Below are 112,087 nucleotides of genomic sequence, written 5' to 3'. Positions count from 1 at the left end.
GACCGGGACCAGCGTCTGCCACCACCATTAGGTGTGACTTTGCAGATGACACAGTAGGGACAACGGTCTCCCGTGTCACCAAGTGGCTTGTCTCATGCGGGGGGTGACATGCAGGGCCTCTCGGCGTACCCAGGTCCAGGTTCAGATCCTGCTTCCACTGGCATGAGCTGTGAGAACCGCTCCGTGCCTCAGTTTCCTCCTCTGTAAAATGGGGACTCACAGAGCTAGTGGGAAGGGAGGTCCCAGTGGGTTAATTCCCAGGAGACACACAGCAGAACCTGAGCTCGGACACTGTTCCTGCTTCCACCCCTGGCACTCTGTTTCCCCCGGGTCCTGGGAGAAGGGACTGACCCCTCACACGCAGGTAGTTGGGAAGGCTGCTCAGTCCACAGAAGAGGGAAGACAGCAGTTTGGGATCTGGGAGCAGAGAGAGGAGCATCTTGGGACACCTGGACGGCTCAGCTGGTGAAGCACCTGCCTTCAGCTCTGGTCATGATCTCGGGGTCCTGGGATCGAATCCCGCATCGGGCTCCCTGCTCGGCGGAAAGTCTGCTTCCTCCTCTCCCACTCCCCCTGCTTGTGTTCCCTCTCTCGCCGTGTCTCTCTCTCTCTGTCAAATAGATAAAATCTGGATGGAAGGAAGGAAGGAGTGTCTAGATAAGTGATTTCTGAACACTCTTGCCCAAAGCTCGGCCACTCATCCTGCCCACCAAACCCCGCTGACAGCCCACCTGGCGATTACTCTGACTGTGTGAGAACCTTCGGCATTTTCTGTGGTTGTCAGTGTGCACCTCTCTCTCCCTGCCCAGCCGTGCTGGGACGTGTCTCCTTTGACCCTTTCCGTGACCATCAGTGAGGGCTGCGGCCGTCACCCCCTTCTGGGAATGAGGAAGCCAGCTCTCGAAGGCCTTGCTCAAGATCATGGGTGATTACCCAGAAGAGGCACCGGAGGGGGGGGTGTCCCTCTCACAGCACCTGGCTGTCCCCACCCTCCTCCCTCCCTCGGCCGGCCGGCCAGCCGCTCTGAGGGATTTCACTCCCCAGTCCCATTTCCCATGCAAGTCTATCCCCTTCCTTGCCCAAGTCCGCCTGGGCCTGGGGAAGGGTGGCCTTTGTACAGAGTGACCCAGCCTGAGACAACAGTGTCCACAATGGCTCACGAGGGGTCACTTTCAGGCAACGGGACTAATACTTCCTGTGACTTCCGTGGATGAAATGACATTCCCAGAGGAAACCCTTGACTCAGGGATGACGGACATTTCCGGTGCGTTAGCAGGCTGGAGGGGCAGCTGCTGCGGGGGCCGAGGTCAGCCCCCGGGGGGACGCAGAGGGGCGTAGGCCTGGCCGACAGCAGGTCCTGCGCCGACGAGGGGGGAGGTGGGACTGGGGGAGGCCGAGGGGACCTGCGCCCCCCGTGTGTCCCACAGGCTGTGGGCCCGCGGACCATCCTGGATTGGAGTGGTATTCTGCCTTCGTGGGTCCTACCTCCCTGAGCGATTCCCAATTACCTCGCTCATCCACACACAGGTTCCCTTCCAGCCGCCGTGGGGCACTTGGAGCTGTCTAACCTCTCCTGGCCTTCCCTGGTCCCGGTGGCTGGGCCCCAAGCAGCCCACGGCAGAGGGAGGGGGAGGGGCCGTGCTCCAAACCTGCAGGCCCCAGGCTACAGGCTGGAAGGAAGGACCCCGAGCAGGGGAAGCAGGAGCCCGGGTGGGGGGTGAGCAGGGAGGAGGCCTGGGTGAGGAGGGGCAGGACCAGAAGCCAGGCTGAGTCACTGCGGGCCTTTGGCCTTGCTCTGCCACAAACCAACAGCAACGACGCAAAAGAGCGAAAAGGGGGAAAATCACTGCAGTTTCCCTCCACACATGAGATGCTTTTATTTTTCCAAGTTCCTTTCCAAGCCCTGGTGACGTTTATGCAAAAATGTGATGTTGTGGTCAACACAGCCCGGCCCTGATCTGGACTCAGCTGTTGCCGCTCCCCCCGGGACCCCACCGGAGCCCACAGCTTCCCCAAACCTGCCTGCTGGTGCCCGTGGTTAGCGTTCCTGGAAACAATGACTCACTGGCTATGCGCTGACCTTCACTGTGATACTTTGTACGTTTCCTTGATAACCAGGAAGGAGGCACAGTATCAGTGCTCCCGTTGGCTCATTATACCCCTCCAGAGTGGTCAGCCGGGGGGGCGGGGGCTTATGCTAGCTGCTATGTATTAGCGTCTACGCAGCGGACTGAGAGCCCGGGTTTGCTGGTCCGGGGAGGCTTCTGGCCCACGGGCTCTCCACGCCGACGACAGAGCCGGCCCAGCCCGTGCCCAGCCCGTGCCCCGTGCTCCCGCTCTCCCCGGCGAGCTGTTCTTTCTTCCTGGTCCGTATTAGCACGCATGGGGCCATTGTGAGAAATAACTGAATGAACACGGTTTAAGCCGCTAGAGCACTGCATGGGACATCGTGAGGAAGAGGGTGTAGCACGTGGGTGAGCTGCAAGGAGTCGGATTGCGGGTTCCTGGTTCAAATCCTGCCTCTTCTGTGTCCCCCTCTGCAAAACAGAGAGACGGTGGCCTGCCTCCTACGCTGGCTCTGAGGACCCCAAGGGCAAACCCACACACGCGCGCGCACACATACACACACACAGACACAAACGCACGATGCACACATGTGCACGCACACGCCTGCACACAGAGACATACACACACGCACACACACGCACACACACACACACCGTGCAGAATAGGGCCGGCCAGCAGCCAGCCCTGAGCGCCAGCCACTGTCAGGGGCCGTGGAGACGGCAGTAGGCTGTGTGGCTAACTGCCCCGTAGACGACAGGCCCTGCCGGGGGACGGACCAACCTGCTATGCGTTTAGCACTGAAGACCCCACACCCTGGGACTCCCTCAGACCGGGGCAAAGTGGTGGCCGGTCACCCAGGGACCATCAGCATCCGGCTGTGTGGGCGCATCCTTGCTGGCCAGGGGCTGGGAGCGCCAGAGGCTGATTCACGGTCACCTGAGCTCACCTCACAGTTTCCAAACGTGATCGTGTCTGACTGTGTAGACTTAGCCCAGCTTCCTGAGGTCTGCGGCGTCTGCACGGGGGAGGCGGGGTCTGCTTCCCAGGAGGGCCGGGCGAGCCCCATCCCCCGCTGCGTGAGGAACATCACAGGCTCGTGCTGACCCCATGGTCACGAGCTGCGTGAGTGGCTATGACCACAGGAACGTCGTCTACCCTCTTCTTTCTCTTCCAAGTCTGTGGACCGTGGAGCTGCCCGGGACCCAGGGAGCCAAGGGCAGGGGTGCGGGACGGGCGGTTCCTTAGCGACTGGCGGAGAGACCTGCATCTATGGGAGCTTTCATTGAGGGAGGAAGGTCCCCCGCCGCCTCCATCCAGGGCCCCTTGCGGGGTTGCTGGGCCACTTGCCCATCACACTGGGACCGGGACCAAGCTGGACGCATGTGGGGGCTCGGGTCCGGACAGAGGCTCCAGCTGCCCCGCCCCAGGCGGCTGCCCCAAGCCTGGCTGACCACCGGGGCCTCCCCTCTGGTGGGATTCGTCCGGGAGGAGGCTGTCTCTCTCAGCCCCTCCCGACCCTCTGCTTCCCCTGAAACTCTCCTCCTCTTCCTGCCATAGGTGGGGCTTCCTGGAGGTGGAGACGCCGAGACACGGGGCCCAGGGCCTGACCGCGCAGGTGTCCCCGACGCCGATGGCCGCAGAGACGTGCGGATGCCTTGGGGCTGCGGTGCTGGCTGTGTGTGGCAGGCGACGCCGTTCCAAGAACAGAGCAGGTATACTAATAACAGATGATGACCGTACACTGCCCAGGGCTTCCCGCGTCCCGGCCACCGTGCTGTGTGCCCCACGCATGACCCTCAGCATGACCCTGTCCCCGGGTTGCTGTGACGGCTTGGAGCGGGGCGGTCCTCCCCTCCTGGGGTCTGCATTTCTACCGAGGCCAACTGAAACCCCACGGCCTTGGTTCAGCCGTGGAGGAGCATGAGTGGTTCAGAGAAGAGGGAGGCGGGTGGGCCGGTGGGTGCGGGTTCTGGAAGGAGCCAGAGGAAGGCGGTTCCGTTCAGCTCACAACACGCTAGAGCAGCCGCCAGGGCCGTGCGGAGGGAGGGCGGGACTCAGGGCCCTGGTACGGGATTAAAAACAGGCCTGCAGCGGATCTGCCCTCTGCGTAGAGCACAGAGTGACCGAGCCAGACCCCCGAGAGGCTGTTCTGCTCCGTGACTCTGGGCTTGGATGACGGCACGGTCCAAGTCCGCCCTAATCCAGAGGGATCCCAGGGGTTCGCCCAGAAAGAGCAGCTTCCAGAAGAATCTTCCCTTTGTTGCCGCAGCAGAGCACACGCAGCGGGGCCTGGTACAGTGTCTGTGCCTGGAATAATTTGTAATCCATGGTGTTCTTAACCTTCCCTGGGTTTCCCCCCTTCTCCGTTTGTTAACAGAACGGTGATGAATAACTGTGTCTGACTTCGCTATGACATCAGCTGGCGCGTGTCCTGAGGAAGCCTTTGTCCGCCGACCGCCCTTCGGGGATGTGTGTTAATGTTGGTGCCTCATTTAGGCTCCTCGGCTGTGGCTTGTGGCTTTCCGGCAGAGAAGCGAGCTCCGCGTTAGGAGAAAATGGAAAATTCAATTGTCCGATACGTGATAAGTCCCATTTCCTCTCCTTTTTTCAGAAGATGAGTCTTCAAATCACACGTGAGGGACGATCGTCGCGTGAGAAACATGAGGCGTCCGATACTCACACCCACCGGTCTCTGCGGTACCTCCGCCCGCCGTTCCCTCCTGGGTTCTATCCCACCAGGTTCACTTTCCCGAGCAGCTGTCCACGTTCAGGCTTCCCTCGGCTCATCTTAAACAGAACCCCGCCATTCACTGAGTCACTTTCTATCACAGCCGGTCTGCTCTGGGAAGATCGACCGAGGACCTCTCTCCTACCACCGTGCCTTTGCACGTGCTGCGGGCTTTGCAGAGTATCTTCCCTTTCACTCTCTGCTTCCATCGATTTTATACATCCTTTAAGCACAAGTCTGGCCCTGGCCCTGTCTCCGAAGCTTTCACAAGCCCGTCCTTGGGGGGGTGAGCTGTCCCTCCCCTGGCTGGAGGACCTTCCATTCACCTCTGCCACACACGAGGTGACCCATGCTTGGTGGGAGCTCTGCAGAGGCGGGGTCTAGCTTTGTCGTATTCATCACGGCAGCCCCTCAGCCTTCACATTGTGCAGGGCATGGGACGCAGTAATGGCTCAAAAATGCATATGAACTCAACATAAATATCTAAGGAATCCATTTGCTATGCCACCTTCTCCTGGAAGACTTCCATGATCCTTCCAACCTGGGAGGGGTTTCCACATGAGGGCTTCCTTTGCATTCTGTCTGGGCCTCTCTTTTCCCCCCACCCCTTTCTCCTCGTCCACTCCATGGCAAATGGCCTGGCACGTGGGCCGTGCTCAGTCGGGGGTCACTGAATGCGTGTTAGCAGAAAACTGAACCGATTTTGTTCATAGCAGCACGGAGAGAATCATCCTGCAATATTCTGGGTACCAGGATCATTTTTTGTGTGTGAGGTTCACAGAACTTCCTCGTTCCTGTTGTTGCTGTCTTGAGGTCTGCAGAGTGTTCGAGGCCTAGAACATGAGGGTTGGCACAGGCCTCCGAGCAGAGGTCGGGAAACCAAGATCGACAAACACAGAATGATTCATCGAGGCAAATCCAGGGCCAAGAAAGGGCGTCTCACCTGTATTCACCTTCGATGTAAGACACCGCGGGGTCTGCTCAAGCCGTAATGCAGAGCACCGCACCTGACCGCACCCTTGATCTGACCTCCATACTCTCCCCTGCCGTGCCTGACTCGGGGGTCGGATCCTCTGGTGAGGTAGGCATGGGGCGTGTTAGGAAGGACCGCTCAGAAAACGGGTATTGAATTCAGCAAGATCTACTGTTACTATCTTCCCCAGGATAGAAGTTCCCACGAGAGCAGCAGACCGACCCCGCCGGGTCCCCAGCACCAAGGCCTGGCACTTTGTGAGCTCTGTGTGCTACATCCTTCTGGGCTGAAGTTAAGTTACAAACGCGCATTTCGCCAAGTTGTTGGCCAGAACTGTGAGGATACAACGAAGACAGCAAGACCTCCGCGCTCCGAGGCCATACGGCTCCGTCCAGGGTGAGAGGCACATACACAGGAATAAATACAAAAACCCAGAAAGGAAGACCATACACCAGCCCAAGAGTAGTGACCGCCACGGGGACCAGGACCGGGGTGGGTTCCAGGAAATCTGATTTGTGTCTAGTAGGTTCTATTTTTTTTTTAATATTTTATTTATTTATTTGACAGACAGAGATCACAAGTAGGCAGAGAGACAGGCAGAGAAAGATTTGGGGAGCAGGCTCCTCACTGAGCAGAGAGCCCGATGCGGGGTTCGATCCCAGGACCCTGAGATCATGACCTGAGCCGAAGGCAGAGGCTTTAACCCACTGAGCTACCCATGCGCCCCAGTAGGTTCTATTTCTTAATCAAAAAAGAAAACAAGGAAGTGAAGCAAATGTGACAAAATCCACTCATTTGTTCTGTGTGATGGGCGCACAGGTGTTCGTTATTTTCGCCTCTGTGATTTTCTGGGGGTTTGAGATTTTTTTAATACCGCAGCTGTGTTAGGAGACTAACTGCGGTCGTTGTACCGCCGTTCCCGGTGCTGGGGTTTCCAGAACCGTTCTCGGATGCCACGATCCGGAAGGATGCGCAGAACTCAGGAAAGGGCAGGACGGAGAGTGTCGTGTAGCAAAAGGACCCAGGGGAGACTCAGCAAAGGGAACAGGGAGGTAAGGCAGAGTCAGGGTGATGGGGAATGAGCTTCCTTTGTCCTCTCCCAGCACAGTTGAGTGGGTAGCACTTAATTCTCTCAGGAATGAGGTGTGACAACACACACAACATCCCCCGACCCAGAAACCTCCCCTGCGTGCTGGTGCCCAGGGCTTACCCAGGGTCGGTCATGTGGGCACAGAGCACCTGCTCAGCGGACCTTAGCCCCAGCTGCTGGATCTCCAGAGGTCAGAGAGATACACTGTAGCCTGAGGCCCTCCTCAGAAAGCACATTGTTAACAGGAAGCTCTCTGGTGTGGTCCGAGGTCCCAGGTATGTGAAGATAGTCTTATCAGACAGAACATTCCAGAGACTCATAGGTTACGTCACAGGAGACTGAGACAGCCCAGTCCTTTCTTCGGAATGTGCACGCATGACGATCCCAGGCCTGCTGAGTTAACCCTTTATTGTCCAACCCTGGACAAACCCACAGTGAGATGCGAGACCACCACTAGCATTTGTAAAAGATTTTGCGAGCCTTAGGCAACCACCTACCTTCAGGCTCTAGAAAACTCCAGAAAAAGGTTTGGAGAGACTGGACTGTCTGGGCAGCCTGCCCCTCACTTCAAACTTTCCGAACTTTCTGAGGAAAATGGGCTCAGAAGGGACCACTGAAGATCCAGGCATGTGTCTAGAAGTTTCAGAAACCGAGGGACTGATGCTTGATTGACACCTGAGGAATCTAACTTAGGAAACACTGGCTTGGCCGCTCTGGCCACCAGGCCTTGGGATCTGACTGCCCTCCCAGAGTATTCTGGAACCCAAAAACAGGCAAGTGTTTCCAGTGGCAGGAGGGAAAGAGAGAGTCAGTTTAGGATCTTCTTAGGTCCTGGTCAAGGTTAGTCCAACAGGGGACCAGACCATGGGATTCTCAGGGGTGAAGGAAGGAGCTTAAGCAACCAACCAGGAAAAAAATGTATCAAGCCAGAGATGGGAATAGGGTTTTTGAAGAACACTTTTAAATGCTATGAAAGAGAAAGAGTAACCATCCAACCCTGTCGACCCTAGGGGGTCACCTATGGGGAAATTTCCCATCCATTCTGCCCTGCAGCCTGCCCTGGTCCAGCTCTGGAGACAAGAGACTGGCTTGTGAGATGGGTGAGGAGAGGCAGAAGAACAGGGCGAGGGGGACAGGTCCTCTCGGCTTCAGTCTGTCCAGTTCAGAGCTGTGGAGGAAGGAGGGACACTCTCAACCTGGAAGGAAAGAGAAGTTGCAATTGTTAACGAGCCTGGAGATCCTCATCACCGCACGGGGCCGTCTCGGGGTACAGAGAGACAGGAGGAAACTCTCTGCTCCTTTCCCCACTCGGTGCTTCAGTTCTGGTATTTTCAATCGATTTGTCCCCACCTGCACTTAATTCTGTTCCCTGCTCTGCTCCGTCTCCTGCAAGCCGTTCGAATAAGCACCAACTTCAGATGCTGTGTTTCATATTTCTAGAGCATTCTTTAAAAGTATATTTTAAGGGCACCTGGATGGCTCAGTAGGTGAAGCATCTGCCTTCAGCTCATGTCATGATCTCGGGGGCGTGGGATCGAGCCCCGCATAGGGCTCCCTGCTCAGCGCCTTCTCTCTCTCAAATAAATAAATAAATAAAATCGTTTAAAAATTCCAAAAAGTATTTTAGTTCTCTATTGAAATGTCCAACCTTTTCATCCATTTCCCCCTCTATTTTCTCAAAAACATAGCTCAAAAGCAACTCTGTCTCTACCATCTCTGGCCTTAAGGTCATCTCAAAGCCCACATCTAAGGACTGTTTCATTTCTTGTTCGTTGGTCTCTTTACCCCGTCCCTTTGCATGTCTACCAAATACCATACACAGCAGAGGACAGGCCCTGGGTTGTCGGATTCCTCTGGAGACGAGGAGGCTCTGTTCTTGCCCACAGTGAAATCCCCGGAGCGCTGCCTTGGTCGTGTTGAGACGTGAGCGATGGTTTCAGGCTCGGTTGGAGCAAGTCTTTGCAGTCCTACCCCCGTGGGAGGGTGCAGCCCTTTCTCCCAGTACCTGTCCTCACTGCGAGGGTGTGGTCCTTCCGGAGCCTTAGCGCAGGGCTCAGGTGCTGACTCCGCAGGCCTCCTCCGGCCGCTCCTGGCACGACTCTGAAACCCTTCCCCACCCTGCAGCCTCCAGCTGACCCTGGGTCTCCGCCTACCAGGCACTGTGTAGGGCTCAGCCAAAGGTATTATGGGGACCATTTGTTTTTGCAGATTTTTTTTCACTCCTTTTCCGAGGCTCTTGTCTTATAGGTACACTGACCCCAAAGCCCAGCAACCGCACCGTGGCCCTAAACTCCAAGGCTCAGGGCAAGATGCCTGGTCTCTGTGGCCCCGCTTCCTTGCACCCCGGTTTTGAGAGAGTTTCTGAGTTTCAGTTCAACCCTCCCATGTTCCCATTGGTCCATCTCCATATGGAGCCCACGGGAAGGAAAGAAAGGCCGGAAAATGAGTTACAGCCTGAGATGCTCTGTTATCCCGGAGTGGCCGTAAACGAGGCTCAGAGAGGAGCCCCAGGGATGATATAGAATGCGGGCTGGCTTTCCTGTGGCGTGAAATACCAACATACGGAAAACTTACCACCCTAACAGGGGGGATACAATAGGATCTGAAAAGATAGAGCAAACCTGGAGAAACATTCCGGTTGAATGCTTACTAGATTTCCCAAATTAAGCTGGAAATCATGCATTTAAATGTTAATTTCAGGTTTAAGTCTGCAGGGTCTAAGTCTGAAGTTCTAGCACACAAAGGGTACAGAGAGGAGGCGAGGGGTGACCTCCCTCTCTGTCCTCTGGAGAGCAGAGTCTGAAACTGGTTGGAAGGCACTTTGGTTCAGTCCCAAATTTGGCAACCAACCGGAAAACACAAGGACCGCGTTAGCAAAACAAAACAAAACAAATTGTAGGACTCAGCTTGAAAACGAGCCTGCGGTCGTTACGAAGTGCATTGTAGTAATTTTGACTCACAGGATTATGTAATAAATTTTGACCTTTCATAATAGAAATACGAGCAGGAAGATTGAGCAGAATATTTAATTAAAAAACGCAAATTGGGGCACCTGGCTGGCTCAGAAGAGCGGGTAACTCTCCTCTCGGGGTTGAGTTTGACCCCATGCTGGGTGTAGAGATGGCTTGAAAAATGAAATCTTAAAAGAAATGCAAATGGCTGAGATCGTAAGAAAAAAAATGCTCAAATAAAAGCAGAATAAAGCAATTGGCGAAATCCGCAGTGTAGCACAGAGACTGAGCACGGAACAGTTTAAAAAACCAGCTCTTCCAACAATATAAATGTCTCCAAATGGGCAGATGGCTTACATCAATTACGGTGAATCAACGAATGGTGAGAATATGATTCTACTGGGGCGGAACGTCATTCTCTGTGTGCGCATAGATGCATGGATGCAAGGGCCTGGCCGGCAGGACACACGCTGGCGGATTAGTGACCAGTGACACCGTCGATCGGATTGCCGGTTTCCTTGTCTTCTCTGCCCGCCTGTGTTCACACGTTGCCGCACATGCATATTGCTTTCCTAGTAAGAACTCCTCCCTCACCAGCCGCTTGAAGATCTGGAAGTTTTCATGAAAGTTTTCTCTCACTTAACGCTGCTAATTCAGTTTAAGCCAAATGTACCTGAGCTGCTCACTCGTGCCGTGTGGGTACAGGAATCCCATGGTTTCCGAATCCGCGAGACGGGAATGATACCGACGTCAGAGGGTTTCTGCTTGATTCGCGGTTAGCAATCAATTGTTTCTAACACATTTTTATTTAAATTTGACTTCGCAAAGATACAGTGCAGTATTGGTTTCAGGAGTAGAATTCAGTGGTTCGTCACCTGCTTACAACACCCAGTGCCCCTCACAACAGGTGCCCTAGTGGATGCCCGTCCCCCACCTAGCCCATCGCCCGCCCACCTCCCTCCGTCAACCCTCAGTTTGTTCTCTATAGTTAAGAGTCTCTTCGACCCACAAGAGACTGTGGACTCTGAGAAATAAACAGGGTTTTGGAGGGGAGAGCGGTGGGGGTTGGGGGAGCCTGGTGGTGGGTACTAAGGAGGGCACGGATTGCATGGAGCCCTGGGTGTGGTGCATAAACAAGGAATCTGGGAACACTGAAAAAATACAATTAAATTTTAAAAAAGTATCTTGTGGTTTGCCTGCCTCTCTCCTTTGTAACCCCATTCCTGTAGGTTCATCTGTTTTGTTTCCTAAATTAAAGTGAAATCATGTGGTATCTATCTCTGCCTTAGCTTGACTAGCATAATACACATGAGCTCTACCCGCGCCATTGAAAATGGCAATATTTCATTCTTTTCGATGGCTGAGTGATAGTCCATTACACACACACACACACATGCACGCACGCACACACGCACCCACATCTTTATCCATTCAGCCGTCCGTGGACCCTTGGGCTCTCCCACAGTTAAGCTACTGTTGAGCAATAAATTCCCAATGACCAGTAGCTGCTTAAACCAAGCCCAACGGCAGATTTACAGGAGAACCAGCAGGGGAGCCCAGAGATCTTATTTGGGTCCCACTGCCCTTTCCAAACCACTTCTGACTCCTCCCCCGCCCTCCCTGCACCGAGTGCCTTCCAGTTCTTTCCATCCAGCCCTCTGACCAGCCTCCTACCTCCCTGCAGATACCCGCTGACTTCTAGGTCCCTCGTCCCCCATCCGTGAAGGACTTGGGTCCCCCGCTGTCTTCCGCTCCACCCACGCTCCTGCCCTCCTCCTGCTGACTTGGGTCTCTAACTATCCAGCGTTGGCCTCCCCCTCCCTTCTCTTCCTTCCGCCCACCCCAGCGCAGCCCCGTGGCATCATCAGGGTCCAGACCTAGCACACCCAGTAAATTTTCCTTTGCTGGAAACTTCGTTTCAAGCACCTTGCTCTCCTTCTGACCTACCGTCTCTGGAATCCACTTCAATAACCTTTTGACGTCAATCCTACAACTCCCTTCCCTCTTTTATCTGCAGGCCCCGTCCCTTCCCTGCAACTTTGCTTGCCACCATTGCAATCCGTTCTTTAAATCACTGTCACTTCCCTTCGCCCTTTGTCCCTCTGTCATAGCTGGCCGGCCAGACTCCAGTCGGGGCCGGCCCACCCCACGGCGTTCCTTGCACCTGCTTCCGACCCTCTGCGTGCGGCGAGACTCTGGGCGACGCGTTCAGCTTAGAAGTCGCCCCACGAGCCGCGGTGAACCAGCACGGCGCGACAAGCCCATTTTTTCTTTCTTCTTTCCTTATTTTTTCGTTTTAAAAAAATTTTATTTATTTATTTGACAGCGACACAGCGAGAGACGCAACACAAGCCGGGGCAGTGGGAGAGGGAGAAGCAGGCTCCCGCCGAGCAGGGAGCCCGATGCGGGGCTCCGTCCCAGGGCCCTGGGATCGCGACCTGAGCCGAAGACAGACACTTAGCGACTGAGCCATGCAGGCGTCCCAAGCCCATTTTTTCTTGAGGAGGTTTGCTTTTCTTTTCTCCGAGATGACGATTTTGTTATCTTAAGCTGCTTCTCCCTTCGTGTCACGGGATGGCCACACAGGTGAGTGTGCAGAAGTCGGGATGGCCACACAGGTGAGTGTGCAGAAGTCGGGATGGCCACACAGGTGAGTGTGCAGAAGTCAGGCTCCTCGAGGGGCCTCATCTGTTCCTTTCCTGCTGCCTCAGGACCGCCTGGTGTCCCTGTGCCGGCCGCAGCCCATCTGGGGCAGGAACCAACACACTGAGCTGACCGGTTCGTGATCCTGAGCCCGGGTCCTCCTTCCCCCACCAGCCGTCATTAGGAGCCCTCCCCAGGAGGCCACGGTGTGAGCTGTTGCCTCCGTGTGGCAGAGGCGGCTGACCGGACTCGGGTCCCGTGTGTGAACTTACGTGCGCCTCCGCCCCATTTAGACCGGCCACAGCCCCACTATCCCCATGACGCACGGCTCTTGTGCCCCGTCCACCCAATGGCTCGGGGGGTTCCCAGCACCCAGATCATTAAGAGCAGACTCGGCCCTTCGGTGACTCCCATCCAACCCACACTCTCCCCTAGGACCCAGGAGCGGGCCCGGATCTGCTTTTCAAATGGAGACTAGTTCTCTGCTGCGGGTGATGTGGCCTGTTCAGAGCCCCGGAGCAGGGCTGGACCCTCTGACCTCAGATGGACTCCTTGACCGCCGTGAAATCCGCCGGCGCCGTGGAGCGTGCAGGGTCCTGTGGCCCTAGTGGTGGGGCTGCTTGTACCATAGTCCTGAACCCCGAGGCAGAGGTCTTTTTGCTGTGGGCTCCGGCCGGGAAGCCCGGGCCGCTGGAAGTCAGGTTATCTTGTAGGACCATGGAAAGGCCCAGAAGGCCCAGGGGTAAGGAGGGATGGGGGCAGAGGTCCCAGATCCTGTCCGCCACGCTCCCCGCGCAGTGATGGCGCTCTCCGGCACCACGTTGGTTTCCGTGTCCATCCATCTCTTTTCCCCTTTGAGGACACAATTTACGGTTTGAGTTCCGCCTCCTCCAAGGACCTCCTCCCCGATGTGCACCTTGAAACTACATCGACTTCTGGTCACCGACTGCCAGGGCAGAGGAGTAGCCCATTCACCACAGACATTCTTTTACGCATTTACCGGCCTGCCTGAGGCGGTCGGAATCCCTCTGCTGTCCCTCTGCTGTGTCACCTACCGTCGCTTCCAGGGGTCCAGGCCAGCGCTCTCCAGCACAAATGCGACACGAGCCACGGACATTACGTACGTTCTCCAGCGGCCACACTGCAAAAGGAGAAAAAGAAACGGGCAAAATGAATTTTAATAATATATTTAGTTTAATCCAAAATACTGGAAATACCATCGACACGAGGCACCCGTGAGGTCTTGAGGGCCGACAGCTGCGGGGGGCGGCAGTGAGCGGAAGCACTCCACTCCCGACGTGGCCCCAGGAATGCCTCCCTCCCACCGTAAACTTGAGAGGTTTTTCTAAATTATTCCTTGAGAGCGCGGGAGGGAGCAAGAGAGAGAGGGCACAGGTGTGTCTGGTCACCTCCACGCAGCTCAGACAGGTGAGCTGTCTTGTCCACAAGGACCCGCCATCACAGAGTGGCAGATGTGGGACCTGCAGCCGGCTGTTGGGACTCTACTTCTGTCTTGAAGAGAGTACCGAGGCTCCCAAACTTGTCGGCACACTCACATCCCCGAGGGTGTTTTTAGAATTTCCAAAGCCCGGCCACACCCCTGGGCCGTCAAGCCACAGCATCTGGGGGTGGGAAAGCTGTGGTCTGGGCGCGCGGCCGTGGGCCGAGGGCGCTGGTGGGCAGCGGCCACACTCAGCACGTGGCCCACGAGCCTGCAGCGTGGGCGTCAGCAGGGCCTCGCCTCAGCCGGGGGCCAGGCCTGCGGACACGGAGCCCCGAGGACAGGCACGGCTCGAGCTCCGGGTCCAGAAGCATCTGATAGAAAATGTGCCGTTCTGCTTTGTCGGAAGGAAACATGGTCCGGGACATTTCCCCGGTGGGGGTTACTGAGTAGGGCAGGACTTGGTGGCCTTTGGGTTTTCATTAAATTAATATCATGTGACTAATGTTGCTCTCTTGGTTTGATTAGGGCTTAATTCCTGAACCATCGTCATGGACTCCCTCTATGCAATAGTTTGAAAGAGAAACTGCCCGAAATGTCTCTCAGCTCGAGGTGGCATTGAACCTTTGCTTAACAAAATTAAACCTTGCTTTTTCATTCAGCCAGCAGGTTTGTTTGTTTTAAAGGATTTAATTTATTTATTTAATTGACAGAGAGAGACACAGAGAGAGGGAACACAAGCAGGGGGCGTGGGAGAGGGAGAAGCAGGCTCCCCCGGAGCAGGGAGCCCGATGCGGGCTCGAACCCAGGACCCTGAGCCTGAGCTCACAACCTGAGCCGAAGGCAGACACTTAACCACTGAGCCACCCGGGCGCCCCTCAGCCTGCAGATGGTGAGACCCGACCCAGAGGGTGATGATGAGGGGTGAAGGGGGGAGAAGAGGTTTGGACGAGCCCCTGTTTTGGGGGCTCCCGGTCTGGGGCAGAGCGCCAGCGGGCACACCCGCACGGCTGGGGGACAGCGGAGAAGCTGAGTCACGACCCTGTCATCCCGGGCTGACGGAAGCTGTCGTCAAGGAGGCCCTGGGGGATTTGGACGCTCACGGTGGAGGGGGTTGTCTTTACAGGACACACTCGCCGGCACGGCTGCCATCGGTCGGGGAGCGCGGACGTGAGTTAGCCGGGAAGCTGGGTTGCAGGGACAGAAACCCCACTTGACCTGGTGAAGGCAGGAAGAGCGGTTTTGGACTCGGGGAGTCCGTGTGCCGGACCTCCAGACAGTGAGGAGGCCTCTGAACTCGGGAGCCACAGACGCCAAGAGGGCCGGGCTCTTTCTCTCGAGCGCGTCCTCAGCCGGTTTCACCCCCTCCTATGTCAGCTTCAAACACGACCGCCACACGACCGCAGAAAGCCCCGTCTTCTACGCATCCCGCACTTTCCTGTACCGGAGAGCGAGCCCCCAGGGGTCTGGGACTCGAGACAAAATAACAAGGGACGAGAGGACGCAGGTGCCGGGAACTCGACAGGCCGCGAGTCGGTCCTTGCGGAGGCCGCGGATTCCCGGCCCGAGGCGGTCTGATGTACGTGCCCCGACCTTCACGTACGTTGGACATTTTCTTTACGTTCCACGAAGGAATCATGTTCCTGTGTCTTGGACCAACCTTGGGTCAAGCCCTGTGTGCAGGACGCGTGGTGACGTGCGTACTTGGCTCGGTGAGAACCTCGTGCTGGGACTGCGGGGCAGGAAGGTTAGCGCCATTGCCAGACAGAAAGGGGTTCTGTCTGCACGGAAGAGGGAGGAAGGGAGCCCGGGCAGAGCCCCACCCCCACTCCACGCCGACGTCCGACGCTTTGCTACCTGCTGCTCCCCCTGGGCTCTGGGCCCACACTTCTGAGGATGTCCGTGGGCACCTGTACCTCGATGTGCTCCGACTCGACCTCAACCACGTCCCCGTCCTGCCGGGCGGCTCCTCCTCCACCGAGCCGCTCCAGCCAGAAATATCTGAGTCGTTTTCAACCCATCCGGCTTCCCCACCCCCCACTCATCTCTCAGCTTTGTGGATTCAACCTCTGAAATATTATCAACTCCTCCTCGTCCTCCTTACCCCTGCTCCACGCCCCGATACAGAATCTGCTCAGCCTCTCCCGCTCCGGAGCCCGCACCAGCTCACGCAACCGCTCCCGCCGCCCACGACGCCCACGTACTGACTGGGTTCGGGGCTCCGATGTTGCCCAGCCACCGTGAGGCACCACGGCCACTTCCAATCTGCTCTTAGAGCCTTTAGAGCCTCTTGCCACTTGCACCGTTGCACGTACGCACACGCGCCTACGTTCGCTTCTGCCCTTCCCCGCATGCCCCTCTTCTTTACGATCACGCCGGCCAGATTCGAGAAGACTGAGCTGGAAACGCATCTCTTCGATAGAAAACCTTCTCTGACTTCTCGAGCCGTGCGCAGCCTCCCAGCGGCTGTCTCGCCGACCCTCCAAGTGTGGCATTTCCAACATCCCACGGCAGTGACCTTTTCACGTTTGTATCCGCCTACCCCCACTCTCAGTTACGAGGAGCGTATCCCTTGTACGTGCCGAGTGACTCTCTCTCTCTCTTTTTTTAAATTTATTTGACAGAGACACAGTGAGAGAGGGAACACAAGCAGGGGGAGTGGGAAAGGGGCAAGTAGCTTCCCCTCTGAGCAGAAAGCCCGAAGCGGTACTCGATCCCAGGACCCCGGGATCATGACCTGAGCAGAGGGCAGGGACCCAACCGACCGAGCCCCGCCGGCGTCCCGCGAGTGAATCTCTTACTGCCGGGGAAGGTTGCAGTACAGAATGTGCTCTCCTGATCACGAGGGCCCCCGAGCTCTAGTCCTGCCACCTGCTGAAGGTAAGACTGATACCATCGGCTCCCGTGAGAGGGAACCGTCCCCTGACACAAGCCACTCCGTTTGTGGAGAGCTCTCGCAGGGTCATTCCCTGGCCGACCCTTGAGCGCTGCTCTCCGCGGCTCCGGCCAGCCCGCCCGAGCGCTACTCCTCACGGGCTCCCGAAGCACTCCCCGACTTCAGACAGCAGCTCTGCTGTGCCTCGGCTCCGTGTCGAGCACTCTCTCAAGAACCCTCAGGAGGCCGGGGTTGAGTCTGGAAGCCTCGGAGCATGGGCCAACTGTCTCCGTCTCCCCGCATCTGCGGCTCTGGAGTCGCTCGCCACACTCAGGTGCGGGCGGTTCGGGAAGGGACGTGAACAAGGCGTGGGAATACGGAGGGTGGTGCCGAGGGCAGACTTGGTGTTGCGGAACGTGGTCCGGTTTTCCATCGCACCGCGTGGCGGTCCCCGATGAAGAACCCAGGGGCGGGGCTCACATTAATCCAAGACTGAGGCAGGTAAGAGCAGGGAGACGAAGGACAGAACCACCTGGACACCCGTCCCCGCCCGTCACACCCTCTTCCTCTCACCGTCCCCTCCGTCCCTTCCTTGCCGAAGGCTGTGGCGTCCAAAGCAAATCTGACCAGATTTTCTGCTCTACATTCTCAGAGTTTGTTGATTGCTTTTTTTTTTTTAAAGATTTTATTTATTTGACAGCGATCACAAGTAGGCAGAGAGGCAGAGAGAGAGAAGAGGGGGAAGCAGGCTTCCTGCTGAGCAGAGCCCAGTGCGGGGCTCGATCTAGGTCCCTGGGATCATGACCTGAGCCGAAGGCAGAGGCTTAACCCACTGAGCTACCCAGGTGCCCCATGTTGACTGGTTTTTTAAATATTTTATTTATTTGACAGAGAACACAAGTAGCAGAGAGGCAGGCAGAGAGAGAGAGAGAGAGAGAGAGAAGCAGGCTCTGCACTGAGCAGAGAGCCCGATGCAGGGCTCGATCCCAGGGTCCTGGGATCATGACCTGGGCCGAAGGCAGAGGCTTTAACCCACTGAGCCACCCAGGCACCCCCCCCTCCCGTTTTTTAAAACAAAATGTGCCTTGACTTTTTTTCTTCCTCTTTAAAAAAATTAACATAGAATGTGTTATTGTTTTCAGAGGTACAGGCCTGTGATTCATTAGTCTTATATAAGACCCAAGGCTTGTTACCTCAGGTGCTCGTTAATGCCCGACACCCAATTACCCCATCCCTTTACACCCTCCCCTAACAAGCAACCCTCGGTGTGTTTCCTGGAGTTAAGAGTCTCTTATGGTTTGTCTCTGGCTCTGGTTGTGTCTTATTTTATTTTTTCTTCTCTTCCCCTAAGATCCTCTGTTTTGTTTTTTAAATTCCACATATCAGTGAGATCATATGATAGTTGTGTTTTTCTGATTGACTTATTTTGCTTAGCCTAATACTCTCCAGATGTCCACTAATGGTGAATGGATAAAGAAGATGTGGTGCACACACACACACACACACACACACACACACAGGAATACTATGCAGCCATCAAAAATGAAATCTGGCCATTTGCAATGACGTGGATGGAACTAGAGGGCACTGATCTGATTTTTTAAAAATCTGTCTTTTCTCCTTATTTGACATAACAAGTAGCAGGGGATTTTTCACGTTATATTCCAAATAATGTCTGTCTTCAAGCATGATAGATTAGTGATTCCTTTAATAGAGATTATATTAAATAACAAAATAAACCTCATGTCATTAGATGTTCAAAAACAAAGCAGAATTTCTAAGTCCCCTGTGATCGGGCTCTTCTGTAAACAAGTAAGAATCAGGCTCCAAGGCCAGGTGCAGTGAAGGGAGGGACCTGTCCCTTCAGGGGTCTCTACCCTTAGTTTGGGGGTGAAGGTGGGGATCAGGTAGGGGGACGTGTGAAGCTCTCCCTTCTGCGACTGACAGTCTGAAATTAGAGCCAGAGTAACTTGGTAGCCATAAAGAAGAAATTCTGACTGTCGGGGTCTCTAAATAACACGGCAACCGGGTCCAACAGCAGCATTCTTTGAAACAGGCCTCTGCCCCTCGACGAAGGAAGGAACACCCGCTGGGAGTGTTGGGACGGATGCTGGTGTCCTGGAGGCAGTGTGACCTGATCGGCAGGGCTTCAGACTGGATTTAGAAGAAGAGGGAGACGGACGCCCAGACAGACCTGGGAAGCCAGTTGCTGTGGAGGGAAGGTGGGACTTACACAGCAGGAGCCTCCGCGTGTGCCCAGGAAAGGGATTTGTAAGAGGGTCGCAAAGGATGGGTGTGGCCCAGGCTGCCGACACGGCAACGCACACTTCTCCAGCAGCAATGTGATTTGAGGTCGCGATAGAGGGTCACAAAGATCAGGTGACTTTGTGTAACAAGAACTCAAGGCAGGAGTACAGGGATTGAAAAGGGAAAACTTTTTTTTTTTTTTTAAACGATCATTTAGAAGGGAAAGTGAAATAGGGCTCCAGGCACATAGAGCACGCTGTGGATTGAGGGCAACGCACCAGGTCCTGGGGATGGGGCGGTGTTTGAGACAGACACGATTCCTGCCTCACGGAGCCGACGGTCTCGTGGGGAGAGTGTAGGAAGGGTTGAGAGGAGGCTCTTGTGAGCTAGGGAGTGGTCAGTGATGAAGCTGGGGAGATAAGAGGGGCTCCGAGGCCACATAAAGGAATTTAGACCTTATCTGGTATCGAAGGACACAGTGGAAGAATTTTATATTCTGTAACTGAAGCAGGGGACGTCGTGGTCAAATTTAATGGGCAGTAAGAATGGAGATTCCAGAGCCTAGAAACCAAGACAGAAATCTAGGCAAGAAAGGATCACGATGTGGATTAAGGTGGGGATGGAGTCAACGACAGAAACCGGAGCAGGCAAAACCCACACGAACCGGAAATAAAGGAAGGAAAGGAAGACATCTGAGATAAAACCAAAGCTTCGGGCTCTGGCTTCTGGACAGCCAGTGGGAACATGGGAGGAGGTTCTGGCGTTGTGGAGTGGGGGTCAGAAAGGAACCCGAGCTCAGATGCGGACGGGTGGAGTAGAAGAGGCCTGGGATCCCTCGGGAAGCAAACAGAGGATGCGGGGAGAGAGGATGCTGGTGTTCCAGACCCAGAAGCTGAGGTCGTCCGGCGGGACGTCCCACAGTGAAATCCCGTGTGCACCTCGGTCTGTGGTACACTGTGGTGTGGGTACGCATGTTGACACCCGTCCTGCCCAGACTCACTCCTCAACAACGTTTCCTTTTTTAAATAAATAGATCTACACGGGTTCGGTTCCAGTCTGCCAAATCGAGAACGTCATCGCCTTCTTGGGGGACATGGGAACCCATCAAGATCTGAATGCAGAAGCGGAGGGTGTAGGAACACATCTGCAGAAGGTAATGTTATTGTAAACACTGAAGTCCTGATGACGGATTTAGGAATTGTCGACCTTAAAAGTGTATTTCCCTCATCCCTGAGGTTTCCTATTTCTTTTGCCTTGATCCAGGCTGAAGGGCACCTTTTCCTGGGTGCTCCCACTCAGGTGGGTTTGTGGAGTGCCCCATCTCAGAACTGCTGGTCTGTGCCTGAGGTCACACGCTATAAAGACAGACAGACAAACAGCGCTCGGGTCAAGAAATCCTCTTGACTTGTCAGAACTCGGAGGAATGCATCTCGCTGTCCCCTGGGTTTACGCTGTATCTCAGATATTCACGAGATGCAAATTACGTGACCTGCCTGTTTGCACACGAGGTCTCTGCCAGGCTTCGGGGCAGATCTGACACAAGCATCCCATAATTACAGGAGAGCTCTGGGGACTGGCTCCAATTAACCACGCTGCTTCTCGGTTATCATTATATTATCCGTATTTATAGCATTTGACATTCTTGCAGCGCTCTTTAATCCTACTGCATGTGGGTTGCCTACATCTAAATCTTTCAACATACTTGGGATACCAGATGTTCCTGTTCTCTGGCTCTTCCGGATGGAGAAACAGAGCATGGACCAGTGCTCTAAGGACAGCACCTGTGAGTTGCATTCCCAGGTCACCTGGGCAACTTTGTGGAGGTTAAGCACTTGGATCAAGGCAAAGGTCTGTTGGGCAAGGTTGTGTGGGCTAATGGGACACTGAGACTCTAGCCTCATGGCAGAAACTACTTTCTTAGCTCAAAGTTCTGAGGACTGGACTTGCCCAACCAGAGCACTGGAACATCTGGAACCTGCAGTCATGGCACCCACCAGCACATCAAGCCAAGAGCAGTCCCAAGGCTTCCCCTCTCCTTTAGGCTGAGCTAGCTCTGGTGTCTTTGGTCCTTCGTCTCCTGGGTCTAAGAGCTCTCCGGTTCGTCCTGCGCCTCCCACATCTCCCGACTGGACAGTGGAGCTCGGGGCAGGGAAGGGAGGGTTGCTGCGACTGAAACAAGAATGTAGGATCCCCCCATCCTACCCCCTGCGGATCCCCCCCCCCCAAGACTGAGCACGGACCGTGACTGCAGAGAGTCGGACAGACCTGTGTTCATGAACGGATACGGTGACCACTCTGCCCGGCAGCAGCCCCACGGAGGTACTGGTGGGGTTCCAGCAGCTCTTGGAGTCATGTGCAGTTCAACGGCGTGTGCATACAAGATGTTCTCCGCCCAGCTGTCCCCCGAATCTATGGCAGGATCTGTAGGGAAGGGACACCCCCCACCCTTCCCTATCCGCCTAGAGAGCACAACTGCCCGTCTCAAATCTCCCGAGATTTCCTTTTTCCATTGCAACGCGTCCATCGCATCCCCAGGTCTGCCGATCCGGCAATTACTTGCATGCGGGGCTGGATCTGTTAGAAATGTTTTCGGGCACGGACTATGGAACCAACCTAATGTTAAATCATGCCCTGTTTTTGTTTTTGTTTTTCCCCTTCTGGTGGACGTGATGCCTAGGTTTTGCTTTTTTAAATTAGATGAGTAATTTCAAAGATGAAGAACCTGTCCCGAGATGTCCTCGTGAAGCTCGGGGTTTGATCAAGCTCGGCAGGCTGGTTCGGTCAACGTCATGACTCAGCCAGGTTCCGTCTCGAGGACTGGCTTGCTGGAGCCTCAGCCGGGTCCTCACGGCTGCTCAGCCCGCGGTCACACACTGTCACACTCCAGGGCGATGCTCCGGGCCTCAGCAATCCGTGTCAGCCCTTCCAGCCTTGTCCCCTGCTTGTCCTCCAGGCAGAGAACCACGCGTGCGGCTCGAGAACCCGCTGGAGAACCCTCCAGCTTCCCCACTCGCCCCCTTCCAGTCTTCACCTTCCCGCTCTCATTTACATCCGACCTTGCGGGCGTCCTGGGGTCTCCGGTCAAAGCTGGTCCTCTCTTCGTGCTGTTGATTCTCTCCTGTCCTGCCTCTCCTCTCGCTCTGTCAGCCTCCCCTCCGGTATCTTCCGTGTTTCCTGTGTCCCACCTCCCTGCCTGCAGAAAGACCAAGTCTCCTCCGCCTCAGAAAAGAAGCCCCCTTCCCCCAAACACAAAACAGAGTGCTGCGTCTCTCTACCGCTCACCATCGGTGGTTCGAAACCACATCCGACCCCCGGGTGTGAGCGAGGCAGAGTTCCACCGGAATTCATGATCACTCAGAACCTCAGAACGTGACCTGACTCGGAAAGAGAGCCTTGGAAGAATTAATTAGTTAAGAATCTCCAGATCTAATCATCACGGACTTAAGGTTAGGTCAACGGCGGCTCTGACTCTCGTACCTCCTGTCGTTTCTGTGGCAATGGCCTTCCTCGTCCCTGTCCGACCCCTCCTTCCCGCTGCGGCTCCTGGAACACTTCTAAAACACAGGCTACTTCTCTGATGGAAAGTCCCTGACGGCTGCCCACTGCCTGGCCCGGCCATTCTCTAATTCTTCCACAACTCCGCCCCAATACGGATGATCTCGTTTTCTGTTATACCTCTGAACCCCACCCGCGCGCCCCCAGAGCTGCTTCCCAACCTTTGTGCCGTTGTTGTCCCCCTCCCCAAATCTTTTTAGACATTTTTCCCTCTGATTATTGCACCCAGGAAACTTTAATAGCACAAGCACACGTTTATCATGTTGTGGGCCCCTTTGGAAAGCCGCAAACCACTGGGATGTCTAAAGTTGTTTTGTCCCCCAAAGCCAGTTTTCACATCCTTGGAGGTGAGATCCCTCCGTGTCCAGGACAGAGAATGCAAGAGCAAGGGGCGAATCCGAACCAGAGTCGGATTTCTTCTCTGAGACGCCTGCCGTGTGCCTACTGAGAAGTTGTTCAAACCCCCGGTTCGGAGATCCCCGCGCAGGCAGAGCGCCCTTCCTGGCGTCCACCTCACCCACCATCTGTCCATTCCCGTCTCCCTCCCCTTCACGGGCCGGTGCCAGGAGCACTGCCCGGTCCACCTCCTACAGGCTTATCTCTGGCTCAGAGACGCAGTCTGCTTCCTGGGGACGCCGAGCAGACAATGTCCCATTTACTGCCTGGCACCGGGGTGGGGCTCCACGGGTGGGGATTCTCTCCCCCGGAATCTGGCCGGCGTCCTGCCTGCCATTGTCACAGCCTGTCCCTACACGCTCTGGACCCTGTCTTTGGCTCCGGAGGGACTCTGTCTGCGGAGCCCTTCCCCGGGGTGGAGCGTGAGCACGCCCCGGGCGCCCCCAGCCTGTCCTGTTTGCCTGCACCAGCGCTTCCCCCACGCCTGCACGGACCGGGAACAGCATGGGTGCTGAGTGAACAGACGCGTTCTGCCTGCCTCCCGGGATGCCGCCCTGTGGTCGGAGGCCGGGCCCACCTTCCCAGGGCACATTCCAGGTTACAGAACGGGCATCGCCTCTGGGCTCCGAGTCCTGCCCCAGTGCTTTCTCTTCCGTCCCACCAAACCCGTGTATCTGAGCAGCACCACGCTCGGGTTTGGTGAGAGGCCACGGCGGGGAAGGCTTTGAACGCTCAGACTTCGTACTTGGCTGGTGGCCAATTACTTCCAATGCTTCGGGAACAAGGCAGGGTCAGGAGTAAGACCGTGGCATGGGATTTAGCCAGGGGAGAGTCACGTGACCGGTGGCCTTGGAGGAAAGCGGGGGCCAGAGGCCGTGGCAGGGACTCCCTACCGAAACTGGAATTTCCTGGGGGAGTTTCACCCACGAACTCCTGGGTCCTACTCCCAGAGATTGTGATTATTGCTCTGGGGGGGTGCCCTGGGCTCTGGAAGTTTAAAGAAATACTCAGAGTTTTAACGGGTCGTCAGGTCTGAGAACCACCGGGCCATGGACGAAGTGGAGGTCGTGCGTGTGGACCGCTCTTTCCAAAAGCCTGGCGGTGAAGGGACACAGGCACAGAAGCCTGAGGGCCAGGAGGGTGCCGGGAAGGTGAGGGTTGGTTTGTTTGTTTGTTTACAAGGTGGGGAAACTTAGAAATCTTTGTCGGCTAAAGGAAAGACTCGAGGGCATGGTAGAGATGAAACCTGATAGTGTGAGAAGTTTCTAGAATAATCCTGGAGGGGACGGTCAGTGGCAGTAGTGGGGGGATGTGTCTTTTGACGAGAAAATACCTATTCTTTGTACTGTAGTCTGCTTAGAATGACCTCTCGTTCCTTCCAAGCCCAGCTCAGAGCAGCTGTCTACCGCCAACCCCACACGGGAGCGAATTATTCTGTATTCTTGGAGCACTTTCTACATTTCTCCTGTCATGGTTATCATGAGGGTTATATAACATCCGCAAGAGACATTTCTGTAAGAATCTCAGCCTCGTTCAACTTTGTGACCTCTTTGGAAGTTCTGTGCAGTTCCTGGAAAATACTCTATTTATTTAAGTGGATTACTCCCTACCTTTTTACAGAAATGATTTCAGAAAGCTTACAGGGGTATGGAAATTTTAAGTCAGCATAAAAGCAGGGGTTTAAAAATAAAGGGAAACAAGAAAACAGAGAGGCCAAAGAACAGAAAACAGAAGAAACCATACTTGAAAAATGTCACCTGCATGACATCTTCGAATAGGGCGGCCGATGGCTCCGAGCTTTCTGGTCCAGCCAACATGAAAGGATGGAATCTGGACCGTGAGACAGTGTGGCTGGAAGAGAGCGGATGGCAGGGGGCGACTCGTCCCTCAGGTCTTTTGGCATCCAGCTTCAAAGCAAAACTTCTCCCCACGGGTTCTAATAAAGACGATTTTCTGTGTCGTGATGAAAAATATTCTCGCCCCCGTTATCTAGTGTACATGGCAAACTGCTCCAAAGCTTGGGGGCCAAGATGATTTCTCATCTCGCCTCGTTCTTACGGACTGGCGGCTTAGCTGGGTGGTTCCCAAGGGCGGACCTTCCCAAGGCGGAGTCCGCGGACAGCGGGGGCCGCCACCTTCTCTCCCACTGAGCGTGTCCGCCACCCGGCCCGCGCGGTGGCAGGGGCTGGGGGTGCTCTGATGTCTCTCTCCCTGCGGATAACGTGCGTTTCCTTCCAGCACGGCAGCCGGCTTTCCCCAAAGGAAACAGACCGTGAGGGTCCGACAGAAGCTGGGAGGCTTCTTGGAACCCAGCGTGGGAAGTCTGGCAGAATCACGTCTACGGTGTTCTGCTCCTCGGAGCACACGCAGGAGAACCTGAGTTCGAGGGAGAGGAGGGGCAGAATCCGTCTCTGGGCTGGGAAGCCGGAGCCCGTGGATCAGATCAAGAACGTGCGGATGACGGGCGGCCGAGAGGGGCTCGGCATCTGGGTTCCCCACTCTGGGGACTGAAAACCAGGGTCATTTTGACGGAAGGTAGTTTCAATACATCCACACAAAGGGTGTAAAGTCACAAGACTTACCAGTCATGAAGCCCAGGACTGGGGTGGGGGAGGGTGCAGTGAGCTGTTACTGAGGGGCTGGAGTTCAAGCCTGCACAAGTGTTTGCCTTCCTGACCTTTGAGCTTTTATCAGTTTACAAGGCACGTCTTTCCTAAGAGGTACGGTCACTTCCTTCTACGGATGGGGTAACTAGAGGTCAGCGAAGTAATCTGCCCAAGGTGGTAACGTCTGGACACTAATCCGGTCCGTTCCACGCTCTACCCTGGGCTACTGCACTGAACCAAGCTATCTCCCACTCGACTACACTCAACCCCAGAAAAGCAGTTTTTAAAGAAGGACGAGATCTGGATATCCCAGCTCTTTCCTGCGTTGAGCGGGTGCTCGATAATGTTTTATGGAACCTTTGGTCTAAGCAGGGAAGGGACCCAGCAAAGTGGGCGCGGCAGAGGGACAACAACGGTGGTGGAGGACGCGTGAGAAGCTGCCAACGAGAATGTGACAGACACGAGCTACCGTCCAGTAGGCCATCCTGGGCCGTCTGATGGAGGGAGGGGGGGCAACCAGAGAATGTGGATGAGGTTCAGCAGGACGGAGGGAAAGGGGGCAGAAGAGGAGGCACTTGCAGGCGGGGAAGGAAGTTCACCCTCCAGCCACGACAGAGTGCCAGGTGCAGACAAGGGGCAGCGGAGGACAGCGTTTGTGAGCAGTTCCGTGGAGCAGCAGGAAGAGATCAGGAGACATGGGCCAACGGAGCCCTGGGAGTCCGGGCTCTTCCTCCAAATTGCGGTCACGGTCACAGAGACCCAGCTTCATCATCCGGGAAAGGAAGTCAGAGAAGGGTGGAGAGGGACGGAGGAAGCCAGTGCAGAGAAACACCGCAGACAGGAAGCGCATTCCTGGGCTGGGCACACGTACCAGCCCCGAGAAAGGTCCTACGATCAGATAATGCAGACTCCAAAGCAGAGAGAAGAAGAACAGGTCCTCTGGGATCTCGTCTCTCTTTGCATTTGCAGCAGGAACCACACATTCCTGGCGCGTAGTAGGTCTTAGCCAAGCTCCGCTGACCTCAGCCGTCACAACAGCATCTTATTTCCATAGGACTGGAACGTTTACTCAGTCTTTGGGATTTAACTTCTGAAGGACCTTGGAATAACTAGAACATCTTCATTACTCTAGAGCACGTTCTTTCCTCTTCCTTTCTCCTGTTTGGCTTAAAATGACCTTTATTATCCCTTCCTAATTATAAAAATAGGACATGCCTAGAACTTACAGCATGTACACACCAGAAATGAACAACCGACCAAATTAAAAAAAAAACCACTCTGTAATCTTACTGGCCAGGGAGAGATTCCACCCGCCCCCCGCCCCAAGCTTAAACTTCTAAAGTATATTTACACGGGGTTGTACCTATTTTGTGCTCCGTGTTTATCCAGATCATTACAGATGTTTTCCTACAATACTAAACGCGGTCCCTCAATTTCTGTTCTACCGACAGACGTCGGTCCCTCGTCCGAACGTGCTATCACTTACTTCAGGCTTTGATGCCGTCCATTTTTTTTTCTTTGCTATTATAAACCAGGCTGTCATAAACATCCTACTATTTAAAAATCTGTGTTCAAAACATGTTATTTCCTTAGGCTACATTCCAAGCAGAATTTCTTGACTATAGATGTGGTATGCTTTCAAGTCCTCCTGTACGTATTGTCAAGTTTCCTTCCAGAAAGCCTGTCCGTGAACACGCCGGCCAGAAGGCTGTAGATCAGAGTGCTCGCTTTTCCACATCACGTCCCACAGGGTTCTAGGGGTCGTTGACCATCGTCAAAAGTTTGTTTGGATCAACTGAAGAAGGTTAACGTATGTATTTAAAATATGCTATTTAAAAACTAAGAAATCTGGGACGCCTGGGTGGCTAAGTTGGTTAAGCAGTTGCCTTTGGCTCGGGTCATGATCCCAGGGTCCTGGGATCGAGTCCCGCATCGGGCTCCTTGCTTGGCAGGGAGCCTGCTTCTCCCTCTGCCTCTGCCTGTCTCTTTGTCTGCCTGTGCTTGCTCGCTTTCTCTCCCTCTGTCTCTGACAAGTAAATAAATAAAATCTTTAAAAAAAATAAATAAATAAAATAAAAACTAAGAAATCTGGGGGCACCTGAGTGGCTCAGTCGGTTAAGCGTCTGCCTTCGGCTCTGGTCATGATCCCCGGGTCCTGGGATTGAGCCCCACATCGGGCTCCCTGCTCAGCGGGAGTCTGCTTCTCTCACTCTCTCTCTGCCCCTCCCCATGCATGCGTTCTCAAATAAATAAATAAAATAAAATTTAAAAAACTAAGGAGATCAATCCTTTTTTTATATAGTACCTATGATCACTATAATAAAATTCTTCTTCTTTTTTTTTAAAGATTTTATTTATTTATTTGACAGAGAGAGAGAGATCACAAGTAGGCAGAGAGGCAGGCAGAGGGAGGGAGGGAAGCAGGCTCCTCACCGAGCAGAGAGCCTGTTGTGGGGCTCGATCCCAGGACCCGAAGATCATGACCTGAGCCAAAGGCAGCGGCTTAACCCACTGAGCCACCCAGGTGCCCCTGATCACTGTAATAAAATTCTTGTCCATGCATTTTGCCCCTTTTCCCTGTTGGTTTTTTTTTTTTTTTTTTTTTTTTTTTTTAAACAGCCTCCATGCCTAGTGCAGGGCTCCCTCAGCGTGGGGCTTGAACTCCAGACCTTGAGATCATGACCTGAGCTGAGATCAAGAGTCGGATGCTTAACTGACTAAGCCACCTGGGCGCTCCAGGGTCTTTTATTTTAAATGAACTTAGAGCAAATATTTTTGCCTCGTTCTTCAGAATTCTGGAGATTAGAGGGTGTGTATTTTTTAGTGTGGAGAATCTCAAACTTTTGTCTAAAGTACAGAATAATACATCACAGCCTTACGTGCCCATCAACTCATCACTGAAATGCCTTAATTATCAAATCCCACCCATCAGCTTCCCCGCACGTGTTTCTCCCTCCTCTCCGCTTCCCCAGAGGACTTTTTTACAGCATGTCTTCCACAACACATCATCTGCAGATGTTTCTGCGTTTAGAAGACTGAAAACTTACGTAGTCAAGTCACTGATCTTTTTTTTTTTCTTTTGTGGTTTCTGCCTTTGATATTATGCTCAAAATACATAAATTTTCATTGCTATTTTCCACTTGTCCTTTGGTGTCATTAAAAACATCCTTGAGGGGGTGCCTGGGTGGTTCAGTGGGTTAAGCCTCCGCCTTCGGCTCAGGTCATGATCTCAGGGTCCTGGGATGGAGCCCCACATCAGGCTCCCTGCTCAGCGGGGAGCCTGCTTCCTCCTCTCTCTCTACCTGCTTCTCTGCCTACTTGTGATCTCTCTGTCAAATAAATAAATAAAATCTTAAAAAAAAAATCCTTGAGGTTTTTGATCCATCAGAATTGAATTTTATCTTTTTTTTTTCAAATATTTAACCAATGATTGAATTAGTATATCCCTACTGACCTATCAACTTAATCATACAGTAAATACTTATAAACAGCTAAGTCATTTTGTTCTCTCTCTGGGTGGTCTTATGCAGGTATTACTTTTCTTTTTTGGTATTACTATTTTTTAAAGTATATATTCAGTATTTGTTGTTATCAAGTCCCTGGAATAACATCACAGATTAATCATTCAGGTACACTGTTTTAATGTGTAGCTATCCACAATTCTGAAAAACAAACAAACAAACAAAACACCCTTAAGATTAATGCCATGATATTATCACTTTTAAATTAGATTTGCAATCTCCGCATATAAGAGGCCAGTCCCACTTTCTACTTTAAAAAAGACTATTTGTTTAATGTCGTCTATGATATCTTTGCATATTTTTAAAAAGGGATTAGAAGTTAGGATCACTGGAATTCCAACCAGCTGACACAGATGTTTCAAGCTCTCTGATGGGGCAGGACACAATGTTTGCTGGCTCTACAGGTGGAACCCCAAGGACTCAGCTCCTGTCTTGGGTAGTTGAGCTAGGCCCCGTAGTGTGATCTATTTCAGGGGCTCTGGGGACCCTGTTAGGGATCCTGGAGTAGGCTAAAGGTGGGACCAACACCAAGGGCAGGTTTGAAGACACAGTCACCCAGGCAACAGATGGAACCAGGACAACGCGTATCTGTGGATGGACGGTGTTTTCTTTCTTTGAATCTTATCTCTTGCAGTTTGCTTTCTGGGCAATCGTGGCTCAATGAGCTCTCCCCAGCTGGATTCCAGTGACCTCATTTACAACACTTTTGATAAGAGCCCTCAGGCTGAAAAGGGTTCTGGGAAAAGATATTTTGCCTCCAAAAGCTCTCCACTGAACGGCAAGCCCCTTTCCCTAATGAACACAGCATAGGTTCCCTGGAATAGCCTCAAAGTGTCATTTATGTTATTTTTCCCCCAAATTATAAGCTTTCTCCCCCCCCCCCCCCACATTTCGGATGTGTTGGTTTAGTAGATATCTCCTCCAAACTCTATCCCACATTTCATCATACTTTAATATTTTTCTCTGGGACATAAGCGGGATCTAAGCGTAACTGCTCACTGTTGAACGACACAGTGCTCTTTGTCCTTACTGAGATAGGAGATGAGAGCAACGTAAGATCTTTTGCTTTTAGTTTCTGAAGCGGATTCCTAATCACTACATCAGGCGATAGGTAACAAAATATCCAACTACAATGACAAAGGCGTTTCTTTTTCTCACCTAACGAGAAGTCTAGACAAAGGCAGCCTGGGTCGCTGTTCAGCATTGCCTGGAAGCTTCAGAGTCTCACCTCCTGTCCACCATCTTCAGCTACGAAATTCGCTCTCATGGCTACAAGATGGCTGCTGTGGCTCCAATAATTCCTGCAAGCCGAGAAGCAAGCATTCCAGATGAGTCTGGCTCTGTTCAGTCCTTCCCCCACAAAGTTCTCCACTTAGAGATTATTGGCCGGAAACTGGGCCATTCTCACAGCAGGGGAGGGGGAAGACTGTGTCTCTGAACTGGGAGCATTGTCACCCAGAACAAAACCCCAGCTCTGTGAGTTAGCCAGATTGGGGTGGGGGTGGGGAGGGATGCCAGAGCTCCTTAGCCAGAGGACAGGCACAGGCTAGAAACACACTGGGATGGATGTTGGCTACAGATTGCTCTTATCTTGCTCAAAGCCTGTGCTCTGACCGTAGTAACACACACGCCAACACGACTTGTCTCTTGGTGCACTTATCATATTGCCCATTCGTTCTTTAATTTATCGAGATAATTAATATTTACGGAGCATTTTCTCTCTGCCAGGCATAGGATGGGAGGCGGGGAGCCGTGGCGACCACAATAAGCACGATCCTTGCCTTCACAGGGCACCCACTCCTAAATTAAAAGTAAAACAGGCAATATATTTTAGATTTCTTTTATTGTCCATTTGAACAACCAGATTCACTTTTTAAGCAAGAGTTTCCTTTGCTTATGACCAATAAAAAATGATCATTCTCCCCTACACGGTTGACACGGTTTTCCTTTTATAGACTGAGTAAGATCTTGAGCGACTCGACGAAAGGCAGATTAAAACAGAAGAAAAGTTCAGGAAAAGTTGGGCGTGAAAAGGGCCAATTAAATAACAAACCCACACATTCAGCCACTGGGAATATTATTCAGGTGATGGTCCTGGCTGCTTTAGGAGGACGCATTCTTAAAGCTTCTTGAGGGCAGGGGACTGGGTCTTGGCTCCCTTTGGGTTCCCCAGACCAGCTCTCCTCAGCTTTTATGAGGAGTTGATTTTTTTTCTTTAAAGGCAAGGTTTTTTTTTTTTTCTCTCAAGGTTCTAATTAGATTGTAAGGTACTCGAGAGAAGGGATTGTTTTACTCATCTTTGTAACTGTTGCACAAAAAATCTTGGGTGTTGTGAGCACAAAATATATTATATACACATACACGAGAATTGAATACAAGAAACTAAGTACGTACCTAAGGAAAGTACAGAGAAGCGTACTGAGTTATAAACCTTTTTAAAGAAGGGAACCCAATCCTGTGAAGCTAAAATTCTGGTTTTAGGTACAACGTCACCAAGGGTGAGTCGCTTTAAAATACACTCAGAGATACTTTGTCTGCAAGATTTACCAACCAGGTTTCCTCTAAGTTTTTGAATCATTCCGAAACGACCGAGATTGTTTCCGTGAAGAAATGGTCTCTTAAAGCCAGGTCCTGGAGGTTATTGGGATCTGAAGAGAAAATTCGTCTAGATGAGGGTGCTCAGAAACACTCCTTCAAAAGCCACAGCAAAAGTTAACATTCTCAGGTCGTCTGTTAGAACAAGCGGCCCAGCCTGGCAATGCTGCCCGCTGCCTTGTCTCTCACTGGGAAGGGGATCTCCTGTCAATTCCTGAAAGGGAGTTCGGTTGCCAAATCAGGAGGCAAAAAGGAAATATAGAAATCTCGGGGATACAGGCACCAGAATATGCTCGGTTTCCGACACTGGGAGTTATATTTGGAAAAAAAAAAGTCATTTAAAGGTGAATGCCAGGATTTCAGTGGATTTAAGTCATTATAACAAATCTTTCATGATGGAGATTACTTAAAAGTCTTGGACCCAAGACAAGTCTAGAGAAACTAGCCCTGTGTTGGACACTAGACAGTGCGCAGCACGCGGGACCAGAGAGGACAACCTCGCACCGTACACTGGGAGGAGCGACCGTGTCTACTCCTGGACACAGGGATGCCCTAAAGGCCCAATCACGCCCCGAGGAAGGTAACATGATTGCTCCGTGTGCAGAAACGGCCTCCTGAAACGGGGACCCCCGAGCGGACTGTTCCGTTCCTCAAGCAGCGGCCCCCGACGGTGCTGAGACGTGAGGAAGGGCCGGTTCAGAAAGCGGAGACCCCCAAAGCGAGTATTTGGGTGTGTGTCCACACTCCTCCACGCATTAATGTGATCTTCCGTCGATCCCCAAGAACCCCATCCGCGATCGAACTTGGATTTGGAGAAGGGAGAGAGGAGCGACGAGGGAAGATGCGCTCGGCCCGTGCACCATCCCTTATGGGGTCGGCCCAGCTGCCCCCGTACAGACCCCGAAGGAGGCAGGGGCGTCCCGGGGACACGCGGCTCCTCTGGTGCCTTGTGCGTCCCGGGGACGGGTGCGCGCTCCCCGGGCCGATCAGGTGCCCGCGTCCCCTCCACGCTCCCTCGTGGGGTCGGCCCAGCTGCGGGTGTGCAGACCTGGGAGCAGGGGCGTCCCTGGGACAAGCGGCTCCTTTGGTGCCTTGTGCGTCCCGGGGACGGGTGCGCGCTCCCCGGGCCGATCAGGTGCCCGTGTCCCCTCCACGCTCCCTCGTGGGGTCGGCCCAGCTGCGGGTGTGCAGACCTGGGAGCAGGGGCGTCCCGGGGACACGCGGCTCCTCTGGGGCCTCGTGCGTCCCCGGGACGGGCGCGCGCTCCCCTGGCCCGGCAGGTGCCCGCGCCCGCGGAGGGAGGGGGCGCCGGGGAGCCCCGCCCAGGTGCCCGGCCCCGCGCCGAGTCCCCGCGGGGGCGCCGGCGCGCGGTAACCCGGAAGTGGCGGCGGCGGGCGCGCGGGGGCGGGGGCGGCGCGCTGGAGCCATGGCCGCCGCCGCCGGCTTTGTGTGCCGCGCGCGGGCCCCGGCCGCCCGCGCCTCGCCCCGGCCGCGGGGCCGCCGCTGACCCGCCCCGGCCTCCGAGCGCCGCGCCCGCCGGGCCCCGGCCCCGCCTCCCGGCCTCCGCGCCCCGCCTCCCGCCTCCTGCCGCCGGCCGGGCGGGCCGCAGCCGCCCTCCGCGCTCGCCCGCCCGCGTCCTCGCCCGCGCCCGCCCGGCCTCCGGCGGGGGGGCTCCCGGCCGCCCCGATGCCCGAGCCAGGCCCCAGGATGAACGGCTTCTCGCTGGGCGAGCTGTGCTGGCTCTTCTGCTGCCCGCCCTGCCCGAGCCGCATCGCCGCCAAGCTGGCCTTCCTGCCGCCCGAGCCCACCTACACGGTGCTGGCGCCCGAGCAGCGCGGCCCCGGCGCCCCGGCCCCCGCCGCCGCCGCCGCCGCCACCACGGCCACCGCCGCCACCGCCGCCGCGGCCCAGCCGGCGCCGCAGCAGCCCGAGGAGGGCGCGGGCGCGGGGCCCGGCGCGTGCAGCCTGCACCTGAGCGAGCGCGCCGACTGGCAGTACTCGCAGCGCGAGCTGGACGCCGTCGAGGTCTTCTTCTCGCGCACCGCCCGGGACAACCGGCTCGGCTGCATGTTCGTGCGCTGCGCGCCCTCCAGCCGCTACACGCTGCTCTTCTCGCACGGCAACGCCGTGGACCTGGGCCAGATGTGCAGCTTCTACATCGGCCTCGGCTCGCGCATCAACTGCAACATCTTCTCCTACGACTACTCGGGCTACGGCGTCAGCTCGGGCAAGCCCTCCGAGAAGAACCTGTACGCCGACATCGACGCCGCCTGGCAGGCGCTGCGCACGCGGTGAGCCCGGGGCGGAAGGCGGGGGGGTCGCCAGGCCCGGCCTGCGGCCGCGTGACTGGGGGAGGGGAGGCGGGCAGGGGTCCCCTGGGGGGCGGCCGGCGGGGAGGGGTGTCCTTCCTCTCCAGGGCTGTGCGCCGGCCGAGTGGGACCCCCCCTGCCCCCGGGCCCCCGTGGATTCGCTCTTCTCCTCCATCCCCGGCCTTCTCCCCCGCCCCTCCCCAAATCCCACCAGCCCGCAGGTTCCTGGTGAGCTCAGACTCGGGATTTGCCTGTTCAGGCAGGCCTGGGTGCCACCGGCCCACCGCCTGGGTCTTTTGTGGCTCTGGTCCCCACCCGCGGAGGCGTGGGGGCGGCTCAAGTGTCGGGCAGAAGCAACTTGGTTTGCGCGGAGTTTGTGTGAGCCGCGCGGCCAGAGCCTCACGGGCCTCTACTGAAGTGACCTTGGGCAGGCACAGGAGCCCTCGACCTCGGGCTCCTGTTGTGTATAATCCGGGGGCAGGAGGATATGACTTTGCAGCCCCCCTTGTAAAGGGCTCCGAGGGGCTATGGGTGGGCAGTCCCGGAGGCAGCTGGAGGGGCGCCTGGTGTGGAGTTTGTCTTGGGGGGGAGGGGCAGAGTAGCCGGCACTGTGTGGACAGGAAGCTAGCTGGTGGCTGTCCCCTGCACCTCCCACAGAGTCTCAGGAACAAGCCCAGGGTGAGTTTGAATCTTACCTGGTAGGGTCTGGGACTCGCTTGACCTTGAATTAGCCTTTACAGGACTGGAAAGTGCTTATGGAGGGAGGGCCTTGGATGTTCCAGGCCCAAATGACCGACCTGGTTCCTGGGTCAGAAAACTGGAGTTTTCTTCTCGTCTTAGGAACACGCCTGGCAAGTGTGCAAGTCACGCCACCTGTTTGTGCTCCCTGTGGGTGTTTGTGACTTTCCCCCACCTACCCCAGAGCAGTGAAGGGGAAAAGACCAGAGATCACGTCTGTAACGCCGTCCGATCTCTCCCGTTAAAGGAGTCCTCAGGTTAAGTGCAGTTGGCACGATTCTGGCAACGGGCACTTACGTGGTTTTGCCCAAAATGTGTTTGCTTGGCTTACGCGGATCGCCAGCGTGAGTGCTCCCAAATTACCCTTTGTGTTTTCGGGGAAAATGCCTCGTCCCCCCGGAGGGGGGGGCATTTGGGATTTAATATATATTGTTGTCGGTGTTCTCTTGGAATCCTGAAGGAGTTCATTGGGAGGATGCTTTCTCGAAAGTAGTTTGGGCAGATGAGGACGTATCATGTACAGATCTACGGAGTCAGGAGCCACAGGCCGTCGAAGGCCACCTGTTCTAGTAAAGGGTTTCAAAACCCTGTGTCCTACACGATCAGTACATTGCGGCAATGTACTGTTCATAAAGGTGTTAAGAATAAGGGTTGGCATTAAATCTTTTAAAAATGAACTGCCAAAATCCTACTTTGAGTTCCAAGATGTGAGAATTTCTGTAGACCATTGTTCCTGTGTGTACGTAACTACCTGAGAACGAAAGCCTGTCAGACAGGAAGGAGGCTGGCCCTTTGGCCTGGATGTCCAGGTGTGGCTGTGCTACAGAGTAGGCACGGTGTCGTCATTTCCTGGAGACTCTTGTCATACTTAGTCTCAGGGTTTGTCTCTGGATCAACAGTTCGATTCAATTTTGGCACAACTGATGATAGATCTGAATTGTGCCTACCATTTTTTTAATTTTACAGCAGAATTCATATCTAGACGGATTCACGCCTCTGTAAAGCGGGGTAGAATTTAAGGCTATCATGAACGTCTTAGAACTTGCAGAAACTTGCAGACCGTCAGCCATCTGGTAGGTGACCCCACGGTCACACATACAGGTCACGCGTTGATCACGTATACGTCCTATCCCTCTGTACATGTCTGTGGCCGAAGCAAATGTTTCACAAACCACTGTTTTTTCCACGGGCAGTGTGCAGGGCATAATATAGTCTATTCTTTTAAAAAGAAGAAGAAAAATGCAGATTGCTGGCCACAGAATGTATTTCCTAACTTCGGAACTCTGCTCTTGGGTGCCCACCTGGTCTGCCCGAGGCCCGGAGAAGGCTCTTTCATGGTGGGCCGGCGGCAGGTGTCCAGGCCGCGGGTTCCACCCTGCCCACTGCACCACGGAGTCGTGTGTGTCAGACCTTCCAGGAGGTGCATTCTCTGTGTTAGTTACTCTAGTGACTCGGGAGTCCCCCGATTCTGAAGCCCGGCTGTCCCCTCACTGCCTTCCTTCACCCGACTCATGTTCTCTCTGGCTCTCCTGCCTTCGCCTTGTGTGCAAGGTGTCCTGTTCTTTGCCTGTTTGCAGCTTTGCTCAGGTCCTTGCCAAGGCAGAGAGTCATCCACTGCCAGGTACCCATGGCGTGGCTGGGTCTGACCCCCTTTTCCACCTCCTTCCCTCCATGTCTTCGTTGGGGATCTCTCTTCCAACCGCCTGGTCACCACACGGCTCATGGCCCAGATGGCAGAGCCTGCCCCGTCCTGCGCGCTGTCTCTGTACTGAGCCTGTGTCCCGCCTCCCTCCTCACCTTCACCTCTAGCCTCCGGCGCGTGCCCTTCTGCGGCGTCGGAAGCACCTGGTCCTGACTGGCTGCAGATTTGGACACTCTGTGCTCCTGGCACCTGGTACCCGACCCCTTGGCTGGCGCATTTCATGCTCTTTCACTATGTTCTGCTGTTGGATGGTCTTTCCCGCTAAACTGAAGCTCCCTGGAGGCAGGGACTCTGGGTCTTCTCTGTACCCAGCAGTGCCCTGAAATAATGGGTACGCATCAAGTATTTGTTTAATGAATTGCATGTAGGGACGGCCCAGAAGTTCACAAATGAGATAAATTTAGTTTCTCCTAAGTCGGATTCTTACAAACAAGAGTTGGGTCTTATCACACCTCCCGAATTCTGCTGTCTGTGGTCTCGAGTACAGACCGGATCAGGGAGGGTCTACAATGTATCGGCCTGAGGTCCCGGCCACTTTGTATCCATTATGTGCTTGTTCTGCGCACAGTGAAGCTTCTGTTGGGGCCGCGGAGTAAGAGCCGCCCTCCCTTGCTGTCCTCCTCATCTGCCCCCCCCCCCCCCAGTCTGCTGCAGCCCCGGGCGGACTTCCTGCTCGGGCACTGCCCCGGGTGCCAGCTACCCACGTGCCTGGGGACGGAGCGGGTCCTGTCGGTGAGGAGTGGCCAAGTGGCCAAGCAGTCCCAACGGAGCTTTGGGGAGGAAGTAAACAACGCGAAGGCGAGAAGGGTGTTCTTTGCTTGTCGGCTGGTAGAGGATGATTTCAAGCATTTTAAAAAACTGTCAGAGAAGGTGTGGGATAGGAGCAGGTGTGAGGGGCTGAGGCTGGGAGAAGTGAGCGCGTTCCAGTCCGCTCCGCTGCTTCAAGGAGGCGCCATAGCCTTGGGGTCCTCGGACAACAGAGTCGGGTTCCTCAGGGTTCCGGAGGCGGGGCGTCTGATGTCAGGACACCTGCGAAGTTGGGGTCGCCTGAGGACCATCTTCCCGGCTGCGGACTGCTGGCTTCTCAGGGCGTCCGCACTCGGCAGAAGGGACCCCGGGGGCGTTCTTGGGCTGCTTTTCTAAGGGCACTAACTCCCTGGAAAGGTTCCATCCTCTGGACCTGACCACCTGCCTCTCCGTTCCGGCACTCTGGGGGCTGGGTCTCAGCATGGGACTCTGCCGGCGGGGACGGGAATATCTAGTCCCCCGCAGCTGGTGTGGGAACAGGGAGAGGTTCTCTACAAGTGAGCGCCGGAGCCCCAGTGAAAGCTTGAAGGTGAGGACGCGCCTTGCGTCTGTAAACATGTCCTGAACACGAGCCCTTGAGGGAACGGGTAGGACTCCCCTGGAAATGTCGGTGGAGGGGGCGCTGAAGAGCAGTGCAGCCTTCTCGGGACGTACCTTCAAGCGTGGTAACTTGAGCTGGGGAAGTGGTGAATTTGCTCCACGTGGGACAAGCTGCCTGTTGGTTACGGTGGGAGCAGGCAGGTTAAGCCCTTCAGTGCACGTCCTTGGGGGTCCTCTCGGACGGGAGCAGCTGCAGAAGGCGCGGTGGGCCCTGGGATTCGAGAAGGTGTGAATCGAGCCAATTTGCAAGCCCACAACCCGGAGAACGAGGTGGAAGGTGGGTGGCGAGAATTCTGGGGGGAACACTTCAATCTAGAAAAGGAGAGACGGCATCTGGGGCTCCGTTATCACCGGAGCTTGCCGGGCGGTCCGTCCACAGAAGTTGTCCCAACCTTCTGTGCGTTGCAGAGACTGGAAGGGCCAGGCATTCGGTGACAGAAACAGGGACCGGATCAGAGAAAGCAAACGCAGAGACAAAGAGAAATGACTTTCGGTGCCTCAGTGCCACAGGCAAGTTACCCAAGACAGTATGTTGTTCACTCATTCATTCCCTTTACCAGCAGCCGTTAGCCATTAGCCCGGCCGGCACGTGCTCCTGGTGGACACCAGGGCACGTCCCCCTGGAGCATCGCTAATCCCCAACTCTTGTCTGCTTCCTTCTTTTTCTATTTTGTGAAAGGACGGACTTCATTTTGGAGACTTTTTTTTTTTTTTCAGCCATAAGGTCTCCCCCGTGGATTACTGAACCAACCCACCAGTGCGGAGGCACAGGAACAGAGAAAAACCATTTCCCCCAGTGAAACCTGTCCATTGTGTAGGGGTTGTTTAGGGAGCGGAGTAGGGATGTTGCAGAATGATGGGATAGGAACCTGGGGCCCTTGTGGGGCTCTAGTGAGTGTGCAAATATGTGTGCCAGCTCCTGTGCGGTCCCGTATGGACCCGGCTCGGTTCTCCTCGCCCGCCTCCTTGGAGCTGTCTGCGATTCAAGTGCCGGTTCTCATCCGCATCCCCTGGGCAATGGGGCAGTCCTGCTTGGTTTCCTGGTCAGGAATCTCCTGATCCTGGAGGTCTTGTGAGAAGACGTGGTGAGGGTCCGCCCATAACACGGCAATGGTGGAGAGGAGAGAGAGAGCTTCTAGAAACCTTCCGAAAATGTAACCCTGTGCTGCTGTTTCATAAGTTCTGTGTCTGATTCGTTGGACCCGTAACTGGACAACTCGTAAGTCCCAGGAAGGCCGTGGCAGGTGTTCTCGGGTGGGCCCCGTCTGTTGGCTGTGAATGGTGTTCTGACTCTCAGGGTGGGTTTCTCCTGGGGGAGGGAGGAAGCTCCTTTCCCTGCGAAGGCGAAGTTACAGACCTGACTTGTCTGCTCCCTGTGTTCTCAGAGGAAATACAACGGTGCTCTTCAAGGAAGGCCACTTAGGATTTCTACCTGGGTCTGACGGCCGAGGGATGAAGGGAACAGGATGTGGTATGGAGAGTGGTTGACACAGGGCCAGGCACGGTGGTGTTTCCAGGAAGGGAACAGCGTGTTGGCTTGGAATTGAAGGCAGCCGGTGCGGAATATCCCACTCGAGAGAGTGCAGCTCTTGGAGCCGGTTCGCTGAAGCCGACATGGATGAATGTGTTTTGGGGGTCTGCACAGTGTCTCCCGGGCGCCCCCCACCTCTCGGACGTGTGTGCTGAGCCCAGCCATTGGGGGGTGTCTCTGTGGCTCTGCATTCCTCTCCAGCCCCTGCGGACTCTGAGCTTCTGGGTCCATGGTTCGTGGCTCCTTCTCCATGTTCATGGCTCCTCCACGCTTCCGTTCCAAGGGTGACCCACCCGAAGGAATCATGCGTGCTTCTGTGTGGAGGGGTGAGCGTGCCTTCCAGACACATTTGTGTTTGTCCCAGGGCCCTTGGAGGCTGGGCGTGGAGCCCTGGGCTTGGGGCCCGACCCACCGGTGGAAGTGGCCTTTTCTCCCTTTTTGCTTTCTGGAGAAGTCACTTCCAGGATGACGGCACGCTCTCTTCTCTCCTGCCCTGTTGGCTCCTCTGCTCCTCTATCCTGTCTGAGGACCCCACGGGAGCCCCTGGAGCCTGGCATCTGCACACCTGCTTTCCCCGTGGTACTTTGCTTCAGCTCGTGGTGAGATGAATCTCCGCTTGAGGAGGCCTTGCTCGCAGGGACCCAAACTCTCAGCGCAGAGACACTTAGGAGATCATTAGCTGGCGATCCGAATGGCTTTTTTTTTTCAGGATTGCCTTAACTAATAGGCTTCCTGATTTGTCCAAGAGATTGAAATTTTTTTTAAAGATTTTACTTATTTATTTGACAGAGAGGCACAGTGAGAGAGGGAACATAAGCAAGGGGAGAGAGAGAGGCAGGCTTCCTGCCAAACAGAGAGCCCGATGCAGGGCTTGATCCCAGGACCCGGGATGACCTGAGTTGAAGGCAGACGCTCCACTGATGGTTATCGGGTGCCCGAGAGACTGAGTTAACAGACGTGAGATGAGCACAGAATCTTTGTGGCGAGGGAATTCGTTCCAATTCCGGCCCTCCTTCCAGTTCCTCGTGTCCCCTTGCACAAGGCACATCCTGGGGGAGGGGCTGGCCCTGGTGCGTCCAGTCCCCCAGCGCTAGTGGGGGGCTCTGGCTGCAGGGGTGGCGAGGCTTGTCCACGGAGCTCTGGCCTCGACGAGCCTCGCTCGGACGGAAATGCATAGGCTTTGCAGAACAGCCCACAGTTGCTTCCTTAAAGCAGGTCAGTAGGGCAGTGACACCGCTGTCTTTCTGTGACCACCTGTATGGGCTCCTGTGGCGACTGGCCATGGGGAACCAGGCCTCCCCTTCCCTGGCCCTTACCTCTCCTGCCCTGCAGCCCAGGCCACCCCCTGGGATGGCTGGCAGCTGGTGGCCGGTGGCCGGGGTCGTGGATCTGGCTGGGGGCAGCGGGGGACACGGGGGCAAGCATGCCCATGTGGCGTCTGCACCGCTCCAGCCAGAGGTCTCCAGTAGGAGACGACTTGGTGAGCTATCTCTTCATTTGGCTGATTTACAGCCGAACTGATTCCTGGCCCTTCTGTCAGAACAACACAGCAAGGTTGTCTCAAGGGCGACCTGGCCAGGGACGTTCCTGCGAGTCTGAGCTTTCCTCTGGTGCTTCTGTGGCGAAGGGCAGGGGTTTGGGAGTCAAGCCAACCCAAGATCCTGCCTGAGTTGCTTTTAGCTGCTGGGCCTCGGGCAGGCCTCCTAACCTGCGTGGACCTCAGATTCCGCCATGACGGTCCTGCTCGTGGGGGCGGCCCCCATGTGAGGTGCGTGAGCCCAGCGCCCCCCCACGCGGCAGGAGCACTGCAAGGGGGCTATTTGTTCACAATCGTGACTAACATTCGAGCTGCCATTGGCACATGTTCAGCTCACGCTGACGGCCAGGCACTTAGATCTGAAAGACCATTAGGGATCCCGCGTCCTTCCCTGCTCTCCAAGGACCCGAGCAGCCCCGGGGCGGGCCTGGCTGGGTGGGTGTGGGCGCAGAGAACAGCAGAGACGGCTCGGTTGTGCAGGCATCCCCCCTGCCCCCCCTTATCCGTGGGAGGTTTGTTCCAAGACATCGCACCAAACCTGCGCTGCTGGGCTTTTCCTCGGGCACACGTACCTGTGATCAGCGTGTAAATGAGGCCCCAAGGGAGGGGGCAACAAGGACGTGTAATACAGTGGGACCGTCCGAGCAGGGCGCAGTGATGAAGGTGCCACGGATGTGTTCTTGTGCTCAGACTACTGTGCAGCACCGCGCTCAGCCTCCTGACATGATGAGACGGCGTGAGCGGGTGAGGGAAGTGTGGGGACGTGGTGTCGGGCTGCTGGTGACCGGACGTGTCAGGAGGAGGATCACTGGTCCCGACTGCGGCTGAGCGCCAGGACCTGGACGCCGCGGACGGGGGAGGCTGTGTGTGTCGCTGCGGCGCAGAGGCCGTCTGGATTCCCTCCTCCGCGTCTCCTGGTTTCGCCCTGGGAAGCAGTGTGCGCTGGTGTTTTAAATCGGGGGGCACTTCATCTGCCAAGGTGCTTATGTGCCCGGAGGAGAACTTAAAAGGAGAGGAAACTACCTGTAATCCCACGCCCCCCACCGCCTCCCTCCTCCGTGCCCTTTGCAGGTCTCGCTCGCGGGCGCGGGCCGTGCGGTCTGGCAGGAGACTTCCTGGGGCGTCGCGTCAGGGATGGGGGGACGAGAAGGTGAAACCCAGTCCCTGCCCACCACTCAGGACACGCGCTGGTAGCTGCTGACTAACGCGATGACCTTCAGTAGATACTTACCCTTCCCTTTTCTTCAAGTCGGCCCAGGGACCTGAATCACACACTTCCTCCTGAACTATGAATGCTCCCATGATGCCTCGGGCCTCCGAGTCCCGTTGGGTTTTCAAGGCTCCGCGCCATGGAGCTCATTGATAACTTCCACACGATCGATTCCCTTCAGGGCACTCGAGGACCGAGGCACCATGGTGAAACTGGAAACCGTCCTTCCAAAAAGCCTTGGTCATTCAGCTTCAGCCGGGTCGGTGACTGCCTGTCAGCGATCTGCTGAATCACCGGGCAGCGCTCAACCTCCGGATTACTCGTTAACAGAGCGCGGCTGTAATTTTCAAGTACAAAGGAGGGCACAGAGGAATCCTGGTGCTGATTATTCGCTTCCTCCTCCGGTTTACGTTTTTGGGTGGTTCAGACGAAATCCGGGCCGCTAGGCTTGGGGGAGAATGTCCGGCGAGCCTGTACTCAGGATACATCCGTGGTGCGAGCTTCCGGACGTTAGTTCTAGCTGCTGGCTCACCTCTCTGTTACTATGGCCGGGAATCCAATGAGAATTCCAACTTTCTCAAAACTGTTCTTAGTGATCGTGACGGGCAGAACCAAGCCACGTGCCCTACAATGACCTTGCCTGCAAAGGTCCCTCACGCTGCAGGAGGGGTGTGTGCTGCTTTAACTTGAGTCTTTTGGTTCCTCCCTATTGTCATGAATAACTCAGGGGTATTTCACGGATGCCCTGTTCTCGGTTGCACCCGTACACACTGGTGTTGGTATCACTTTAGTTTTCATATGTGTACAGAAGGAAAGGGCCGTTCACATGCTAAGGAACTCTGTGCGTGTTTGTGTTACATAGCAGGGCTGGAGGACATCGTGTTTTAAACGGGCATGCTGTCGTGTGATTCATTGGAAGACATCGGTTTTTCCTACGAACACATCAAGAAAACCCCAGAATGACCGCGGTGCTAAGCAAGGAAGGAGGGTGGTCGGGCTGTGTTCTCACTGGGGAGGGTTTCGGGTCTCTGCCTCTGTCCCCGAAGCTCAGCAGGGGCTCGCCGGCCTGGGGCTCCAGCCGTGCCGCAGCTCAAAGTCCGGCCTCAGGCTGACCCGCTAGGCTTCCTTGTCTCACTTCCTTGTCTCCTGGTCGGAGCTGCAGGCTCCTCTCCGGGGTCCTCCTGTCCGTCCGCACGTCTGGCCAGCCACGTCAGTTTGCACACCTGGATCCTGGTTTCCTTGGCTGCCCCGCCCAGGCCGACCTCCCTGGCGTCCTGTTCCTCATCCCTACTTCCTGGCTGCCCGGCCCGTCCCTGGCTGACATTCCCCTCCACCACCCTGTGCCCGTCCCTGGTGCCCGTCTGCGGCCCCCATCTGCAGCCACACCTCATACCGGTCGTTTCCAGCAACGCTCCCCGGCCAGGCCTTCGGATTATGAAGTATCCTTTTCTGACTCAATCTCATATCCTGTTGGGTCTGTTTGTTTAACAAGTGTATTAAGGGCCTGCCGTGGGCCAGACGTGCTTCCTGAACAAAACACACACAAAATCCCCGCTGGCTGAAGCTTTCCCTCACAGGGGGCACATGCCCAGGAAAAACCGTCATCCCAGTAATTATGTAAACAGTGTTTGGGGAGAAAATGACCAATGTTACTGAGACAGGAGAAGCATGTCGGAGAGAGTCGGCCGGTGGCAATAAGAAAGTAGGCATGTGCGGGGCCTTTGAAAGGTGACAGTGGGCTTCGTCCCGAAAATGACATCGGGCCTAAAGCAGTGAGGGGATAACCCTGTGGCTCCGTGCAGGATGGGACAGGGGACAAAGGTCCTGAGTTCACAGAGCATCCCAGACGTTGGTGTGGCTAGAGCAGGGCCAGTAGGTGCCCGGTGGAGGCGGTGGGAACCCGGACGGGGTCACCGGGTGTGGGGGGGCTCCTAGCTGGCCTCATAGGCCACTGCGTTGGGCTTATGTGGCTTGGAATGCGAGCCTTGGGGACAGAAGTAAGAGGATGTCGCAGGCTTCAGTGGCTCTTGGTGATGTGTCCGTGCTAAGTGGAAGGCCGGTGTCCCTGGGGAGGGGGAAGGAAGGCCGGTGAGGATCCACTGCAGGACCGTAGGTTAGAGACGGTGGCGGTGTGGGCCATCGCGTGGCGGCAGAGGTGCTGGGAGGTGCTGGGATCCGGGGTGTTCTTTTTGAGGTTGGTCTCCAGTATTTGCCAAGTCGAACGGGGAGCACTTGTTAGTGGGGGACTAGGATGAGTCCTGGGGTTTGGGCTGGAGCAGCGGGAAGCCTGAGTCACTCCTCATAGAGGCGGCAGGGGGCTGGAGAGGCTCCCGAGTGGGAAGGCAGGCAGGGAGTCTCGCTTTGTCTCTGTCGCCTTTGAGATGCCCACCCCAGGGGACACACAGAGGAGGTGACAGCCTGGACGTCAAGAGCAAGGGTGCGGTACATTTTGCAGTTGTCCCTTCCAAGAAGGAAACCACGAAACCAAAAGCCAACTTGAGGGAACAGGCATCAGCCTGGGGGGACCCTGCCCCTGTCCAGCCCCCCTGTTCAGCCAGCACCCGGGAAGCCCCAGGCCCCTGCAGGCACCCTGTGTGGGAGGGTCCAATGTCCCTGTGACAGCCCTGTCCCTGGGGGATGGCACTGAGGTGTCAAGGGGTACTGAGTGCTGCTTCCAGGTCACGCTTTGTACCTGGAGATTTGCCCCCGCCTTGAACTCTCCCAAGACACCCAGGGAGCGGCTATCTCACCCCAAGCCTTGGGATGTCCCCCACAGAAGTGCTGCCCACTCCTGTGTCCTGCTATCCTCCCTGGGTCCCTTCAGTGCTGCAAGCCTCCTGGCGTCCGGAGACTAGTTTCTGAAAGCCTGACCCTCAGTGGGGACGAGCACGTCCGGACGTGGGCAGTGGGAGTGGACCCTGAGTGCCTTTGTGGGACCAGGCATGGTGACAACCACGGTCTCCTTCGTGTGCTGGCTCCCGCCTGTCTCTTTCCCCAGACTTCCCCTCTGAGCCGAAAGGCGGACCGGAGGGGGTCTCTGTAGCACCTGCCCCTTCCGTGGCCCCATCCTCTGTGGTCTTTGCCCTGTCACCTTGTCTCCACGTTTACCACGAACTGCAAAGGTAACGCATTAACATCGTTGGTAATTAATGCAAAGGTAATGCATTAACAACACGGTTGGAGGGTTTGGCCCTGAGTCTCTCAGGAGCGGCCTCGTGGGTCCTCCGCTCTTCTCTGGACAGCGCTGGTCAGCAGGAAGGGCCGCCGTGTGTTCACGAGGAGGAAACGCCTGGGCTCCCTGCACCCTTCCTGGGCCAGCCTTCCCATCCGCACACGCCGTTGACTGTCCCTCCTGTGCCCGCTGGCCCGCTGGCCCTGCAGCGTCGTGCTAGTGAGCCCGGGTCGTGGTCTCTGCTCCCACGGCCCTCGTCGCTGCCGGTAAGAGCTCCTGGCTAGTCGGGCCCGCGTCTGGCCCTGAGGACAGGGCCCTGCTCTGGTTCTCCGCAGACGCACACGGAGCCCTGCGTGGGCTTGGAAGGCCCTTGGTGGGACGAGCAGATCACGAGGAGGGGCTGTGGGCCCCGAGGTTGCCTTCTTCTCAGCTCCGAGACTCGGGGCGCTCATCTCCTATGATCCCGGGAATGGAGGCCTCAGGGAGCCGTGGGCATCCCAGCTGCTGGCGGGGGCGGGGGGTCCTCTCTGCTGTGCTGAGTGTGAGTGAGTAACCTGGCCCGGGGGTCGGGGGGGCCTGGGATGCTGCCGCAGCCCTCCGTCCCCCGCACGCCCGGCCTGCCTTCTGCGGGACGCAGCTGTTTTCCTGAGCGACCCCCGACGGTGGGACAGGTCCAGGCAGGGTGATGGGAGGGCGGAGAGGAGACGGAGCCCGTCTGTCCTTCTGGGCGGTTATGGGCGGGCGTGTGGGCGCGTTCAGCAGCTGCCTGTGGCCTTGCCGTCCCCACGCGCACACTGCGGGCCACTGCTTTCTGACGTGTTTTTGTAAGACCTGGTCGCTGTTCTTAGGGGAATTTGTGTTCCCTGTCCGCTGATAACGACGGGAGTGCGGAGTTGGAGGGACAGGGCACCTGGAATCCCACGGGCTGCCTGTGCGTGACCGTCCCTGCCTCGGGACCTTGAGACTGACACACCAGCTTTGCTTTTTCCTTCGCTGTAATTTTTTTTTTTTTAATTTTACTGTTATGTACCAGATACATAAAATATTGAAGTGAACCCCGTGCCCTCATCACCCTCCTTCGACGGTTTCCAGTATTCTGCCGCGCTTGAGGCAGCCGCCCCTCCCCCACTCTGTCCTTACTCTGCTCTCGGTCTCTTTCATTGTAAGGAGAATTCGCACGGTGGGCGCGCAGACCCCACCCCAGCTGTGCGGTCTCCGGGATGTCTCTGCTGCGCGCCTCGGCACTCGGGCTCGGCGGGGCAGACCCGGGCTTTCCTGGGTGCGCTGTGCTGGGTGTCTGCCGTCCTGGGAGTACGGATTGCAGGGCGAGACTAGATCTAAGGGAGACATTAAGTAGATTTCATACCTGATAGTATTCAAAGGAAAGACACTGGAGTCTTGGCCGTTGTTTTCAACATCATTGTCGTAAAGATGGATGGATGGCTGGCTGGATGGACGGAAGGAAGGATGGACGGATGGAGGAAGGGAGAGACAGGAGCTCCGGGGTGTGTCGCATTTATCTGGAATGATGGGGTACGGTCAGAAGAGAGAAAGATCACTGGTCTGGAGCTGGGAGGTGGGACTCCTCATCGGGCACTGACACACACGGCCGTGTGGCCGGGGGACTTATGCACTGTGTCCGAGCCCTGTTTCCTCTGTTCACAAACAGGAGGTTTGCTGTGGGTGTCAGTGTGGGCTCGGACGTCTCCTCTGTGCCGAGCACATTTCCCGCGGGACGTAATCCTGATCATCACACCTGCGAGGCAGGGACTCTTGTCACTTCCGTCTTAGAAACTGGGAGACTGAGGACCAGGAGAGATGAGTGACTTGCCCAGGGCCACACAGAGATGATTAAGAGGTGAGCAGGGGCTTGGACCCAGGCAGCCTGACCCTGGGGCTCCAGTTCCAAAATCAGACGATGTTCTCTGCATTCGTGGCCCCCGGGGTGATGGGAGCTGAGCATCTCGGAAGGTGCTCAAGACCGTGCGCTGGGCGCCAAGAGAAGACACCGGAACTGATGTTTCTGTTCGTGATTCATTGCTTTTCACTGTCTCTCTTTTATGTTTATTTTATTTTTTAAAAATATTTTATTAATTTATTTGACAGAGAGATCACAAGCAGGCAGAGAGGCAGGTGGGGGCAGTGGTGGAGGCAGGCCCCCCGCTGAGCAGAGAGCCCGATGCGGGGCTCGATCCCAGGACCCTGAGATCATGACCTGAGACTGAAGGCAGAGACTTAACCCACTGAGCCACCCAGGCGCCCCTCAATGTCTTTTATTTTAAATTGTTCCTAAGGTTTGTGTGTGTCTATATACACATCCGAAACGTGCTGTCCCTTTTGAGAAGGTCACGTGGTGGAAAGTCTAGATTGATCTTGTTATACTTAATAATTTTTGGGTTTCTTTTCTTAGAACCACAGGATCTGAGCACGAGGAGAAATTTAAATTTTTAGAATTTCCAACCCTTCAGCAATTCAAGTGCCTGGTAGATCTCAGGTGCTGGGCCAGATGCTGGGTACAAGCTTTCATTGTTACTAGATCTTTTACAGTACAAAACACCCCTTCAATTTGCATTTAAAAGGTGACTTTGAATACCCTGAGAGAGACTCCCCTCCCCGTGGAATTCTGTACTTTTGTCTAACAGCATTCTGAAGACCCCAAAAAAAAAAAAAAGTCTCCTAAACCTTTGGAAATCAGTTGAAAGGAAGAAAAAGAATGATTCTTTTCTAGTGGGATGGGGGTGTGTGCCTGCTCTGCCCTTCCCGTTGTGGATTCTGTTAAGGGGGAGATGCTGAGGGGCCTGTGTGCTGACCTCTGGAACTTTCGGTGGGCGGGAGGTGCAGAGGGCAGGGGCAAGGATGACGTGGCCAGACTGCCCCCGGGGTCCACTCCTGCCTCTGTGGGTTCCTCTGGGCCTCAGTTTTTTCTCCAGTAAAAGGGGGAAGATGCTGGTCGTGTATGTGGTGGCATTTGTTATGAACAGTGGATGAGCACGTGTGTGTGCAGAGCTTGGGTGGAAGTCTGACAAAGTGAATAAAAAAAAAAGACTGCAGAGAAATGGAAAGAAACGCAGAAGCCGATCAGAGGTGGTCTTTAGAGATCTGAGACCTGGCAACCCTCTGCCTTTGTCAGGGCGTCATGCCTCAGGGCACCTTCTCTGTCCCTCAGAGTAGTTTTTGGAGAAAGGTGGGACAGATACTGTCATTGTCACTCGGTACATTAGTAGAAGGAGGTTTAGGGAGAGCGACTGGTTTCCCTTAGCCCGTGGGGCTGTTCGGCAGCTGAGGGGGAGGCTCCAGTGTCTTTCTTTTGATTATTACACTTTTTTCCAGGGTTGTCTCTCTTCATTTGTTGCCGTTAGTGGTTCCTGTTGTGGTTTGCTCTGGTGTGATTTTGTCCGTCTGTAACAAGGCAACATGTTTAGATGGTCCAGCAGCACCGTCTTCCCGTATTTGACTTTTTTTTTTTAGTGTAATTGAGTTTTATTTCTCATTCCTCTGTTTATTGTCATTCCCGAACTTGGTTTTCAAGAGCCACAATGCCCTGTTTTAATAACATGGAACGATGGAATGGAGTCTTACTTGTGAGCATTTAAACTTGGACCACTTTTCCCTTGTGATGGGGAGTCAAAATCCTTACAAATCGTCTGCTGTGTTTCGGAGCCACTGCGAAGTGCTTTAGCTCCACCCAGGAAAGGCCTTCTTGGCCTCCAGGAGCCCGACCGATCATGGCAGGGGGCTCCAGCCTGCTCCGAGGGCATAGGGTGAGGGCGTCGGACGCTTATCCTGACCCGCTGCTCTAGGGCCGAGGGCTTGGCACTTCTCAGGAGGAGCTTTCTCACCTAATCCCCGACGAGGCTCTTGTCGTGTTTTGTTCTCCGCGACCACGAGGCAGCAAGTAAGACAAGTCCTTGGGAACACCCTCCCCATGGGTTCTTACCAGGCTTGAAAGTACGGGGGTCTCGGTCAGCCTCCGGTCAGAAGACTCGGGCGGTACAAGAGTGAGGTTGGGAGCATCTGCTGGTTTCTTGGGAGAACGGATCCCGGGGTCCATTCCCGTCTCCCCACGCACGGGACGCTGCATCTCCTTGTGCTACAGCCAGAGACGTCAGGGGGACGGTCGTTTCTGTAGTCAGCTGTGCTGTGCCCTTCAGTGGACTTCGGGCTCTCGCGCTCCCCTTGCTGGGGAAGCCGGTGAAGCAGGCACTCAGGTGGTCCGGGGAAGGGCCCCGAGGACCGGGGGAGTCCGCTGGTCCCAGTGCAGGAACACTCACTCATCCACAGCAAAATGAGAGACACAAGGACAGCAGTAGTCTCCGGACGTTTGTAAGAGGTCCGGTATTGCTAGGACTGGTCGTGTCTCGCCCCAGCTCCCGCCTACCCCCTCCTGTCTCAAGTGTCGTCTGAGTGGATAATACGTTCCTATCTACATCACGACAGTGGACTCTTTCTAAGAAGAACAATTTTCCATTGTGAAGCTCAGCTCTTTCCCTTTTCTCTCGTTGGTCCTAATTCTTGGTTGTCGTTCCGGTGGCATCTGTCCGTCCTGGGAACCACGACCAGGTAGACTCCCGCGGGCGAAGGTGGCGTCGTGTTCACATCTGGATTTCCGGCAGGGTCTGATGCCAGGTAGAAAACCTCCACAAGTGTTGGCTGAATTAGATTCTTCTCGTGCCTCATCACCTTTTTCTTTACAGACGAACCATCCCTACTTCCGACCATGCTTTGCATAAGCGTCCGGACCCTATGCCACCCCGGCCCTCCTCTCTGAACGCAGTCTGCATTAGCGACACTTCGGAGACAGGCCTGGCGGGTACCATGGGCACTTCACACGTGGCTTGACCACGGGGCAGCGTGAAGGCCCGTCTCTCCCTCGGTCTCGACTCTGCAGCGACTACAGCTTGCTGCTGTATACACGTGCCTTTCTGAAGGATGAGATCACGTGCAGTGGGAGATTTTATTTATTGAGAGTTCGTTAACAGAAAACAATTCCCTGATGATACCACAATTTTCAAAGTCTTCTAAGTCGTTTTTTTTTCCCCCCCTTTGGTCCATCGAGGCCAAGCATTCTGCTTGCATGTGCAAATCATATCCCTAGAAAAAGAACCCGGGACTTCCCCTCCTATGCATTTTCATCTGGCTTCTTCATGGGTCACGATCCCAGCCGAGGTGGGCAGAACGATGAGGACCCTCGCCGGGACGCGAGCGGGTGACTCCACCGTCTTTCCAGATCTCGGAGTTGCACATCACGTCCGGGGCCCATCTCTCCCACGAGTTTAACCTGCCCGGGAGGGAGGCAGCAGTGTTCCCGGCTCTGTGATCCTCGGTGACCTCAGACTCGCCGGGGTGACCACGGGTCATCGCCACAGCCAGGGACCAGTGATGACTTTGGAGCCTGGCCTCTCTTCTTGGCGTTGCTGATGCCCCCGTGAGTGTCTGTGGGGACAGTGTGCGCGCCGTGACAGCAGCCCAGGAAAACGGAGGAAAGTGCACACAGTCTTTAAAATGACATTTATTTCTAGCCTTTCCTGTGTGTTCTGGAAGCGCTTTCTTTTTTTTTTTTTCTTTGCAACTGAACATACCCACTGTCAGCCAGAGGCCCGTGAGCCTTTGGTAGAGGAAAATGCAAAAACAAGAAAAAACAAAAACCACCCTTGAAGCTCTGGTACGTCTGATCTTGTCTTTGCCTCAACCTCTAGGCTGTGCTTCTCGTCAGTTTGGTACTTGTTTTCCCATGTTCTGCTCATCTGATACAATAAGATACGCACTTAAAGATTGGAGTTAAAATCTTTGTGTGGGGGCACCTGGGTGGCTCAGTGTGTTAAGCCTCTGCCTTTGGCTCAGGTCATGATATCAGGGTCCTGGGATCGAGCCCCGCATCGGGCTCTCTGCTCAGCGGGGAGCCTGCTTCTCCCCCTCCCTCTCTACCTCCCCCTGCTCATGTGCTCTCTCTCTCTGTCTCTCTCAAATAAATAAAATCTTTCAAAAGAATGTATAAAAAAATAGAATCTTTGTCAGCTGACCCCTTTCTCTTTCTCTTCAGAGCACTTAGGGGAGTAGGAGACCCCCTCCTTCTCTTTCTCTTGGTTCCCGAGGACCGTAGGATGCTCCTGCGCAGAGTTCCTACCTAGTTTCAGTGAAAGACTCAGGTCATCTCACAAGCCCTGCTGAGTGACGGTGCCGGTGGCCCGACAGGACACTCGGCTGCTAGTGTCACTGTTCTGTGGGGTGCGCACTGTGTCGGGTTGTCGGGAAGGTGGCGGTGTAATCTGGGAAAGGAGGGTGTTCTAGAGCTCACTGAAAGCTTTTGATTACTTTTAAGACCCTCCCCTCCAGTTTGGTGTGGCTTCTTCTTTTCTTTTTTGCACGAACCCTTGCCAGATCGGCTCTCAGGCTCCTCGTGGCATCGCCTTTGAAGCCACCTTTGAAGACTTGAAACGTAATTGTAATCTTGTAATCGTAAGCCCCGCACTTCTCCCGTCGATATCTCCTTGCCACTGACCTTATTAATATTCAGTCCTGATTTTTAGACCCGGTTCTTCAGTGTAATTCCTGTAAATTAGCAGCGGGCGGCTCGGAGGCCCGTGGCACTGCTCCCCTGTGGTGACGTCACCCGGCGCGGGCGGGCGGCGGGCGGACCTGTGAAGGGCAGAGCGAGGGGAGAGGGGTTTCACGGATCCGTCCACGTCACCCCTGCGTCTCGTTTCCTCAGACGGTTGTGCCCGGTGCCGTGCAGGGTCAGAGCCCCCTCCTCCTTTCGTGAAGAACTAGCGGGCTCGGGGGGCTCCTGGAGAGTGCGCTTTGGTAAATACGGTGATGTTCACCGTTGGCGCCAAGTCCGGCCAGCGTGCCGGGGAGAAAACTCAAAAAAACCCACATGAGAGGTGAGTAAGGTTTTCCTGACGGGGTTGAGCACGGAGACTCAAGTAATCGGTGCCTAGAGTGTAAACGACACGGCAGGAACGGGACAGAAGGCAGCTGTCGCCCCACTTCCCGCAGGCCCGCCCAGCGCCCAGGAGGGACCATGGACAGCGCCTCCTGACTTCCTGCTGCGAAACACGGGGCATTTTCTCCGGGACCCACCCTGCTGACTTCCTTCTGCCGCGTCCAGCGTTGGGGGGTGCTGGGGGCTGTTTGGTCTTCGTTGGCAGCGTGACCTCCGGAAGTGAACGTCTGCTCCGCCCCTGCCGTTCCCGCCCCGTCTCTACTGTGCCCGCTACGGTCGCCAGCCCCTCCCCGCTCCCGACCCGCCCGGCTTCCCTCAAGGCCAGGGGCCGCTTGCGTAGCCCCCGCCCAGCCTGGCCTCCACTATCCCGACCTGCAGCCCCCCCCACCCCTGCGTCTCCCCGTCCCCGTCGCTTTGTCCAGTTTGTTGGACACCCCGGGAGGCCTCTCTGACCTCGCGATCTAGCCTCTAACCGAGATTCCCTGCGTGAGCGTCGCTCTTCCTCCCTGAGGTCATTTCTACCCGACCTCCCTTTTTCAGAGCATCCTGTTCCCATTTTATGGGCGTTTGTTCTCAGACCTGTGAGGGTAGTTTCTTTTTCAGTATCCCTTTTTTTTCTCTTTAAGCCCTAACTGCTGGGCCCACAGTTGTGTGTCCCCCTGAGGCGCATGTTTGGGTCTTTCGTGCTCGTTTTCCTGAGCGTTGCTGTGGCTCCGTGATAAGGAGCCGCGTCTCTGGCTCGGGCTCAGGGTGAATCCTTGGCTCACGCCGGGGTCCCAGGCAGGGCTTGTAGATCATCACCTCCAGCAGGTGTCTGAGAAGCAGGTCTTGCCGGTGGTTACCGCAAGCTTTCCCAGCCAGCTAGGCCTTTGGGTCCGTCTTTGGGCACGTGCAACTTTTCCCCAAGCCGGGGCTAACACTGAGCTAGAGGTAAAGTTTCGAGGCTCAGGCCGTGGGTTGGCGTGCACGGGGTGCTGCTGAGAGACGGGCCCGTGGGCAGCCCCCTGACCCCCACACCCCCTGCCCCGGGTCTGGGCTTCAGAACTCCCGAGCAGCCTGGTGGGTGTGTGATTGGAAGCAGCCAAACTTCTAACAATTCGTGATGAAATATTTCTGAATATTGTATGTATTTCTTTTCTGTCCTAAGCAGAAAACACATCACTGAGCCAGGGGCATCCAAACTCTATGGAAATCGGGTTTTATACCATGTAATGATTTTTGACTGATTGGCTGGCTTCTGTGCTGTCGTGAATGATCTGGAAGATAGGAAGGGAGATGCTACAGTAAGGGAGACAAAACAACTCGGCCAGAAACACGAAACAGAGCCAGACGTCAGACGTGGGGTTTAAAAATGCCTCTTGCAGACCCAGGCTGGCTGCCCTGCTGGGGCCATGCCCTCAAGCTCTGTGGCTCTCGGGGGGGGGTCACAGACGCCCCGGCACAAAGCTCTCTGGAGTGTTTTCTTTTTCACTTTCATCATCACCTTATTATTTAAAATTTTCTTCTTGTTTTGAGTGGCGAGGGGGGAGCATTGAGAAACATGGCTCTGGTTTCCCCGTTTTTAGGACGCGTCCATGATTGGTCTTTTCAGCCCCACCCCACACAGCGTTTCCTTGTTAGTTTAATAACGGGACCCCCTGCTCCTGTGTGTTTGTCCTCTGGGTTCCGGGAGAATGCCCCGAGTCGGCCACGAAACGGGAAGGAGGCGGCACCGAGGTACAGAGGAGGTGTGGCCCCCACCACCACTGCCGTGCTGGGGGCTCGCTCAGAGCGTTGGGTGCCCCCGGGGCACTAGGTTCTGTTCACTAGGGGATGCGGGAAGGAAGGGGATCTGACCAACCCAAACCCGCCCCAGACACATCCCTGTGTGCACAAAGCGTTCTCTGCCATTTCTGCAAATTTACAGACCCTGGGGAGGGAGGTTTCTGGTCTTTTTTCCCTGGGACGGTGTCTGGGAAGGAAGGGTGCCGGCAGCGGGCGTGGCAGGTCAAGGATTCCTGCTCCGTGGGCGGCTGCTTTTTCGCGACGCTCTGGTTCTCACCTTCCGTTCAGTGGCATCATCCGTTTTCGTATTTGATGGTCTCCACGATGGTGTTGGTGAGGATTCTGCTGTTGTTTTGCCGTTTAATGCTTGTGGTCTTGTTCTTATTTTTTACCTAGCCTGTCATCGGGGTTCTGACTTCTTGATTCCAGAGTCGTATGGAAAAGTTTTTTCTGTATTTTTCTCTTTTTAACTTTGAGACCATCCCTCCTTTTTTGGTTAATTGCTTCTGTTTTTGTTGTCATTTGCATGGGGGTCAAAGAATGCGTCCTAGCCCTCATTTACTCTGATTCCTAAGATGGGGACTTTTTCAGAATTCGTAGAATCTCTTTACATGTCCTATGACTTTTCTCTGATCACCCGATCCGGTACTCCGTCCTTTATAGGCATGAATGTGGGGTGCGGGGCCAGGACGGGTGACCCTCTTCTAGGGTATAAGGGAAGGCGTGGGGTTGTCAGGCCGCCGGCGTTGCAGACTTCCCCTGGCCACCAGGGAACAGAGGGCCTGCTCCATGCCTATGCAGACGTGGGGCTCAGAGCAGAGGAGCTCAGCCTTGTGGGCAGGCATGAGACGTGGCTTCAGAGCCAGATTCTGTCGTCTACTGTCCTGGTTGGGTGATTTACCTGCCGGGCACTTTAGTTTAAAGAAATGGGTGATGGCACTTGCGGGTTGTCAGGGTCAGAAGTGAGGCTGGGCGCAAGGGAGTCTTACTGTTGTGTGCCGTGTCCTCTGACGATGACTAAGAGCCAGCTCCAATGCTGGGAGCTTGGCCTCCCAGGGGTTCCCGGCTTTTGTTCACAAGTAGGTGCGACCCCTCCTTCCCTGGAGTGAGCCCCTCTGGTCTGGCCCAATGCGTGTGTTTTATGACCTGCGAGGGCTGAGCCTGTGGGAACAAGTGTCAGGGACGGGAGGGGGCCAGAGGAGGCAGGGGTGGCCCTGGTCCCTTTGGAAGGTGAGTTCACGGGCCCCCGAGCCCAGGGATCATCAGTTCTGACTCTGATGCCCTCCGAAAATGCTTGGGGGCATTGAACACACCAGGACAGTGGCCTGAAGGTGATTTGCTTGTCTTTGGGCTTCAGATCCCAAGTGAGGGGAGTGCGTGAGGCCCAGCTCTGCCTCTGCCAGATCTTTACAATCAGGCGTTCTTATGTGAGAACAAAAACAGCCTGTGAAACAGAGTTGGAGAGGATAAGCCCCGTGAGGGCAAAACCCAAATCCTCCGTGTTCCTTCTCGTACCCTGGGTGGGGAGTGAGTTGCTCCTTCTCCCCCCACCCCCTCTCTCTGATTCCTGGGAAGCCCCCAGAGAGAATGCAGTCGGCATGGGGCTGTGACAGCAGCAGGGCAAAACAGAGCTCCGGGAGGGATTTACCGTGTGGTGCCTGACTCAGGTACCCACGGCACAGAGAGTATAACCTCACTCGTAAATTTTGCTTTATGCAGAAGAAGTAGCAAGTATTAACTTGTAATGGAGGGTTAATGTTTCACAGATACTTTGGCCATATTGTTTCACATTTTCTTTTAAATCGGAAGAATGCGAAGAAGTTGTAGAAACAAGTGAAAATAGGCATTTTTTGAAGATAAAAATGCATACGAATAGAGCTATGGTATTGAAAACATTTGTTAATACTTTACTTTTTAAAAGATTTTATTTATTTATTTGAGAGAGAGAGCGAGCACACAGGAGAAGAAGGAGAAGCAGGCTCCACGCTGAGCAGGGAGCCTGACACGGGACTCGATCCCACGACCCTGAGATCATGACCTGAGCCAAAGGTAGATGCTTAACTGACTGAGCCCCCCAGGCACCCCAGTTTCTCCAAGTTTTGAAGAAAAACACAATTCTTGATGAACTTTGAAAATCTGTAGTAAAAATCCTTTTTGGAATGGTCTCCCAGACCGTGGTGAATTGTGAAGAGGGAGTCGGGTGAGTCAGGGACAGTCCGGTGGGAGCATTCTGGGGCTGAAGGAAGGCGTTTGGAAGTTCAGGTTGTCCCAAGGCCAGCTGGAATCCTGGATGGAATTTGGGAGACTGGGACCGTCTGAGGGGTGTTGGGAAGAGGAGGGATCCCAGCAGGACAGCTGAGCTGGAACCCGGTGCCGCCGCAGTGGTGGTCGCAGCTGGGCCACGGGAGGGCCGGGGGAGGGTCCGTGGGAGCAGATGAGCCTCCCTGGGGGTGGGGGGCAGAGTCACTCGTGCTCTGAGCAAGGACGGGAGGTCAGCCAGCAGCGGATCCCAGGTCCCTGACGTAGCAGCACCCCAGGTGCGTCTGGCCACTCTAATTTGTTCCCTTGCCTCTCTGTTAGCCTCCCGATGCCCGTGGGCTCCAGGGTCCCTGTCCCGCAGAATCCAGGGAGTCCCCTGTCCCGGTGGCCGGGCCGGGTTCTGGTTGGGCAGGGGGGAGGCAGACGTGTGCCTCTGCGGGGCGGGTGCTGCCGTGAGAAAACGATTTCACATCAGAGCAGGGCCTGGGTGTGCACCTGTCCCCGCTGGAAACCTCATCGCGGGCACCCTGCGTGGAAGCCCTCGGTTTCCGAGACGACCCGGTCGGAGACTCGCGGCCCAGCCCCTCGTGCCGGGGAACAGCGGTGACCGGTGACCGCGGCAGGGAGAGTCCGAGACGCTGGCTGGAGGACGGGGGCGGAAACACGGCCCGAGGGGTGGAGGCCGGGGCTCTCTCTCCAGGGCGGAGGGTGCTGTGTGCGGCTGCGTCTCTGTCCCTGCGCAAGCTGCGGGCCCCGGGCGGGGAGGGCGTGGGGACCCTTCCTGCGGAGTCAGCGGGGCACTCTTCCGTCACTCGGGTCCCCGGCCGCAACGCTCTCCGCAGCCGGGGGAAGCCTTCCTGGGGACGATGCGCAAGGACGTAGCTTTTGTGTCCTCGCGTTCATACGCGACATAGCATTTGAGCTCACGCGCCATGGGGAGGCCACCCCCGGCCTCGGTTTAGCCCACGTGGCAGAGAGCAGGGGCTGCCCATGGGGGAGGCATCTGAGTTCCGCGGCAACGATGCTTCGGCCCGATCCCCTGTCCTTGATGGGCTGGGGCCAGTGGACCGTGAGGGACAATGACCTCCTTAACACCTGCCCTTGACTGTTCAAACATGAAATTGGAAACCTGTCACGGTTTTATTCAGGGGACGGTGCCACAGAAGACTCCGAGCTCGCCTTTCCACGTGCTGCCCAGGCTTCCTTCTGGGATGACCCCGAGGGACGGCTTTTATCTGCCGAAGAGAAAGAGGACGAGGACGGCAGAATCGCTGGGCCGTGCTAAGGAGTGGTTCTCCTTCGTTTTTTTTTGCTTTTAAAAAGAAAAAAAAAAAAAAAAAAAAAGATCCAGGCAAGATGGGGAGTTTGTGGGAAGGATCACGGAGTCTTTGGGACAGGGAGGTCAGAATTCTGTTAGCGTTGTCCTGTGGATTCCAGCTTTGTCGTGGTCTCCGAGCCCCCTGAGGCTCACATCTCCCGGGTGAGAAGGAGCGAGGGCAGGACCGTCTGCTGGATTGGTCAGAGAACACAGTAGCAGTGACAGGCCTGTCTTTGGGACGCGTTTCTCTGTGTTACTGGAAACCTCACAGCCTTTGGCCTTTGGAGATTTTACAATAAAAAAAAAAAAAAAAGAAAAACCCACATTTTACTCTTTATTACTGTTTTATTTACTACTTATTTTTCTACTCCTGTAGTAAAAGTATCACTTAGAATTCCAGGAGAGCTGGAACATTCCTTTGTCCTCTCTCCAAGGGGAATAATCTCGGGGGATCCAGGGGGCGCGTTCAGTTTGGCGTCGGACGGTTGATCTCAGCTCAGGTCTCCATCTCCGCGAGTTCGAGGCCTGTGCTGGGGTCCACGCTGAGTGCAGAGCCAACTTTAAGTAAATAAACAAATAGAATAATTAGTACAAGTCAGATTTAAGAAGAGTGTTTCTTCCCCCCTTCCTTTTATTGTGATAAAATACACCTGAACGAAGTTTACACTTTTAGTCATATTCAAGCCTTTCTGGGACACTGATGCCCTCAGTGTTGTGCTCCCGTCCGTCTCCAGAACCTCCCATGGTCCTCCACAGACACTCTTCCCATTAAACAGCACGAGCAGCAGGAGGCACACAGGCAGAGGGGAAGCAGGCTCCCCGCCGAGCAAGGAGCCTGACGTGGGGCTCAATCCCAGGACCCCAGGATCATGACCTGAGCCGAAGGCAGATGCTCAGTTAATTAACTAATTAAGCCCCCCTAGGCACCCTGAATCTTCACTTTGAAAGCACTGTTTACTATATCTGAAATGCTCAGGTCAGGGTGGGGACCTGCTTGCTTCACCTCTGCGTCAAAAGGGGGTGGCAAATAACGATACGGAGCGACGCACTGGCCTCGGGGGACAGGAGCCCACGCTACACACGAGAGGAGGAAAACTCAGAGCAGGTTGGCAACGCGCAGCCGACTCAGCAGTCGCAGGGTGGGATTCAGGCAGGCCTGCCCCCTTCTGAGGTTGTGCCACGACCTGATGCTTTTGCTGGCCTGGTTGTCATTTGTAGAAATCCTAGTTCTTTCTCCCGGTTGAGGCCATATTCTGGGGCCCTGAAGTAGCAGCTGTCTTAGTGATTATGACTGTGAGTTAGGTTAGTAACCTCTTAAAGCTCGAGTCCCCTTATCTTTTTTTTTTTAAAATAAAGATTTTATTTATTTATTTGATAGAGATCACAAGTAGGCAGAGAGGCAGGCAGAGAGAGAGGAGGAAGCAGGTTCCCTGCTGAGCAGAGAGCCCGATGCAGGGCTCGATCCCAGGACCCTGGGACCATGACCTGAGCCGAAGGCAGAGGCTTTAACGTCTGAGCCACCCAGGCGCCCCTGGAGTCCCCTTATCTACAAAATAAAGTGATGCGTCTGTATGATCTGTAAGGGCCTCTCCATCCCTGTCCTGCGGTTTGTGATGTTTCCATGATCGATGCCGTGAACTTTCCGTGCTCTTACGAAGGAGGATGTGGGGGAAGATGGAAGGTTCTGGAAGCAGAAGGAGGAGTTGGGACGTGAGGAGGAAGGACACAAGACAGGCCCACAGCGGGGGTTCGGCCCCAGAGAGAGGAAGCGAAGATGCCGTCGAGGAGGGACAGGGGCTTCTTTGCTGGGTCTGCTCAGGGGGAGGGCTTAGCCAGCAGACTTGCCTTGTGGGTGGACACGAAGCCACCCAAAGGGCATCACCAGGAAGAGTCAGGCAGTGCCCCGCCTGCACTGGGGAAGGAGCCCGCCCGCGGGCTTCAGAGAAGCTGTCCAAGGGCCCTGTTAGGTCCTGTTGGTGAAAGCAGCCCCAGGGGGCCGGGAGGACCATCATGGAGTTTCCCTCATCACTGCCTTTGAGGGCTGGGAGGGGGCCTTGCACCCCCGTGAGGTGGGGCTCAGAGCGGTCGGGGTGGGTGCAGGGCAGGCCTGCAGTCAGACCTCGGGTGGTCTGGTTTCAGAGTCTGCTCGTGCTTCTAGCCGGCTGTGCAGATGCCCAGCCCACACCCTCACGCGGTCATGGCCGCGCACCGAGGAGCTCGCGAACGACTGGTTTGAGCCCAGCGTCCAGGAGGCTCGTCCCAGCCCCACCCAGGTCCACCCTTGTGACACGCATGTGAATGGCCGGCCAGCCCCCTCCGTCAGCTTTGCTTTCCTCCTTACAGGGAGGGCCTTTTTCTGGGTGGGGACACAGGTGACCTCCGCAGGCTCCACGGAAGACCACAGGTGTCCTAGGGGATGCGGACTGACCGTCCTGGTTCCAGCTGTGCCCGTCCCAGCGGTGGTCACCCGGGGTGTGTGTTCATGCCGCCAGCTCCAGGGCGCGGAGATGGAGGGACACTCAGAAATGCCCCGTCCCCGGGATGTGACCTCCAAGGATGCTGTCATGGACAGAGACAGCTTCAGTGATGGGACGAAAGGCCTGGTTCGATGTTCCTAGTTCTGCCGTGTCTGCGAGTCAGTGTTGAGCCGGGCACGCTCACCGACCCGGGTCTCGTGTCTGGACCGCAGCTGTTGTCAGAACTCCCCTTACAGCGGGATAAAATAATTAGGAATTGGATTCTTGAGCATCCCGTTTTAAGAAATAATGTTTAGGCTGGGCGAACAGGTAGATCATGAAATGAGGGTTTTTTTTTTTTTTTTTTTGGAAGTTTTTTTTTACTGATTTGAGAGAGAGCGAGGGAGAGCATAGAGGGAAGGGAAGAGGGCAAAGCGGACTCGGTGCTGAGCAGGGAGCCTGCTGTGGGGCTCGATCCCTGGACCCCGAGATCACGACCTGCGCTAAAGGCAGACGCTTCACCTGAAGGCTGGGGCCCCCCAGGCGGCCCTGAAATGAGATTTATTTTAAGTTTCTCCCCATCGCAGAGATGTCGTGAGATATCTACCTTCCTTTTGGCTGTGATCCGTGGATATGGAATAGGCAGATCCCGCAAGGCTTTATCTGGCCGTCAGTCCATGTTTATATTTGGTGGGACAGAAGTACTATTTGTTAAATGGGTTTTTTTGGTCAGATGTCTGTGTCAGACATTTTACCTAAGCCCGCTCATGGAATTCTCTCAAAAAAGTAGGGAAGGTGGGATTCTAACCATTTCCAGGTATTTGTGGAGCCGGGGGCACGGGTGGGGGGTGGGGAGCATTTTCTGTCCTTTCCAACACGGTAGATCAGGAGACTTTCCGTTGTCATTAGCACAGTTCCACACACAATTCTACTCAGACAAGCTCCAGCAAATTCTCCTATTTTAATTGTAACAGATGTAGAGAGTTGATTTTATATCCTTCATGTTATTCTGCCTTTTCTTCTGCAAAGTGGGTTTTTGTTTGTATGTTCTTAGTTAAAATTAAGGCATGCCGGGTCTTGTTTATCTTCGCTGTGACACAGAGAACAGTCTCTCAAATGTCAGAGAGAACGAAGTTGTCTTGAGGTTGGGTTTGGGCCTGACACCCCCCACCCCATGGAAGGAAATTTCAAACATCCCACATAGGAGAAAGGCCGTTCCCAAAGGGGGGCCACTGCTTTGTAGAACTCGGGGAACACGGGTCCTGACAACGTTTGGAGGGCTGTGGGGGAGTTGCTTGCAAGGTGTGTTTTCCTGGAATGCCCTTGGCCCGGATGGCTCTTCCCAGCCGCCGCCTGACCCCTGCTCGGCTTCTTCTGAGCCCCAACCAGGGTGAGGTTGAGGGTGCCCAGGGCCCGGTCCGTCTAGTACAGACATCCCAGCAATTTCAGGAACATTTTTCTTTTCCTTTTTTCAAAGATTTTTAAGTCATGTCCTCTACCCCCAGCCCACGGCTCGAACTCACGACCCCAAGATCGAGAGTGGCTGTGTTCCACTGACCGAGCCAGCCGGGCGCCCCAGGGTTTTTTCCTTGCGATGCCTCTGACTCACAGAAGAGTCTGGCTTCTGTGCCTTCCTGAGATGTTGCCGTGACTTGAGGCTCTGTCTTCCCAGACTGACTTCCTAACAGAACAAACAGAATTCCACACGCCGTCATCTCCTCCCCGGTTCCCTCTGCGCCCGCCTTGCCAGTCACTGGCTGTGGGGTCATCTTCTGCTCTGCCCCTCCCCCAGCACAACTTGCCACGGTCGCATCCGATCTGAGCGACCGTGAACACTGCCGTCCCACGGGCTTCTTCCTTCCCGCCATCCCCGGGCGCCGTCCTGGGATCTCGTGCGTGTTCCCCGACCCTGCCGTCCTGAGCTCCCCCTCCTTTTGCATCCCTCTGCTTCTAGGAGTGAGCCTTCGCCCCTGCCGGCCCAGCTCTGTCCCCTCCCTCCTTTGCGGGGGGGTTTCCAGCTCCGCTTCTGTGTGTCCTGACTGCCCTGTCCCCGTTTTGATCATCCCCTCCCTGTGCTCCGAGAAACCCGCCTGCCGGGATACTCGTTTGCCTCAACTTTGACTTGGTTTTCTTATTCTTTCTTATTTCTTATTCTTTTTATTTCTTATTATTCTTTCTTATTTCTTATTCTTTTCTTATTCTTATTCTTTCTTGGCTTGAATCTTTTGGTTCTTTATTTCCCCCAAACTCATAACCCGGGAGCACATCATTTCTCCTCGCGTCACTGTCACTGTCAAGTGGACGTGGCCACTTTCACTGTTGCATTTCCACATTTTATTTGATAACCCCTGTTGAGAAAATACCTTGAACACGCCTGGGTTAGTGAAACTTCCAGAGATTATAATGATCTTGTTTATAAATGTCTCTTTTAAGCACATTCCCTTGATCACAAGAAAAGCAACAAACTTACAACTGACGCCACTGACCTTTCAAAGTGTTACTTTTCTCCAACCGCACTCATGAAGCTGCTACTTTGAAGCATGTTTCCTTTGCTTTTTCGTCATTGGAATTAATGAACGATAGGAATCCGTTTGTGGGGGCACGTGGGTGGCTCAGTGGGTTAAGCCGCTGCCTTCGGCTCAGGTCATGATCTCAGGGTCCTGGGATCGAGCCCCGCATTGAGCTCTCTGCTCTGCGGGGAGCCTGCTTCCCTCTCTCTCTCTCTGCCTGCTTCTCTGCCTGCTTGTGATCTCTGTCAAATAAATAAATAAAATCTTAAAAAAAAAAAAAAAGAAAAGAAATCCATTTGTGAAACATCGAATGTACCCCCCAAAAATGTCTAAACCTACACAGGTGTATTTTTAAAAAGGGAAAACAAGGATGTTTCGGGTGATTGCTGCTTTTTTCATCTTCCTCATAATTAAATAGAAGGTGCACATTTGTCAAGCTTCGGCTGCAGAAAGTGAAAGCCTGGTTCACCTTTTCTGTGCCCGTGGTTTTTGGCGGGTCCTGTTTACACACCTGCTCTCCTTGCACGGGCGAGCCTTTCACTCTGAGACTCTGCCCTAAGGTTTTTGGGGTTTCCCACCATCCCCGATCTCGTCCTTCCGCTAACTTTCACATAACCTTGAGTATTTATCTTTGTCCTACGTCTCAAGATATTTCCACCAGGAATTCTAACTCAGAAATACTTAAAATATTGACTTCAAAGTGCATGGAACTGTGCCAAGTGCACTTCTTGTGAAGATAAGTGGAAACACTGCTGACCAGGACAGAGTCCAGGTCCGCTGGCTTAAACAGGATGCGTGTGTCTTGGGGAGGCTCCCCTTCTCTGTGTTTGCAGGCACAAAAGAAAGCCTCATGTCAAAAGGAAAACAAACATGTTGTACATGATCAGCGAACAGATTGTTCCCACAGGACACGCCCGCCAGCTCTGGCTCTCGAGGTCCCGGCTGTGGCATTCCTGGGGTGTGTACTGGGAGCCGATGGGAGCCGAGACCTACTGGGGGGGCAGTGGCCGGCCCGAACTCGACGTTGCTTGTGACACAGGAAGGTGGTAGAGCCTTGGAGAGGTTTGGGATGGGGAGATTGTAGGTTTCCAGGGTGTGGTTCTTGGGGGCCTTTGCTTTCCCCTGGCAAAATTTGGGAGACTTGACTTTCCTGCGTTGGGTCTTAAGTAAATCTTACATCACGCCAGAATCGGTGCTCACTAGCTGTCGTCGTGGTCCTCGATGGACCGACTCATCTGCTGGTTTGCAGACCAGAGATTCTAGAAGCTCCCATCAGAGCCTCTGGAAGATGCTGAGCTTGGAGGGCATTGTCTTGCCATCGGAATAACAATATGCGGGATTTGGTTGTGATTGGTCCGAAAACAGCCTTTGGCTGGAGCCACGTTCCATGCAAAGGAAGAAAAGCCTCTGAAGTCCAGGGGAGCCCCCGAGGGTAGGTTTTGTTTGCCTGCCCCTGTGTGGGGCTGCCCCTGTGGGGGCTTACAGCCCCTTCCTGGTCCACCGCACAAACCGTCACGTCGCTGTGTCCTCGCCTGAGTGCTCAGGAGGGAGAGGACCTGGCGCCGACCGGCATCCAGGAGACGTGTGAAGCCGGTGGGACCCCGGAGTCCTCCAGGCAGGGGCGGTTCAGGATACAGCGCAGGGTCTGACTGCGCGAGCAGGTTCGTTTGGAGGGAAGATAGAAGGTCCCGAAGGTGAGGCGGGGCCAGACCGTGGGGGACCATCTCAGTACGGGAACTTCGACCCCGGGGACGGTGGTTTGCCAGCGGGCTGTGATTAGCAAAGTAACGTGACACGGGTTTCTTCTTTCCTCTCTGTTTCTTCTTGTATTTGTTTTAAGATTTTGTTTTTAAGTCCTCTCTGTGCCCAACATGGGGCTCAACTCGCAGCCCCGAGGTTAAGAGTCGCCTGGTTCACCGACTGAGCCAGCCAGGCGCCCCGTCTGTCTCTCCTTTTAAGGGAGAAGGGAGATGTCTCCTGATAGGGATGGAGCGCGGTGGGCACCGTCGTCCCGCAGCAGCTGAGACGGGGCATGGGGCAGAGACGGGCGGGGAGAGGAGAGGAGGGGTGCGCAGTGGGAGGGGCCAGGCTCAGTGCAGTGGGAGGGGCCAGGCTCAGTGCAGTGGGAGGAGCCAGGCTCAGTGCAGTGGGAGGGGCCAGGCTCAGTGCAGTGGGAGGAGCCAGGCTCAGCGCAGTGGGAGGGGCCAGGCTCAGTGCAGTGGGAGGGGCCAGGCTCAGTGCAGTGGGAGGGGCCAGGCTCAGTGCAGTGGGAGGGGCCAGGCTCAGCGCAGTGGGGGGGGCCAGGCTCAGCGCAGTGGGAGGGGCCAGGCTCAGCGCAGTGGGAGGGGCCAGGCTCAGCGATGAGCAGGTGCAGGCGGGATGGAAACCAGGTCAGGGAACGAGGACACCGGCTTCCTCCTCAGCCGTAGCACAAGATGCACCAAGCTGAAGGCCAGGGCGGGACAGGTGGGGGCTTTGAGCACTCCCAGCCCCCCCCCGGCCCTGTGAGCCTCCGGGGGGAGGTGGAGGCACATGGTGAGCCACAGACTCTGGGTGCCTGTGGGGATGTACCTGTCGTTCATGTGCCGAACCAACAGGGAGAGCTTGTTCAACCCCAGGAAGCCACCACCGAGCTGTGGTGTCAGGAACGCGATCGTCCCACAAACATCTCAGAGGTGGAAACGGCAGGACTCGGTGACTGAGAGCCTGTGGGGGGCAGGGGAGAAGCTCGAGAAGCCCGGCGCATCCTGGAGCCCGGGCGGTCCAGGCTCTGGCGATGCGGGGGAGACGGAGAGATTTGGGGGGGGGGACGATGCGCCCAGCGTGGGCGGTCGGTGTTGAGTCTGAGGGATGGGGAGAAATGCCGGTAGAGAGGGCTGGGCTGGGGCTCTGCTGGTCCGGGCCACGGTGTCCGTGCGTGAACGCGTGTTGGGAGGCCCGGGCAGCCGCGCGCTCAGGGCACAGACAGTCGTCGCGCCGCAGGTGTCCGGTGCCCGCTGGGCTCCCGCTGGACGAGGTCCACAGGCGCACGTGTGAAGAGAGGACAGTGCAGGACAGGCTGGGGCCCCGCCAGGTGCTCCAGGAGGAGCGGAAGGAAAGAGGGGAGAGCGGGTCTGGAAGCGGGTCTGGAAGCGGGAGAGGGCCCTGCCGGGAATGGTGTGGACACGCGCCCCCCGGCACCCGCCCGTCCTGACACCCTCCCCTCCCCCGGGGCGGCCCACGTCACTGCGCAGTCACCGGCCTTCATGTCCACGCACATGGGCCGAGTTTCCCTGGAGTTTTTGTCTGAACCCACCCAGCCTTTGCCGCCGTGGCTCGGTGCCGTCCGCTGTCCTGGGAGCGCACAGGGGCGCTGGCTCCCGAGTTCTCCCCAGCTCGAGGCTCTGCCTCCGCGGGCGAGTTCCTGTCCTCTGCACCTGCTCCACAGATCCCCTGGGGGAGCCTGACCTCTGCAGGGTGCTCCCTCCAGGTCTGATGGCGGAGGCCACCTCCCGGCTGTGCTGGGGCTTGTCTGTGTGTCCTTGGTTTCCCTGACCCTCCCGACCCCCACACACAGCCTTGCTGAGCCGCTGCCCCCCTACCCCCGAGACCGTGTCCGCCCCTGTCTTCCCACCCGTTGTACCTGCTGCTTGCCCCGGCCGCCGGGCTCACCTGGTGCCTTCCCCGCACCAGCTTCCCCGGGCCGAGCGGTGCAGAAATGCTTCGTTTCAAAATGGAGGTTTGGGACTTGGTCACTGATGTTTTTTAAAGAATACTTTGCACTGGGTCCTGCCCTTTGTTTTTAAAGCTATAATCTTAGAATGCCCTGTGTTTCCCATGGCCTCTGTGAGCAGGTTCTGTTTACTGGCTATGTTTTCCTTCTTTTTATTTAATTTGAGAGCTAAACGGGCTTTAGGACCTGGCCCTACTTTTTACTCCATATCCCTCAGGTGTAGTCTGAGAAAGCCACAAACCCACTGGAATTTCTACTAACAGAAAACTTCTCAGTAAGGGAATTTACTTTTAATTACCCCAAATTCCCAAGAAATTCAGATACTTCTCAGTTTGGAACCATTGGAATAGAGCTTATCAATCTTGTACCTTTTTTTTCCACCAAAAACAAAACCTAGTGGTGAAAAGGACACACCCAAGGGTCCTCCTCTGCAAAGGGGAGCAGAGGCCCCTTATAAGTGCCACTGAAAATCGTTGATACCTCCCCACCCGGCCCCCTTTCCAGTTCCTCATTTGTTATGAGACAGTCTGGTAAAGGCAGGCACAAGCAGTGGGAAAGCCCAGAATGTAATACTGACCAACATGAGCCCTGGATCCGTGCTCTTCAGTTTGCAAAACTCGTCTAGCTCAGGAACCCTGGGCACTACCGACCCTCTGCAGAAAGACCTGACAGTACCTAAACGTACTGGTGCTTTTAAACAAGTCAGTGCCTAGTAATTCAAGGAAATCTGAGACTAGAAATGAGGGTGCCTGGCTGGCTCAGTCGGCGGACTGTGGGACTCTTGGTCTCGGGGCTGTGAGTTCAAGCCCCACCTTGGACGAAGAGATGACTTTAAAAAAGAGAAGAAGGAAATGAAAACTCTCACTGCTTGAATGAAGGTCCACCTCATTCCCATTTTAGTATCTCGATTCCAGGTCCCTTTTCCATGTATAGGTTTTTTCCCAAGGCACGTAATTGTGACCCTGTTTTCGTCGAGTACTTTTTACTGAACGTGGTGGCGTGAGTTCTTTCCACACTGTCTTTCTGAGACATACTTTTAATGGCCTCTTGTTCCTTATGAGGTTTATTTTTAGCAGACAATCTACCATGAGTTCTAACAGTCTTTGTGAGGGCTGTCTCCAGATCTGAACTACCTCGTCAACTTTTTTTTAAAAGGTTTTATTTATTTATTTGAGAGAAAGAGAGTCAGAGCACATGCATGCGTGGGGCACAAGGAGATGGAGAAGCAGGGAGCCTGACGCGGGGCTGCATCCCAGGACCCTGAGATCACGACCTGGGCTGAAGGCAGAGGCTTCATGACTGAACCTCCAGGCGCCCGTAGCCGGTGGACTTTTAAACAGGATGTTTTGGTTGCAAAATAGATTAACCAGACAGGATTGTCCCTAAAATGTAATTTTGTGTCTGTGGTTCACTGTCTTTGTTAACACTAGGTCCTCTGCACCTTTGAGTTTTTGTCTGTATCACGTGATGGTTTAATCTGCATTTCCCTTTTTCCTGATGAAGCCTGCGGTCCCCTCCACCTGCCTCCCTGCCATTTGAGATTTCTTCTTTGATCAAACGCCCATTTTGTAAAATGCCATTTGTGTTTGTGTGTCTGTGTGTGTGGCTTGGTTGTCTTTTTCTCACTTTGGAGGAACCCTCTAGGATTCTGGATGTGAGCCCTTGGCTGGTCCTATGGTGTAGCAGGTGGCTTTCTCGTCAGGTGACTTGCCTTTCACTTTCTCACGGGGTCTTTTGATGAGCAGTTCTTGACTTTAACATAATGGTGTTTTCCCTTTCGGCTGGTGTGTTTGTGTTTTACCTGGTGACATTCTCAAGCGAAGCTTGGACTGCAGAGTGCTGGTCGTGACCTTGGACGTGGGTCAGCGCGGGAAAGCTGGGATTGGTCGAGGCTGGTCCTGGCTGTGGGGTGCGGCCGGCAGGAGGCAAGAGCCGAGCCTTTCCGCGAAGCAGCTCCAGCCCCTCTGTGAGATCTCAGTGTCCGAGGATGGAGATTCAGGACCTGGGGAGAGGCGGCTGCCCTGCCCCACCGACACGCCCCTGGGCCGTCTTTGTTCCGTGGGGCCCCAGGGAGGCTCGTGTAGCAGGCAGGACGCTGACGGCATTGGGATGCCCATCGCTGCGTAGGTGACCCCGTGTGATCCTCGCCGGCCCGTGGACCGGGGCTCGGAGGGTGAGGCTCATGCCAGGCTGACTGGGGGGGGGGCTGCGCTGAGTTTCCCACTTTCACCATGAATTGTTTCTTCAGCCGTGGCCTGCAGTTTCAGGTTTTCTCCTCCTCTTCTCTTTTTCTTTCCTCGAAGACTCCTTTGTTCGTAACTGATGGGCAAGGAGGACCCACACTCCGGATGTGGGTTTCTTCTCTCTCTGCGGTTCTCCGACCCCCTGCACCTCCTCATCCCACGAAGTGGCGAGTGGCCGTTGTGCTTTTTGGGGGGCAGTCAGAGATAACTTTAGGAATCCCATGAAGATTGTAGAGGGAGGAAGGGACCCCAGTCTTAATCCTGCTCTCCTCAAGGGTCGCTGAGCCCTGGGTTGAAAACCCTGCTGGAGGGGGCCTCCCGGTCCAGGCCGGAAGCAGCTCTGCTGGCTGTGGGGGAGGGAGCCGGCATGGCTTCCCCTCAGTGGAGGGCGTTTTCCTGAGTCGCGGTCTGCTGACGCCCTACAGATGCACCTTCTGGTGTCCCTCGTCTTCCGGCCTCACTGACAGGCTCTCAGACTTAGGGATTTGGGGTCTAGGGTCCTGGGGCTCCCTGTTCCTGGCTCAGACCTCTCTCTCAAAATCCTTTCTGCTGATCATTGTGTAGTAACCTCCCCTTCCAACTGCTTCTGCCCAGACAAGGACCCCCGAGACCTTCATCCTGGGACATTCTTCCAAAGTCACAGTTGCATTGGGTGGTGCCCAGTGCCAGGGGCTGGGGCCGCACAGACTCGTCCCTTTAGAGAGAGGGCGGACCGGGGTCTGTACACCTGTGTCTGTGGGAGGACAGAGCCTCTCTTTCTTCTGTCGGTTTTTAAAAATTTATGGTACTCTTCTGTTCTCTCTTCCTTGTGTGATTTTTTTTTTTTAAGAATTTTATTTATTTGAGAGAGAGAAAGACGAGGGGCAGAGGGAGAAGCAGGCTCCCCACTGAGCAGAGAGCCCGATGGTTCAAGGGGCTCAATTCCCAGGACCCTGAGATCAGGACCTGAGCTGAAGGCAGACGCTTAACCCACTGAGTCACCCAGGCCCCCTCCTCCCTGCCCCCTACCCCCGTATGATTCTTTATAGTCCCTTGACTGTCTCCCTGCCCCTTTGGCACGCTTCTGTCATCCATCCCTCAAGCCACTGAAAGGGGACTCTTGTCAGAGCATTAACTTTGCTCCTGTCACCTTGCCCTGGGGTGCCGCCCGTGCCCCTCCTCATCTTCAGGATGAGCTCTGACCTGCAGCACGCTGGCTGCTCCCAGATGTGCCCCAGACATCAGCCCCGCAGCCCCCGACCCGCGCACCCGGCTTGCACCTGCTTCTCGCTTTCCCACGGTTTCCCGTGCTGTGCTGTGTGCTCCTGACGCTGCCCGGGGAGGCAGTTCTCTTTATCCCCATGTGTTGGGGTCCCGTCTGCCCCTCGTGGTACAGCTCAGATGCCAAGTCTCCGTAAACACACCGTGTCCCTGCCAGAAATAGCCATTCCCTCCCTGACTCCTTTTAAGAGCCCCTATTTCCCTATGTCATTCCTGGGAGCTGGACGGGGAGAAAGCCGGGCTGAGATCCCGCCGTCCCCTCCGTGACCAGCGGACAGCTGCTGTCACCCACGGCTGTTGTCAGTCACGTGGCGCCAGAAGGTGCAGGAGGTATTTACGCTGAAAAGTGCAGTTGTCGATTCCGGGCTCCAGCGTTCCCAGATGAGAGGGGATGAATTTCCCAGGTGCTTGCACCGGTTTGCACACCCGCAGCCTGCAGCCGTGTGACCGAGCTCCCCTCCCATGTCCTTGCTCACCCTTGACCTTGTCTGACTTCTTCGCCTTTGCTGCATTCTTCCGCGTGGGCCGGGCCCCCACCCCGTGACTCCCGTCTGCTTCCCGCCCATGGCAGGGGGGATCACTCCCTTCTCCCTGAAGCTGTCACCCACAGGTGGCCCTTGTCATTGTCCTTGCATTCCATGGCCAGAGCCCAGGCCTGTGCTCACAGGGGGCCGCGGGGGCTGGGGACCCGGGGAGCGTGCGGCGGGGGCCAACTGAACACCGGGAGAGAGCGGGTGGGCGACGGCTGGCGGCCGGGAGGCTCCGAGTGGTTCGGCCCCGCGGAGAAGCTAAAGAAAACACACTTGTCTGCAAGTTAATCGTCTCTCTGTACCGTTTTCCGATAAATGCGCATACCTTTCATATTTTATTAAAACCTCACTTGAAGCGCTCTTAATAAAAATAGTACAATCTGCCAGACGAGCTTCTGCTTTTCTCTCAGAAATCCTGAAATCCTGAAGGGGGAGGACGGGAGATGGGGTGACTCGGGAGCTAGGAAATGGGGTTTATGGTGTATTCACTTCATGGAGTCCCGTCCCCCAACGTGACGCGTGCATCGTTTCCACAGAACGTCGTGGAGGGCAGAATCCCAGTCCCTTCGTCCCGAGACAGGCCGCTCACATGTGTTTGTGCGACGTCCAGGTTTATTGTACAAGTTCGACGATGTCGTTTCAATCCAGTAGCCGTGGGGGTTTTGTGAGTTTAAGGTGTTACGGTTCTGTCACTGTCTGTCTTCCGTCGGTTAGCTAACGGCGCGCTCCCCCTGCTTTCTCTCCAGGTACGGCGTGAGTCCCGAGAACATCATCCTGTACGGCCAGAGCATCGGGACCGTCCCCACGGTGGACCTGGCCTCACGGTACGAATGTGCCGCCGTCATTCTCCACTCGCCCCTGATGTCGGGCCTGCGCGTGGCCTTCCCGGACACCAGGAAAACGTACTGCTTTGACGCGTTCCCCAGGTAAGCGCCCACGTCCGCTGCAGGTACCGGGATGCCCAGTGACCCAGGGTCGGATGCACCACGGCCCAGGGTGATCAGTCTCTCCTGAGTGTGGCCCCACGGCTGGCCCTGTGCCGGGCACCTTGGGGAAGTGGCCGTGGTGGTGACCCATCCACCAGCCCTAGACTTTGTCCTCTGGGCTTGAGTTCTCGCTAGAACTCTTCCGGATGGCAGGACTCGCCCAAACCGACATCCCGGGCTGAGGAACTCGGCTGTACGTGCGCGATGAAAACCAACGCGCCGTGTCTCCTGGAAGCAAGCCCCGTCCCATACTTGCTCGTGCGTGGATGGGCTTGTGTGGGGGAGCCGAGAGCTGCTTGCGGAACGTCTGGTGCGGCCCTCAGGGGTTCACACGCACGACTCAGTGGTTCACACGCACGACTCAGTGGTTCACACGCACGACTCAGGGGTTCACACGCACGACTCAGGGATTCACACGCACGACTCAGTGGTTCACACGCACGACTCAGTGGTTCACACGCACGACTCAGGGATTCACACGCACGACTCAGTGGTTCACACGCACGACTCAGGGGTCCACGCACGACTCAGTGGTTCACACGCACGACTCAGGGGTTCACACGCACGACTCAGGGGTCCACGCACGACTCAGTGGTTCACACGCACGACTCAGGGGTTCACACGCACGACTCAGGGGTCCACGCACGACTCAGGAGTTCACACGCACGACTCAGTGGTTCACACGCACGACTCAGTGGTTCACACGCACGACTCAGTGGTTCACACGCACGACTCAGGGATTCACACGCACGACTCAGTGGTTCACACGCACGACTCAGGGGTCCACGCACGACTCAGTGGTTCACACGCACGACTCAGGGGTTCACACGCACGACTCAGGGGTCCACGCACGACTCAGTGGTTCACACGCACGACTCAGGGGTTCACACGCACGACTCAGGGGTCCACGCACGACTCAGGAGTTCACACGCACGACTCAGTGGTTCACACGCACGACTCAGTGGTTCACACGCACAACTCAGGGGTTCACACGCACGACTCAGGGGTTCACACGCACGACTCAGTGGTTCACACGCACGACTCAGGGGTTCACACGCACGACTCAGTGGTTCACACGCACGACTCAGGGGTCCACGCACGACTCAGTGGTTCACACGCACGACTCAGGGGTTCACACGCACGACTCAGGGGTCCACGCACGACTCAGGAGTTCACACGCACGACTCAGTGGTTCACACGCACGACTCAGTGGTTCACACGCACAACTCAGGGGTTCACACGCACGACTCAGGGGTTCACACGCACGACTCAGTGGTTCACACGCACGACTCAGGGGTTCACACGCACGACTCAGGGGTTCACACGCACGACTCAGGGGTCCACGCACGACTCAGGGGTTCACACGCACGACTCAGGGGTCCACGCACGACTCAGGGATTCACACGCACGACTCAGGGGTTCACACGCACGACTCAGGGGTCCACGCACGCACGTCAGGCAGCTGGCACCCTCTGCTCCGGCACCCCTTCGCGGGTCGGTGGCACTGCGCAGGGAGGGGAGAGCTGAGCAGAGCTGCAGGCTTCACTAACAGGCCACCGTCCTGGTATCGGGACACGCCCCAGGAGCTCTGCCCCCCATCTCTTCCCATGGCCGCTCCGCCCGCAGGAGCACATGGAGGGGCCCCTTGGCTGGGTGTTCCCGGCCCGCCCCAGCTGTTGGCGCATCCTGTAGACGGGACGGAAGGGAAGCGGGTCATCGCCCTGCTCTAAACACAAAGGCAGAGAGCCAGGGGTTCCTTGAATACCTCTGAAAATTTACTTATTTTTTTAAAAATCCGAGTCGAGGACGGTGTTTTCCATAAAAACTATTTGCCCCCTAAACTTTCCCCTTTGTGTGTCGCTAAAGCAGGTCTGAGGTGGTCAAGGGCAGGGCCGGCTGGCTCGTGTTGCCGTTTCTGTAGGAAAACGCCCCCGCAGAAATCAAGCCCGGTGTCAGGGTTTAGATCGAGCCCCTCGTGGCTGCCATTCTGCCCTCACCGGAGGGCAGTGAGCGTTGCTGTGGTGTATAATCGGCCGTCACACCGCCCGTCCTCCTCCGCCTTCTGGTAACTCCTGGGTGAACCTCGGCTCTGGGCGCCTGGTCCCCGCACGCAGGGAGCTCCAGCTGCAGGAGGAAGCGCACCTCCCTGCGAAGTCCTTCGGGCATGGCCGGCGTGCTAAGTGGGGCGCGTGTGCCGCTCGGACGTGGCCTTGTTTGTGCCGAACGGGTAATGAGCCGCCCGGTTGTGGGGAGGGAGATGTTGAGTGTGTCTGTGGGAGACGAGGCTGGGAGTTACCGTGGCAACAAAATGAATGGGTTGTTTCCTGACTCCTGAATTAGCATATACCTGAAAATACAGCCCTGGCAACTAAATGCAACTTACTCATTAGCAGTCAGCCAGCAACCGGCCTTTCCCTGGCTGCTCTGATCCCCCAGGCGGGTGCTACGTGGTCCCCTGCCTCACATGGTCTTCCCTGTGGCTGGGAGAAGGGGTCAAGTGCAGAGTGCTCGTTTTACAGATGAGGACGCCGAGGCCGGCCGAGGCAAGTTTACTGGATTTAGGTAGGGGTGTGGACACTGCCCAAAGGGCTAGCGCTCCCCCCCAGTGCCCTGGAGCGTTAATACGGCAGCTCGCAAACCAGGCACAGTCCCCATGACCTTCATCGTGAGCCGGACTCCGTAGCCACGTTCTCTCACGGGGCCCCTGGCTCCCCACTGCCAGGATTGTCTCCGTCCGTGTTCCTCTCTCTGAAGGAAGGGATTTCCCGTTTCCTTTGACTGTTAGAGACCGGGCCGAAGGGGTCCGGACTGCACTGGGTTTGTAGCTTCTTATCGTTTCCGTCCTTTGCATTTAGTCAGATGCCGGCCTCGGGCCGTCGAGATTCTCCCCGTAGGTCCAGCGGCGGGAGTCCAGCCCCGGGCCCGTCCTGGCAGGAAGTACTTTCTGACGGACTATAGCTGGGCTCCACGTTCCAGCCGTCGTCTCGCGAGCCTCAAACAGGAGAACGGGTTTCTGAACATGACTACTCATTGGGGGTGTTTCATCGCCTCCCCCGCCCCCCCAATCTTGGCGAACCCCGCAGCCGGTCAGGTTTTGCCACTCCCCGGGACGCCCCGAAATGCTGGGTGGCGTCACAAGTTGCTGATGGAGGTTCTGTGACCGTTGTCCGGAGGTCTCGGGCTGCGGTCCTCGTGCAAGGTCGGCACGGACGCCAGTGCCCCCCTCGGCTACCCAGAGCTGGGTGTCCTGTCCCTGCTGGCCCTGGCAGATCCGGGAGGTCTCAGATGTGGAGCACGGAGCCCCGGTCTGTGGAAGATGTTTCCTCGTGTTAGTCGTGCCCGGGAGAGGCAGGGTCCCCGTGGTTGGTGCAGCCAGTGTCCCTGGGTAGTTTTGGCTGGAATCAGATGCAGAAGGAGAAGCCGCGGGTGGGGGCTTCGGTGCAAGGACAGCCGGCACGTCCGCCCCTCTCGCCGCGTCTGCAGGTTAGAAGGCGGTGTCCCCCCCACCCCGCCGCCCCCGCCCCGTGGAGAAGTCGCCAGCACGGCCTGCCAGCAAGGCTTAAGCCTCGGAGTCCTCTTGGGGAATGTTTCCAGAGCCGGCAGCACATTCTTCTGGAGACCCTCAAATATTCGTCCTTTAGGGTAGAGTCCGTTCTTATAAACAACCCGGATCCCTTGGACGCCAAGCTCGGCACTGCACCGTGTTTCCGAGCGAAGCAGCGCCGTTTTTACGGAGGAAACAAGGCATTAGCGTTTATGAGATGGGGTTTGTGAGGATCTTCGGAGGCGACGCTGAGGGGATCTCGCCAAGAAGACCTCAGAGTGGGTGGCCGAGGGTCGGGCTTTCCGAAGAGACGCTGCGTCGGACCCGTCAGCTTCCGGCCTGTTGATTGTTTTTAAGAATCCTCTCTCACAAATGCGAATCTCTCAGAAAGATTAGTTACTGGACCGTTGGTCTGGTGGCTTTAGCTCTGTTTTTAGTAACAGTTTGAACGAGCACACGGTACCCCAACACCGCGTGGTGTTCCTGTCTGGATCCTGGAACAGGACAAAGGTATCTGTGGGAAAACTACCAAAATCCAGGCCGTGTGCCGGGCTCCGCTCACGGCGGTGCCCTCACCTTGGTTCTTCTGTTTTGACAGACGTGTCCCGGCAACGTGCGGTGTTCGCCTTACGGGGGATGGGCTGGGGGCCTAGGGGAGCTCTGTTAACTTTTGCAAAATGAAAACGTTATTTGGGAAAAAGAAAAAAGAAAAATCACTAGAAAAACAAGGGGAAAAGGCCCGGTGTTCCCGTCAGGTGCATCAGAGGGGACATGCGCGGTCCGTGGGCGTCACTAACGGAGCCCTCTCTCTCCCTGCCCCTGTTCTGTTTTGCAGCATTGACAAGATCTCTAAGGTCACCTCACCTGTGCTGGTCATTCACGGCACGGAGGACGAGGTCATCGATTTCTCCCACGGCCTGGCCATGTACGAGCGCTGTCCCCGCGCCGTGGAGCCCCTGTGGGTGGAGGGAGCCGGGCACAACGACATAGAGCTTTACGCACAATACCTAGAAAGACTAAAACAGTTCATATCCCACGAACTGCCGAATTCCTGAAGGAGACGCCGAGCTCCTACCTCACTTACTGTGAACACGCGAGTCCTCTGTTTTGCACATGCTCGAACTGGAAAGCGGTTGTGGCATGACCAGCGGGAGGAGGTCCCCGCCTCTCGGGTTCCCGGTCACAGACCCGAGCAAGCCCCCCATCTTCTGTCCCTCGAGGTCGTGCCACGCCTCCCAGCACGCGGCGCCCAGCGGCGGTGACAGCCAGCGTCCCTGCCTGGCGGGAATGGGGATGAGAGCTAGACGCAGGTGCGGGCGGTTTGCCCCTTGCTGTGTAGACGATGCTCGCCTCCATTGCCCAGCCATACCCTCGGGTGACCGTCCATTCCCGCAGGACTCAGCCCTCTCTCCGTGTTCTCAGTACTTGATACACACTCTCTTTCAGCCTCCGGGTGCGTGGGCTCGCTCCCCTGTGGAGCCGTGACCGTGTCACCCGAACACTAGGGCAGCGAAAATTCCTTTGTTAAGTTCCGTGACCCATGCCGATCTCCCCACCCCAACTCCCCAAAATCAACAGAAGGGTAATGGACTGAAACTGTCATGAGCAGCTTCATCAACTGGAACCAATACAAATATGACTGGGATATTCTTAAAAGGAAACTGGGGTTTTTTTAAGTGTAAATTTATTACTAGTCAACAGAGTTTTAATATTTTGATTGTCTGGTTGGTGTAACGAGGAGCCTAGCCGACTTTCCTTCCGTGAAGTCCTCCTTGTGGGCTTTTTTAAAGTACTGTACATATTTGCAATCCCATTGTGCATAAATTCTTATGGTACTTTTCTTTTGTCAGGCTACAATAATGAACTGCGGATCCCTCCTTTGTAATGTAAATGATTGAATACATTTTGTTAATATGTTTTTATTCCTATGTTTTGCTATTCAGAAAAATTTTATAACATTTCCAAGACAAAAAAAATTACAAGTTTATGCTTTGAAGAATTTATGTAATGAAAATTTCACTAAATGGATCTTTTTAGTTTAAGAGTTCTTTGGGTTTTGACACTGGAGTTGCTCCGAGTAACCATTGCTACACTACTCATCTTGGGCGGGGGTCTGGGGTTGGGGGGTTCTTTGGTTTGATTTGAATTTTTCTTTTCAAATTTAAAAGCCTTAAATGTACTGTAAGCCTCAGACTGTTGTACAGCTGGATTGCGGTGGATTGCAAGTTTGTGGGCTGTGCTTTGGTGTGGCGCAGCGGTCGGTCATGGAATAAAGGATGCATGGACCAGAGCGCGGGGCCGACTCCTGTCGTCTTTCCCTCCATCGCTCCATCCGGGCAAGTAGCACATGAGAAAATGCTTCATGTGGGTTGAAGAAGAAACCCTTGGGGCTTACAGACTGTTCTGCCTTGCTCAAGATGTACACCTTTGTTCTATGAGAAACCCGAGGCTGTGTTTGGGAGAAGCCAGGGAGGCAGAGGAGGAGGAAGGGAGGGAAGGACAAAAAGTTTTAAGAGGGGTGCTTGGGTGGCTCAGTTGGTTAAGCATCTGCCTTCGGCTCAGGTCATGATTCGGGGTCCTAGGATGGAGTCTCGCATCAGGCTCCCTGCTCTGTGGGAAGCCTGCTTCTCCCTTTCCCACTTCCCTTGCCTGTGTTCCCTCTCTTGCTGTCTTCCTCTCTGTGCCAAATAAGTAAGATAAAATAAAAAAGAAGACCTGATTTAATGAGAGCTATACCATGTTTATGGATAGGCAGCTCATTTTTAATCCTTCCAGAAAAGAGCTGTAGGGTTAGTAGGATCCCAGTACAAATCCCAACAGGATTCTTCATGGAGCCTGATACGGTGAGCCTCAAGTTTGCATGGGAGAACAAAGGGCCAAGAATAGCCAGGGCATTTGAAAATGACAGAGCAACATGTTTTACCAGCAAGAGACAGTTGCAGGTAAGAAACCTCAAGACTGCGAAGCCTCATTCCCTCAGGATTCTGGGTCTAGAAAGCCTTCCCCAGGCTCCCGCTTCAGCTCAGGGCTGCCCCAGTATACGCTGCTTCAATGTTCTGTATTTGCTGACATCGTTGGTATCATTATTGCTCGAAATCACAGCGGAATGAGTTTACGGATTTGATTCATTCGTGGTAAAAAACATAGACTAATCTAGTGACACACTGCAGGGAACGTTATCAACCACATGACAGATAATGTAGACGTGTGTAATGGTCAACGGACGAGGTAGTCTATCAGCACAGGACACAAAGAGACATCATAAGGGGTGTTTTCTGTGATAATTGCATATAATTCAGAAATCAAATAATCAAATGAATATATCCAATAAGTACACATTAAGAATCATTGTTTAATGGAATGCCGTGTTAAGTTGCAAAGTTGGCATCAGTGTTTATTTGTGGAGATTATGGCCCATAATCACTCCTCGATTTTTACTGGCTAAATGGATTTGAATAGCCAAATGCCATTTGAAGTTGTAAGTCGGTATAACCCCGTGAAGGCGAGAACACGGATGGATGGTCAAGGTGTGGATAAACACGTGCTTTAAAAATATGCCGTTGGTGGGGTGCCTGGGTGGCTCAGTGGGTTAAAGCCTCTGCCTTCGGCTCAGGTCGTCATCCCAGGGTCCTGGGATCAAGCCCCGCATCGGGCTCTCTGCGTCCCCCCTTCCACCCCCTGCCTCTCTGCCTACTTATGATCTCTGTCTGTCAAATAAATGAATAAAATATTAAAAAATATATATATGCCGTCGACCCACCGAATTAGCCACAAACATTCTGAAGTATACCTTGTACCGAGTCTAATCTAACCATTCAGCTGCTAGGAATTTATCCTTAGGAGATAATGCAGAGGATGAGATGGGTTTGGAAGGATAATTGCAGCGACTGTGTCAGAGGGAAACCCGCCACCATTCTCGGTGTCCAGCACCCGCGGTTTGGCTGTCCTTAATTCAAGCCGTGCATCACTCAGTCCCCAACATCAAGGACGCGCATGGCGCTGGTGGTGACCAGTTTTATCATACACAGCACATCCTGACCGCAGGTGGACTGGTTCCCAAGTCCTTCAGGTGGTGTGGTTCCTCCCTTCTCCCCTACCCCTCCGGACGTTCACACCTGGGCAGAGAGCTGGAGATGCACACAGGTCTGCACATGTCCATCTCTGCTGGGATTTAGGTGTATCTCAGTGGGTCAAGGTCCTTCGCTGCTGTCGTGGGTCCCGGAACCCCGTTGGGCAGCATGCTCTCACTCCTGAGACAATGCTGCTTTGACCGGAGAGGACAGCCATCCCGGGTCATCTCATCCCCTCACGTGTAAGACTTACAAAGCCAACAGCGGGAATTCCTATGAATAGCACACCCCACGCCGTCCGGCTCCCGTGCCACCTCTTCCCTGAGGCCTCATCCGCCAGGGTTTCCACAGAGAAGACAGCTGTTCTACGGGAGCTGGCCCAGCTAGGTATGTTTCCTGGCGGAGGGCCCGGGCATGGCCGTGCAGCAAAGAGCCCTGTCCCTAGTCCTCACCAGCTGCAGAGGGGGATGTAGGTAACAAGCAGTCTACCCTTTTACCCAGTTTGCAGTGTGCAGCCCAGTAGCATGAAGCTTATTGCACTGTGCAGCCATCATCCCCATCCGTCTCCGGGACTTGGCCATCATCCCCTACTGAAACCCTGTCCCTCCAGATGCTAGCTCCCAATCCCCCTCCCCCAGACCTGGCAGCCCCCGTTCCTCTTCCTGTCTCCTTGAATTCGACTACCGTAGGTCCCTCACAAAGAAGCAATCAAATCATACACAAGGACCAGAGTATGTGTCCTTTGGTGCCCAGCTAAACTCACCTCCCATGAGGTCGTCAAGGTTGATCTGTGCGGAAACATTTTATCCCTTTTCAAGGCTGAATAGTGTTTGCAGGCGTATATGCTACATTGTTTCATTCATCCCCTCATCTGCTGATGGACGCTTGGGTGGTGTGTACCCTTTGGCTAGAGTGAACAGTGCTCCTGGGGGCGCGGGGAACAAGTGTCTGTTGGAGACCCCGCTTCCAGTCCTTTCAGGCATGGACCAGAAGGGGGATTGCATGACCTCGAGGTAACTTTGATATTTGGAGGAAACACCATACTCGCTCTACAGTTCTGTTTGCAGGAATCTTGGGGTCTGTGACCCTTTTGAAACTGCAGGGCATACATTGGAAGTCTTTACTTGTGGGCGTTTTTCGGGGGAGAGGAAGGTGCACAGTTTCAATAGCCTCTCCAAAGTCCAGGGATTCGGAAAGTTGAAAACCCCTGAGCTACGCAGTAGCCACAGGTTCTTTTAAAATCAGGGTTTCCAACTCCTGAGAACGGAGTGTGGGTTTGGGAGAGACGAAGGAGCTTGGATTTACCTGCAGGCGGGCCCCAGTGGGGCGTGGGTTGGGGGAGCTCTCTCTCTCTCTCTGCGGGGGTGGGGGTCCTGGCAGGCGCCGGCTGGAGCCGAAGCCTTCGCAGGCCCAGACAGCAGGGTGATCCCTGGGAAGAGCCCTGGGCACGGAGTCCAGGTGCCATGGCAACTGCGTGATCTGGGATGACAACTCACACGCAGGTAAATCACAGGCACTGAACCTGCCGTCACACCTCCCACCCAGTCTCGGGAAGATCGGGTGAGCTTCTGGGGGTAGAAACGCTTGGCAGGAGGTAAAGGGCACTTTGACCCGCTCGTTAGAGGCAGAGCCAGGGTCTGGGTTTAGAACACAACAGAGCACACTTGCTGAGCTCCGGGTGGAGACAGTCCGTCTAGCCTGCCCATGCCCTCACCGCACGGCAGCTTAATCAGTATCCTCTGCTCGGTGATTTTCCATGTGGCTGGCCCTGGCTTGCTCCCTCCCCGCGCTGGCTGGCTCTGCCTTTAGGGATCGCAGAGGAACTTCTGCCAAAGATGCCCTCTTAAAACATTTTAAAAACTTTATCCCAAACAGTGGATAAAACATATTTTCTTTTCTTTTTTCTTTTCTTTCTTTCTCTCTCTCTTTCTTTCTTTTCTTCCTTTTTTCCTTCTCTTTCTTTATTTCTTGCTTTCTTTTTAAGATTTTATGTATTTGAGACAGAGAGCACAGGCAGGGAAGCAGCAGCAGACGGAGAAGCAGATTCCTCGCTGAGCAGTGACCTCCTATGCGGGACTCGATCCTGCGACCCTGGGATCTTGATCTGAGCCGATTAACTGACTGAGTCACGCAGGTGTCCCAAAACATTTTCATAATTGAAGGTGCAGGACAATGAAAACTTGTATAACTATTGACCCTAAGAGGTAGACTGTTAGCAGGGTCGTAGAAAACCTCTCTCCCCTCCAATCACACGGCCTTTCCTCCTGCACCTGTAGCCGATCCACAGTCCCGAGCTTCCTGTTGGTCATTCCAGGCATTCTTTTGGAGTGGGAATGTGTGTGCGTGTGTGTGCACACAAGATCTGGGATTGGGGATATTTAGGTTCTCTTTCAGATTTTGCTATTAAACATTTTGGGGGGCATCTGGGTGGCTCAGTCAGTTAAGCGTCTGCCTTTGGCTCAGGTCATGATCTCGGGATCCTGGGATCGAGCCCCGCATTGGGCTCCCTGCTCAGTGGGGAGCCTGCTTCTCCCTCTCCCTCTGCTGCTCCCCCTGCCTGTGCTGTTCTCCCCACCCAAAACCAAAAACCCACATATTTTTACACTTCTTGTGATAGGAGAGATTTCCGGTTGCGGCTTCTTAGCCGTGGTTGCACGTTGGCATTAGCCGGAAGGCTCGTTAAAGTGACCTCTGTGCCCAACGTGGGGCTTGAATGCATGGCCCCGAGATCAAGCCAGGAGCTCCAGGGAGAGGCTGAGTTTTGCAATGCTGATGCAGGGGTGCCACCCCCCAGAGATTCCAATCTAACTGGTCTGGGGGGCAGCCTGGGCACCCGGAAGCTCCCTAGGAGCTTCCAGTGGGCAAGTCCCTGAAGATTTCGACTCAGTCGGTCCGTGGTGGGCCCCGGACACTCTTGGTGATGCGGACCCGTGGCCCTAGTGGGACCTCGCTGAGTCAGAAGCTGTTCAGCTTTCCACGTAATGCCACGTCACTTCCAAAGTCGGAGCCTCAGCCTCCCTCCCGCCAGCGCCGGACACAAGCCCCAGCCCCCCACCCCCCACTCGACATCCTGGGGCTTTGTGAATTTTTGCCTAAACAGTGGATGTGAGATGTTAATCCCGGATTACTCATGAGCAGAGGCGACTTTTCAGAAACATACGGACCCTGGACCCTCTGTAGGTTCTCCGTTTTGAAATGTCTCCCCGTGACACTCGCCCGTTTTTCTGACAGATTTTTATCTTTTCCTTCTTCGCGGGATTGTTACATATCCTGTAACTGATCCTTTACTTATCTCGGATGTTGCAAATACAGCCTCTCTGTATGCTCCTTGCCTTTTTATTCTCTCCATGACCCCCTTTGTGGGACTGATGGTCTCAATTTTACTTAGGTAACCCCTAAGGGACACTGTTTTTTTCTTTATTACCCCCTTGATAAGTAGACTCAGAGTACATAAGAACACATTTTTCTCAAAACCACAGGAAGAAATTTTAAATGCATCAACTCGGTAACGCCAGCATCTGGATGGCCTGTGTGTCCCGTTCTGTGCCCAGACGTCATAGACTGTGCCCCAACCTTGTGAGGCTACGCTCCAGCAGCTGGGGCAGCAGGTAATAATAAATAAATGTGTAGTTCGCCAAAGAGTACCAGGGGTGGGGGAGAAAAGTCCAGCGGGTGGTGAGCCTGCCGTCCGGCCTGAACGAAGCCCCACCTCCAGCCATTCTCAGCCTGTCAGACGTGAGCAGACTTTGTATTCCTGGAAACGGCAGGAAAGGTTTGTTTTGGCGTTTAGCTGCGCAGTTATGTTGGGTTTTTCGCACATGCACAAAACAAGGCCTGGAAGCTGTCGGATCAAGGAACCAGACACCACCTGTGGCTACCTTCCCCTCCCCGGAGGCAGGGGGACTGAGCTCTGTTAACTGGTGCACCGGGCCTTGTTCCTGTGGGGGAAAACCTGCCAGGAATTTATAATAAATGATTTTAGTTCAGAGGTGAGAAAATGTTTCCTTTCTTTTTTTTTTTTTTTAAACATTTTATTTATTTATTTGACAGAGAGAGACACAACTAGAGAGGGAACCCAAGGAGGAGGAGTGAGAGTGGGAGAAGCAGGCTTCCCGCTGCAGGGAGCCCGATGTGGGGCTCGGTCCCAGGACCTGGGGATCATGACCTGAGCCAAAGGCAGATGCTTAACGACTCAGCCACCTAGAAAATGTTTTCTTCCTACGGTCAGATAGGAAATATTTTCACGCATTGGTTTGGGAATGAAACACAACCGATCAACCACATTAAGAGGAGGAGAATTTTCGAGACAGGGTTGGGTGAACTGAACGGCAGCCCACATGCTGAATCTGGTCCCCCGCCTGCTTTCATAAATCAGGCTTGAAGGGAACATGGCACATCCCCTCACTTACATGTCTTCCGTGTCTTCAGGGCGACTGGGCAACTGGAGAGCCCACAGAGCCGAGAATATTTTCATCAACTCCCCAGAGTAATTTGAGGAAAGACAAACAGAAAGGACAGTCTGACTGAGCTGGCCTTCCGCGCCGCCTGCTAGCCCCTTAAAGATGACCCCTGTCCTCTCAGTTCAAGACTCAGGGGGTTCCTCCGAAAAACAGGACCCTTCGGGGCAAAATTAAGGGTCACTAGAAAAAATACAATAGCGCAGGAATTCTTTCAACCAGATCTGATCTGTCAAGCTGGGTCATGGACAGAGTTCACTCGTCCGACTGCCGTTCTTCCTTCCACACGGTTTACGACCCCAAACGCTCTGCTGAGCCTGGTTCTGAAGACGCCGAGTCCCTATCCTCTTGAAACTTATGCTCTCGGTGGGAAAACAGACCAAAAACAGGTCAAGAAATAAAAATAACCCAGTCATGGTATGTGTCATGGAGGAATCAAGAAACACGCCGCGGACATGAGTAAGGGAATCAGCATTTAGGTTTCCGAGGGGGTGAAGGGGCGTGGTTCCGTGTCCACCTGTCGGGCGTGTTGTCCCGAACTTGAACGTTCTTGCCGTCGGCTCCTAGCTGTGGGTCACAGGGACATCACTGCCCTTCTCTGTGTCTCCGTGTCCTCACCCAGAAAAGACGGATGGCTTAGTACTTCCCTGGTAACGGGACTGTGAGGATGAGAAAAGCCTGGAACAGACTGAGCTCCCCGCGGGCACTCGCTGTTATCATTGAGAGAGAGTATTAGTAAAAAGCCTCTCAGGAGCGTATGGGGAAACGGCACCATTTACCGTTCTGTGTCCTGAAATTCTTATTTTCTGAGGCTGTGATTAATAACCGTTTTACAAATCCTTTTACCCAATTCTTACACTCGGTATTTTACTGTTAAGCATTTTTTAAACCGACAAATGAGCCGGATCCCATCCTGCTAGAGCAGGGCTCCTCAAAGTGTGGTCTCCGGGCCAGAGCGGCAGCCTCACCTGGGAACTCATTAGAAGTGCCAATTCTTGGCACCCAGCCAAGACCTGCTGAATAGGAAACCTGGCGGGGGTGGGGGGTTGGGTGGCAGGGGGCTCCGGAGTCTGTTTTAACAAGCCCTATGGGTGATCTGATTTGGTTCATGTTAACATTTGAGAATCTCTGAGCTAGGTTATTTGACACGGAAATGAAAAAGGGTCCTATTGAGAATAGTTTCTCTCCTCCCTGTTCAAGAGAAGACTTACCGGTTTGGGCCACATTAACCAGTAACCAGGAGCACAGGGTTAAAGCCGTCGCAGTCCACCAGGGACCGCTTCCTTTGGGTAGTACACGGCTCCCGAAGGCCGGCCCGTCGGCAAGAGCCTTGAGCCACGGGACTGAGCTTCCTTTGCAACAAGGTCACTTAATCCCTAAAAACTGCCACTGGTAAGAACCCACACATCCGAGCCCCACACTTCCCAGATCAGCATCTGCTGTGTGCGTGGCTTAGCCAGGGATGGATCCAGCTTTTTGCTTCGGATAGAGGGTGATGACGTCTTCCTTCAACGCCCCATCCAAGCAGTTGGATTTAGTCCACGTGCCAACACCCGTTGACTCCCACAGACGTTGTGAACGTGGGGGGGCAGGGGCGGGTGAGGCACTACGGAGGAGACGGGAAGTGGCGTCCTGGAGAGGCAGTCACATTTTTAGGACACGTCCACACAGCTCGTGGGCCACAGGAAGCACATCGGCAGCCCTGGGGGGTCAGGCATTTGGTCTACAGCATCGGGATGGGGCCAACCCTTTCCTTTTTGTTTGAGAGGCCATGCAAGGGAAGGGACTTGCTCCAGGACCAGAGACTGACTTAGTGGCGGGTGAGACACAGCCCACTCTGTCACAGGTGCACTCTCTGTACTTTGGGAAAGAAGGCAAAGGTTTTGTGGCCTCATAAAAAGTCTTGGATGTGCTTAGTATGTTGCCATAGAAACCACGAGGGATGCTGTTGTAGCAAATGCACTTCTGGGCTGTCTAGGAATCACACGAATATTTAAACAGAGTGGTTTATATATAATTTTGATGCTGGAACTTTCTCTTTGGGCGTATTGTATACATCTCTGGGGAGAGATGTTATTTATTGACTTGGGGGTCTACTGAATATTCCCTCAGTCTGTCCTTGAGCTACTCTGGGGACAGAGAGATGGGTGAGGCACGTCCGTGCCACGGAGCTCACCGCCAGAGGGGGATGCAGAGAAGAGAGGGTCACACGCCTGCTGTACTCCCAGCACAGACTCCCCTACAAGCCTCCAGGACCACTCGGGGTGGGCGCGATCAGGAAAGAGATCCCCATGGCAGCGACCTCCGTCCTGAGTCCTGAAGGGTGCCTTTGTGTTTTCCGTGCAGAAGAGGGACCGAGGAGGCCTTTCTGAGCAGCGGCGCCCTCGATCTCCTGAAACGCAGTCATGGCACTGCCAGTTCCGAGGGCATCATGGATCTTTGGGAAATCCCAAGGGCATCATGGAAATCCCAAGGGCATCATGGATCTTTTGGGGATCTTTGGGAAAAGATCCCAAGCATGTAGGGATTGAAGACAAACCGCGTTTGCTGTGTCCGCCCGCTGTCAGCGCGTTCTGTGCGCGGGTGGGACGCCTCGGTGGTCGAGGGCGTTCCGTCTGCGGACGGCGCGGGAATGTCTGCTCCTCCGCCAGGCGCTGCTCTAGGCGCGAGGGGGCGCGGGGGACACGGTTAGTAAAATGACTGTATTTCTGACATTCATACCCCAGCAGTAGAGGCACAACGGAGAAAGGGAAAAGAAGGAAAGTAAATCAGGGTAAGAGGCTGGGCCGGGAGGGAGGTGACGGAGACGACGTGTGTAAGAGGACGGGAAAGAACTTTCTCGCACGGGATTTTTGAGCAAACACCTGAGCAACGTCCGGGACGGGGTCTCGCAGAATCCTGGGGAGGGGCGGCCTGTGTGAAGGGCGCTCCGGGCAGAAGGAACAGCCAGGACAGGGGGCCTCGGGCTGGAGCGTACGTGGTGCACTGAGCAAACAGGGGGACGCGGGGAGAGCTGAGGAGCGGCGCGGAGACCGGCTCTGGTCCCAGCAGCGCCCGCTCCCGCGTGGGCTCTGGAAGGAGAGCTCCAGCCCTCATCTCTCTGTGACGCTGCTTTTCTTTTAGAAACTGTGGTAAAGTGCAGACGGCACAAAGGTCCCGTCTCAACCACATTCAAGTGGAGAGCGGACAGCGTCGAGTGTGTTCACGTCGGTGCAGATGACATCCAGACCGTTGTCATCTTGCAGGTTGGAAACTCTCTGTTGAACACCAGCTCCCCCTTCCCCGTCCTCTGAGGCCCTGGCAGCCACTTTCCGGTTTCGGCCCTTAAATCGGTCGACTCTTAGCTACCTCATGGAAGAGGACACGGACGGTATTTGTCTTTCCGTGGCTGGCCTATTCCCCTGAGCGTCATGTCCTCAGGGCTGCTGCACGCTGTGGCGGGTGTCGGGTTTCCTTCCTTTTAAGACTGAGTGTGTTTCGTCGAGTGCCTGTGCCCCGTCTTGAGTATCCATTCGCCAGCTGATGGCACTCGGGTCGTTCCCACCTCTCGGCTACTGTGAATCATGCTGCTGTGCCCAGGAACGCACAAATACCTCTTAACGCCCTGCTTTCAACTCATTTGGATATAACCCCGGAAGTGGGATTGCTGGATTATATGGTAGCTCTGTTTTTATTTTTTTAGATTTTATTTAGTTATTTGAGAGAGAGAATGAGAACGGAGCGCACACAGGAGAAGGGGAGGGGCCGAGCGAGAGGGAGAAGCAGACTCCCAGTCGGACAGGGAACCAGATTCGGGACTTGATCCCAGGACCCCAGGATCAGGGACCTGACCCTAAGGCAGACGCTTCACTGACTGAGCCACCCAGGCATCCCCGGTTTTTAGATTTTGTAAGAATGCCATATTATTTTCCACGGTGCCTGCACCATTTTATACTCTCACCCATAGGGCACCGTCTCTCCACATCCTCGTCAGCGCCGGTATTCTCCGCGTTTTTGTTTTGTTTTGTTTTGATAGTAGATGTCCTCGTGAGTGTGAGGCACTGGCTCGTTGTGGTTTTGATGAACATTTCCCCCATGATGAGTGACGGGGCGCGTCTTTTCAAGGCTCGTCGACTATCTGGATGTCTTCTTTGCATAAACCTACCACGGGTCATTGGCACACCAGGACACTGTCTAATACCACGCAGACTTAGAGCCCCCCCGTGTTGATTCTCTCGTAACATCTACTAAGCTCGCAGGTCCTTGGCGTGGTCAGCCTGGGATACGGTGTCTTCCGCGAGCCGGCAGCGTCCAAGGGAGGGACTCTGGATGGTCACATCCGTGTTCAGCTGGGCTGGAATCAGAAGCAATGAAAACTAAACCTCCAAGGAAATTTTTTTACCATGTTGGCAGTGGGTTAATAAACGACAGTCCTGGGCCTTAGGAATCGGGGAAACAGGCCCTCTCCCGTGAAGATCGGTGGCGTGGAGAGGGGTCTAACTTTCCTAGAGGGTAACTTGGCTGTAAGTTGGTGCGAATCTAAATTTCTCCCAGAGAAATAATGAGAGAGAAGTGCAAATATGTCCAAAATCACAGCCTTATTTAGAACACTGGAATCAACAATGGGGGGGTTGATTATATAAATTATGTCCGTATTAAGAATTGGTATGCTGCTTGAAACCAGTGTTGAAAGAGACTTACGTCTAGGGGAAGGAGGGGCTCCTGGTTGGCTAAGTCGGCAGAGCGAACTATTCTTGGTCTCAGGGTCGAGAGCTCAAGCCCAATGCTGGGTGTAGAATTTACTTAAAAAAAAAAAAAAAGTCTTGGGGAAGTGTTTATGGTATATTATTATGTGAAAGAAAAGGCTTAGTATTATATGTGACATGATATCTTTGCCATTTAAATAATTATTTGCTTTTTTCCCCTGGGTAATAAATTCACCCTCCGTTCAAAAATCAAAAGGTACAAACACTCATACAAGGAAAAGTGTATTTCCTATTCCTGTCTTCCCTCTTCCTACACCCACCAAAACTGCCACCAGAGGAGATAGGAAACCATGCTGTTAGTTTTGGATCATTCTAGAGGATTCCTCAAGCATCTATAAGTGAATGCAAACAGATGTTCTTTCTCCCTTCTCCTTTTGTCCAAATTTTAGCTTGCCAGATACATTGCTTTACACTTGGATTTTTAATTATTTTATGTACATATTTATACTCATTCATTTGTTTATTTTTAAGATTTTTATTTGAGAGTGAGAGGGAGAGAGCACGAGTGGGGGAAGGAGCGAGGGAGAAGCAGACTCCTCGCTGAGCAGGGACCCCAAAATGGGGCGCCGTCTGAGGCCCCTGGGGTCATGACTGGAGCCGAAACCAGATGCTTCACCAACTGAACCACCCAGGTAAATAAATAAATTAAATGAAGGTAAATAAATTAAATAAATAAAGTAAACTTTATTTATTTAAACAATCTCTGTCCCCAATGTGGGGCTCAAATTCATGACCCCAAGATCAAGAATCACATGCTCTTCCTGCCAGATGCCCCTGGTGGTTGTTGTTGTTGTTGTTTTTCTTTATTTTAGTATACAAAATGTATCCTTATCCTTTTAAAAAAAATAGTTGCATAGTATTCCATTGTGCAGATGTAACATAATTTAATTAGCTCTGTTAGTAGCGTTTTGCTGTTCCCAGTCCCGTCCGGTTACAAGCAGAGCTGCAGTCCAGCTCTGTCCGTGTCACTTCACATGTTGCGCGAATACATCTACAGAGTTAATTCCCGGGAGTGGAATTGCTGAGTCAAATGTAATGTACATTTTCCTAAATCTTGGCAAACCGCCCTCAGAGACTGTACCAGTTTCAGCTTTGCCGAGCGATGTCTGAGGCCAGGTGCGTGCTCCACCCGCACCACAGCCCCCGCCCCCAACAAAGGCAACGCCACCAAACTTCTGGAGTTTTGCCAGTCCAATATTTCCGCGTAGCCTTAATTTGCATTTCTTTGTTTATGTGCAAAGTGGAGCCTCTTTTTGAATGTGTATGAACCACTTGGGTTTCTGTTCCCATGAACTCCATGTATATTATTTTAATTAAAAATGCTTCTGCGTATCCATTCACTCACAATGTCAATTCCTCCTACGTATGGACTCTCGGCAGGACGCCGTAGGGGCTATTGTAGGTGAAAAGAAGCGAGCTTGGGGGACTCCTGCTCCTGCTCCTGCTCCTGCTCTCCGGGACGTGCAAGCTGGTGGAGAAGAAGGATTTTGAGCTAAACAAGGGAACTGCTTACAGAAAAGTTACACGCATGCATTCGTGCATCTGGGTAACGTCTCCGTGGAGGAGTATTTCGCTGTCGGCTGCAACTTAGCAGTGATTTTGTTCCTTTGCGCTTTTCTGGATTTTTCAAATTTTTGGTAATATACACACATTGGGTTTGCAATGAGGTGACCTTTCCTTTGTCCATTTTCTGAATTTTCCAACTTTTGTTTTTTTTCCCCCCTGCAAGGCACATGCATAATCTTTGCACTCAGGAAAAAGCAATATGTGTTGGGAAAACATCACCTCTGACACAGAAGTATGTCAGATAGTTAAACAAAAAAACAAAACAAAAACAAAAGACACGGGAAGGGAATGTTCCTTCTCTATGGCAAGGATGAGTTTGGAGAGGGAGATGGAGAAACCCACGTTTAGATCTTGCAAGTGGTTGGCCCCTGCTCTAAGACATCCTGTCCCAAATTCCAGCACAGACCTCCACTAACCAGAAAAACTAAGGACTTGTGTCTTCTTGGCTGGGCCACCTCCTGTGCGAGCAACAGAACAGGAACTGAGCCACTGTTCGTCCTGGAAATTGGGCCCCAGGACGCAGGGTGGGAGTTTCCCTTTTTCCCAAGCCAGGTTCAGGCTTGGTGTCCGAGGGCGACCCCTGTTGGTGGAATTTAGTCACACCGTGGCTGGTGAGCCTCTTGTCCCAGGGTCAGAGGCCTGTGGTTGGTTTGATGTTTCAGCGGGGTCTGTGGGAGGCCTTGCTGCCCACTCGCTCCGTCCTCCAGTGCATTCTCATTCCCATCTCCCCGCGCGTCCCCCTATTCCAGTCTGCCTGCCCTTTTCCTGGGAAAACCTCATCTGGAGGCTTGGAGGACGGAGCCGCAGGTGTGGCCAGCCTTCTGGATGCCTCGCAGGGAGGCTGCCGGGAGCCCAGGGACGGGCTTTGCTGGTCAGCAGGTAGACGGCGGGTGGTGACCCCCACTCTGAGGGGCAGGCTTGCGCCCCACCAGCCCACCGAGGATGCCAGACTTGGGCATTCGCGGGAGCCGTGAGTGGACAGGCCGTTCTATCTGCAGGATGGTCTGAGGGCTGTATCTCACGTCCACCTGGGGCAGGCGGCGGAGGCCAAGAGCCGGCTTGGAGGAAGGGCAGGCTTTCTGGGCAGAGCAGCAGGGTTTCTTCTGTCTGGACACCCTCCCCGGGGATTCTGATAAGAACCAGAAAACCAACCCTGCCCTTCTGAAGCCGCTGCTCTGTCTGCACCTGCAAAAGCCCACGCATCGAGGCAAGTCTGGGTAGGCATGTCACCAGGACCAGCTGGCCGACACTGGGCCCCAGAGGGTCTCCTGGCACATGGCATCCGTCACAGGCCCAGTGAGCGCCGATGGAGCTCCGTCCGAGACTGATTTCTGACATGGGGAGCCTGTTTGCTGTCCATCAGCCTCACTTTCTCCCCAGGGCATTGGCCCAAGATAAAGAAAGCTGGATACCGGAGGAATGTGCTGGGTATTTCTGCGCATCGAGAACACATGACTAAGTCATTCCCCGAGCCCATCACCTGACAAGGGTCTTTCTTTACTGTTTAATGTCTCAGTGCCTGGGCAGCAGATCGACTCTCTGCTGATGGGAGCGGGGGGGGAATCTCCCCTGTAGCTCTTTGTGCTCCAAGCAAGGCTGATTCAAAGCTGACCTTTCTCTGTGTGGCCGGATGCTCAGCCTCCTCCTGGTGTTTGTGGGTCCTAGTGTCTGGGGTTCCTCCTTAAGAAAGGAAAGGATCCAGAAATTATGGTGTGGTGGGGAGGGGACGTAGGTGGTTCCAGCTAAGCTTGCTGGAAAGGAGAGGGGGGCGAGGGGCACTTGCCGTAGCATCCGGCTGGGTCTTTCAAGAAGTCAAGGAAGGGCTGAGGGTTCTAACTGAGCCCAGTGAGGGTCAAGACCAGCTCTCTGAGAAGGGCCTGGGGAGGAAGGCAGGCCTTCCTTAGACAGAGCCAAAGTATCAGGGCTCTGTCCCAGCCCTGAGCGCAGGAACAGGCTCCAGCAGCCTCTGCCTGACTGTCGCTCGGCAGTGGGTTGGTGCGGCTGGTGTGTGCCGGCTTACAGTGAGGACCTTGCCTGCAGAGCTGGTTCTCGCGGGGTGCTGGCTGGAAGGGAAAAGAGAAGCACACTCTGGGGGCTCCAACTAGCCAGGGGGAGAGTTGAGTCATCAACTCCAAAAAAGCGGACCGGAGGGAGAACTTGTATCTTACAGACAACAAGCAGACAGAGACCCCGGGAAGGGCAGTGGGTGACGCTGGTCCCCCAGCAAGTTAGTGGCAGAGAGAGGGGGGGAGGCAGGCTCCCTGCTGAGCAGAGAGCCCAATGAGGGGCTTGATCCCAGGACCCTGGGATCATGACCTGAGCCGAAGGCAGAGGCTTAACCCACTGAGCCACCCAGGCGCCCCTCACAGGCTTTCTACTTGCCCTGTTTCCTCAGGAAGGGGACAGTCTGCATCATACCTGTTTGCTCTGACCCTTGAGGACCTTGGTCTGTGCAGTTAGAAGGACGCAGGAAGGACTATAGCTCATTGAGCACCTACTGTGTGCTGTGTATCTGTACGGTCGCCACCTCATTTCCACTGTCCCACCAGTTCGCGCAGGAAGCCCCATAGAACCCATTTCCCTGAGGAGGACGCTGACCCCCAGAGGGGTAAGGCCTTTGTCTGCAGCCACATGACCTGGGGTGTCTGACCGGTTTCAAATGAAGTTTTCTTTGAACGCGTTGCCCTTAGACAAACACTGGGTCGCCTATGCCAGGATCTCTCCAAGGCCACTCTTTTCTGTTAAGTTAAAATAAACAAACAAACAAAAAAACCCCAAAACAAAAAACAACACTCTCCCCCCCCCAGGATCCTGAGACTTAACAGCCCTGAGCCCCTTGTCGCGGTCACTCCGGTAGACGCAGGACTCTTCCCTCGGCCGCCGGTCCCCGGGAGCGGGGTCGTACGCCCGCCCGGCCCCCCAGCCCCTCGCGGCCGAGAACCCGCGCCGGCAGCTCGCTGCGCCCTGGGCTCCAGCGCCCTCACCCGGCCGCGGCGCTCGGCTGTCCGCGCGCCCCGGCTCGGCGGGCTCGGGTCTGCGCCTCCCAGAGCGGCCGCCAGAGCCCGCCCGGGGCCGGTCGGGCGAGGGGCGGTCGGCCGGGGGCGGGTGTCTGGGGCCCCGGGGAGGAGCCAGCCCGGCCGGCGCGGCGCCCAGAGCCGCCAAGCGCTATAAAAGCCGCCGCTCGGGCGGTCGCCGGGGAGCGCGAGCCGAGCGCGGCGCGGGCCAGTGGGACCGGGCGGGCGCGAGAGGCCGGGGGCATCGGGGTAGAGCGCGGCCGCGCGCGGAACCCCAGGTCTTCAGACGAGCCGCCGCTCTGCCGCCCGCGTCCCCGAGGCTCGCGGAGACGGTCGCTGTGCCCCCGGACCGCCCGGGCCGCCGCGCTCCCGGCCCGCGGGACGTGCCGCCGTCTCGGCTCCCGACCGCGAGGTAAGAGGGCCCGGCCGGCGCGCCAGGCTGCCCGACTGCCCGAGCCTCGGTGGGGAAGGAAGGGCGCGGGGCCGCCGCCTCCACCGGCCACGGGCGAGCGGTACCCGTCCTCGGCTTCTGGCGGTCCGTCCGCTCTGCTCTGCGGTCCGCCTCTATCTGTCTGGGCGTCTGTTGAGGGGCACACGACCCTGTCACTGTCCTCTGGGAGGTTTCGCCGAGATCATGCGATTTTTTGCAAGCAGCAGGTGCCGGGGGCGCCGGTGTTCCGGAGCGCGTCCCGATCTGAGTGTGTGTGCGTGGCGGGGGGGCTGCTTTCCGTAGAGGCCCCCACTTCTCAGTGGCTGAGGGAGGGGAGTCTCGCGCTCGGGACTGTGGCTTGCGGACGAGGGACCGCTCTGAGGGTCAGGTCGCGGAGTCGCGGAGTCCCGCGGACGGAGAGCGGGCTCACACTGTGCGCCAGCGGGCGTGCGCCTGGCAACAGGTCTGCGCCCGGCTGCTCGGGCCTCGGCACCGGCTTCCTTCTGGTTTCGCCTCCGCCTCCCGCTGCCTACCGCTCCTGCACTGTCGGGAGCGCCCGGCTCCCCGCGTTGTGCCGGCGCGGGGCGCGCGGTGTGTGTGTGTGTGGGGGGGTGCAATTAAATGTTAAAAGACACCACGGCCCCTGTTGATGTTTAGACTGAGTCTCCAAACCCGGCATTGCTGGGAGAGGGTTCGGTGGTGCCTGGCGAGGGACCTCGGCGCCCGGAAGGGTTAAATTAGGTTAAAGACCTGGCGGAGTGCGGAGTGCCAGCCAGGGCTGTGGCCAGGTCTCCAGCTCGCTGCTGGGGGAACGAGAGCCAGAGACCGCCTGGAACGGACCCGGAGGCACGCATGTGCTCTTGAGAAAGGAGCTCAGTGAGCCCGAGGTCGTCAGCCGCAGACGCTCAGATCTCAGCGACCGCCGCCGGTCCCCAAGGGTCGAACACCACCACCGCCGACCCAGGCGCGCCTCCAGCAGCCGGCTTTGAGGTCCTGAGTCTCGCTCGGCGCAGCCAACGTTGCCCACAGGTGAGAACTCTCTTTTGAAAGTAATCTTTTGATGTATGAGCCAGTGCCTGGCTGCAGCCCCAGCCCCGGAGACGGTGAAGCTGGGAGCGAGCCTCTCCATTCCGGCGGTCTGGAGAGCGCCCGGGGGGCTGGAAGCCGGCGGCTTTGCGTGCCCAGGCGCGGCGCCACCATGGACAGCTCCCAGCCACTTCCTCCACTCCGGGTCTGCGGCCCTGGGTCTCCTGCATTCCAGACTCCAGGTGTTGGGGCGCAGGACAGAAGGAGAGGGACAGCTAGTTTTTGAAAGCCCGTTGCAGCCTGTCCCAAGGTCACATGAACCTCTCAGAGAATAAAGGAGGCTGTGGTTGGTGACTGGGTCCTAGGCGGACTTGCAGCTGAGCTCGGAACAGGATCTCTGGCGTGGCGTGTGGTGTGTGGCCGGAGGGGGTCCCCGGCTTTGCTGTAACACCGTGAGCCCCTTCAGAAGTGTTCTAATGTGTGACTCCTGAGCATCTGACCGAGGCAGTGAGATCAGGCCAGACCTAATTAGGGACTGCTCGGACCGCTTCTCCGTACACAGCATGAGCCATGCTACCTTTTATCAGATTATTTGGTAAATTCGGTGGTGGGAAGAGATAATGGTTTCAGAGTCACAGAGACAGGATGGAGAAGAATCCAATAGAACAAGTTATCGATAATGTGTTTGGATTCATTTGCAAAAACACCTATGTTGTTTTCTGATTCTAATCGCCTTCTCCACGGTGTGGAACACTCTCACAGAAGCTCCCAAAGGTTCCTCTTGGGCCCAGTTGATGCTTTTTCAAGTTGGTTGCTTGGAAACAGGGAGGCGAGAACCTGTAGGGGTTCCTCTATGCACATCTCCTTTAGCCCTCTGTGCTCATACAGAAGTGTGCATCTTCCCCTGTTTTAAAATGTCTAAGGTCTGATTCTGGGTGTGACTGCTGGAAGTCCTTGGGAGTGGAAACAATCAAGCATCTTCTTTTTTGAGACAGCACGTGTGTGTGGAAGTCACTAGAGCATGGTGCCTGTTCCTTATACCTTAGGAGCACACGCTCTCCTGGCAGGGTTGTTAATGAGAACTAAAGTGGCCCAATATAAAGCACTTAGCTCCTCACCGAGCACGCAGAATGCTCTTAAAATGGAAGCCATTACAGGTATTTGTAACAGATAGCTGTGCGTTTCTTTTGAAGCCCCAGCCGTCCGCTAACCAGCAACTGCTTGACAGGGACTCCGTCTCCCACTCCGCGTCCGTGTTGGAGAGCCTGTGGATGGAGGTCAGACACTGCTGAGGCCGACCACCGCGTTAACAGAAACGGTGTTCAGAGATACATGAGAGAATTTGGGGGAGACAAATCGGGCCCCTGTGTTTCTCACCTGCCGCACTTGGAAGAAAGATAAAGTAAGTTTGTTTTTAAAATATTATCATCGCCCTCCAGATTTGAGGATTAATTCTCCCTGAGCCTTCTCTCAAAAGAAGGCAGGCTCTTCCAAAAGCCCTCCTAGTCTTGCTGGGGGAGGGAAGGGATTTTTCTTGCGTCCGGATGGGGAATGGTTCCATGGTCCCTATTCCTGGGTTGCTGCAAGCTGGACGGAGGGTTTGCTGTGCGGGGCAGCAACTTGTGGGGTCCTTGCCATGTAGGAAGCCACAGAGCCATTCACGGGGGAGCCCAGATTGGCTGTGACGTCCTGACTAGGACACAGCTCTGCCTGGAGCGCTGGCCACTTCCTTGGTCCCAGCTGGATTGGAAGATTCCCTTCAGCTCTGCATTTGGGGTTCTCTCTGGTGAAAATCACTGATACCATGCTGTTTGGATAATGGAATTATAATGCACCTAATCTCACACTTGGAATTTTTTCCCTCAGAAAAGTGTGGATGTGCACGTGGGCATGTGTTTCCGCCAGTTTCACATTCTAGTGGTTTTATATTTTTTCATCTATTTTTTTTTCCTCCTTAGTAGATCAGAAGTCATCTTAGCTCCCTCCGTCTCAAAGGCGTGGAAGTCAAGGATGCAGTACAGATGCTGGGAATCTTCCCGTGAGTTCCATCTCCCTGGTGGTGTGAATGGAGCAGGAGGCTGGACCCTGGCTGACCCTGAAGCCCTGGCTCTCTCCCCCGGACTTCACCCAGGACACGCTGCTTTCTGGTAGGAACACAACTGACCTCCAAAGCACTGCTGGAGTCAGGGCAAGTGAGGGGAGGGCCTGGCACAGGAGCTAGCAGTGGGCCGTCCGCGGGCCCCGGGGCACTCTCTCTGTCCTGCAGCGGCGTCTGAGTCTCTGGGACGAGTGGCGATCAGGGGAGGGACAGTAGAATGAGAGGGGAGCATTCAGTTATGCTCAGCCTTCTGGGAACCCCGCCGCCGGAGTGAGCCCCCACATGCTCTCAGCAGAGCCGCAGGCATTGTAGAAGAAATGCATTTGTAGTTCTAGCTCCAGAGAGAAATGCAAGTGTGTGGGATGGGTTCTTATGAGGAATGGAGTCGTGTGTGTGGGCTGCTTCCGTAAGACCCCATATCCGTGAGGGGTTATCTGGCAACATCGTTCTTTCCACACAACGGCAGATGCCCAGATACCCGATCTCGTCTGTGTAATGCATCGGTTGTCTCCTAGTGCTGGGTTTTTCCTGCTGTGTGGACGGTGGAAGTATTGTGTATCTTGCTCTCTTGTATCTGGTCAGGTTAGGAGGAGTTAGGAGTGGCTCTGGGTACAGAGGGACACTTCTCAGTGCTGAGTGTCTTCTCGACCAGTCTCCCTTGGGCCCCGAGCCTCCTTTCCCGAGAGCCTGGCACGTGGAAACTTGGTGGAACTGGGCAGGCCTCGGGTGGCTACGGCAGTGACTCCGATCACGACCTGTACCTCGGCCCCAGCCCACTCCCCGCAGGGGCCGTCCTCACCTCTCGGGTTGTTTTCTCTGCCTCTTTCCTTGGCCTCTGTCTCCTCTCGTGCCAGGCTTTGTTCAAACTTGGCTCTTCAGAAGGGAGGCTGCCTGCTGAGAAATGTCATCAAATATACATTTGCTTTCTGCTCAGTTCCCTCCATGCCAGGAAACACACTTCCCCACCCAGAGAGAGGAGCTGCCCTTCTCCCCTTCCCCTGATGCTTTCAAGGGCCCCTCTCCAGGCTCAGTGTGGCTCCAAGCACACAGGTCCAGCCTCCCCTTCCCAGCCCCTGAGAGTGGCTGAACCCTGGGGAGCACAGCGGCCACCCCTGCCCCCTGGGACTCTGTGGGAGGAGTTTTCTCTCTCTCCAGCCCCGACAGTCTGGCTCCTGCATCGGGAAACTGCTGAGGTGTTATCTTTGAATCTCCTGCAAGGACAGACACGTGACGGATTTAGCTATAACTTGGGTTTAAAGTGCTTTGACCAGACAACTGCTTTTGAAAACCCCTGTGTGCTTCTCTCAGCTGCCCGTGTCCAAGAGCTTAGCCGTTAGGCATTTTGCGTTATGGGGAAGGCGAGTCGAGAAGCTGGTCCCTCCGTGGTGTAAAGGATCCCGGCCAGACTACTGCCTCTCCTGATCGCGGACGTCGCAGTGGGGATGCCCGGGGAGCCTACTGCACTGTTTGGGCCTGTCTAGGGACAGCAGCTCCTGCTGAGGGCTCTGAGGCCTGGGCCCAGGACTGAACAAGAGGCAGTGGCCAGTGCCCCGTTGAGTAGATTTGAATATGCAAATGTATGGGGGGATCGTGTTAAGACGCAAGCTCTGATTGGCCGGGTGGTGGGGCGGGGTGGGCCCGAGGGTCTGCATCTCCAACCAGCAACCAGGGGATGCTGCAGGTCCACTGAGGCCTTGGGAGGCGCCGGTGGCTATAACCTAGCTCTGCTCTTCCTGGTGGGTTTTAAGTCCGTTTCTGGTGTCTGTCTGAGTGCATGCGGTCCAGCTGGCCTGTGTCCTCCTAATGACCTTGTGATGACCCTTCAAATTCTTGGAGGTAATTATTGTTGCTCGCAAACTGTCTTATCAGTAGACTAAATATCGTGAACCCCTTTGAGTCCCCCTTTTCCCTGTCCTAATAAATTTTCCAGCTCTCTGAACCGAGTTACTTTTAAGTGCAAGACCATTGTGCAAATGGCAATTTATCTCTGCCTGGCAGAGGCATCTGAATGTAATTTTGCGGGTATTAAGAGATCACTTGGGGAGTCTCATCTCACTCGGGTTCCAGACACAGAGAATGCTTGTTTACATTTAGACAACTTGACTTGACTCAGAGGATCACAGCTTTTTTTTTTGAACCTAAAAATGAAACGCAAACCTCCATTATCTTCCTCAGCCCCCTCCCTGTGGCCTTCCCGCGGGGATGAGCATCGCAGATGCCGGACGGTCAGCCCACGACGGGGCTGTGCAGTTGTGTTCTGTCCGTCCACTGCGTCTGGAGGCAGAAAAAAATGGAGTACAATGTTTCCATCACCTTGCACACGCAGGGGCCGTGTTAGACCCCGGGCAGGGGCGGGGGGCAGGATTAAAGAAACTGCCTGCACCCTCCAGAGCTAACGGTCTAGCAGGGGGAACAAGCCGCCCCGGTGCGAAGCTACCACGCAGTGTGATGGGGGCTGTGGTGTGTGGGTCGCGAGGAGTGGTGGGTGGGGACCGGTGGGGGACAGCTGGAGCCAAAAACATCCCGGGAAGCTTCGCTGGGAAGGGGGCATATGGTGCTTCTGGAGGGATTAGCAGGAGTTGATAGGAATTTTCCCAGGAGGCAAAGGTGGGATTAGGGGAGTGGAGGTCAGACCAGGATGCCCACGGAGAAAGGGCCACAGGGAAAGATCCAGAAGCACAGGCAGGCTTAAACCTCTTACCTCCTGTGTCCTTCCACACGCGCGAAGCTCCTTACGGCCCACGTGCTTCTGCTTCCCTCCCCGCCCAGACCTCGGGCGATACCTGGCAGAAGACAGAGTCTTTCTAAGCAGCTGGTGCCTTTAGTCTCGTAGCCTCCTGATTTTAAATTAATCCTAAATTTTTTTCCCCAACAAAATCTTAATAAATCTCATTTACAATCCAGATAAAAAATGCCCGTGGCTGAGCGTAGGTTTTTATCTTGAGGTCCTCGAGGGGTTCCACAGAGCTCTGTGGGTTCCAAGGAGCCCAGTTTGAAAACCTCTGTTCTCAGATCCTTTTCATTTTCTTTTGGCGGTCATAACCATGGTGTCAGCTTCGTATTAGAGCGGTTTGTCTTGCTGGGTCTTCTTCATCTTCTGGATGTCTTGCTGGTTTTTGTGTCAACACTTTTCAGTGAAATGAAGCCAGAATTACCCCGTGTGTGACTGTCTAACAGATGTGGGGCGTGTGGGTTACCAGAGGCGAGGATCTGTGACAGCTGCTGGCTCAGGAGACTCAAGCTGTAGCTAGCAAGCAGGGAGAGGCATGAGCTTCTTGCAAAAAAAAAAGGGAGGGGGCTTTTTATTTCCAACCTTGTCCATTCATCTATTCTCCGAGGAGTCCTCCGATCCTAGAAAAGCAGGCAAGAAGGAAACATAGCTCCTTTCCAGGGTCTAAGACTCGACACATTGTATCCAGGATCTTCCCTCTTTTCTCACTGATGTACACTAAAATTGAAGAGGCTCGGGGTTTCCTCCGACCGCATTCCACGTTTGAATGAGGTTTCTGAAGGTGGGGTTCGAGCAGGGACAGTAAGTCAGAAGTATAAAAAGGGAAAAGCCACTGGTCCCAGGTGAGGTGGAAGGTTCGCGGTTCAGGCTGAGGCTCCTGCTCGCCGCTCCCAGAGCTGCTCTGCGGGAGGCAATCCATGCTCTGAATGCGACCACACCCCGAGAGAGCCCTGTCCTCACCCGCGGGCGGTCCTCGTCCTTAGAAAGGGATCTGAAGAAACCCTTCTGGGTGCGGACCCAGCTCTAGAACGAAGACCACGTGACTGATTTAAGGTGATCAAAGTGACCCACGGTCACTGGAGAACTTGGAGGAACCCCACCTCTGTGAGGAGCCTCAGCAGGGAGCGTGGCGGGTGGCATTTCTCTCCAGGAGTCGGGGGTATCCGACAATCCGGGCGGTGTGAGGGAGGGCTGCCGTGCTGGTGGTGACCAGCAGCCTCACCATCTGGGGGCAGCTGGCTGTACGTCCAAAGCAGTCTTTGCTTCAGACCTTGTGACCCTAGACTCTGGAACACCCTGAACTTGGACTTGACTCCCAAACCACAGGGATTCAGCCTGTCCCGGCTTGCTAAGGCTGGACGTAGGCTGGCTCCTGTGTTGCCCTGAATTTTGGGCACAGGTGACAAAAGATCCTGGTTCCCTAGATCCCACGGAACTATCTGGGGGTGGCTGGTGGTGATCCTGAGCTGTCCCTGAATGTGGAGGCCACGCCTGGCTCTCTCTGCTCCCGGGGTGGCAGTGGTGTCTGCTGGTGAGCCACAAGGGCCCTGCTGCCGAGGGTACGGAGTGGAGCAGGATAGCACCTTGGCGTGCGTCCAGCTCCTAGTCCAATGCTCCGCTCACCTGCCTTCTTTCCAGGGCTCTGGTCCCTGTTGTGAGGGGGGAGGGGGCGGCACCGAGTCCCAGCACTGAGTCCCAGCTCCGTCCCCTAGAATCTCCCAATCCCAGGGCCCCAGAGCCTCCTGGACTAAGGGCTGGTGTGCAAAGCTTTCTTCTTCCTGTAAAGAATAACAGGACTGAGCCTCAAGAGAAGTGAGTAAAGGAACGGATTTGGGCAAAACATGAAAAAAAATGTTTTGAAGCAAACTGGTGGTTTTAGGAGCCGCGGATTTCAAAGCTGACTGTGTTACAAGCGCTGAGTAATTCACTCGTATGCTAATTTTCCAAAGCTTTGGGTGCAGGAAAACCTCAAACATGGTGGCTAAGTACTTTTCCTTTCCTTTAAAAATTGTGTTTATTTTCGGACGAACTTAATCCATATGTTTCAGATCCATTTCCGCGTTACTCAGCAAAAGCTTGTTTTTCACCGGCACAGCCGAGCCGTGAGCGTGCGTTCCTCCTGTTTGCTCTCCCGCAGCCGCCCCACACCTCCCCCAGCTGGGGCTCCCGGCTGTGCAACTCGACAGCCTTTTAGGACACACAAGTAAATACAGGCCCTGGAAGCAAAAGGAAGAAGTATTTAAAATGGTGCTATTTGTTCACTATGGATTCTCTGCAGGAGTTCGATTTTGGAAATGGGGCGTCGCATAGTCTTGATACTAATGACGGAGTCCTGGTGCTCCTGTAAATTCTGCAGCCCGGCCGCAGCCTCACCCCTGGGGAGCAGCGTGTGGGCTCACTCGGGCAGCGATGAGCTGCTCCCCAGACGTCCAGGGGCACCTGAAGCCCGTCTCTCCTCCTCCCTTGCTTCCTTTCGCTTTTAGAGAGGGAAGGAGTTGTGAGGCCCCATACTGGAATGTTTTCCAGATTCTGCGGGCCGATGTGTCACTGTGTCTGTGACTTCTTCAGAAGCAACTGAGTTCATCAAATTTCTCAATTCAATTCCTGGTAGCCAAAGAGAAAGCAGCTGTCGGATTTTGGCTTTGGAGCGTCTCTGTGCAGGAATCTCTTCTCATTTACATTTTACATAATTTTATTTTTTATTTTTTAAATAAGAAGGCACAGCAGTCTCCGTGGTGTGTGTCTGGTTCCTCGCTTTGAAGAGGCTCGGGGATGTGCTCGCTTCGGCAGCACATACACTAAAATTGAAGAGGCTCGGGGTTTCCTCCGACCGCATCATTGTGGGGTGTGTGTGTGTCCACGAGCCCGGTGGCTGGGCGAGAGCTCGGATCTGTTTTAAATTTTGAGATCATTGGGTCATGTTGTCACACACGCTAACATGCAAACATCTCCCGGGATTTTCTGACAATGACCATGTAGTGATTTTCATTTTTACTTTGAACATCCCCACATACAGTTCCTTTAAATAAGAAGCTATTTTTAACATGAGAAAAAAAAAGATGATGCTTTGATTGATTCTTGCTTGCTAAGCACACACGTGAGTCTGTGCTCTGCCGGGCCATTTGGGGACGCCCGCTGTCACAGGTCAAGGGAACAGAGCGGGGCAGAGTCCCAGAACAGTGAGCATCGCGTTTGCACACAGCCCCGGGGCGCAGGAGGCTGGGCTCTCCCTCCCTGACATACAAAAGGCCTCATCTCTGTACAAGAGAGAGATGTCTCTTCATTGGGGACGACCCCCCTGGGCTCACACGCACAGACTTTCTCATTCTGTGTACTCCCAGAGTCCAGCATGTAGGCAGGCACAAAGCCTTTCTTAACTCCAGGAGCTCGTGAGTCCCGCATCTGAGCCCCGGCCCCCAAGTGCATACATTTCTCGAAGGAACTGCTTTGCTGGGTGTCCTTATGTTTTCTGCTCTGGGCTCTGAAGGAACCCAGAGTCCCACCAGTCACCTTCTCAAGGTCTGTCCTGTGCCAACCCTCTCCTTTTTCTCATTATTGTATGGATTCCCGGTGCTTATCGAACGCTTCCCACGTTTAGGTCTCGTGTGATCACTGAATCCTCCTGAGAGCTCTGAGCAAGGGTTGGATGGAGAAGTCTCCGTGGCGTCCATCCGAGGTCACCCACGGGCCTTGACCGATGGTGCCATCCTTGAGGACATTAGCAGGTGATGGGGCTGGAACCAGGACCCAGCTCTGTGTGCATCCAGATGCCCGTGCTCTAATGATGCCCAGTGTTGCTTCAGTGTTCAAGCTGGAGAAAGCATGTTTGTGGGAGTAGTACAATTCACAGTAGAGCAGTTGGAGGGCAGTTTCCATCCCGAAGTGCTCGCTGCTGATTGGACGGTGGGGATTCGGAGACGGGTCCACGGCCCCTCCCTGTGCTGGAGAAGCTCACAGTTGAGGCGGGGAGACAGACAGACAGGCAGACAGATACTCAGCAGCCCGCAGTCCATGCTGGAAGCAAGGTGTGACCTGGGGAAGGAGACCAGCAGGCAAGACTCCTGGACAGAGGAGGTAGTGGTTGGTTCTGGAAGGAGAGTGCTGTCTGCTGACCAGACAAAGAAGGGCTATGAAGGAAGGAGTTGTCTGAACTAAGTTCAGAGAATCCAGGAACCAGGATCCTGGGGAGGTGGGGGGAGGCAGCTTGCCAGCCTGAGCTGAGGCAAAGATGGTGCGAGGGTTGAGGGGCACAGGGACAGGATTTTCGTGAGAGGCTCACCTTTGGCCTGGAGATAGCAGTCCCCGTGGAGGATGCTGGTCTGGGTCAAGTTCTAGAGAAGCTTTACTGGTTGAAGCCGATTGTCTGAGTGCTGTCTGGTGTGTGACCTTCCCTCGCCCCCTCCCTTCTCTGCACTGCGTTTGTAATCAGACGTTCCGGGAATTTCAGGGAACAAAATCCACCCATGAATGGCCCCTGAGGGTCATCCGCGTGCCCGGAGCTGGACTGGGCCCTAGAGCAAACGCAGGGGTGCCCGTCGAGGGGCCAGAGGGGAGAGGGGCCACTGAGGCCTGGGGCTCTGCCCCTGAACCGCAGTGTGGGTCTCGGTTCTGATCACCACGACCGCCGAGATGGCTCTACCCAGAAGAGCACAGAGGGACGCACAGGAGGCGTTTGAGGAAAAATTCCCGTAGATTTTGCTGACTCCAAAGTAAACAGTTTCCCACAGTCCTTCCTCATCATTTTTAAAGGCTTCCTAGTTTGTGTTTTCTTGGGCGTATAGACTAGGAGAGCTGGCAGAAAGAACCGGAAACAGACATGGGCTCTGGGACCCCGCAGACCTGGCCGCAAGTCTCCCTCCCCCGCTGTTTCGCTGCGTGACTTTGGCCAAGTTCCTCCACCCCTCTGTGCCATGGTTGTTTACCTGTCCCCTAAAATGGGGTGACTGTTCATTTTCTGGAGAGGAACACACGGCCCCTGATCGTGTAACCTACGGCGGACTCCTTAGAGCCGCGACCCTGTTCCTCCTGGGGGTACAAACCGTGTGTCTTGCATTTGTTCCCACACTGTGCTGAGTCAGCAGACGTTCCAAGTGCAGAAGGGGAAACCGGGACTTCTGGGCGAGTCTGCAAACTTCAGACCGTTGTCAGCCTGTCGCAGCCGCCACCCTCGGAAGGGCCCAGAGGCTCGCGGAGTGGGAGGCCGTGCTGGGGAGTATACCACCTCCACGTGCCCTGGGAGTGGGAACGGGTCCACTTGCCCACGCTGCGTCTCCAGGACTGAGCTGGTGCCTGGCACTTGTTCCTGAGCAAATGCTGTTTGGAAGAAGAGGTTCCCATGCGCGTTCCCTGCCCTCTGCCCGGAGATGTGGTCTCCGTACACCCACTCCCACGCCCCGCACTGCAGGCCCACAGTGAGAACGGCCATTATTCCGTCTGCCTTGTATGGATGCGGACACGGAGGGATGGCGTGGCCTGTCAGGGTCACACAGTGCGGGCCCCACGGGGCTTCTGAAGGAGCTGACTCCCTCCCCAGCCCGAACCCCCAGGGCCGTGCTGCAGGGCTGCTGATGGGAAGCAGAATAGGGACATGGATTAAAAATCTGTTCTCACTTCCAGTGAAAACGCGAAATGTAAAGATGTCAGAAGCAGATTACCCAGAGTCTCTTTGTGCCTTGGCTTAGGGCATCCCACTGAAAGGAATTGTGGGTGTCACAGTGCAGAAGGTCATGTGGGTTGGGAACAGGGCCCTATGACCAGGATGTCTGCAGGGCATGAGCTCCTGGCCCATCCTGGCCGTGCAGCCTGGAGGACCAGTGTGCCCTTGTGGAGGACGGCGTTCCACTCCTATTCTCCAAACTTTGGGGCCACCGGGAGGCCTATCATTGGCTCGGGTTGTGCGGGCTGATATCTGAAAAGCTGCTTATCCGCCTCTCTCCTGGATGGCTCCCTCTGTTGCCAGCACCCCTGATGAGGCTTTAGCCATGGGGGTTTTCTCTGACCCCCCACAAAAGGCAGCTGTTCTGCACTCCCACAGACAGGACGTCCCACGAGATAAGAACAATTTAATCACCGATTACACTTTTAAAAACTAAGCTTAGAAGAATGTTTTCTCAAATGGTTTCTCAGAAGCAACACTTCCTTGGGCTGCTCATCAGCCTTCTGAGGTCAACTGTGTTTGGGACAAGCTGGGTTCAGCAACACCGATGCATTCTTATCCCTGCAGCCGTCCTCAGTGCATTTATAAGCCAGCGCACAAGAGGGGCGCAGAGTCATCAGTGCTGCCCAAGCACCTCTGCCAGCCACGCCCCCTGCTTTCGGATGTCAGGGCTGTGGGCACCGTCAGGGGCTTCAGGCCAATTCCGGAGCCATGGGCTGGAGTGAGAAGGACACTAAGTACAGCTGGGCGCGTCCCGCCAGAACCTTACGTGGTGCTCCCTGCAGTTCCGCGTCTAGCAGCAGCGTCTCTGATTTGGGGCAGAAAGCTCGTGTCAGATCTTGGTTACATTTGTCCCGTTGTGTTCTGGCCGCCATGTTACTGCGTGTGAGCTGGTTTGGGGCAGGTGCTGTCCCCTGGAGTCAGAGACCCTTAGGCATTTCACCTTCACTCTCCTGCGCTGTGACTTATCTCCCGTTTCCCTGCCGAGGGCCTGGGGAGAGCGCTGTAGCTCCTCGTCCCGCATAGAGCTCAGTCAGAAGCGGATCCCTCTTCCCATCTTGCACGAAATAAGGGCGAGTTTACAAACTTGTCCTTTCTACGCCCCTTGCTTTTTTAAAAAGCAATTTACTTTTAAATGCTGTGGCGTCTTAAGTGGTTATCGCTCCCTGCGGATAAGGTACAAAGTCGCTTCTGTCCCATTTTGCAATTTGCTATTGCACTTCCACATGGTTTGTGCCAGAAATAGTCCCATAAAGGATTAGCAAGGATTTTCAGTGGAGATTTGGGCTTGCCTCTTTTTGCCAATGGCACCGGGAATGGTAGAGCACGCTGTTGGTGAATGGATAGCAGCCAAATTTGGGGCCACTAATGCACGCCCTCGCTGGGTCCCCTTTCTCCCTGGATGTCTCTATTGGAGACCCTGAAACCCCAGAGTAATGTGGAAGGAGTCTGCCAGGAAACGAATGAGCCAACTGAAGGTATTCTGGGTGAAATGTTATCACGAGACTTTGGTACATGCTCTGTGTCCCACGTACGTGTGCAATGAGCCACGATGCATTCATCAGTCTGAGCTGTTTACTGAAAAGATGCAGGGGCTTGAAGCTTTGAGTCAGCAGCAGGTGAATCACTAAAGGCAGGAGCTGTTGCCATTTCATTCAGCAAACACCCCCCGAGCAGCCAGCCCACACCGGACACAAAACACACACAACCCCATCATTCATTCTCCTACCCGACAACCTGAGGTTGGGGCAGCCATGTCAGCAAATGGGAAGAATACGGTGGCATTCGGTGTCTGTAAGAGGTGTGGACGGGGGGAGAAAAGTGAGAACTCCGGTATTTCCTGGGGAACTTCCTGCTTGATTTGAACCCTGCAAATCATCTGAGAATTTGTCTGTTATCAGAGAAGGGCCCTTTGGACAAAGGGAGATCGCACAATCCGGGCCATTAGAGGAGCTCCCAGCAGCTCAGCCTGGCCAGAGTGGACAGACAAAGCCATGCGTGGTGAGAGAGAGCTTTTGAAGAAGAGGAGCCCGAACAAGTCTAGTAAAGACGAGGCCTGATGAGAGCCCAGTGGCTCCCTGTGGCCCGAGGGTAGTGAGATTGGCTGAGCTACTTGAAGGAGCTGAGGACAGCAGCCTGTTGTTGTCAGGAGCCGAGGTGTGCGGGTGATTGAGGACCCGATGATTACTGACCGGGTACGAGGTCTATTAGAACCAGCCCGAGATGGCTATACATTCCCTGCATGACGCCGCTGTCACTGTTCAGTGCCGCCAGCACCATGGGGACACCCACGATGTCCTGGGCGTGTGGTATGCGTGCTTTGTAAGTAATACACCCGTGTAACTATATTCCTTTACCCCTTGAAAAGTAGAAAAGAGAAAAAAAAAATACCACAGTCCCACCCCTTTAGACAGTCACTGTAAGAATTTTGGTGAAAATTTTTCCAGTTTTTAAATGTTTTTTTTTTTTTTTACCATTGTATGTGTGATTATGTACCAATGATAGAATTTTATCTCTCACAGAAGCAAGTCGAGTTTTCACCTCTGTTCTGACCACCGTCATTTTAATTCCTATAAGAGGACATTCAGTTCATTTCTAAAATTTTTACTCTTTTTTTTTTAATTTTTTTTAAGATTTATTTATTTATTTATTTGAGAGAGAGACAGTGAGAGAGAGCATGAGCGAGGAGAAGGCCAGAGAGCGAAGCAGACTCCCCATGGAGCTGGGAGCCTGATGCGGGACTCGATCCCGGGACTCCAGGATCACACCCTGAGCCGAAGGCAGTCGTCCAACCAACTGAGCCACCCAAAAAATTATCACTTCCATGTAGATGTTTTCCCCAACATTTGAGCAATTTCCAGCAGAAACATTCCAGAAGCTGGACTTCAGTGGGTTGCAGTGTATGGACACTTCTGTAGTCCTTTATCTTCCAGAGATTGGTCCTAATTAATATGACCTCCTGCACTTTTACCAGCAGTAAATCAGTATGAAAACTTCAAAGATCATTTTTATAGGTGAAATGCTTGCGTTTCTCTGCTTGTTGATGATGTCCAAGACCGTCCCTTTGTCTGCCTCCTGAGTCATTTGTCTCTTTTGGGAACTGTCTGTTCATATCATGCCCATGCAGTGGGGAGTCCTCCTTTTTATCAATGTCCCTGAGCTCTTTTCAAATCTGTGCAGGTTTCGTTCCCTGTCTTTTTGGTCATTTTGTCAAATGCATGAAATATTGCCATATAGTCCGACTTGTGTAGCCCATTTGCCTCTTGGTTCCTTCTTCAAAAGGCAGTTGGAGGGTTCTCTGCAGCTCCCGTGGATGGTCTTGAAGCCCTTCCACTTGCCTGGCCTTTATTTCAGTGCCTGATGCACGGAGAGGCTCTTTCGGTTGTCCCCACTGCTGACCACCCTGATGTCCGGACATTGTATATTGAATAAGCTTTCCTCTAGCCATTGGTTTGTGCTGCCGGTAAAGCTCAGTGGGTCCGGTTACCAGTGTGGAAGATGATGGAAATGTGATAAAGCTGGCATGGCAGGAATTCAGCCAGACGCTTATCTGGCCATCTGGGCGGACTTCAGAGACCCTTCTTTGTGGACTGGGCCTGGCTGTGTCTCCAAGGCCCCGCAGAGCCGGAGACCTCGGCCAAACAAGATCAGCCCGGCGGCACGCTGGGCCACCAGCCGCCGTGCGAGCTGTGGATGCAGCCCTGGGTGGGGAGGGGCTTGCTTGTTCTTCCCTGAAGACGCACGTGAGTCCAGGCCTGACGGAGACCGCCCTTGGGGGCTCCCAATCGTGGTCCAGACTAGGGAGGCCCGGTCCAGGGGGGTTACAATTCCCAGTGTCAGGTGCGGGCTCTCCCAACAAATGGGCGTTTATGCGAAGTCTTGTTCACAAAGAGTGTAAGGAGATCGTTCAGAGCCCATGCAGAAGGGGCGGCTGAAATCATACTCCATCCTCTGTGTTCCTGGACGCCTCTGTCGCTGCAGAGCCCGTGAGCCGTGGGGTGCGGGGAGGCCGAGTGGCCCTTCCGCTCTGCCGGGGCTGCCGGCTGGGGCTGCTGGAAGAGCAGGGCTCCCGCTTCCTTCGTTTATGGATCCCGGGGTCCCGTTGCAGGATCTGGTCCCGTCCCTGTGTGCCGTCTCTGTGCAACGAATGGGCGACTGAGTCCGGGTTGAACAGACGTGGCTTGTCCACATCTTCCCACAGGAGAGAGGGCCCCGTTGCTCGTAGCCATGACTTTTAGTTTTTAACTTTTAAAAATTTCAAAAAAAATATATAAATAGCTTTTTCTTCTCTTTCTCCTCTTTCTCCTCCTCCTCCTCCTCCTCCTCCTCCTCCTCCTCCTCCTCCTCCTCCTCCTCCTTCTTTTTTTAAAGTAGACTCCGCACCCAGTGTGGGGCTGGAACTCACAAGCCCGACAGAGGTCTGAGTCGCACGTTCCCCGGCCTCAGCCGGCCGGGTGCCCCTTGCCGGCCCCTTTTAAACCGCTCCTGTTTCTCGTTACTAAAACCCTGGGAAAAGCCTGACTTCAGTATCTGCTTACTCTGGGACTTCTTCCTCATTCCAAGCCCTCGTGTTCATCAAGTACGTGTTAGCATCATGTGCTTGAGCCGTCTTCACAAGCCACTGTTTCAAGAACCTTCCCGGGCATCAGAGCCTCGGAGGAAATTCGCATTCCGTAAAGATTTGCGAGGAATTCGACATTTCTGCGGCTTCTGGTCGTATGTGAAGCATTTCCGCCTTTGGTGTGGAACAAAAATCATTGCGCCTCCCCCTTCTTTTAACTCTCCAAGAATCTGTTACAAGGTAAAGCGGTTAGCCGAGAGCTTTCGGGGGCGCGGGGGAAGCCGCTCAGCCTGGCGCACGGGGCTGGCCGGGGGGGGCCGCCCCTGTCTCTCCCGCTTCTTGTCCACCTGCGTCTCCCCTTCGTGTGTGACCTTGTTGGTATCCCGCTCGCCCCACACGGCTCCTCACCATCTCCCTGTTGCACATCCTCTCTTCTCTGCCCAAATATCCAGCAAATGCCCCAAATCCACCCTTCCCGACCACGTGCAGGCGTCACCTCCCTCCCTCCCTCTCCGTGAAGAGTTCCCTGACCTTCTCTCTCCAGCGGGTCAGGAAGCTGGTGCTGGGTAACGAAGCACCCCCGAGCCAGTGGCTTTCAGTAGAAACCTTGAACTCTTGTTGGCGGGTGGGCCGGCCAGCTCCGCGGGTCAGCAGGGGTTTGGCTGACGCTGTTGTGCTCCCGAGTCCACCTTCGGTGGCAGAATGGCTGGAGGCCACTGTACAGGTGTGCCCGCCCGCATGGTTGGCACTGGCTGACTTTCTGCTGAGGCTGAGAGTGACTCCCAGTGACTCTCAGCATCCAGCCGCCTAACCGGTGTGTTCTGCGGGTGAATGACGCAGCGCAGTGAAAGAGGGAGGGAACGCACGCCCAGATCTCGAAGCTCAATGCCCCGCCGTCACTTCTGCCCCATCCTCTGGCCAAAGCAAGGCTGGTGCACTCGCAAGGGGAGGAGGTTTCTGTTCTACCTTTTGAGAGAAGAAGCTGCAAAGCCACACGGCAAACGGACTTGGGGAGAGGAGGGAAGGATGAGGGCAGTGGGGCCGCACCAGTGACCCATCCGCCACACCCTCCTACAGGATGGCTTAGTCAGTACTGTTCCCCTTGAACGTGTTTGCATGGGGACACACCGCCCTGTGTGTTTATGGGAATGCTAATTCTGCAGACACATCCTGAGGCTTGTCTCATCTGAGCTGGCATCTGGTCATCGGCTGATTCCCTTGGGCTGACTGGCCATCCGGCCCCTGAGCGCGGACACAGGACAGGCCGGCTGCCAGGACTGGGAGCCCCCAGGAGGGCAGGGTCTCAGGTGGGAAGGTGCCATGCCATCTAGAATGTTGCCTGCGTGCCCTGAAGGCCGGCTCAAGCCTTCAGCTGCTGTCGGGAAGGTTCCAGAGCCCAGAGGAAGCCCTGTCGGCCCACTCCTGCTTCCCGATGCTCTTGCCCTCAGCCAGGCGTGGGCGGGCAGGTCCCAGCAGCCAAGGCCCCAGCCCTCACCCACAGTGCCAGCAATGCAGCCCCCAGAGGACCTGCCCTGGGCCCTGCCCACACGCCCGGATGTTGACGGGGAATGGCTCCAGTGCCAGCTTTAATGGGTCGTCTCATCCCTTTTAAAATAATGACCCCTGCGCGTGGGCTGGCCGGAGCGGTGACATCACTTTCCTGCAATTCGGGGTCAGCTCCTGCTGCTTTTCTGCGTCTTTTAACAGCTGAAATAAATCTGCTGGTCACGTACGTGTCCCGGATGGCTTCTAGCATGTTCGATGCCCAGGCCATGACGTGGTCTCGAGAACAATAGCTTTGCAGTCAGAGGTCCTGGGTTCGAGACGCAACAGCTGGCTTGCTGTGTGACCCTGGGCCGCCCACCGTCTTCTCTCGGCCCGAGCTTGCTTATTTGTACGATGGTGGGGCCCCTCCAGCCTTTGAGAGAGTATGCGGAGGCTGAGCGGGACCTTCGCGGAGAGCCGTCCCAGTCCGGGAACGGAAGCGCTGGAACAGCGGGGAGATAGCGACGCTCCCGTCCCCTCGGGGCACTGCATGGGGCACCCGACAGGGACTGGGTGGGCTTTGAGGAAGGGGTCCCTTCCTCTTGGCTCAGGGGCACACTCCCAGTTCGCCAGTCGGTGTGTTTTCAGGGTCGCATTGGCCCCGGGGAGGTGCCCTTCCTGGGGGCCTGACAGATGTGTTCCGCCTCTGGTTGCTTTCCGACCGTGGACCTGGGCTGTCTGCGTCAGGTAATGGCTCTTCCCTTTAGCATGATTTTGACTCCAAGTCTGTCGCTATTGTAATAGACCTTTAAATCCTTGATACATGAGTGGGAAGAAAGGGTCCTTCTGGCTCCCCAGACCAGGGGAGGGGCCGGTGTCACGCTTCCTTTCCTCTCACCGCGATTCCAGCGTGAAGGGGTTGCTGTGGACGGGAATTGCTGCTTCTCAGCTACGGGTCAGCATCCCGGGTTTCTGCGTCCTTCCACGGAAGACCAACATTCCAGCCAGCTCTGAGTCCCTCGTGGTCATGGCAGGAAGGACAGAGCCAGGTGGCAACTGTCCAGGCTCCACACCTTCTCACACTGAATGGCTTCTAGACACCACAATTCTCCCCAGTGTCTCCTGGGGCCCTAGGTGACAAGGGGAAGCCGGTGCTCAGTCGAGAACTGCCCCCCGACCCCGCTGCTGTCCTGTGTGCACCTGCACTCCCAGCGTGGAGGGAGTCCCCCATCACCGCACGGTGCAGAGGGTGTGGCGAGCGTGCCCCAGACTTCACCTCCCCAGGGTGCCTGCTGGGTGCACGGACCTCCCTTGGGGCCATGGCAGGGCTGCCTCCTGTCCACGTGGGTATGAGGAGTTCAGGCAGAATTCCTTCCTGGAGCCCATGTGCCTTCCTCCAAAGGCTGCGGGTTCCCACCCACAGCTGTCG

The 112,087-nt window shown here is 55.1% G+C and overlaps 1 protein-coding gene and 2 long non-coding RNA genes across 3 annotated transcripts; 2 read left to right on the top strand and 1 right to left on the bottom strand.

The window, feature by feature from the left end:
- The first annotated feature begins 16,583 nt into the window (after positions 1 to 16,583).
- On the top strand, positions 16,584 to 24,469 carry LOC122894380. Its single transcript, XR_006381783.1, has 4 exons — positions 16,584 to 16,773; positions 18,825 to 18,990; positions 20,049 to 20,168; positions 20,279 to 24,469. It is a non-coding gene; the product is annotated as an uncharacterized LOC122894380 (long non-coding RNA).
- Positions 24,470 to 28,925: 4,456 nt separating this feature from the next.
- On the bottom strand, positions 28,926 to 34,809 carry LOC122894381. The gene is made up of 3 exons (XR_006381784.1): positions 34,693 to 34,809; positions 30,252 to 30,394; positions 28,926 to 29,234 (listed from the first exon to the last, which is right to left on the bottom strand). It is a non-coding gene; the product is annotated as an uncharacterized LOC122894381 (long non-coding RNA).
- ABHD17C (abhydrolase domain containing 17C, depalmitoylase) lies at positions 33,329 to 77,109 on the top strand. Its single transcript, XM_044232106.1, has 3 exons — positions 33,329 to 33,979; positions 71,036 to 71,215; positions 75,655 to 77,109. Exons 1-3 carry the CDS (start codon positions 33,375 to 33,377, stop codon positions 75,872 to 75,874), a joined length of 1,005 nt encoding a protein of 334 aa, XP_044088041.1. The 5' UTR covers positions 33,329 to 33,374; the 3' UTR covers positions 75,875 to 77,109.
- Positions 77,110 to 112,087: the final 34,978 nt, after the last annotated feature.

Source organism: Neovison vison, chromosome 13, assembly GCF_020171115.1.
Source record: "Neovison vison isolate M4711 chromosome 13, ASM_NN_V1, whole genome shotgun sequence".
Taxonomy (NCBI): Eukaryota; Metazoa; Chordata; class Mammalia; order Carnivora; family Mustelidae; genus Neogale; species Neogale vison.
This window is presented reverse-complemented; position numbering and strand designations above follow the sequence as displayed.

What these genes read in the sequence shown, in the direction of transcription:
- ABHD17C (XM_044232106.1), top strand. Translation starts at nt 33,375, where the DNA reads ATGCCCGAGCCAGGCCCCAGGATGAACGGCTTCTCGCTGGGCGAGCTG. An exon ending in TGGCAGGCGCTGCGCACGCG is followed by an intron (nt 33,980 to 71,035) that starts GTGAGCCCGGGG and finishes CTTTCTCTCCAG; the next exon opens with GTACGGCGTGAGTCCCGAGA. An exon ending in TGCTTTGACGCGTTCCCCAG is followed by an intron (nt 71,216 to 75,654) that starts GTAAGCGCCCAC and finishes TCTGTTTTGCAG; the next exon opens with CATTGACAAGATCTCTAAGG.